A 144,179-nucleotide genomic window follows, 5' to 3' on the forward strand; every position below is an offset into this window, starting at 1 on the left:
AACTCTGAACCAATTATATTAATTTGGGGACAGGTCGAAAAGCATTAAACATTTATGGCAATTTAGCTAGCTAGCGTGCAGTTGCTAGCTAATTTGTCCTATTTAGCTAGCTTGCTGTTGCTAGCAAATTTGTCCTGGGATATAAATGTTGAGTTATTTTACCTGAAATGCACAAGGTCCTCTACTCCACAATTATTCCACACATAAAACAGTCAACTGAATCGTTTCTAGTCATCTCTCCTCCTTTCAAGCTTTTTCTTCTTTGGACATTATATGGTGATTGGCATCTAACGTTCATAATAAGGTGTATTACCACAACCGACCGACCAACCTCAGTTCATCTTTCAATCACCCACGTGGGTATAACCAATGAGGAGATGGCACGTGGGTATATGCTTCTAAAAGTCAATGAGGAGATGAGAGGCAGGACTTGCATCACGTTCAGCGTCACAAATAGAAGCAACTTCTAAATAAAATGTTTAATCAATTTGCGCACGATGGCGCACTCGCGTCCGATTTGGGCATGGTGTAACGCACAACCCACAAAGCTCAAGGCGAGCACTCCACTTTCCTCCGGTATTTACCATCTGGCAGTCCGATGGACGAATCTGGGTTTGGCGGATGCCAGGAGAACGTTACCTGCCCTAATGTATAGTGCTAACTGTAAAGTTTGGTGGAGGAGGAATACTGGTCTGTGGCTGTTTTTCATGGTTCCGGCTAGGCCCCTTAGTTCCAGTGAAGGGAAATATTAATGCTACAGCATAAAATGACATTATAGATGATTCTGTGCTTCCAACTTTGTGGCAACAGTTTGGGGCAGGCCCTTCCTGTTTCAGTATGACAATGCCCCCATGCACAAAGCAAGTTCCATACAGAAATGGTTTGTCGAGATCGGTATATAAGAACTTGACTGGCCTGCACAGAGCCCTTAACTCAACCCCATCGAACAACATTGGGATGGATTGGAATGCTGACTGTGAGCCAGGCCTAATTGCCCAACATCACTGCCCGACCTCACTAATGCTCATCTAGTGGAAAGCGTTCCCAGAAGAGTAGAGACTGATACAGCAGAAAAGGAGGGACCAACTCCATATTAATGCCCATGATTTTGGAATGAGATGTTCGACTAGCAGGTGTCCACATATGTAGTGTGTGTTACGTTTCATATGGTAGGCTATGCATTAATTTGTGGTTGTCTATCACCCATTTCACGTGTTATGTTATGAATTACAATTCGTATTATATGTTACGAATTTACAAAACTTACAATATGTTACGAGATTGCAAAACGTATGATACGTTACGAATCTAGCTAGGTGGCTAACGTTAGCTAGCCTAGGGGTTAGGGTTAAGTTTAGGAGTTAGGTTAAAGGGTTAAGGTTAGAGGAAGGATTAGCTAAAATGGTTAAGGTTAGGGGAAGGGTTAGCTAATATGGTAATTTGTTAAAAAGCAGCAAAAAGTTAAGTAGTTGAAAGTTGCTAATTACCTAAAGTGGTTTGTGATGATATTCGAACTCACAACCTTTGTGTTTCTAGACACTGAGTAGTAACTACTTAGCAAACGTGCAATATGTTGCAAATTTACTAAATGTACCATATCTCACAAATTTGCTAAATGTATATGTTACGAAATCTAGCTAGGTGGCTAACGTTAGCTAACTGGCTAACGTTAGCTAGGCTAGGGGTTAGAGGTTAGGGTTATATTTAGGAGTTAGGTTAAAGGGTTAAGGTCAGGGTTAGCTAACATGCTAAGTAGTTACAAAGCAGCAAAAAAAGTAGCAAGTCGTTGAAAAGTTGCTAATTAGCTAAAATGCTAAGGTCTGTGTTGAGATTCAAACTCGCAAAGGTTGCTAGACGTTTGCATTATAAAAAGGGTTAAGGTTAGGGTTACACCTTGATCACACCGACAGCGTCATTGAGCAAAATGGTACGCAGCATCATCTGGATATGTGTGCAACAAAAGTTCAACATTCACCTTCTGCTACCATTTCTGTCAAGCCGTCACGCATACAATTTGATGCATACAATAAATCCAACGTATGCACCACACAGAATGCACTGCAACTGCCTTTGCAATGCAATGCTGCAAGGAAAACGCAGCGCTCCATTGGGAATTAACATAGTTTGGTGTACCAAAATGCAATGACGCTGTCGGTGTGGTCAAGGAATTAGGGGAAATAAATACCATATATTCCGGACTATAAGCCGCAACTTTTTTCCCACGCTTTGAACCCCACGGCTTAAACAATGACGCGGCTAATATATGGATTTTTCCCGCTTTCAATTAAAAAAAAAAAAAAAAAACCATTCTGTGACGTGCTCAGTTTTTTGGCGGCATGAAGCTTTCATTAGACCAATGAAATTGCCGAACGGGTTAAGGTCAAACAACTTTTTTTTTACTGTTTAGATTAAATCGAGTGCTCTCAAACTTCCCATCATTCTGATTACGGTAGTCATTTTGTCACCCTCATCATGGCAAAGACACGGAGAAATGCATATGATGCAGCTTTCAAGTTGAAGGCGATTGATCTGGCTGTTGGAAAATGAAATAGAGCTGCTGCACGGGAGCTTGGTCTTAATGAGTCGATGATAAGACGTTGGAAACAGCAGCGTGAGGAATTGACTCAGTGCAAAAAGACAACTAAAGCTTACTGCTAATTTTTTATTTTTTGTTACAAGCCGTGTTTCGTTAAAGCCTATTTATTTTTGTTACAAGCCGTGTTTCGTTAAAGCCTGTGTAAAGTTAATTTGTTTCAATGTACCGGTAGGCACCTGCGGCTTATAGACATGTGCGGCTTATTTATGTTCAAAATAATATTTTTTTTTTTAATTCAGTGGGTGTGGCTTATATTCAGGTGCGCTTAATAGTCCGGAAATTACGGTAGTTGAAAAGTTGCTAACTAGCTAAAGTCCCTAATGAGATTCAAACTCGCAACCTTGGGGTTGCTAGACGTACGCGTTATACGCCCACACATCCACCCCGACCAACTGCACTACTTGCCTTAAGTAACCATCTGGCTTATGTAACCACACCAAATGTAACATATCATGCTAATTCGAGTGTCCCGGATTTACATTTGCTATGTTATGTCTCGTTTATGAGACCAGGCTGAGTCTACTATGCACCTTTTCCTTTTGACCAGGGTACATTAAGTGGTAATTGTGTGCATTTATAGCCCATTTGTGTGTGAGGAAATGTGAATGGGATCAAATTGGTTTTATATTCAAATTTGGGCTGACTAGGCTACCTAGACTTTTTCCAATCCAAAATGATTAACTGGAATGAATCAATAAATACAATAGCTGACAGACTGAATACATTTTTAATGAGGCACACAGTTAATTGCATAGGGCATGACTACACAATGCAAACCTGCATAAAGCAAGTGCAGCCCTGTGAGTTTAATTGTAAAATTATGTTGCTTTCTATGTGCCTATGTATAGGAAACCCCGTTAGTCCTGTTTTAAAATATAATTCATATGAACAAGTATAAGGTTGCTGCAGTTTGACAGGGTTTTCATCCTCCCCAAGGCCAGGAGTTTTTCCAGGAGTTTTTTCAACCAAAAACTCTGGTCCCATCATAGCCCATTTTACAACAGATGAATCACGTTATACCGTGTAAGGTTCAGCATTTTACTTGGTTAGGTTACCAGATTAGGAAAAACTAGAATTTTTCTACGCCACACCACACTGGGACCTGTGGTGCCACCTCTGAGATACAGTACACCCGGGTCGCCCCATCTCAGGCTGCAGTATTACAAAATGGTGCGCAATCCAATGGCCAAAAAAACATGAGCGCAGTAACCTATACACAGAGTGACAGGTATCAAAAGATGATCTATTTCCACACAGGTAAAGTTAAAATGCTAACCGTTTTAAAGATAAAGTACTCTTTGGGTATGTTGTTGACTTGTTATGCTCTCCATATCCAACTGTGTAAATGTTCTATAGGAAGGGAAGCATGTCCACACGTAGTGCTATCCAAGTAAATCGAACATTCTCTTTTCATTTCACATTCTTATCACTAAACTGATATACATTCAAATCTGAAGGCTGATAGGGGTTTCACAACAATTTATTGAGCTCAGAACAACTCCCTTTCACACCCTCCATGATTCAGAAATATGTTTTGATGGAACATTAAGGCATAGGTTCATATTAACTCCACAAACGATGCACAATATATTTCACAACGCGGCCATTCCTTATGTTTCTTACTGCTGTAAATAGCAAAATATTAATCCCATTATTTCGATTGGTGGATATATTATATGATGCGTTTATGTCCAGTCAGGGATGAGATGTGTTTGAAGCACCAGCTATGCTTTATTTCTTGTGTTAGTGTAGTCATGGTAACACTGTCCGTTTCCTGTGGTAGTAGCACTGTCAATTTGAACTGCACTTCCTTCACTTTCAGACCCAATCTACCACATCCTTTGACATCAGTACCAGCGAAGACAGTACCAGTGGTCTGTCATAGCCTGGACTGGGTCAAGACATGGTCTCCTCGTTCTACCTCTGACCCTGTGCCAAGTTCATACAGATACCATGGATGGGAGTAAGGAATGGTGGAACAGCTGCTGTGGCCCTGGTGTCTGTACAGTTCAACTGGCTTTGGTGTGCCTTGATGGCTGATGGTGCCTGTCCCTTTGGTTTAACAGTAATGCAATTGGTGGAAATTAAGGCTCTTCTACCCTCCAGTGCACTTAGTCTGAAAAGCAAAGAGGAGAAAGGGCTTGACTAAAATGGCTGTTCAAAATATGAAGGATGAGAGTGAACAGAGGAAGTAAAGATGGAGTGAGGGGAAGGAAAATATGTTTAAAAATAACAAAAATAAAACGTGAACATGAGCAGACTACAAATTTCACAAGAACATGTCTGTCTGTCTGTCTGTCTGTCTGTCTGTCTGTCTGTCTGTCTGTCTGTCTGCGAAGGAGATAAAAGACGTGTGAGACCTTGTGGTTATCCACACACTGCATGTAAAGGTTGGCGATGCCAGAGCAGGCGAGGGTCTGTCCTATGTTTTCCCTGAAGCACTTCAGGATCTGACTCTGCTGGTCACCACACACTGGCTTGATGTCAACACACCTGGGAATAGAGGGAGAAAGAGGAGAGGGATGGACAGAGACTCAGAGAGAGACAACAGACATCCTACCATACCATATTCTGCCCAGTGAAGACAGCTCACAGAACGCTTGTTTTTGTCAAACAGAATGTGTTTTCAATAACCTACCTGGTTAAATAGTAAAGGTGATAAAAACCTTATTAGCATACAGCCAAGTGTAACGACGATACTCACTTGAAGGTGTTGCAAACGTCGTGTTTGTCCTTCTTGAAGTTCTCTGTGGTGACTTTGAAGAACTGTCAACTCTGTTAAAGAGGGGAACACATGGCACATCAGCAATAGAACAGCTGTTGGACTGTTAAGGGTTGCAGGTTCAATGGGTGTAGGCAGGACTACAGATTCAACCACTGGAGGAACAACTACAGGATCAGCAGGTGGAGGCACAACTACAGCTTCCAGAGGCTGTGTGTGTGTGTGTGTGTGTGTGTGTGTGTGTGTGCGTGTGTATATACACTACAGTTCAAAAGTTTGGGGTCACTTAGAAATGTCCTTGTTTTTGAAAGAAAAGCACATTTTATGTCCATTAAAATAACATGAAATTGATCAGAAATACAGTGTAGACATTGTTAATGTTGTAATTGACTAGTGTAGCTGGAAACAGCAGATTTTTTTATGGAATATCTACAAAGGCGTACAGAGGCCCATTATCAGCAACCATCACTTCTGTGTTCCAATGGCATGTTGTGTTAGCTAATCCAAGATTATAATTTTAAAAGGCTAATTGATCATTAGAAAATCCTTTTGTAATTATTTTAGCACAGCTGAAAACTGTTGTTCTGATTAAAGAAGCAAAAAACTGGCCTTCTTTAGACTAGTTGAGTATCTGGAGCATCAGCATTTGTGGGTTCGATTACAGGCTGAAAATGCCAGAAACAAATTACTTTCTTCTGAAACTCGTCAGTCTATTCTTGTTCCGAGAAATGAAGGCTATTCCATGCGACAAATTGCCAAGAAACTGAAGATCTCGTACAACGCTGTGTACTACTCCCGTCACAGAACAGCGCAAACTGGCTCTAACCAGAAAATAAAGAGGAGTGGGAGGCCCCGGTGCACAACTGAGCAAGAGGACAAGTACATTAGTGTCTAGTTTGAAAAACAGACACCTCACAAGTCCTCAAATGGCAGCTTCATTAAATAGTACCCGCAAAACACCACTCTCAATGTCAACAGTGAAGAGGCGATTCTGGGATGCTGGCCTTCTAGGCAGAGTTGCAAAGAAAAAGCCATATCTCAGACTGGACAATTAAAAGAAAAGATTAAGATGGGCAAAAGAACAGACACTGAACAGAGGAAGAAGATTGGAAAAAGTGTTATGGACAGACTTATCTAAGTTTGAGGTGTTCGGATCACAAAGATGAACATTCGTGAGATGCAGAAAAATTAAAAGATGCTGAAGGAGTGCTTGACACCATCTGTCAAGCATGGTGGAGGCAATGTGATGGTCTGGGGGTGCTTTGGTGGTGGTAAAGTGGGAGATTTGTACAGGGTAAAAGGGGTCTTGAAGAAGGAAGGCTATCACTCCATTTTTCAATGCCATGCCATACCCTGTGGACAGTGCTTAATTGGATCCAATTTCCTCCTATAACAGGACAATGACCCAAAGCACAGTTCCAAATTATGCAAGAACTATTTAGGGAAGAAGCAGTCAGCTGGTATTCTGTCTATAATGGAGTGGCCAGCACAGTCACCGGATCTCGACCCTATTGAGCTGTTGTGGGAGCAGCTTGACCGTATGGTATGTAAGAAGTGCCCATCAAACCAATCCAATTTGTGGAAGGTGCTTCAGGAAGCATGGGGTGAAATCTCTTCAGATTACCTCAACAAATTGACAACTAGCATGCCAAATGTCTGCAAGCCTGTAATTGCTGCAAATGGAGGATTCTTTGACGAAGCAAAGTTTGAAGGACACAATTAAAAATCATTATTTATAACCTTGTCAACGTCTTGACTATATTTCCTATTCATTTTACAACTCATTTCATGTATGTGATCATGGAACAAAGACATTTCTAAGTGACCCCAACATTTTGAACGGTACTGTACATATGTTTGTTACTGCTCGACTAAAACAGTCTCAGTTGAACAACAGCCTAACGACCAAACAATGGACCAGTCGACTAATTTGGCTCATCCCTACTCTCATTACATTGTCATACATTTTGTCTCCAGCCTATAGGCTACAGAAAAGCTCACAAACTCTTTCTACCATATACTTTATCTGCTACATGATTTATGGTAGATCATTTTTGAGGGAACGCTGGTGGAGCGCGGAAGCAATGAGTCTCTCCAACAGCAACCTGGAGAGGCGCGCCGAGGATGGACAAGCAAAATATTTTGCGCCCCTTCCTTTGACAAAGTGGGCACTACTTATCACAGGGCGGCATCAGCGCACAGCTAAAAAACCCATATGCCACTGGTTGAGAGAAAATGTAATTGTTTTTGGGAAGAATTGTATGAGGATTTGTGTTGTTGGAGGCGCGTCTTTGTCGGTTTAGCACAGGAAATACAGACCTCTTCAACCTGCCGCCATAGGCGGATGCATAATCCTACCTAATGAGCGGGCCGGACTTGGTTATGGCTACTGGAATTGACTCTAAGGAAAGTGGGCTCTGACACCGAAAACTTTTTTCCAGTCAAAGGTTCCTCTGTGGATTTTATTTATACACTGGGGAGCCAGGCCCACCAACTTGGGAACCAGGCCCTGCCAGTCAGAATGAGTTTTTCCCCACAAAATACCTTTATTACAGACAGAAATCCTCCTCAGTTTCATCAGCTGTCCGGGTGGCTGGTCTCAGACGATCCCGCAGGTGAAGAAGCTGGATGTGGAGGTCCTGGGCTGGTGTGGTTACACTTAGTCTGCGGTTATGAGGCCGGTTGGATGTCCTGCCAATTAATCTAAAACGACGTTGGAGGCGGTTGTGTGACAAAACTGCACATTTTAAAAGTGGCTTTTTATTGTCCCCAGCACAAGGTGCACCTGTGTAATGATCATGCTGTTTAATCATGTTCTTGATATATCACACCTGTCAGGTGGATGGATTATCTTGGCTAAGGAGAAATGCTCACTAACAGGGATGTAAACAAATTTGTGTGCAACATTTTAGAGAAATAAGCTTTTTGTGCATATAGTACATTTCTGTGATCTTTTATTTCAGCTCATGAAACATGGGACCAATACTTTACATGTTGTGTTTATATTTTTGTTCAGTTTATTTAGCCCCTACTCTTGCAATTAGGGCCCCCCTCCTAGATTTGACTCCAAATCCAATATGGCTGCCACATTACAATTCAATTGTGGTTTAATCACCTGTATATGTACACATTTTAAATGAGACGCTTTTCAGATGTGTACTGCCCTTATGACCAGTACTCAAGACTATTTCTGGGTACTTCACTATGTTAGGAATCCAATATGCCTACCATATACACTCAAAAAACTTTGTCTGGAACAGGTGATTTTTACGCGATACGAGCTTCAGCACTCGGCGATCCCTTTCTGTGAGCTTGTGTAACATACCACTTCGCTGCTGAGCCGTTGTTGCTCCTAGATGTTTCCACTTCACTATAACAGCACTTACATTTGACCAGGGCAGAAATTTGACGAACTGACTTGGAAAGGTGGCATCTTATGACAGTGCACATTTTGAGTGTTCCTTATTTGTTAAGTAAATAAAACGGAACACAGAAAAATAATTTACACTTACCCTAATGCCCTCTTCATACGAGACGTGGGTGCTCTTGTTGCCCCCCCCAATGCTTGCTGTACAGAGTTCCTAAAATGATAGTTTATGAAGATTCTTGAGCCATAACATTGGTCTTTGGACCGGGATCACACGGCCCAGTCACAGCTCACATTCAAACACAACCGCAAGTACCTGGGGGTGTATTCATTACGCCGATTATGTTGCAAAACGTTTCATATGTTTTGTAACAGAAACCATTTAATCCTAACACTCTTCAACGTGGACGTAAAAGCTGTTGGGTTCTTAAACGGAAGTTGTAGTTCATTTTAATTGTATGGTTTACAAGAGTTGCCATTCCAATCGGAATAATCTGCTAAGTGTTCTGCACAAACTCCACATCTATCAATTATTCCATGCTCTAACGTGGAGTGAAGTCAGCAGTGTTCCTTCCACCTTCTTCCAGCCGCTTATTTTTTTGGAAGAGACACGACTGAACTACGACAGTTTAAAAACGGAACTCAACATTGTTTGGAGTAAAGGGTTTGTTGCAAAACGTTTAGAACAGAATCGGTGTAATGAATACACCCCTGCCCTTCCCTCTGAGTATTGAATTTAGGCAATTTCCTTTGGCTGAGAAAAGGTGTCTTGAACAAGACCGCTCTCCATTGTTGTTCATTTTCACTGAAACTATTACGTAAGTACAATATTTTCCATTTTTCCATTTAATTGTAAGTGGGTCATTGTATGAAAATATACATACAGAAATATTATGCAATACAATGCAAATGTATAGGGTAGAACATTTTATTTCAGTAGGTTGAGAATTAATGGTGCATTGTTTCTGGAGTGTAGTAAAAGGCATTTGCATGTTTTTTTTTTTTTTTCAAGACAGTTACTGGACCTGCCAATTACTATTTTGAAAGGACAAATATCCTCATGAGGAAATATTCCTACAATAAAATCTGAGCAAGTATCATATTCAGAATACATGAAAATAATACTTGTAACTTGTGTTTCACTAACATCAGTTTTTATAACATTGATGAGGTGGTGAACTCACTTTTTGTCATTAAGTATTTCAAGCCTTCCCTGTAGCTCAGTTGGTAGAGCATGGTGTTTGCAACACCAGGGTTGTGGGTTCAATTCCCACGGGGGGCCAGCACAGAAAAAAAAAAATGTATGAAATGTATGCATTCACTACTGTAAGTTGCTCTGGATAAGAGTGTCTGCTAAATGACTAAAATGTAAATGTAAAATGATGCTGAACAGAGTACAGTAATATGTTTTGTCCATATACCAGTATAATCATTTTTCTGGTGTTCAATTACATACTCTTCACTCACAGCTCAGCAAAACTCATATTTAGCAAAACACCTAAATAAATACAGCTCACCAAACAAACAAAACAGTAGGGTATCTCCATACAATCAGTTTTGCAAAAATCTTGCCTTGACTTATTCAGTGAACAAGGTCGTTTTTGTCAAGGTTATGTCCTTAAAATGGGTTAAGTGAGAAACCTAGGGGGAAGGCATTTTTTCTAAGGTAATTGTTCAAGCAATGAAAACAATAGGAAAAAACATATTTTTTTAATGATGATTCTATTAAAGACCAACCTGCTCCTACTGCAACTGCAGTAGAGAGCGAGGGGGGAAACAGGCTCCAGTGTGCAATCACACCCACAACAAATGTATACACACACACACAACAGTGCAGCCAAAGGCACTCTCTTGTGACGTTGTGTAACGGCTGTCTTCGTCGTCAGATGAAACAGAGAAGTCATCGTCTGAAAAGGTGAACCAATACGCAGCGGAGGATGTGTTCATCATTAGTCTTTTAATGAAAAAAAGAGAACACTACAAAAATAAACAAAAGACGAGCGCAAACAGTTCTGTTAGGAAAACACACGAACAAAATACAATTACCCACAAAACCCAAAGGGAAAACATGCTCCTTATGTCTGACTCCCAATCAAAAACAACGAACTTCAGCTGTGCCTGATTGGGAGCCACTGTCACGTCCTGACCAGCAGATGGAGCTGGTGTAGTAGTTTGGGGGTCAGGACGTGGCAGTCTTGTGTGTGTCTTGTGACTCCTGATCAGGAACAGCTGGGAATCGTTGTTCCTGATTGGGAGTCATATATGTAGGAGTTGTTTGTCACTGGGGTTTGTGGGTGGTTGTTTTGCACTGCGTTTTTTAGCCTGCAAACTGTTGTTGCTGTCACGTTTATTGTTTCCTGTGGATGCTTTACTCCTTTTGTTGGGTAATTAAAAAATGAGTATTCACATACCTGCTGCGCCTTGGTTCATTTCAGAAGACAGCCGTTACAGCCACACACGGCCCAAAACACAGAAATACAAAAACCTAGAAAAAGAACATAGAACGCCCACCCAATGTAACACCCTGGCCTAACCAAAATAAAGAACAAAAAACCTCTCTCTATGGCCAGGGCGTTACACGTTGGCTCTATCTCAATTTGTCTTTCTGTGATTTCCTGCATCCTCTCACTTCTACTCCTTCTCAACCATATTGGAGGAGATGGTTTCAGGTCCCCCCTCCCGTGGACCCTCTTCTCCAATTCGTTTTGAGAAGGAGGCAAAGAGAGAGGATGCAAGGAATTGACGAAAGTGCTGCGTATCACTCTGCCTTCTTTACTGCATATTACTACGTCTTTTTCTTCTTCAGCTTTTCACTTCCTCTTAACGCCGTGCAGATGCTAGTCCAGACCTCCGTGTAGATCAGGGTGCCCAGGAAGACGACTCCAGTGCCCACCCAGTGCCAGGCGGTGAAGGGATTCTTGAAGAAGAGGATGGAGATGATGAGGCTGATGAACTTCCTCAGAGTGACCACCAGGGTTACGGTGAGAGAGGCACACTCTGTGGTCAGGATGAAGACACCGCGGATACACACGTATCTGAGGAGGGTGAAGGACTGGTAGAGGATGATGGTATATGTTTAATCAAAACTGGTCTAAAATGTGTGTGTGTACGTGAGTGAGAGAGAGAGAGTGTTTGCATCGCAATTTGTAAGGTGAATGTGCATAGTTTTCTAGTAGACAGAGACGTCAGTGACAGTGTGTTTGTTAGCAGCGTTGTAAAGAAAACTCTGGATTGGTCTAATTTGTTTCCAATGGGATGAATTCCCCTCCAAGCATGCCAATTTGTGTTCAGTGACTACACATAGTGTTTACTGTGAAAGTAAGATTTTAAAGGAGCTGAAAGAAAAACAGCACAACTATGGACAACTTCCAATCCTTACCGTGGCGGCAGGCAGGTAGTCGCTGGTTCGAATACCCGAGCCGACAAGGTGAAAAATCGGTACTAACTACACAATACAGTATTCACTGTGAAAGTATTGTAAAGGATACTGTGTGATGACGTTCAGCAGTAGGTACAGCCACAACACCGGCACAGCCTGGCCAATCACAGGAACCTCTACAGGAGCTGGAATACAAATGTAATTTAGGCTACAGCCCAACTCTGGACAATATGAATTCAACATAACATTCATAACATCAGTGAGAAAAGACTAGCCTGGTCCCAGATCTGTTTGTGCTGTCTTGCTAACTCCTATGGTTATTGCCAAGACAGCACAAACAGATCTGGAACCAGGTTATCAAAGACACCAACAGACATAACTTTAAATTATTGAGGTTAGTGAAGCAATTTCCAATTAATCCTTCAACTGGGATTTCTGAAAAACCTGGAAACTTTGAGTAGAGTTGCAATGAGGAGGATACTTTGACATGTTTTCATACAAAACTTTCCTACAAGACTGTATTTGACTCACTGCTTTGACTGAAGAGGACACAGTGGTTATAGATGTCTGAGGACAGAAGCAGGAATCCAGGCAGAGGCAAGCAGTGCTGAGAGAGCAATGACAAACATATTACAACTGCAGAGAAGATACATATATAGAGTAAAGTATACATATAAACACCCTATTATCAATGCACAGTGCACACAACACTGAAAATGCAGACACTTGGTTTGCACCAAATATAGATCAACAATTGTAGGGTGGAGCATTACCTTTGGTGAGAAAAGCAAAGCTTAATATCCCCATTGTCAGGGGATAAATTACAATTACTTTTGTGAGTTACTTTGCCTTTCAAGTATACAACATCTGACAGGTTTGGAATGCATACAGGAGTTTTGGGGTGGGCGCGTACATTATAGAAGAGAGCCTCCTTGGAGTGTTTGCCATACTGCTTGTATAGGGTCTCCTGGAAAATGCCCATTCTCGCAGACATGAGCAGTGCAAAGGTCAACATGGCGATACCTAGAAGAAGAACAACAACAAACACAGAAAATCAGTTGTATCATGATTGACAAACGGATACTTTAACCATACAGGGAGAGGGAGAGAGTTGTCGGTTGTCAGTCTGTACAGTAGGGGCCATTTGTTTGCTTGCCGACTGCAGTCATTTTGCCCATTTCTACATGTAGAATCAGTTTGCAAATGACTGCCAGCACTCTGTTCAGAGGTGCTAAGTACTCTCGGCTGGCAGACACTCTACAATCCTACCGGTGTGTCTGTGCCTTAAGCTTGTATTAATGATTGCATTAATCATTGTCAGGTTAAAATGGGAATGGGGTAGATTATGCACTAAGGACTTGCAAGTCCCGTAATTTCCTATAAATACGTATGCAGGGTTTGTGTGATCGTCAGAGTTGTGTGCTCTTATTTCAAGCCATTGTCCACCCTTTGTCAACAACAGTAACAATCAGTGTCCAGTTCTCAGATAAAGATAGTCCCAACTAGTCGAGGCAAGGCAAAGATCTTATTAACAAAAATGCAAGTCATTCAGGAACAAAGAAATCTGGCTGAGAAGACTCCATGTCTCACTCTTATATGCACACCGAACAGCCAAAGTCCATGTAAGACTTACCTATCAGCCAGTGCAGGAAGGCATATACACCTTGATCATCTGAGCCCTTAGTACCTACATTCTGAAAAGTGGATAACAGAGGTCACTAAATAGCAGAAAATGTAACAGCCCAAAAACCTACTGAAGATTTCCCTGTACAATATGAACAAATATGTACTGACTACTGTATACGTGTGGCAGATTGTAATAACTGTAACACGTGTAACAACTCAGCTACTAGACATTGCGGCTGCAGCCCACGGTGCACATTATATGGAAACAAAGTGTGTGGTTGAACAGAGTCATGTTAATATTATGAAGAGCTCACCACTTGTTTGGCGGACATGATGGTGCATATGAAGATGCCCAGAGACACCATCGCTACGGAGAGATATTTACTCATTGAATACCTGCAGGGAAAAGATGCTGTACATAGTTTCAGAACCTCCTTATAACCAGAACAGGCCAGACATCTTAGGCATTTCAACAGCAGCCATCATGGTCATGCAAAATAGTGACAAAGGAAGCAATACATTCCTCTGATGCTATAGCTCATGCGGCAGAAAGGCAAAAGTAGCCTATTCATTTGGCTAACTAATTAGTAACATCTCTAGAGTAACAGTAACGTGATAACATGGTAAGGGTTTGTAAGACTGCCAAGTAAAGAGAAATTATGCAGGGGATACCTTTTTTTCAGAATTATTATACCCAGGATCATATTAGCTATTAACGATCCCTGTGAAGATATAAGCAAGGCATTTGTCAATCAAGAAGGGATATTATTGGATGTTGGTAATAAGTGGTACTAAAAGCATCAGATGTTGAGAGTTAAGAGCCATCAGAACATTTATAAACAGTAGACTTACAGATCTGAAGATCATGTGCAGAGGCATAGCGATGTTGAAGTTGAGAGCATAGTTGTTGATCACACTGACTGTGAAGAACATGGTCACCATGATTACATAGTTGCTATTAAGAAGAAATAAACACAAAAGGTTGAAATGAAAACTGTGCTCCTCATCCCTGACAGGACAGGGAGACAGACGGACGGACAGACAAGCAGACAGACAGCTCAATAATTCCATCATTGTAGCTACATTCTCATACATTAGGCCAGATGTTCCCAAACTTTTTCAGCACTGGGGAATACCCTGTGCCCCCCGCGCACGCGCCTCGTCTATTTCTACAGGCACAAGCACTGTTCATGACACAAACTGTTCACACCCCTCTTTTGCAGGTTTAAGCTTACTTCCTGCAATTCTACACATTTTGTCATGGGCGCAAAGACAATTGTGCCGTTTTAAAGCAAATTTTCTTGCAATTCTACACATTTTTCCATGTCTAATGTGTATTCATGTGATATTTGAGTGACAAAAAAATGACAACAATATCTATGGGCTAAAAAAACGCAATAAAAAAACATTAGCTGACATGGGCTAGTTGATCTGGACATTTCTGACAAGTTATAAATAGCTCTCCAACAATGGTGGTCAGTGCCGTTTATTATGAGGAGGCCGATTTTCTTTTCTCATGAGCATGCCGTTATTTCTATGACAGCATATTGGATGACTGTCATTCATATTCCATTCACCCAGTTCAATGTAACATCAATAGGTTTAGGCTACTACATGATACTCACATTTTCCCTGTACCCATCATGAGTTTGCTACAACCTAGTGTAACCGATGTGAAATGGCTAGCTAGTTAGCGGGGTGCGCGCTAATAGCGTTTCAATTGGTGACGTCACTCGCTCTGAGACCTTGAAGTAGTTGCTCCCCTTGCTCTGCAAGGGCCGCGGCTTTTGTGGAGCGGTGGGTAACGATGTTTCGAGGGTGGCTGTTGTCTGTGTGCAGAGGGTCCCTGGTTCGAGCCCAGGTATGGGCGAGGAGAGGGACGGAAACAAAACTGTTACATTGATGCTGTTGACCCGGATCACTGGTTGCTGCGGAAAAGGAGGAGGTCAAAAGTTGGGTGAGTGTAACCGATGTGAAATGACTACCTAGTTAGCGGGGTTTGCGCTTATAGCGTTTCAATTGGTGACGTCACTCGCTCTGAGACCTTGACTGTAGTTGTTCCCCTTGCTCTGCAAGGGCCGCGGCTTTTGTGGAGCGATGGGTAACGATGCTCGTGGGAGGCAGTTGTTGATGTGTGCAGAGGGTCCCTGGTTCGGGGCAAGGAGAGGGACGGAAGCTATACTGTTACACTAGCCTATGAATGAAAGTTTACGAAGTAGGTGCACACAGGTCAAGAGAAAAGTTCTCCAAGGTATGCAAAGACTAACATGACAAGAGGAATTGGTGATGTACTACCCAATTTCGAAATTGCACCTTGTCCATTTTACTATTACAACTTTCAAGAATAAATTTAATGCTGGACTGAGTTCCTTTAAAAAGGAGGGGAACCGCCGATCCCAGGTAGCCTGGCGGGTAGGAGTGTGGGGCCAGTAACCGAAAGGTTGCTGGATCGAATCCCAGAGCTGACAGGGTAAAAATCCGTCATTCTGCCCCTGAGCAAGGCAGTCAAGCCACTATTCCCCAGGCGCCGAAGACGTGGATGTTGATCAAGGCAGTCCCCCCACACCTCTCTGATTCAGAGGGGTTGGGTTAAATGCAGATGACACATTTCAGTTGAAAGCATTCAGTTGTAGAACTGACTAGGTATCCCCCTTTCCCTTTCACCCCCCACAGTTTGGGAACCACTGCATTAGGCTACCTACCTCATAGGGATGGCTGGTTTCTTTCTTCCAAAGTTCGTCTCGAAGATGAACCCCTCCAATGCAATGAAGGCAAATTGAGCGAAGGTCACAATGTTGCCACATCCTGGGAACTCTCTGGGAGTAGGAAAAATATATTAAAGTGTACATGAATATCATTAATTATCAGGAAATATCCTAGCCTAAATAATAGATTATTGGATATTAAGCATTGCAGCATCTTAGCTAGGCTTATATAAACTTGTTCTTTAAAGAATGCATAAATATTCTAAAGATGCAGCTAACCTCATTCAACTAAGCTAGTAGCCTAGTTGTCAATAGTTGTTGTTGAGGAGTTCAGAGTTGATCACTGACCTTACAAGCGTTTCCAGAAACACAACATTGCTGCAGCACCCAACGAAAACAAGAAGTACTGCAAAAATGGTATTCATGTTTGCAGTTATTGGGGGAAAATAACCTACGAGTACTCCTAATGCGGACATTGTGTAAACACTGAGGTTTTCTGCTCTAATAATATTTATTAAAAAAACGAATCGAGTATTTTCTTGAATACGTCACCGGTTGCACTCTTCCGGATTGCCTACGCATGGATGTTGTAGTAGCTATATTTTTCAAGCAGAGAACCACATTTCCCATAAAGATGGCGATGCAACGCTAAAATAAATCAGTTGTATTGAGTCCAGGCAGAATTTTGTTGGGGGTTAAGGATACATAGTAACAAAATACATATTCACAACAGAGAGGAAGAGGCGAAGCGAGAGGGTTCACTCTCGCCATAATCTGTCCAAAATAAACCTAATGTGTTTATATGGGTTTATCTTGGAACTAAGCTTAAGCTTGTCGCCTGCCTTCCCATCTTTGGGACAACGACTCCAATTGTTAGGGCGGAGACATGGGCATCTCGTCATTATATACAGATCTCTGTTCACAAATAGCAACACACACATCCCCCCCATATCTTGACTTTTTATCACGACTAAAGCTCTACGCAGCACCGCGCAGAACTGTTTCCCGTGAACGTGTCATTTGAGCGTGCGTGACCGCATGAATCACGAAGAAGACGTGGCGCCAGCTTTTCTTCTGCTTCAACAAGCTACCGCTGTCTAACGATTATTGAATGAGCACAAGTGATTTTCCAATCGCTACACTTCCGACAAAATGATTTCTCTAACGGATTCCCAGAGTAAGACCGTTTCATTTATAAATGACATGTTTAAAGCGTTGTTGTATCTTCTCTTTGTGAGCAGTCCTTCTAGCTAGCCAGGTTGAATGAATGGGACCAGTTGGGCCCATCGCCCTGTTTTATGAACGACCTATTATGAACTTATTACACTGCTAGTCAAATCATGGGCGATAGCTAGTTACCTACCTACTCCTGCTCATAAAGTAACGAATGTGCAGACAAGAGAGAGTATATGGATGGATGCTTTAGGTGTCAATCAATGTCAATGGAAACAATGTGGCTAGTTAGACTTGAATGTATAACATGTAAATAACATGATTAAGTCTACCTCTGATAAGCTTCCCAGTAAAGCATTAAAAACAATCAAGCAACCCAGAAAAGTGCTAAAAATAGCCCATATTAACATATGTAGCCTAAGAAACAAGGTCCATGAAGTCAACAACTTGCTTGTAACAGATGACATCCATATTCTGACTATCTCTGAAACTCACTTAGGTAATACCTTTGCTACAGTGGTAGCAATACATGGTTATAACATCTACAGAAAAGAGAGAAATGCCAACCAACGGAGGCGGTGTTGCTGTCTATATTCAGAACCACATTCCTGTAAAGCTTAGAGACCATCTAATGTTAAATAATGTTGAAGTAATATGGCTACAGGTTCATCTGCATCACCTAAAGCCCATTCTTGTGGGAAGCTGCTATAGACCACCAAGTACTAACAGTCAGTATCTGGATAATATGTGTGAAATGCTTGATAATGTATGTGATATCAACAGAGAAGTATATTTTCTGTCGATTAAAATATTGACTGGCTATCATCAAGCTGCCCACTCAGGAAAAAACGTTGAACTCTGCCTGCAAGTCAAACTACCGGGGTAGTTACAAACAGCACAGGAATTAAATCATCAACATGTATTGATCACATTTTTACTAACGCTACAGATATTTGCTTTAAAGCAGTAGTATCCAAATCCATAGGGTGTAGTCATCACAATATAATAGCCATATCTAGGAAAATCAAAGTTACAAAGGCTGGGCCTAATATAGTGTGCATACATAAGAGGTCATACAAGAAGTTTTGTAGTGATTCATATGTTGATGATGTAAAGAATATTTGCTGGTCTGTGGTGTGTAATGAGGAGCAACCAGACACTGCACTTAACACATTTATGAAATGACTTTTTCCAGTTACTAATAAGCACCCATTAAGAAAATGACTGTAAAAACTGTTAAATCCACATTGGATTGATGAGGAATTGAAAAATTGTATAGTGGAGATGGATGAGGCAAAAGGTATGGCAATTAAGTCTGGCAGCCCAACTGATTGGCAAATGTACTGCAAATTAAGAAATCATGTGACTAAACTAAATAAAAATAAACTACACTACACTGAAACGAAGATCAATTATATAAAAAATGATAGCAAAAGCTTTGGGGCACCTTAAATAAAAATTTTGGGAAAAAAGCCAACTCGGCTCCTTCATTCATTAAATCAGATGGCTCATTCATCACAAAGCCCACTGATATTACAAACTACTTTAATGACTTTATCATTGGTAAGATAATAAAACTTAGGGATGACATGCCAGCAACAAACACTGACACTACACATCCAAGTATATCGGAACCAAATTATGAAAGACAAGAATTGTACTTTTGAATTCCGTAAAGTCAGTGTGGAAGAGGTGAAAAAATGATTGTTGTCTATCAACAATGCCAAGCCACCGGGGTCTGACAATCTAGATGGAAAATTACTGAGGATAATAGCAATCATATTGTCGCTCCTATTTGCCACATCTTCAATTTAATCCTAGGAGAGAGCGTGTGCCCTCAGGCCTGGAGGGAAGCTAAAGTCATTCCGCTACCCAAGAATAGTAAAGCCCCCTTTACTGGCTCAAATAGCCGACCAATCAGCCTGTTACCAGCATTTAGTAAACTTCTGGAAGAAATTGTTTGACCAGATACAATGCTATTTTACTGTAAACAAATTGACAACAACATTTCAGCATGCTTATAGGGAAGGACACTCAAAAAGCACGGCACTTACACAAATTACTGATGATTGGCTGAGAGAAATTGATGATAAATAGATTGTGGGGGCTGTCTTGTTAGACTTCAGTGCAGCTTTTGACATTATTGATCATAGCCTGCTGCTGGAAAAACGTATGTGTTATGGCTTTAATGTGGATAAAGAGTTACTTGTCTAACAGAACACAAGAGGGTGTTCTTTAATGGAAGCCTATCAAATATAATCCAGTTAGAATCAGGAATTCCCCAGGGTAGCTGTTTAGGCCCCTTGCTTTTTTCAATTTTTTACTAACAACATACCACTCAACCAAGAGCTGCAGTTAGTTTCAGAGTAGGTGGCAAGGAATAAGTTCACCCTAAATATCCTAAAACTAAAAGTATTCTATTTGGAACAAAACACTCACTAAACCCTAAACCTCAACTAAATCTTGTAATAAATAATGTGGAAATTGAGCAAGTTGAGATGACTAAACTGCTTGGAGTACTGTCATGGTCAACTGTCATGGTCAAAACATATTGATGCAGTAGTAGCTAAGATGGGGAGAAGTCTGTCTATAATAAAGCGATACTCTGCCTCTTAACAGCACTATCAACAGCAGGTCCTACAGGCCCTAGTTTTGTCGCACCTTGACTACTGTTCAGTCGTGTGGCAACAAACGTACAGTGTGTTGTGAAATCTGTGAATGTATTGTAATGTTTTAAAATTGTAGAAACTGCCTTAATGTTGCTGGACCCCAGGAAGAGTAGCTGCTGCTTTGGCAGCAGCTAATGGGGATCCATAATAAATACAAATGTATTGACTTCTAGTTTTGGCTCCACAGAAATCGGGATGGGGTTGACAGGCTTTGGCGTGTTCTTCCTCTTCTTTGGGATGATCCTGTTTTTTGACAAAGCCCTTCTTGCCATTGGAAATGTGAGTTATAGTCTACTACGTAATCACAATGTTTGCAATAGATGCCCTGCTACATGTATGTCCACCTCTTTTTTTTACGAGAATGATCCAAAATGTACCCCTTACCGGCTGTTTACATTTTACTCATTTAGCAGACGCCCTTCTCCAGAGCGATTTACAGTAGTGACTGCATACTTTTTCATAATTTTTATTCCCCTCATACTGGTCCCCCGTGGGAATCGAACCCACAACCCTGGCGTTGCAAGCACCATGCTTTACGGGACTGGCGTGTACACTATACAAGCAGCCAAACCCTAACGACGCTGGGCCAATTGTGCGCCGCTCTATGGGACCAATCACGTCGGGTTGTGATAGACTGGAATCGAACCAGGGTCTGTAGTGGCGCCTCTAGCACTGAGATGCAGTGCTGTCCACTCAAATCAAATTTTATTTGTCACATGTGCCAAATACAACAGGTGTAGACCTTACAGTGAAATGCTTACTTACAAGCCCTTAACCAACAATGCAGTTTTAAGAAAATAATATTTTTTTGTAAGACATAAGAATAACAAATAATTAAAGAGCAGCAGTAAATAACAATAGCGGGGCTATATACATGGGGTACCGGTGTCAAGGTAATATGTACATGTAGGTAGAGTTATTAAAGTGACTTATGCATAGTTAATAACAGAGAGTTGCAGCAGCGTAGAAGAGAGGGGTGTGTAATGCAAATAGTCTTGGTAGCCATTTGATTAGATGTTCAGGAGTCTTAAGGCTTGGGGGTAGAAGCTCTTTAGAAGCCTCTTGGACCTAGACTTGGTGCTCCGGTACCACTTGCCATGTAGTAGCAGAGAGAACAGTCTATGACTAGTGTGCCTGGAGTCTTTGACAATTCCAACTCCTACTCGGGATCCCCAGTATGGGTTGGAAGCTATGGTGAGCTTCGATTGGTCACGTGAGTTGTGATATCGTGGAGGATTTTTATTTTATTTTATTTCACCTTTATTTAACCAGGTAGGCCAGTTGAGAACAAGTTCTCATTTACAACTGCGACCTTGCCAAGATAAAGCAAAGCAATGCAAAAAAATCAAACAACACAGAGTTACACATAAACAAACGTACAGTCAATAACACAATAGAAAATAAATATAAAAATCTATGTACAGCGTGTGCAAATGTAGGGAGGTAGGCAATAAATAGGCCATAGAGACGAAATAATTACAATTTAGCATTAACACTGGAGTGATAGATGTGCAAGTAGACATACCCCCTTGCTCTTTTGCACCCCAGTAAGTAATAATATGGGGATGAGGTAGTTGGATGGGCTATTTACAGATTGACTCTGTACAGGTACAGTGATCAGTAAGCTGCTCTGACAGTTGATGCTTAAAGTTAGAGAGGGAGATATAAGACTCCACCTTCAGCGATTTTTTTGCAATTCGTTCCAGTCATTGGCAGCAGAGAACTGGAAGGAAAGGCGGCCAAAGGAAGTGTTGGCTTTGGGGATGACCAGTGAAATATACCTGCTGGAGCACGTGGTGCGGGTGGTGTTGCTATGGTGACCAGTGAGCTGAGATAAGGCGGGGCTTTACCTAGCAATGACTTATAGATGACCTGGAGCCAGTGAGTTTGGCGATGAATATGTAGTGTGGGTCGGCCAACGAGAGCACACAGGTCGCAGTGGTGGGTATGGGGCTTTGGTGACAAAACGGATGGCACTGTGATAGACTACATCCAATTTGCTGAGTAGAGGGTTGGGGGATATTTTGTAAATGACATCGCCGAAGTCAAGGATAGGTAGGATAGTCAGTTTTACAAGGGTATGTTTGGCAGCATGAGTGAAGGAGGCTTTGTTGCGAAATAGGAAGCCGATTCTAGATTTCATTTTGGATTGGAGATGCTTAATGTAAGTCTGGAAGGAGAGTTTACAGTCTAACCAGACACCTAGGTATTTGTAGTTGTCCACATGTTCTCGGTCAGAACCGTCCAGAGTAGTGATGCTAGTCGGGCGGGAGGGTGCGGGCAGCAATCTGTTGAAGAGCATGCACTTAGTTTTACTAACAATTAAAATCAGTTGGAGGCCACGGAAGAAGTGTTGTATGGCGTTGAAGCTTGTTTGGAGGTTTGTTAGCACAGTTTCCAAAGAAGGGCCAGATGTATACAGAATGGTGTCGTCTGCGTAGAGGTGGATCAGAGAATCACCAGCAGCAAGAGCGACATCCTTGATATATACAGAGAAAAGAGGAGGCCCGAGAATTGAACCCTGTGGCAGCCCCATAGAGACTAATAGAACTTTGCATGCTATCTCTGCAGTAGATTGCAACTCCGCCCCTTTGGCAGTTCTATCTTGTCGGAAAATGTTATAGTTAGGGATGGAAATTTCAGGATTTTTGGTGGCCTTCCTAAGCTAGGATTCAGACATGGCTAGGACATCCGGGTTGGCGGCGTGTGCTAAAGCAGTGAATAAAGCAAACTTAGGGAGGAGGCTTCTAATGTTAACTTCTCTAGGGCCAGTGGGACGATTTCGTCCCACCTACGTAACAGCCAGTGGAATCCTGTGGCGCGTTATTCAAATAACTTAGAAATGCTATTACTTCAATTTCTCAAACATATGACTATTTTACACCATTTTAAAGACAAGACTCTCGTTAATCTAATCACACTGTCCGATTTCAAAAAGGCTTTACAACGAAAGCAAAACATTAGATTATGTCAGCAGAGTACCCAGCCAGAAATAATCAGACACCCATTTTTCAAGCTAGCATATAATGTCACATAAACCCAAACCACAGCTAAATGCAGCACTAACCTTTGATGATCTTCATCAGATGACAATCTTAGGACATTATGTTATACAATACATGCATGTTTTGTTCAATCAAGTTCATATTTATTTCAAAAACCAGCTTTTTACATTAGCATGTGACGTTCAGAACTAGCATACCCCCCGCAAACTTCTGGTGAATTTACTAAATTACTCACGATAAACGTTCACAAAAAACATAACAATTATTTTAAGAATTATAGATACAGAACTCCTCTATGCACTCGCTATGTCCGATTTTAAAATAGCTTTTCGGTGAAAGCACATTTTGCAATATTCTCAGTAGATAGCCCGGCATCACAGGGCTAGCTATTTAGACACCCACCAAGTTTAGCACTCACCAAAATCAGATTTACTATAAGAAAAATGTTATTACCTTTGCTGTCTTCGTCAGAATGCACTCCCAGGACTTCTACTTCAATAACAAATGTTGGTTTGGTTCAAAATAATCCATAGTTATGTTCAAATATCCTCTGTTTTGTTTGTGCGTTCAAGACACTATCCGAATGGTAAAGAAGGGTGACGCGCACAACGCATTTTTTTGACAAAAGAATTCTAAATATTCCATTACCGTACTTCGAAGCATGTCAACCGCTGTTTAAAATCAATCTTTATGCCATTTTTCTCATAAAAAAGCGATAATATTCCGACCGGGAATCTGTGTTTAGGTTCAAAGACAAAAGAAAAGAAAAACATGGAGTCGACTCGTGCACGCGCCTCAGCCCATTGTCCTCTGATAGACCACTTAACCAAGGCGCTAAAGTTTTTCAGCCAGCGGCTGGAATTACATCATTCAGCTTTTTCCCGGGTTCTGAGAGCCTATGGGAGCCGTAGGAAGTGTCACGTTACAGCAAAGATCCTAAATGTTCAATAAACAGAGCCAAGAAGCCCAGGGCATGGTCAGAGAGGGTACTTCCTGTTTGGAATCTTCTCAGGTTTTTGCCTGCCATATGAGTTCTGTTATACTCACAGACACCATTCAAACAGTTTTAGAAACTTTAGGGTGTTTTCTATCCAAAGCCAATAATTATATGCATATTCTAGTTTCTGGGCAGTAGTAATAACCAGATTAAATCGGGTACGTTTTTTATCCGGCCGTGTAAATACTGCACCCTATCCCTAACAGGTTAACATGCATGAAACCAAGGCTTTTACGGTTACGGAAGTCAACAAATGAGAGCGCCTGGGGAATGGGAGTGATGCTGGGGGCTGCAGGGCCTGGGTTAGCCTCTACATCACCAGAGGAACAGAGGAGGAGTAGGATAAGGGTACGGCTAAAGGCTATAAGAACTGGTTTTCTAGTGCGTTCGGGACAGAGCGTAAAAGGAGCAGATTTCTGGGCGCGGAAGAATAGATTCAAGGCATAATGTACAGACAAGGGTATGGTAGGATGTGAGTACAGTGGAGGTAAACCTAGGCATTGAGTGACGATGAGAGGTTTTGTCTCTAGAGGCACCATTTAAGCTAGGTGAGGTAACCGCATGTGTGGGGGGTGGAACAAAATGGCTAGCTAAGGCATATTGAGCAGGGCTGGAGGCTCTACAGTGAAGTAAGACAAAAATCACTAACCAAAACAGCAATAGACAAGGCATATTGACATTAGGGAGAGCAGTCCGATATGCTCTGGGTTGATATCACGCTGTGCAGACTGGCAGGAATTGGCCAGGCTGAGGCTGGCTGATGTCTGAGTTAACCACTACTAGCGGTCATCACTGTTAACTGACTACTAGCTAGTAGCTAGTTAGCTGGCTAGCTGCTGAAGTGGGTTCCGGTTCAAAAGTATGAAAAATAGTAGATCCATACCACATTGGGTGAGGCGGGTTGCAGGAGAGTATGTTCAGTCCGTAGTTGGAAATAAAAAATATAAAAAATGTACGAATTATATACAAAGAAAACGATATATACACGGGACAAGACAAACAAAACAGACGCCGACTGCTACGCCATCTTGGAACACGGTAAATACGATGAATAATGTTCGTCTTTCATTTCTATTCAAGGGGCTTTATTGGCATGGGAAACATATGTTTACATTGCCAAAGCTTTCCCCAACTTTAGTCCTGCCCTGTTCAGTTCCCTCGCCCATGTTCGTATCCCTCAACAGTTCCGACAGAGAACAATGAGACAGATATTTCACTGGAAGACCAGTGGCCGGCAGTGGGAGAAGATGGAACGAGAGGGATTTTAGCTGAAATTCTGCACACTTTCTCATTAATGAAACATTTGATCTCAACGCAGTTTTCTGTTCCCAAAACTAAAATCTGTTTTGAACAGAGTGGACAAAATTTTTGTGGACTTTACCCTTTGTCAAAGATTTTAAAATTGCGTTTTTTAGGAGTGCAAAGGCGAATGGAGTTATTGCACACGCACACTTCACAGAGTAGGTGTTCCATCGCGGAAATATGCAAATGTGCGCTAGAACGCGCCAATAGAATCTCGCTAGCTTGTGCTTGGCTCTGCCCACCTCCTTGCTTGTTCTGCCCACTATGACTCATTTGTTCCCATTGGAAACTACAGGCTGTGGTCTATCCTAGTTCTAAAAATCTTTGGTTCAGATGTTTCAATGGTGGTGCCACTTCCTTAAACGCAGAGTTATTGTGGAAGAAAACAAAAAACGTTTTAGCTAGAGTTGTGGACAGGGCCCTAAACGAACCTTTTTATCTACCAGCCACTGTAGCAGGTAGATTAGATATTTTACTAGGGCTGAGGCGATACCAGTATCGCAGTACTCGTTAGTATCGTGGCAAAGAAACAAAACACGAAACGGATTTAACATCTTGTTGGAAACAAACATTATGTTGTCATCCCAAATAACATGTATTTATTTTCCAAGTTATAACACACAGTATTGTATGTCCTGCAAGAGATTGCTCTGCTTTGTGTTTTTTCATTTTTGCCATGGAAAGAATATTGCCATGGTATCGTCACAGCCCTATTTACACACAGAAGAAAAATACTGATGTGCATGCATAGTAATGTTTGTAAAACAAGAAATGTATTACTTGTAAGAAATTTGGAATGTTGCGCAATGTCATTTCAATATTTTGTCACCGATTAGACATTTTCAGCTGCCCCTTTAAGGTTACTGTGGTAACGGGGCCATTCCAGTCATCACGTGCAGTCCCTGTGAAAATCTGAGGGACGGGGCAAGTTCAAACGGATCACTTTTGTCAAGTAATTGACCATCGTTGGTCACCACCTTTCAAAGTGTGTTGCATTATGGTTATAAAAATTGTCCGGCTTGCGACTATATGTCGACTCCATGAACTTGTCAAAAATAATGAGATAAAAGGTCATGCAGTTTTTGAAGTCGCTGCAGTTGCTTCTCACCAACGGCACCATGCAGCAGCCATCACCTGCATTGTGTGGGGCACAATTTGCCAACCAGTCATTACGGTGTTTTTGTTTGACTCACGTGAGTGTGGCAAAATACATGACTAAAACAGGAACCAACTTTGTCATATCTTAAAGCTACAGGTGATACAAATAAAGTGATATTTGAGACCTTTCTAGTCTAACCAATGAATTATACACACGTTATGTTTCCAGTGTGTGATATGGGGGTATAGAAAAGTTTATTTTTACATTTTATATAGACAGACATTGATAAACAATAGCAGCTACGTTGACACTGCCATGTTGATCTGAGTTTAGCTGTTGGAAAAACACTGCATTGTCCGACTTTCGGCGGTGGCAGATGCACCTCCTTGACTTTCGACTACAGTGGGTTGCTTTCGCCATTACCGCTCAAATGAGCCCACACTCTTTTCCCGCCACTTTGATTACAAAGGGATTTTCATAGCCGGTTAGGAGAGCATTTTCCCTAACCTCAGTCTCCTGACCTGCTACGTTAATTCTCCAAATCTGCAACGTAAATTCTCCTAATCTGCAATGGAAAAAGTGGCGTGAAAAGAGCGTTTCCTGAGAATCTGACTTGTAGCCGAGGACGTTTCTTCTTCACTAGCACTAGACTCAAACATAAAAAAAAACTAGTATGTAAGGAAAATGTAAATAGCCAAGAAACAAGAGGACAGTCTCACTTTAGTAAGCTTTTGAGTAAATTAGACCAATTTTATGCCTGTGCGCATTTCTTCTAAAAACAAATCTTTCAGCACTTCACTCACAGTGCACACGGCCCCTCAGCCAGGCAGTGTTGCTGTGCGAGGTGAGATATAACGTTAGGATTCATAGATCTTTGTGTAATTACCAGATAATAAAACAAAATGGCAAAAATACTTTGAAAACAGCTACTGCAGCATTTCCTTTGCTACAGTATAAATCACAACTCGCATGTGCTCATATTTGACTTTTGAATATTCTTATGAAATGCTCACACTATAGATCCCTTAGTGTGACCACCTGCCAATGTGGCTGGGGAATTAGATATTCTACCTGCCAATGAGAAAATCTGTTCATTTTAGGCCCTGGTTTGTGGAGGGCTTTGATGATTCTCTGTTGTATTGCACTGCCTACTAATCTACAGTACTAGTACTATGTGTCTCTGATCAGACCACTGTGTTAGGACTTGTCTAGCTGGTATGTGTCCTCCAGTCGTTTACATAGCTAAATTAAGTGAAATGACATACTGTACTGCACTAGCCTTGCATCCAAAATGCTTTCACTACTACGTTTCAATGTTGAAGTGAAACGGCAGGGAAGTGTAGCTAAATCAATTTGGATGCCGCCAGGCTAGTAGTGCAGTATACTGTCATGGGATTCTAAAAATCCTCTAACCTTTTATTTCTCACCCCTGTGTTTGTGTGTCAGATATTGTTTGTAGCAGGCCTATCCTTTGTCATCGGCTTGGAGCGTACCTTCAAATTCTTCTTCCAGAGACACAAATTTAAAGCCACAAGTTTCTTCCTGGGGGGTGTGCTGGTGGTTCTGATTGGCTGGCCTATCATCGGAGTGGTGCTGGAGATCTATGGCTTCTTCCTCTTATTCAGGTCAGTTGGTCTGAAATGGACAGTTAGCCAAATATTTGAACAAACTTATTTTGGCCATGTTTTTTTTCTTGATTCCCTGCTTCCTCTCTCTCTCTCTCTCTCTCTCTCTCTCTCTCTCTCTCTCTCTCTCTCTCTCTCTCTCTCTCTCTCTCTCTCTCTCTCTCTCTCTCTCTCTCTCTCTCTCTCTCTCTCTCTCTCTCTCTCTCTCTCTCTCTCTCTCTCTCTCTCTCTCTCTCTCTCTCTCTCTCTCTCTCTCTCCTCCTTTCTCAAAACCTCAGAGAAGCAAGGAGAACATTGGAGCAGAAGGAACCTCAGATCTTCTCCAATGCTCTCTTTGCTTCCCTCTAACATTTTGCGAAGTAGGTGAGGGAACAGGATTTGAAAAATCAAGAAATACTTTTGAGATTCACCCCAAATGTCACTCTCTTCACTTTTCCAGGGGCTTCTTCCCAGTGGCTGTAGGCTTCATCAGGAGGGTGCCTGTCCTCGGGTCCATACTCAACCTCCCAGGGATTAGTGGAGTAAGTATCAAGTTTCAAGTTTATTTGCCACGTGTAATGTGATAAAGTTCATAGAATTGCCAAAGTCGGCTGTTTACGGCTCTTTGCGCCTTGCACCATTGCCCTTTGTTTCTAGGGGCAAGTTTTCTAGACACAAATTAAGCCTAGTCCTGAAAAAAAAAAAAAACACTTTCAATTAAGATTATTAATTGAGCTTGCTTTTTAGTCCAGGACTAGGCTTAATCTGTGTCTGGCAAACCACCCTTAAATGACAGATTGTGGTTTACTGATAATACATTTTTATCTTTTTTCAGTTTGTGGACAAAGTCGGCGAGAGCAACAATATGGTATAACAGTGAACATCTTTGGATTGGAGGATATGAAATCGCTTTACTCTATTTATAATAGTTTATATTGGTGACTTTTCTCTACTGGTCAACTATTGGCCAAGACTACCCCCATGTTAAAGGTCAAAGCTGTGAATCAGAAACCTCTTTCTGTTCAAAGGAAAATAATGTTTCTTTGGGCAGGCGTATGAATACAACTGGTATCGTAAAGCTTCCTTTGACGGAAATGGTCTTATAACCTGGTTGCCATCGATGGACATTGTTACTAAGGGACTACTTTATTTCAAGGCCCAATGGGTGAATTGGGCCCTTTTTGTGTCACTGCCCGTTCCTGATCGACTGATTATGATGATTGACATATGACTGGACCAACCACTAGATTGGACATCGCTATGGAGGAGAAGTCTTGAATCTGTTACAGCAGTCTTTCTTCTGGAATGTTGTCTGTACAGTCAGAGAAGTGTTTTGATTACCTTGATGATGAAGAGTTTCTGGAATTTTTGTATGGCTGTTTAGAGTACAGTTGTGTTACACCTGGGTACTGTTCAGGAGGATGTAGCTTTACAGAACGTTCAGATAGAAATGTATTGTGTAGAACAGATGTGATTCTGTCAGATAGGGAATTATGTCAGCTCTATTTATTCTATTTCTATCTGCAATGTTCAGAATGTTTTGCATCACTAAATACTAAGCTGTTGAAGATGAATTGCCCTGTGCGCACAACGGGTCACAAATGGGTACATTCATTTAAGCTTGTCCAGGACACCGGGTGAGTTGAATTTACACATTTTAAACTATTCCTTCCTGAATTGAAAATTTCCACCCACCTGGGGCACTGGGCGAGCTAAAACGAATGCATCCAATGCTACAGATGTGTCTCTACAACCCAGATATTGATGGTCTCACAGCAGCTGGGCTTTGTCACTTTCTACTTAATGTATTAAGAGGTTTGTCAGAGAGATGTTTTACTCAATGTATCTTTTGTAAATACATACTTGAAATAGTGTGTTTTAAAAACAAATTTGCCTGACAATTTTTTAACACAAAATTCAGATTACTAATGTAGACTAAAAGAACAGGCAATGCTGATTTAAAAACTAGTAATGTACACGTAACTGTCAAAATCAAGGAAACACTTGAGTAAATTAGGAATACAAAGTATATTGAAAGCAGGTGCTTCCACACAGGTGTGGTTCCTAAGTTAATTAATCAATTAACAGCCCATCATGCTCTGTCATGTATTAAAAAAAGCTCAGTTGCCCATTATTTTGGCTACCATGACTAGCATAAAATATTTGTGACTTTGGAAGACGTGTTTAAAGTGTGTCAGTCCCCAGATCTCAACCCAATTCAACACTTATGGGAGATTCCGGGCCGGTGCCTGAGACAGTTTTCCCCACCATCAATAAAACACAAAATTATGGAATTTCTCATGGAAGAATAGTGTCGCATCCCTCCAATAGAGTTCCAGACACTTGTAGAATCTATGCTAGCCTCCGGGTTTCAGGGGAAATGGAAGAGCGAGGCAGTGACATGACTTCCAGTTTTGGATGTTAACAAACCAACACTCCTTCATTTACTGGATTGGTTGAACAGTGCAGAAGAGAACCTCCCCAAAATGTTTTTTTTAAATGTTTTATTCTTGTCAAGACCAGAATGTGGGGGATTTAGTCTCAGGCTTTTTTTTTTTTCACCTGGCTACGTTAAGCATTGAAGCGGTTCTGGCGACACGTGGTGGCTCAAACGCACTATTTCAAGACACTTGATGTTTCCTTTATTTTGGCAGTTACCTGTAATTTGAAATTGGACAGAGATTTGCAAATTGAACACAGACAACCTTTGAAAACAATCATCCACCTGCCTCAAAGCCAATGTAGAATAATAATAATAATAATGTATTCATTCTGAAAAAATACGAATAGAAAATAATTATGGGGGGGGGGGGGGGGGGGGAATCTGATAAAACATAGGCTACATTAATCAACCGCCCTTAGGTCCACACATTCTCAAACAGAAACGTGTCTCCCTCGTCAAACTAACGATGTCTTCGGGGGTCAAATAACAGGCATTCACACCAAGCGAGTAGGAAGTGTCACATTTTCTGGTCTCGTGCACCAGAGTACAGAGCGGTTAGAATACACCCCTGTGATCATTAGGAAGAACACACTGTAATCCAGTGAACATGGGTTATACATGCTGTGAAAGAGAGCGACCCGGCTCTACGTATTTGCTGACCTAGAGTTGACACACAGGGAACTTAATTTATACACATTGACGAAGTATATGGGGATGAAAGATTAGGAAGGTAGGTTCTGTAGAAGGAAATTAAAGGCAATGAATATACTGTACCTATTACAAGAGTAGTAATAAAGGACTGTATAAATATCTCTGAACGTTTACAGGTTACAAGCTATACAGAGGCAACATGCATAATGCAACAACAAACTATTAAGAACAATATATACAGTGGGGGAAAAAAGTATTTAGTCAGCCACCAATTGTGCAAGTTCTCCCACTTAAAAAGATGAGAGAGGCCTGTAATTTTCATCATAGGTACACGTCAGCTATGACAGACAAAATGAGAGAAAAAAATCCAGAAAATCACATTGTAGGATTTTTAATGAATTTATTTGCAAATTATGGTGGAAAATAAGTATTTGGTCACCTACAAACAAGCAAGATTTCTGGGTCTCACAGACCTGTAACTTCTTCTTTAAGAGGCTCCTCTGTCCTCCACTCGTTACCTGTATTAATGGCACCTGTTTGAACTTGTTATCAATATAAAAGACACCTGTCCACAACCTCAAACAGTCACACTCCAAACTCCGCTATGGCCAAGACCAAAGAGCTGTCAAAGGACACCAGAAACAAAATTGTAGACCTGCACCAGGCTGGGAAGTCTGAATCTGCAATAGGTAAGCAGCTTGGTTTGAAGAAATCAACTGTGGGAGCAATTATTAGGAAATGGAAGACATACAAGACCACTGATAATCTCCCTCGATCTGGGGCTCCACGAAAGATCTCACCCCGAGGGGTCAAAATTATCACAAGAACGGTGAGCAAAAATCCCAGAACCACACGGGGGGACCTAGTGAATGACCTGCAGAGAGCTGGGACCAAAGTAACAAAGCCTACCATCAGTAACACACTACGCCGCCAGGGACTCAAATCCTGCAGTGCCAGACGTGTCCCCCTGCTTAAGCCAGTACATGTCCAGGCCCGTCTGAAGTTTGCTAGAGAGCATTTGGATGATCCAGAAGAGGATTGGGAGAATGTCATATGGTCAGATGAAACCAAAATAGAACTTTTTGGTAAAAACTCAACGCGTCGTGTTTGGAGGACAAAGAATGCTGAGTTGCATCCAAAGAATACCATACCTACTGTGAAGCATGGGGGTGGAAACATCATGCTTTGTGGCTGTTTTTCTGCAAAGGGACCAGGACGACTGATCCGTGTAAAGGAAAGAATGAGTGGGGCCATGTATCATGAGATTTTGAGTGAAAACCTCCTTCCATCAGCAAGGGCATTGAAGATGAAACATGGCTGGGTCTTTCAGCATGACAATGATCCCAAACACACCGCCCGGGCAACAAAGGAGTGGCTTCGTAAGAAGCATTTCAAGGTCCTGGAGTGGCCTAGCCAGTCTCCAGATCTCAACCCCATAGAAAATCTTTGGAGGGAGTTGAAAGTCAGTGTTGCCCAGCGACAGCCCCAAAACATCACTGCTCTAGAGGAGATCTGCATGGCGAAATGGGCCAAAATACCAGCAACAGTGTGTGAAAACCTTGTGAAGACTTACAGAAAACGTTTGACCTGTGTCATTGCCAACAAAGGGTATATAACAAAGTATTGCGATAGACTTTTTATTGACCAAATACTTATTTTCCACCATAATTTGCAAATAAATTCATAAAAAATCCTACAATGTGATTTTCTGGATTTTTTTTCTCATTTTGTCTGTCATCGTTGAAGTGTACCTATGATGAAAATTACAGACCTCTCTCATCTTTTTAAGTGGGAGAACTTGCACAATTGGTGGCTGACTAAATACTTTTTTCCCCCACTGTACATGTCACACAACTCACTTTGGGCATGCAAACCATCCCACAAGTTCAGAGATATGAGTGAGTCCAGTTGATGGGCAGAGAGAGATGTTTCTCTGCCACTGCTTGAGATAGACTGCATGTATTGGGTAACCTGTATAGTCAAGAGGCTGGGCAGATGTCCGTCCCCCTAGTAGCATCCCTTAGCAACCTACCAGGGCACAGTCACACAGGTCAGTAGCCCCATTTATACCTGGTTCTAACTTGCATAATTTGTCCTGACCTTGTCGACATTCTGATTGTCTACTCCTGTATAAAAATGTGGACACAATCAAAGGACACATCGTGATGAGAACATCCTGCCCACCTTTCCGAGGTAGTCGACACATTACATCTGGATATCTTGGTAGTGTAGACATATCTACACAGAGAAAGAATTTAAATCCTCATTATTCCGCCCCCAAATTATTGACAGGTGGCACCATTGACTGATTACATCAATATGTCTTACAATAAATACATATTATTTCGAACGAATAGCTGTGGAATAATTTGCATAAAGGAAGGGGCCAGAATCTGGTCACAATGCAGACACAGTGGATGGATAAGACACATTTTAATACCATGTGTAGACACATTTATGGAAATGTGGGCACAATCCGAATGTAGACAAGATCAAGACAAAGGACCATGTTAGCACCAGGTACAAACAGGGCTAGAGAGTTTGCAAGGCAAGGTACCCCCTAAACTCTAAGGCTCTGGTTGTGGGGGATAGGGAGTGGAGTGGGCAGCTCAGGATTGTGAGGTGCTGAAAACAGTCACCAACCTTCAGGGAATTCGTAACATGCTCTATGTTTTCTATGTAATGAAACTCCTGTGTTCAGAGAGGTCGAAACATCACATCTTAGTGCCTTTCCATGACGCAGGGAAGAGTTGGTCCGGAAGAAGAAAAAAAACGCATTTGTAAACTTTTAACTCTGAATCAGATATTTCGACCCGGTGGATGAACTTTGTGTCTAGAGTGATGACAGTTTGAACAGCACCTCGCTGTTAGTGCACGGTGGCTTACGTATTTACGCATGAGGTGCGAAGGAATGTCCCCATAAAATACCCAGTTCATGACTAATGGGGACCAGGGACAGTCAAGAAGTTAATAAGAAGCCATCTACTTGTTGTACAATCGTGGCCAAAAGTTGAGAATGACACAAATATGAATTTACACAAAGTTTGCTGCTTCAGTGTCTTTAGATATTTTTGTCAGATGTTACTATGGAATACTGACGTATAATTACAAGCATTTCAAGTGTCAAAGGCTTTTATTGACAATTACATGAAGTTGATGCAAAGAGTCAATATTTGCAGTGTTGACCCTTCTTTTTCAAGACCTCTGCAATCCGCCCTGGCATGCTGTCAATTAACTTCTGGGCCACATCCTGACTGATGGCAGCCCATTCTTGCATAATCAATGCTTGGAGTTTGTCAGAATTTGTGGATTTTTGTTTGTCCACCCACCTCTTGAGGATTGACCACAAGTTCTCAATGGGATTAAGGTCTGGGGAGTTTCCTGGCCATGGACCCAAAATATCGATGTTTTGTTCCCCGAGCCACTTAGTTATCACTTTTGCCTTATGGTAAGGTGCTCCCTCGTGCTGGAAAAGGCATTGTTCGTCACCAAACTGTTCCTGGATGGTTGGGAGAAGTTGCTCTCGGAGGATGTGTTGGTACCATTCTTTATTCATGCCTGTGTTCTTAGGCAAAATTGTGAGTGAGCCCACTCCCTTGGCTGAGAAGCAACCCCACACATGAATGGTCTCAGGATGCTTTACTGTTGGCATGACACAGGACTGATGGTAGCCCTCACCTCGTCTTCTCCGGACAAGCTTTTTTCCGGATGCCCCAAACAATCGGAAAGGGGATTCATCAGAGAAAATGACTTTACCCCAGTCCTCAGCAGTCCAATCGCTGTACCTTTTGCAGAATATCAGTCTGGCCCTGATGTTTTTCCTGGAGAGAAGTGGCTTCTTTGCTGCCCTTCTTGACACCAGGCCATCCTCCAAAAGTCTTCGCCTCACTGTGCGTGCAGATGCACTCACACCTGCCTGCTGCCATTCCTGAGCAAGCTCTGTACTGGTGGTGCCCCGATCCCGCAGCTGAATCAACTTTAGGAGACGGTCCTGGCGCTTGCTGGACTTTCTTGGGCGCCCTGAAGCCTTCTTCACAACAATTGAACCGCTCTCCTTGAAGTTCTTGATGATCCGATAAATGGTTGATTTAGGTGCAATCTTACTGGCAGCAATATCCTTGCCTGTGAAGCCCTTTTTGTGCAAAGCAATGATGACGGCACGTGTTTCCTTGCAGGTAACCATGGTTGACAGAGGAAGAACAATGATTCCAAGCACCACCCTCCTTTTGAAGCTTCCAGTCTGTTATTCGAACTCAATCAGCATGACAGAGTGATCTCCAGCCTTGTCCTCGTCACTCACACCTGTGTTCACAGAGAATCACTGACATGATGTCAGCTGGTCCTTTTGTGGCAGGGCTGAAATCCAGTGGACATTTTTTTTGTTTTTTGGGGGGATTCAGTTCATTTGCATGGCAAAGAGGGACTTTGCAATTAATTGCAATTCATCTGATCACTCTTCATAACATTCTGGAGTATATGCAAATCGCCATCATACAAACTGAGGCAGCAGACTTTGTGAAAATGAATGTGTGTCATTCTCAAAACTTTTGGCCACGACTGTAGATGCAAATACTATATTTAGTAGCGAGCAACTGAAGAAAGACATCCAATAGAAATTAAAGTAAGTCAACTATTTGCCTAAATATAGGGATAATGATGTGCTTTGATATACTGTATCGGAGAACTCTTCTAGGCTTAATGCATTATTGAATGTTATTTTCATTAATAACCGGTGGTTGAAAAGTAACAATGGCATGATTATTCTAATTCTCATTTTGTAGGAACATGTACCCTTTGACGCATGTATATTGGTTTACTAGGGTGCTTTTACAGTAGCATACAAATATTTTCCTCAAAATACTTGATATAAAGTCGACATTTTATTGTTAGTTTTCAGACCTCAACGACTCTTTTGCTCGCGCTGCTCTTGGTTAAATTAACGTCTCATTCTTGGAGCGCGCCCCAGGTAACCACATTTTACTCGCATCCTACAGACCGCTCAAAACCAACATTTTGGTTGATTAAAAGTGCATTGAATAAAAGTTACAATAACATCTATTGTCTGTACTTGGTTTCAGCGGAGAAACTGAACTCCTTGGGCGATACTGTACTTAAAAGGCGCGCGTAAGAAAGATCTTTCTCTTTTTAAAGTGACTGTGTAACGTCTACGGTTATCCTTATCGTTAGGCAATACATTTGTGTGTGCATTTGTTCCATATGTGAATTTTTAATTAGTATGTAGTGGCCTTGTGGTTAGAGTGTCCGCCCTGAGATCGGAAGGTTGGGAGTTCGATCCCTTTGCCAAGTCATACCAAAGACTGTAAAAGTGGGACCCAATACCTCTCTGCTTGGCACTCAGCATTAACGAGACAGATTGCGGGTTAGGCCCTGCGATAGACTAGCGTCCTCTTCAGGGTCAAGCTGCCTCGCGCTACAGGAACACAAGATGAGCCCTTCCGGCTCGTTTGTGCAAGGGTAATTACATTATTGTTGCCAAAGTTATAGAAAGGGATTTTGTTAACTGTGTAAAGAATGGCCCACCAGTTGTATGAAAGGTTTAGCAAAATATTTAAAAGGACAGTCCATGTATTGGTCCTAATTTGTTAGAGCGAGGACATTATCGTTTCATATCAGAGGGCAGAAAAGGGGACGCTTTACAATTAGGTGAGCAATGAGCATGATTCTCTCTCCGTTGTAGCTTCCTCCATAGCACATTTGTCCCATAATTTCTAATCAGCTGAATATGTGTGGATTGTATGTGTCTCTATAGAATATATTGCTCGATATGAGTCGTGTGTGTGTTGTCTCTTCAGGGACCAGCAGTGAAAACACAGATTGGTCTCCGGTTGCATCAGGTCTCCTAAAACCTGTCATACATTTGTGTTCTTTCCGGTCAGGGAAATTTCAGATCTATATTTTCAAGACCAACCAATGTGGAAAACCAACTATGTTGAACGATGGTTTGTTAATGTGAGCATCTTTATATGTTCCGTTGATGCGTCTAATAACAATGTTATTTTTGAGCTCATTGAATACAATTATATTCCATAACTTGCAAATGTCATTTATTAAGAGAAATCATGAAATATTTGATAGTCCAATTGTATTGACACTGTCTTCTGCTGGACTCATTTTTAAAAGGGGTTTCCCCTCAAAGTCAACACTGACAGGTGATTAGAAGAAGAAAAAAACATGTCTATGCCTGTCCTCAGGCTACTTACAGTAACTCTGGTGACACAGGACTGTCACGCCACCATAATTAACAGCAGTAACACCCCTCTGAACACCATTCGGCCCCACTTCACCATGGTCACACGATGTTTACATTCTCCTCACTGTGAGAGGTTGCCCCATCACACTGATGTGGGATGACACATTTCTACTGGTCAGACTGAGGGCACATGCCATGGTGTGTTGTTAGGACAGTACTGTGACACTCCAGAGCTCAATCTGAGCATGAGTGGGGAAAAAAACTGTTGCTGTACATAGTATATTGTGTTTGTACATGCATGTATGAAATAATCATGAAAATACAGAAATTATGCTTCTAAATCTGAACCAAATAAATTGTTGATTAATAACGGTTTCAATCATTCTGAAAACAAAAGATTGGAGGACTTTATTCATTCCAACACCAATACACTTTTATTTTACACATCCAACATGATAAATAAGCCTTCACTTTAAAAAGGGAACAATTACTGAAGCATTTGCTGATCCCACATCTGAATGATACATGGTGTTTATATAGCCTAGCACTTTTCCTGGTTTTTATATAGCGCTTTTTCAGGGAAACGAAGACACTTCAATCGGCACCTTTTCCAGTTAAGCAGCCATGTGCAAAGTAACGCTAACACTTAATGCTCTTGACCTTGAGACCAAACACCCAGATGACAGGAAAGCTATGAAGATTACAAGTGTGTAAGATAACAGCAGTGACACTGTGAAAGTGTATTTTTGGAACCTGTGTAATTTTTTTAACCGTGTGGCTCAGTTGTTAAAGGGCAACTGCACTTCCTGATTATCTCTCGTGTTAGATTTGGTTCATTAGAAATGCTAGAGGCCATGACTGAATTCAAACTTGAGTTGGTTTCTGGGTCTGGTATGATGTGGGTGTCTTGTGTGTGTTTGTAGGTGGGAAGAGTTAGTCAAATTATTTAGCCAATTAGCTTCAGCCAGCTGGTGTGCGACTATGGCAAAGTTGGTTTCTCTTTAACGTGAAAATATTGTCTCCAAACACCTTTTAGTTCTCTCATCAAATGCTTTCAATATTTGTATATACATTTTTTTAAATGCTAATTAGTTTGAGGTTTTTAAGTCATTGACATTTTAACATATTGGCCCATGTACATTGTGTAATTTATTGATGGTCCCTAACTAGCCCAATATGGATATCGAAAGTAAACCCAAATTTATCATCGGCATTAAGATTGGATCATTTGCAGCTTTACCTCCCGAATTGATGATTAATTTTGTGCTGCCAGCTGCGGGCAGGAATGAAACAAACCCAACTTTCATTTACGTTGTGATGCAGTCACGACCACAAGTCTCAACATTTCGGATGAGACTGACTTTATGACCAAAATTATCCCATTTACACTTTGTAGTAAATTTGCCACATAGGCGGTTTTATAAATGAGAAGTTGTTTTTTTAGGGGCAGTTGCTCTTTAAGAGCGAGGCTAGCAATGCAAAAGTTGTGGATTTAATTCCCACATGGATCAAAAAAACATATTAGAACTATATGCAATCACTGTACTGTAAGTCGCTTTAGATACAAGCGTCCGTCTGCTAAGTGGCATATGTTGAGTAATAGGTGATAAGGAGAGTTGGGGCTATGTCCCAATTATCTCTCCTTTCTCCCAAAGTGTGCACTTGATTTTAGATTTGTGGGAAGTAGTGACACACTAGAGGAGAAAGGAGATATTATTGGGACACACCCTAGGGGTTGAGTGGAATGTGGCGCCCCTTGGTGTTCTGTTAGCGTTGCTACAGGTCCGTCAGGTCCTTCTGGATGTCCCACAGTGTGTCAGCGCTCTGTTTTATTTGGCCGATCTCGTCGTCCGTCAGGGTCATGTTGACCACGCTGGCCACGCCCCCAGCATTCAGCACGCACGGCAGGCTCAAGTACACCTCGTCATCGATCCCGTACATGCCCTGTCGAGCAACGGCATCATCTCCTTGAGTTTTGTGCATAGGTGTGTACATGTCTATATGCATGTTTGTTTATCTGTTACATACCTATTGTGGAAGCAGTTACATACAACAGACTGTGCGTTGTCAGGGAAGAACCGCACACCTCCAGTGGTGTGAGAAGGCACAAGGCCCAAGTGTGCGTACAGTACGTGTATGGAGTGTGTCTCTCACCTTCACCATTGTGGAGACAGGGTGGATCCTGTTCATGTTCCTGATGAGGCTCTCAGTGAGGTCAGCTACACTCAGGCCAATGGCCCAGTTAGTATAGCCCTTCAACTTGATCACCTCATAGGCACTGGAACACACAATTACATTTTTTTATTTTAGTAGCCTTGAGGTTTGAGAAGCGGGCAGGTAACCAGATGGTTGCCAGTTCGAATCCCAGGGCCGACAGGGAAAAATCTTGTGGAAGTGATCAGACTGCAGTTGTGCCCTTGGGCTCAATATATCCAGGACTCCATTACAGTGAGAGCCAAACTACAGGTATGAGAATGACTCAAATACACTCAGAAAAAAATTGTTCCAAAAGGGTTCTTCGGCTGTCCGCATTGGATAATTTTTTGGGGTTCCAGGTAAAATTCCATGTAGAACCCTCTGTGGAAAGGGTTCTACATGGAACCCAAAACGGTTCTACTTGGTGCCAAAAGGGTTTTACCTGGAACAAACAAGGGTTCTTCAAAGGGTTCTCCTATGGCAGCGTTCCCCAAACTCGGTTCTGCGGACCCCAAGGGGTGCATGTTTTGGTTTTTGCCCTACCACAACACAGCTGATTCAAATAATGATCTCATCATCAAGCTTTGATTATTTGAATCAGCTGTGTAATGCTAGGGCATAAACCAAAACGTGCACCCCTTGTGGTCCCCAGGACTGAGTTTGGGAAACCATGTCCTGATGACTCCAGGCTGTCCCCAGTCCACCTGGTCGTGCTGCGGCTCCAGTTTCAATTGTTCTGCCTGCGGCTATGGAACCCTGACCTGTTTACCGGACGTGCTACCTTGTCCCAGACCTGCTGTTTTCGACTCTCCCTCTCAGACCTGCTGTTTCGAACCTCTGAATGCTCTGCTATGAAAAGACAACTGACATTTACTCCTGAGGTGCTGACCTGTTGCACCCTCTACAACCACTGATTATTATTTGACCCTGTTGGTCATCTATGAACGTTTGAACATCTTGAAGAACAATCTGGCCTTAACGGCCACGTACTATTATAATCTCCACCCGGCACAGCCAGAAGAGGACTGGCCACCCTTCAGAGCCTGGTTCCTCTCTAGGATTATTCCAAGGTTACTGCCTTTCTAGGGAGTTTGTCCTACTCACTGTGCATTGCTTGCTCTCTGGGGTTTTAGGCTGGGTTTCTGTAAAAGCACGTTGTGACATCTGCTGATGTAAAAAGTGCTTTATAAATACATTTGATTTGTCCTACAGGGACAGCCGAAGAACCCTTTTAGGTTCTAGATAACACCTTTTTTCCCCCCTAAGAGTGTATACAACAGAAGTAATAGAGGTAATAGTTTGTGTTGGTACGGTGCTGTGTACATTACCTGTCAACCACCTGTTTGTGAGTCTCCTTCCAGTTCTCCTGGTCAGCATCAGTACCGATGTCAGGGTTCAGTGTCTGCAGGTTGACACCTGCTACGTTAGTGCCGCTCCACACAGGGACTGGAACACACACCCACCCCAAAAAAACGTGATCCTGTGTTTTATATATATTTCCACACTGTGGATTTGTGAAAATTATGATAATGCCCTTTTAGTGTAAGAGATGTTTGAAAAGACCGCCTGAAATTTTTGCCCGTTTTGGTGGGAGTGAGTTTTGGCCTACCTAGTGACATCAAGAAACCTCTACCCATAACAGCTAGTTCTCCCCTCCCACTCCCAGACAGTCCTAGCTAAATTTTTTCTAAGAAGCTATTTTGGACCATTTTAATTAAAAACAATTACAGTAAGGTACTTAATTGTTACCCACAAATGATTTGACATAGAGATAAAAATAGCTGCACTGGACCTGTATGTCCCAGACAGCCCAGATTAACAGATCTCTGTCCCTCACCTTTATCACAGTAACCCTCAAGAATGGGGTCGCTGCTACTTATAGTCTAAGAATTCAGTAGCACATTAGAATGGAATACACACGTCTTCAGACTTCCTGAGTGTATTCTTTAACGCTTTTTGGCTTACTACATGATTCCATATGTGTTATTTGATACTTTTGATGTCTTCACTATTATTCTACAATGTAGAAAACAGTAAAAATAAAGAAATACCTTGGAATGAGTAGGTGTCCAAACCTTTGACTGGTACTGTACGTACGTGTTTATGGTTAATAATTAGGACAAAAAAAAAAAAATCTAAATATATTTTATATTTGAGATTCTTCAAAGTAGCCACCCTTTGCCTTGATGACAGCTTAGCACACTCTTGGCATTCTCTCAACCAGCTTCGTGAGGTAGTCACCTGGAACGCATTTCAATTAACAGGTGTGTCTTGTTAAAAGTTAATTTGTGGAATTTCTTTCCTTAATGCGTTTGAGCCAGTCAGTTGTGTTGTGACAAGGTCGGGTGGTATACAGAAGATAGCCCTATTTGGTAAAAAACCAAGGGCCTATTATGGCAAGAACAGCTCAAATAAGCAAAGAGAAACAACAGTCCATCATTACTTTAAACATGAAGGTCAGTCAATCCGGAAAATGGCAAGTTTTTTTTCAAGTGCAGTCGCAAAAACCCATCAAGCGCTATGATGAAACTGGCTCTCATGAGGACCCCCACAGGAAAAGAAAGACCCAGAGTTACCTCAGCTTGGAGGATAAGTTCATTAGAGTTACCAGCCTCAGAAATTGCAGCCCAAATAAATGCTTCACAGACTTCAAGTAACAGACATCTCAATATCAACTGTTCAGAGGAGACTGCGTGAATCAGGCCTTTATGGTCGAATTGCTGCAAAGAAACCACTACTAAAGGACACCAATAATAAGAAGAGACTTGCCTGGGCCAAGAAACAGGAGTAATGGACATTAGACCGGTGGACATCTGTCCTTTGGTCTGATGAGTCCAAATTTGAGATTTTGGTACCAACCGCTGTGTCTTTGTGAGACGCAGAGTAGGTGAATAGATGATCTCCGCATGTGTGGTTCCCACCATGAAGCATGGAGGTGGTGGTGTGATGGTGCTTTGCTGGTGACACTGTCTGTGATTTATTTATAATTCAAGACACACTTAACCAGCATGTCTACCACAGCATTCTGCAGAGATACACCATCCCATCTGGTTTGCGCTTAGTGGGACTGTCATTTGTTTTTTAACAGGACAATGACCCAACACACCTCCAGGCTGTGTAAGGGCTATTTGACCAAGAAGGAGAGTGATGGAGTGCTGCATCAGATGACCTGGCCTGCACAATCACCTGACCTAAACCCAATTGAGATGGTTTGGGATAAGTTGGACCGCAGAGTGAAGGAAAAGCAGCCAACAAGTGCTCTGCATGTGGGAACTCCTTCAAGACTGTTGGGAAAGCATTCCAGGTGAAGCTGGTTGAGAGAATGCCAAGAGTGTTCAAAGGGTGGCTACTTTGAACAATCTAAAATATTTTGATTTGTTTAACACTTACTTCTACATGATTTCATAGTTTTGATGTCTTCACTATTATTCTACAATGTAGAAAATAGTAAAAATAAAGAAAATCCCTTGAATGAGTAGGTGTGTCCAAACTTGACTGGTACTGTACGTATGCATGCACACACACACACTCACCACTGGTGTCTCCGTGTTCTCCCAGGATCCATCCGTTGAAGCTGGTAGCATGGATGCCCAGTTTGTCGGCCATCAGGTAACGGAAACGGGCAGAGTCCAGGTTGGTGCCGCTGCCGATGACACGGTGCTTGGGCAGGCCGCTCAACTTCCAGGTCACGTAGGTCAGCACATCAACTACAGCCAGGGAGAGATTTCTGTGGTTAGACTTACATAACAAGTCGTTGGATGAACACTACTGTATCTGATGTGTGAGTTTGTATCTGTGTTAGTGTGTATCTATGTGAGTGTAGCTGGGATGTGTAAGCGTTTGCATTCAAGTGTGTGTGTAGGTACTACAGTATATGTAGGTGTGAGTGTCTGCAGAGCCATATATTTATATATCTAAATAAATGGCTCTGAGTCTATGGTGTCTGTGTGTGAGAGTGTACTAGGTGTGTGTTTATTTAAGTGTGTATGTACCAGTGGAGGCTGGTGGGAGGAGCTATAGGAGGACGGGCTCATTGTAATGGCTGGAATGGAATGGAGTCAAACATGGTTTCCATATGTTTAATACCGTCCATTAATTCCATTCCGGCCATTACAATGAGCCTGTCCTCCTACAGCTCCTCCTACCAGCCTCCACTGGTATATACAGTATGCATATTGGAGTTTACCTGGGTTGGAGACCACGATGATGATGCACTTGGGGGAGTGTTTTATGATCTGGGGGATGATGTGTTTGAAGATGTTGACGTTCCGCTGAACCAGGTTCAACCTGCTCTCTCCCTCCTGCTGACGAACGCCCGCTGTTACCACGACGATACGAGAGTTCGCCGTCACAGAGTAGTCTGACCGTGGGAGAACATTAATCAATGAGAGTACTGTGTATCATTTGTGTCTAGTATTTTTTCAGTAATTTGTCATATCATTAATAGATCTAATGGCAGGACTATTACATGTCAAAGTGGGATTTCAGAAATTGCTTTGAGAAACTTCATTCATACATTTCCCTTTCACCCTTTTCCCATCTCCCTTTCATACACTTCCCCTCTCAGTGAGAGTACTTCATTTAACACACAGACATTTGACATGCAGATGGTGTCCATCTTGGTTTTCTGGTTTCCTGGTGCCCAATTGCTACACACTCACCTTTACTGGCGACTATCTTGGGCGTTTTGAGGAAGAGGCTGCCATGCTGCAGATCCATCATCTCTCCCTTCAACTTGTCCTCCATCACATCCACCAAGGCCAGCTCATCAGCCAGCTCCTGAAGAGAGAGAGAAAGAGAAGGGGTGTAAGATGTCATGAATGTACAATGAATGTGCAGTTATTCTTTCCACCTTGACTTCACCATGATGGGCATTTGGGGAATAAAACTATATTTCAACCATTGACCCATAATGTCTTTGCATGACTTCAAACATAAATTACTCCTAACTCATTGGCCACATTGCTGCAGCTATCATCCCGAATTACGTTGGTAACACTGCCTAGGAATAATACTCAATTTATAACAGATTATAAACACATTTACAATCGCTTCTGAGCTAATATCAGTCTAAGCAATGACAGTCAATTACACATATTCTGCATGTGCATGTCTAAAAGCCTATGTTTTATAGTATAGCAATAAAGTATTAAACATTATAATAACACTAATAAAGAGGGAATGGATAGACGTGTAATATTGAGAGAAGATCAGTAGGCAGAGAGTAAGCTTGCCCTGAGACATGACAGTAGACTCCTATGGCATCTAAGGAGTCTACAGCCATGTCTCAGGGCAAAGAGTAATCCAGTGTCAGTGCGGTAGACTAAACACTATAATACTGTATAATACTGTAGCACTAGGGGGTAAAGTGGGGATAGTAATCTGACAGGAGTATAAACACAGCAGGTCTTTTCTTACCCTGAGCAGGATACTGACAGCACAGGCCATGCCCACCTGGCCGACGCCCACCACTGTCACCTTGTTCCTGGAGGGCTCAGGGGTCCCACTGAACAGGGGAGTGATGAGCTTCTGAAGGATAGAGGCCATGTTCAATGCTATGAAGAGAGAAAGGGGAAGAGAGAGGTGGAGAAACAGAAGTGGTCTTTCACATGTCCAAAGTCATACAACAAATGGTCATCTGCTTCCTTTCCTTTCCCCCTGTAGCTTCGTTGGTAGATCGTGGCTCTTGCAACGCCTGGATAGTAGGTTAGATTCCTGGGACCAACCATACTTTACATTTTTTTATGTATGCAAGTCGCTTTGGATAAATGGCATACATTATAAACCCTATCAATCAAGCTGGCCAAATACGTTGGTGGACCTTGGTAGGGTGAATTTAGGTTTCACTAAGTAAGTAATGCATTCATAAAAAAAACAGCCTGCGTTGCTTTAAAACGCAGCACTGCACGGAGATTACAGATGAAGGTTTAACACATTTGATTCTACAGCTCGTAGTCCTGTGTGACTTTCACCTCCTACACCCATTTCTTACACACACATCAACAGCTGAGCTCCAACCCTTAGAACCGAGGAGAGCTGATACTTGCAGGACACCCTGAACTTCCCCAGGTATAAGACAACAAATACTTGCTTTGTTTGACGATGCTCCGAGCTGCGAGGTATAAATACCACCATGTAATCAACATGTCAGACTAGACGAGAGCTACGGTGCCTTCCCCCTGCATCCACAACACCTCACACAACGGCTGTATCCAAATCCAGACAGGGAAGGAATCAGATAGGTGAGCTGCAGCACTACAATCAGTGCATGTGACACAGGCCTAAAACGAGGGTGCACTACAAAAAGCGCCGGTGACAGCACAGAGCTCTACTGTAGTTTGCTGCTGCTCTTCCTCTCCCTCCTGTGCTCCAACGGCCTGGTGAAGGCTCTACTAATCGGATGCCAAACTTGACTGCAGGCTGTTAAAGGAGTTATCCTGTAATCCTGTAATGTCACAGGCTTCATCTGGTGCACTCGTCCTGCTTCTCTGATGACTATAGACGATATGTATGCAGTATATGGGCAGTGCTAAACAAACTGGGAATTATGCATAGCGCATAATGTGTTATAAAGAGGGTTTTATTCCTAGGCAGTGTTACCAACATAATTCTTTCTCGGGATGATAGCTGCAGCAATGTGGCCAATGAGTTAGGAGTAACTTTTTTTTTTTTAAATCATGCAAAGACATTATGGGTCAATGGTTGAAATACAGTTTTATTCCGCAAACGCCCATAATGGTGAAGTCAAGGTGGAAAGAATAAAGTGCAGGGTAGTGCCGCAAAATTGTCAATCTATTGCAAGTGAATGTTGAATGACATCGTCCTCCAGTATGGCGTGCATAAATACATTGAGAGATAATGCGCTTGATCCTTATCCGTTTGGCAAGGTCATCCGTGTAGGCCATGAACAATACATTGTTTCCATTATAATATGTTGGATTACTAGAAAACCAAATATAATTGTGCATGCAGTAAAGATGATACTAGGCAGACCATACAATAGATGAATGAGATGGGACGACCACTGTTCAATTTGCGCAATTCATTATCTCTTGGGCATGGCACGTCGCCAACACATTCAACTTCAAAACAGTCCCACTTTCGCAAGGCAGACAGACAGTCATTCCATCATCGCTCAATCTGCTAAATAGACAATATGGCCGAGGGTAGACGACGTCGGAGATAAAATAAGGGGCTAAATTTGCAGAGACGCATAACTTTAAATTGATATCTAAAGAATATGACGAGGCGCGCGTACATATTTGAATCATAAACGTTATACACAATCTTAAGAGCATTTTGTTTGGATAGGCAAGAACAATTCTAGAATGCGATGCGAATTTTATTTATGCCTAACAAAATTATAATAAATAGGCTTTAGTCTATTAATAAATCACCACAATTTTATAAAGCACGATACACTAATCGTCCATAACATGACATTCAAAACTAATTTGAAGGAAAACATCTTCAGTACACACATCCTTTTTCCTTGATAAAAATTGCCCTCTGTCCCAGAGAGAACGCACTGCGTGGGATTCTGGTTGCTCTTGTCGGGATGGATTTAAAGCGGAAGCTGTCGCCAAAGAGAGATAGATGCGACAATTAAGCAGTGTGGTAAAGTACTTAGATACTACTTCAAAATAATTTGACGTAAGTAGTTTTTTGCAGAATCTGTATTTGACAACTTTTACTTCACTACATTCCTAAAGAAAATAACGTACTTTTTACTCCATACATTTTCCCTGACACACAAAAGTACTTGTAATTGCTAAAATAAACTTAAGTATTGAAAAACTATATAAATCATTTAAAATTCCCTATATTAAACCAGAAGGCACCATTTTCTTTTTTTAAATTTACGGATAGCCAGTGGCACACTCCAACACTTAGACATCATTTACAAACTATGCATTTGTGTTTAGTGAGCGCCACATCAGAGGCAGTTGATGACCAGGGATGTTCTCTTGATAGGTGCATGAATTTGACCATTTTCCTGACCTGCTAGTAACATTTACTTTTGATACTTAAGTATATTTAAAACCAAATACTTTAGACTTTTACTCAAGTAGTATTTCACTGTGTGAATTTCACTTTTACTCGAAAAATGTTCTATTAGCGTATTACATTTACATTTTAGTCATTTAGCAGACGCTCTTATCCAGAGCGACTTACAGTAGCGTATCTTTACTTTTACTCAAGTATGACAATTGGGTACTTTTTCCACCACTGCAATTAAGTAGCCTTAAATTAGTTACACCTCACATAACACCTTGTGTACTGTGTTCAAAATTCGAATGTTCCTGTTGCTTTTTTCTTACCAATCAATGACATCACAAGGCCTTAATCAGGATACCACGATGAATCAACCAATAGCCTAAATATCCAGGGTCAATAGGCTGATTGAAATTGCAGCAGTGCATCATATAGGCTCAGGTAGCCCATGTACAGATGGGTATTGCACACCACCATAGGTTAATAGCGCATGCTTCACATACTTCGACACCCCAAAATCAGACACTGGTTATTGGTATTGGACCCTCTCACCACTGCTCTTTCACTTGTTCCAAAATCTAAATTAAAGTATATTTACAGTAAGTCTTACCCTTGACTTGTCGTCTTCTGTCTCCTAGTCCTCTCTCCTTGCCTGCCTGCTGCCTCCTGAGTGCAGGTAATCAACTCTAAGCCCTAAACTTCCATCCCCCACAGGAAGTGTACTTCCTCTAATGGGTGACCTGACATGTCAGCTGTTTGTGTACTTCACCCTGAGACTCTTTCAAATACCAAAATGCTGTCACCTCTTATCTGTACTGATCTGAAAACCCACCCTAATGATGAACTTCCACCAGTTTTCACCTGTCAAGCCTTTTTACAATCGGTGCAGAAGGAGTCAACGGATTTGTCTAGGGACTCATCTTTCTGAAGGATTCAATCCCCTCCTGGATCAAGATCCCAGTTGTCTAAGTTGTTTTGAGCAATTAAAAATGGAACCCCTTGTGCGCACTTCTGGTAATACCGTGTACCCCGGTATGGTACACAAACCGGAGGAAAATCTAGATACCACCCAACCCTATAAATATGTAGTTGTTTTAGGCGATGGTGCAAAAAAAATCTGACTTTTGAAAGTCTTATCACAACCCCATATTTAAAACAGATAACTAAAATCACAACTACTGGCAATGGACAGTCTCTAAAGAGGCATCTAAAGTGGAATCAAAACATTACCTTCCTTATCTGCCACAATCCTTGAAAAACAAGACAAAACACTGTTGTTTCCACATTTATTAGAACATCAACTATGGTGGGGTGTTAAAACCTGATTGCATTTACGTCGTAGTCTTTCCTCTATACCCCCACAGGGGGGAACCATCTTCCCTCTTATCTTTTAGTATGCCTAATGAGTCATTACCAATGACCAGTTGAGCTGGGGACAATTACATTTCTATTCAATCAATTCAGGAAATAAATTGAAATTCCAATTACCTTGCATTCAATTAAGAAAATTTGCATTTAAAATTAGAATTTAAGTTTACTTCTAGAACTGACAAGGAATTAAAATGGAATCAACCCCAATCCTGCTGATCAGTAGCCCAGCCCAGGGTAGGTGGGCTACAGGCAGGACAGCTATGACTATAGCAGGTAGAGAGCGGTGTGCTAGGCGGTTGTTAACTGAAGGATGTTTGATAAGGCCGCTGTCTTACATCTTATATGGCTGTTGATAAGGCCGCCATTTTGAATTGCCATTTGTTGATAAAGCCGATATTTGTTTCGTTACTCGGTGAGGCCCAGTTTCTTCTTGAGGGACTCGGGCATCTCTGGGGGAGGGGGACGGGGCAGGCGGAAGTAGACCTTCACAGAGTCGTAGATGAACCACTGCAGGGCGGTCAGGGTACCAATCATGATGATACGGGCCACCAGACCCTTCCACACACCTGAGAAGGAAGGACGAACGGAGGGAAGAAGGAGCAAGAGAAATAAAGGCAAGCTGTTTAAACTCCGATCAAATTGATATTTTAATATCCCATTACACCATTTTAAAATATCAAAGGTCAACAACTAATGATGGTTACTCTGAGACAGGTGGTAATAGGTATTGCATGTCTGCTCCCCAGCCCGTCTGCACTGGTAGTATTCGAGCGAGGCTGCCAGTGCAGATAATGGGCTGGGTTGCAGGTAGACTGTTCGCACATGCCAATGACTCAAGCACCTCCAACTGTCCAGCCAAAAAACTGCTGGGGGCACCTGGGCTGGAGCTGCAATCAGCCCTCAGAGAGAGATCTAAGGAGTGTGTTGGAAACCTCAGTGTATTTACTGTGAAGTTAACGCCATCAATTTACATTCTAAACCAGTGGTTATTAACTGGTTGTGCCTCAGGACCCAAATTCAACCAGGTTCTCAGTCGCAACCCAATATTTGCGTTGCGAAAAAAGGCCAGAACACAATCTGGATTTATTTATTTTTATGCCATGATAGTAAATGTGACAATATGACAAAGGAACAACATTCCCACCTTTTTCATTCTCAATAATTCAATTTTGCCCATATTATTGATTAAGAATGTTAATAAGCTTACTGGTTTGAGACCACAAAACCAACTAAACAGCGCCAATAGCTCCATATTAAAAATACTGGGATTGAAGAAAAATTGTTCAGGGATTAAATGATTGAAGTTAGAACATTTTTTGAAATTATAATGAACCTACCTGGTTTTAGTCGTTTAAATTCAGATGAGTATTTTTTCATTTTATTTAAACTCAGACACCCATTAAAAACCTCCATTTGGGTCGCAGCCCACCAGTTGAGAATTGCCGTTCTAAAAACAGTTAGAATGGGCAATAGGATAGCCCACCTTTGTCTGTAGCACTTCTGGAAAGAATCCAGTACTCACCCTTGGGTCCGAGCTTCTTGAGTACTCCGATGGCGCTGCTGCCACTCTCCTTGTTCAGTACAGACACCACAGAGTCAGCAGGGTGAGACACAATGGCACAGAACACACCAGCTGAAGGGGAGAGAACAAACCCCAAGGATGTGATCAAGACAACATAGAAAATCTTGATTTTGACAAGGGAAGCAGTCTCAAACATACAGCCAAATATGGCCTGCTAACCCATTTAATGTGGCCTGATATTTATTTTTATTACCATATCCTCAATGATTTTAAATGCAGTTCATCCACCTACAGTGCATTCGGAAAGTATTCAGACCTCTTCACTTCTTCCATATTTTGCTAAGTTAGCCTTATTCTAAAATTCATTAAATAAAACATCTCAATCTACACACACCCCATAAGGACGAAGGGAAAACAGGTTATTTGTGTGCAAATGCATAAAAAATACAGCAATATTCAGACCCTTTGCTATGTGACTCAAAATTGAGCTCAGGTTCATCCTGTTTACATCCTTGAGATGTTTCTACAACTTCATTGGAGTCCACCTGTGGTAAATTCAATTGATTGGACATGATTTGGAAAGGCACACACACACCGATCTATATAACCGATCTATATTCCACAGTTGACAGTGCATGTCAGAACAAAAACCAAGCCATGAGGTCGGAGGAATTATCCGTACAGCTCCGAGACAGGATTGTGTCAAGGCACAGATCTGGGGAAGGGTACCAAAAAAGGTATGAAGCATTGAAGATCCCAAAGTGGCCTCCATTCTTAAAAATGGAAGAAGTTTGGATCCACCAAGACTTTTCCTAGAGCAGGCCACCCGGCCAAACTGAGCAATCGGGGAGAAGGCCCTTGATCAGGGAGGTGAGCAAGAACCCGGTGGTCAATCTAAAAGAGCTCCAGAGTTCCTCTGTGGGGATGGGCGAACCTTCCAGAAGGACAACCATCTCTGCAACACTCCACCAATCAGGCCTTTATGGTAGAGTAGCCAGACGGAAGCCACTCAGTAAAAAACACGACAGACCGCTTGGAATTTGCCAAAAGGCATCTAAAGGACTCTAAGACCATGAGAAACAAGATTCTCTGATTAAACCAAGATTGAACTCTTTGGCCTGAATGCCAAGCGTTACATCTGGAGGAAACCTGGCACCATCCCTACGGTGAAGCATGGTGGTGGTAGCATCATGCTGTGGGTATGTTATTCAGCGGCAGGGACTAGGAGACTAGTCAGGATCAAGGGGAAAGATAACGGAGCAAAGAACAGAGAGATCCTTGATGAGAACCTGCTGGCTTCGGGGGAAGTGTCTGAATGTCCTTGAGTGCCCCAGACAGAGCACGGACTTGAACCCGATCGAACATCTCTGGAGACCTGAATTATTTATTTTTTTTAATAAAAAAAAAAGAGTAACCTTTATTTACCTAGGCAAGTTAGTTAAGAACAAATTCTTATTTACAATGATGCCTATCCAGGCCAAACCTGGACGACGCTGGGCCAATTGTGCGCCGCCCTATGGGACTCCCAATCACAGCCGGATGTGATACAGCCTGGATTCGAACCAGGTACTGCAGTGACACCTCTTGCACTGAGATGCAGTGTCCTAGACCACTGCGCCACTCGGGAGCCTGAGTGGAGCAACGCTCCCCATCCAACCTGACAGAGCTTGAGAGGATCTGCAGAGAAGAATGGGAGGAACTCCAAGTACAGGTATGCCAAGCTTGTAGCATCATACCCAAGACTCAAGGCTGTAATTGCTGCCAAAGGTGCGTCAATAAAGTACTGAGTAAAGGGTCTTAAAACTTATGTAAATAAGGTTGATTTTTAATACATTTGCAAACATTTCTGTTATTATGGTGTATTGTGTGTAGAATGAGGAAAACTATTTAATACATTTTAGAATACGGCTGTAACTTTTTTTTTTAAATGTGGAAAAAGTCATGGGTCTGAATACTTCCTGAATGCACTGTAGCTGTAAAACTGCAAATGTCTCTCTGCTCCATGGCAAAAATGTGTAGAATTGCAAGAACTTAACTCTTAAACAAAAACATTTTATTTCCACTCAAGAGGGGGGCCTCTAAAACATTTTGCTCACAAGGTATTTGTATATATTAAGGATCCCCATTAGCTGCTGTTACTCTTCCTGGGGTACAACAACATTAAGGCAGTTAAATACAATAAAAAAAAAAGATGACATTACATTTCACAATACATTTAGTGTGTTCCCTCAGGCCACTACTCCACCATCACATATTTACAATACCATATCATGTGTAGAGTCTTGTGTGTGTCTTCACAGTTTCCGCTGTTCCATAAGGTGTATTTTTATATCTAATTATACTGCTTGCATCAGTTACCTGATGTGGAATAGAGTTCCATGTAGTACTGTGTGCCTCTCATTATGTTCTTGACGATTTTGAAGACATTTGGTGGCATGTTTTGTGAGGTATACATGGGTGTCCGAGCTGTGTGCTAGTAGTTTAGACAGACACCTCGGTGCATTCAGCATGTCGATACTTACAAAATGTATTGATGAAGTCAATCTCTCCTCCACTTTAAGCCATGAGAGATGTACATGCATGTTATTAATGTTAGCTCTCCGTGTACATTTAAGGACCAGCCGTGCTGCCCTGTTCCGACCAATTGTAATTTTCCGAGGACTCTTTGGCAGCTGACCACACGACTGAACAGTAGTCCAGGTGCGACAAAACTAGAGCCTGTAGGACCTGCCTTGTTAATAGTGTTGTTAAAAAGGCAGAGCAGCACTTTAATATGGACATTCTCCCCATCTTAGCTACTGTTGTATCAACATGTTTGACCATTACAGTTTACAATCCAGGCTTACTCCAAGCAGTTCAGTCACCTCAACTTGATCAATTTCCACATTATTTACAAGATTTAGGGTTTAGTGAATGATTCATCCCAAATACAATACTTTTAGAAATGTTTAGGACGAACATATTCTTTGCCACCCATTGTGAAACTAACTGCAGCTCTTAGTGTTGCAGTGATTTCACTCGTAGTAGCTGACGTATATAGTCATCCGCATACATACACACACACACTGGCTTTACTCAAAGCCAGTGGCATGTCAGTAGTAAAGATTGAAAAAAGGGGGCCTAGATAGCTGCCCTGGGGAATTCCTGATTCTGCCTGGATTATGTTGGCGAGGCTTCCATTATAGAACACCCTCTGACAGGTAACTCTTTACCCACAATATAGCAGGAGGTGTAAAGTCATAACACAAGTTCTTCCATCAGCAGACTATGATTGATAATGTCAAAAGCCACACTAAAGTCTAACAAAACAGCTCCCACAATCTTTTTATCATCAATTTCTCTCAGCCAATCAATCATCAGTAATTTGTATAAGTGCTGTGCTTGTTAAATGTCCTTCATAATAAGCATGCTGAAAGTCTGTTGTCAATTTGTTTACAGTAAAATAGCATTGTATCTGGTCAAACAATTTTACTAAGGGTTGGTAACAGGTTGATTGGTTGGCTATTTGAGCCAGTAAGAGAGGGCTTTACTATTCTTGGGTAGCTGAATTACTTTTGCTTCCCTCCAGGCCTACTATTATCCTCAGTAATTTTCCATCCAAGTTGTTAGACCTCGGTGGCTTGTCATTGTTGATAGGCAATTTTCACTTCTTCCAAACACACTTTACCGAATTCAAAATGACAATGCTCAACTTTCATAATTTGATTAGTTATACTTGGATGTGTAGTGGCAGTGTTTGTTGCTGGCATATCATGCCTAAATTTGCTACTCATATCAATGGAAAAAAATCATTAATGTAACTGGCAACATTACACATCAACAAATATTCTTTACATCAATAACATAGGAATCACTACAACATTTATTGTAGAACCTCATACACTATATTAGGCCAAGCCATTGGAACTTTGGTTTTCCTAGATTGTGATCACTACTTCAAATAGATTTGGACACTGCTTTAAAGCAAATTTCTGCAGCATTAAGTAAAGGTGTGATCAATACATGTTGATGATTTCATTCCTGTGCTGTTTTTAACTACCCTGGTAGGTTAACTGACGTGAACCAGGTTGCAGGCACTAGTTACAGTTTGAAGCATTCTCTTGAGTGGGCAGCTTGATGAAAGCCAGTCAATGTTGAAAAACAACCCCCCAAAAAATATACCTCTGTTGATCACATACATTATCAAGCATTTCACACATTATCCAGATACTGCCTGTTAGCACTTGTTGGTCAATAGCAGTTTCCCACCAGAATGGGCTTTAGGTGAGGTAGATGAACCTGTAGCCATATTACTTCAACAGTATTTAACATGAGATCCTCTAAGCTTTACAGGAATGTGGTTCTTAATATAAAATGGCAACACCACCTTTGGCATTTGTTTTCTGTAGATGACTATAACATGTATTGCTACCAATCTCTGAGTTTCAGAGATTGTCAGAATATGAAAGTCATGTTATTAGCAAATTATTGATTTTATGAACCTTGTTTCTTAATAAGCTACATATGTTAACGTGGCCTATTTTTAGCACTTTCCTGGGATGCTTGATTGTTTTCATTGCTTTACTGGGAAGCTTAACAGAAGTAGACATGCTCATGTTATGTTAGTGCAGGGTGAGCTGCACAGTGGACTTCCTACTAGGGCACACCACCTCAGTGCTAACAGTATAACTCTTGTTCATAGGCACATGATTACTGCATACAATAGCTGTAGGATCAGCAGAGGCATTCAGGGTAGTAAGAGGGACATAAATTAGGTTACTTAAACATTGGGTCTTCCAACACCCCTGGGATAATGTATATTTGCTTAAGTATAATGACAACTCAGTGACACAATGGTAGGGATTAACTGAGCTGGGGTCATTGATAAGTCATTGTCTCATTGCAGCCTTAAGGTTGTGAACGGATCCAGGAACCCAAATGACTTTGGTGAATTTCATCCTCCTTATAAAACGAGTGTTTCAAGAGGGTATCAAAATTGTCAATAAATGTTACACCCAGAGCTGCAAGTCTCGTAGCCAGTTATGGTGGGCTAAAAATCTGCTGAAATGTTCAATGCCACAATTTAGGGATGGCACAGGGCCAGATATTATGGGGCATTTGTTGGTGTCAAGCAGAGACCCAATCAGTTATTTAAAATCCATCATTTTCAGTTGTTGTGAGCTGCCCTTCATAGTGTAATTGAATCCCACATGAACTATGAGAGCCAAAATTTCCTGATGCAGGTTTAAAATGTTTGAGAGAAGCTTATTGATGTCCTGTAAGCCGTGGATTGCAGAACGTTTTTGCTCCAGGGACCGAGACGTTTCTTACCATTGAACTGCCCAATACAACAGCTGGAGAAGGGGATGGAGAAATCCGCCCATTCCCACAATTCGTTGAACCTTTCACGGACCCAGGAGAAGCAGAATAGTAAACGCTCGCTGCTCCCGGCAATAGGTTCAGAATTACCACAGCAGGCAGTGCACCGTCAGATCCAGAGAGAGGGAAAGGAGCAAAACTTATCTACGAAGCCACTGCTGGAGTCAGCATAGTTGGAGTCAGCACAGCAGTCCCAGCAATGAAAGGACAGGTAGTTCAGGCACCAGTGCAGCAAAGTTAAGCCTTAGGTAAATCTGCTCCGAATCGCAGATACACCAGTCCTCTTAGCAGCATGCCGCTGCCTTCGGTTTCCACGACTTGTGACATGGGACAAGCGCCGATTGGAACAATCCTCTTGCTGTTCTACGTGTACTCCACTACAAGATGGAGGAGAAGCAAATGGAGAGGACTTCCTTGGCAGGCAAGTTCCAGGTAACACAGGCCATTCGGATAGTGCCAGATGACAAGGCGGGGAAACATCCTTCAGGCCCGAGCGGCTGTCCAGCCACAGGAGTTGAGAACGAGTAAGTTCCAATTTGCGTTTTCCCAATAAATTTGCTTGCCAAGGATAGCCACCTTATCCTGTAATCCTGCGCTAGCAAACAATTTCCACATTGGAACTCCGGATTGTCAATATTCTCCCGGACAAGAGCGTAATAAACAGATCCTACAGTGCTGGAAACATTTGTTAGCTACTCCAGGCAAGTCAGTTAAGAACAAATTCATATTTACAATGACGGCCTACCGGGGAACAGTGGGTTAACTGCCTTGTTCAGGGGCAGAACGACAGATTTTTACCTTGTCAGCTCAGGGATTCGATTCAGCAACCTTTCAGTTACTGGTCCAATGCTCTAAGCTCTAGACTACCTGCCACCCCAAAGAACAAAATTAAATTTAGAAAACAGGAAGAAACAGGTTAAGGCGCAGGAGGTATCAGAGTTCGTGACTTGGTTGGCCTCTCCCAACAACATTTTGCTTAGGGCCTCCAAAAGGCTAGGGCAGGCTTTGACTGCATGTGTGGGTATGGATGTGGGTAAGCAGACAAGCCAGTATGGCTTCTCATGTTGAGTTTTTTTTTGTGGCCCCCACCAAAGTTGCTGCCCATCCCTGACCTATATGGCTGTAAATCTGTTAACATACCTATTCATCTACCAATTTCAATAAACTTCTATCCAGCATTGTGGACTCACCGATATATCCAGCCACGAAGGTGACGACCAGCTGTTCAGACTTGGAGCATTCAGCACGGGGCTTGGGGACCACATGTTTGTAGAGCAGCTCTACGGTCCTCTCAAAGCAGGCAAACTTCATCATGGTGTAGGGGATCTGCCTCATCCACAGAGGTACCACACCCTTGTAGAAACTAGAGGGAACAGAGGAAGAGGTGGAGCAAATGAGTGACTTGGTTTTATTGACATTTCCCACACCAGGATTAAGCCTAATTTGGAACTATATTAGATGGGCATGGTTAAACCGAATATCCGGATGGACATTAGTATTCGATTACTCATATTTATTTTTATATAGGTTCACTGACAATAACAACAAGCTACACGTGTGAAATGTTTAAGATACTGGTGCGTCCTTTTTATGGGGAGCACTCAACATTTTGCATAACTGTTTTAAAATGTCTTATGCAATGGTCTATCCTTGTAGCAATTACATATATATATACATACATACATACATATATAAAACATTACACACGTGCAGCTTGTTGTTATTGTCAGTCAATGAAAGTGCCACTACAGTCAGAAGCTCCATGTGTAGCAAGTGAATTGGGAGATTTCAAAATGGATGCAAAATGGAATTCAAATTACAGAACTAATTAAGTTGGCTAAATTAGAAGGAGTAGGCTACAATGAGCAACCAACAGGTAGGCTGTTTCATATGGAGTTGTTGTAGACAAGGACGCCTCAAAATATCGTCGCTACTTTAGCTAGCTAGCTGGCTAAATTAGCTTACTATTCTAGCTAGCTTCTTTACAATGATTTGATGCAGTCAACACGGGCACTACCAGATGGTACATGATAGACAAACTTGTTGCTGCTATAGGTTAACTAGCAACTTGGTTTGGCTACTTTCTCGCTCGCTCTCCCTCCGTTCCACACAGACACACACCGGCCCCTGATCATCTCTTACCATTCCAAGCAGAGCACATGCATTTCGATTATCCGGATAACAGAAGACTGAAATCATTTCAAAATGCCCATCCCTAGAATGTAGGGCTGGGCAGTATACCATATTTTATGATATACCGGTATTGATGCAGGGACCAGTTTGGGTTTTTACTTTACCTTCTATACCGGTATTTGAATGTTAGGTTTGTTAAAATGTGATACGCCATGTGTAATGTCTATTTTTATTCGCTACTTGAGCCGTCTCTCTCCGCTCTTTCTCTCTCGCCACTTTCCACACAGACCTATCCACGCCCCCTGTCATTCAAGGAGCGCATTTGATGTTCTTCAACCATGAGACACTTGTGTTCAGTCTGCATGGTCAATGCAGCACATGCAACAATGTTGATGACAACAATGCTGTTTTCACTTTGCTTCTTAATATAACTCTACTAGTGTTCTATAATGACTCTACTAGTTTGTGTTTCTTACATCAGCAAACAGCTAGTTTGTCTTTTCTTAGCAAGTTGCCATAAATCTTGTGAGACGCTAATTGTTAGCCACTAATGCTAATAAATGTACTGAGTAAGAGAAAACGTAACTTGCTATACAGTCCAATAATAACAGTGATGGTGTAGACCTAAATCAGTATGTTGTTTGTGCAACAGTATATTCTAAATCAAAAAGGAATATGCAAAGCAAGAATATGTTAGCTACATGAACTAGCTAAGAAAAACATGCAATGTAGCCAAAGCTTATAGGGTCCCCTAGGAAACACTTATAAACTTTAGTTCCTACCATGTCACAATTACTCCTCCCTGGCATTTTAGTTCGTTGTCATCTCAAACACAGTATTCAAAGTGCACACTATTTTATTCTAACTATATAATTAGAATAGTCATTATATTTCCATGATTCCAACAGTATTGCTCTAATTCACTAGTTAAATCACAAATGGCAACATTTATCATGCAGCGTCTTTTGTAACCATCGCAGATTTTAGAGAAACATATTTTGGTTCATATAAGTGTCTTATATCGGCTGAAAGCTTAAATTCTTGTTAATATAACTGCACTGTCCAATTTACAGTAGCTATTACTGTAAATTATTTCCACTTGTTCAATTTGTAAAGAAAGGAATCTTTGAAAATCTAACCCTAAACGTTGTTTCAACCAGGCAAATCACGTTGGTATGTATTCCTCAGAGATCCTAGAACATAACCAGACTTCACTATATCACTAGGGGTGTAGTATATCCTATAGGACACCAAATTTGGTCAGAGAGCGATGCCTTCATGGCACACCGATGACGCGGCCGGTCTTCATTTGATCGACTGTATCTTTGTCAAATAAGCACCAAATCAGGATCAAACAAAGCTAGCTAGATAGCCAATGAGCTGGGCTTTTCGGGAATATCCCCAAAATGTAGGTGGTAACCTTTTGCGACAGCATGCCTTTTCCTTTTGGACAAAAATAAGAATATTCAGAGTTATGAAAACTGGTTGTTTTGCAAATGTTGAACTTATAATATGGCTACGAATACTGGAAAAGCTCAAAGTCCAAGTATACAGATTTGACAATATTCTTGCAGAAAAATGTAATATGAATGACCATGTCTCCTTCACGATTTGCCCAAATGTACCTGGGTGACTCATACTTCAAGCTATCCGTCTGAAAGTTTGCATATACACTGCCGCCATCTTGTGGACACCATCGGAATTACAAACAGAGTGATGGCGAAAACAGGGACCCATCTCTTGCATTTCAAAGACGGTGGTAGAAAAAAAACGGGTTGGTTTTATCCTCTACCAGATCTATTGTGTTATATTCTCCTACATTCAAGTAACATTTCCACAAACTTCAAAGTGTTTCCTTTCAAATGGTACCAAGAATATGCATATCCTTGCTTCAGGTCCTGAGCTACAGGCAGCTAGACTTGGTATGTCATTTTAGGTGAAAATTGAAGAAGAAAAAAAAAGGGGGGGGGGGGGGGGGGGGGGGCAGAGAGATATCCCTAAAAAGTTAAAAATAAGTCCTAGATTATTTGCTCATATCGTGCAGCCCTACGTGGCAGTGTGGAAATTATCTCAATTGAGCAGTGGTGTAAAGTACTTAAGTAAAAGTTTTTTGGGGTATCTGTACTTTACCATTTGACAACTTTCACTTTACTACATTCCTAAAGAAAATACTGTACTTTTTACGTGAATTGGACCTTTTTCCCTGACACCTAAAAGTACTCGTTTTATTTTGAATGCTTAGCAGGACATGAAAATGATCCAATTCACGCACTTGTCAAGAGAACATCCCTGGTCATCTACTGCCTCTGATCTGGAGGACTCACTAAACACAAATGCTTTGTTTGTAAATTATGTCTGAGTGGTGGAGTGTGCTCCTCGCTAGCCGTAAATAATAATAAAAAAAAGAAAATGGTGCCATCTGGTTTGCTTAATATAAGGAATTTGAAATTATTTATACTTTTGATACTTAAGTACATTTTATCAATTACATTTACTTTTGATATACTTATGTATATTTAAAACAAAATACTTAAGACTTTTACTCAAGTAGTATTTTACCGGGTGACTTTCATTTTTACTTGAGTAATTTTCTTTTAAACGCATCTTTACTTTTAATCAAGTATGACAATTGGGTACTTTTTCCACCAGCAATGCGCACACGGCAGTAGGATATATGCGCGACTGTTCCATAAGCAGGATAACGCCATTCTCAAAAGTAACCACAAATGCGATTATGCATGTAATGCTTTTATTATAAAAGGTGCATTTTTATGGTGAAAATGAATATTCCCCAAACTTGAAACTCACATGCTGCGTATGTATGCCAGTTTGGCTCTACACCCTTTGTAAAGCGGATAAATGTGCTTCATTTTAAGACATTATTTGGCCACTTTAGTTGTGATAGAAACCTTATCAAAACATATAGACCTACGGGCTAGGCTACATGAGGTGTGCAATTATGATTTTAAAAAGCCACAAAAAAAGCATGCGCTGTTTGCCTTAACAGGGCATCATTCACAAGTGATAGGCTAATATTGTCACCCACCAAACTATTCTTGATTTAATCTTGTCTTTACATATACTAAATAATATGTGTTACACTTCTTTTGATTTAGAATGGACCATTATCATGCACCTGTCTTGAAACAGGGGCAGCGGGAAAAAATACATGTCATCTATGCACTTAAATAGCGAATGGATGGCGCTTTTCCAATGGTTCATTTTCATGCCAGCCAGGTAGGCTGCACTCCTGTTTTAAAGAGAAGCAATGTGCTTAATATTAGGAAGGTTGATAAATAAATATAGCCGGTCTAGCCTATAGAAAGCTGACGGGATCCTCTTTTTAACAGAGGGCTATATAAACATTGCGCAACATGAGCTCATTTGAAGTGTTTAATTTGATTTTCGATTACATTTACATTGATGTCAGAGTGATTAGAGAGACAAAGTGCGGTGTGCCAGGCAGATAGCAAGTTTGGTAGGCTACTTATGACCATCAGCAGCATCAGAGCTTGAAGAAGACTAATTACTGTGACTAAACGGTAACATTGAATTTGGCTGCCATCATGACCGATGGTAATACGGTCACCGTAACAGCCCTAGGTGCACCTTGTGATGGGGACAGTAAAAGGCCACAAAACAAACTGCAGTTTTGTCACAACAATGCCACAGATGTGCCAAGTTTTGAGGGAGTTTACAATTGGCCTGATGACTACAGGAATGTCCACCAGAGCTGTTGCCAGATAATTTAATGTTCATTCCTCTACCTTAAGCAGCCTCCAACGTCGTTTTAGAGAATTTTGTAGTACGTCCAATTGGCCTTACAACCGCAGACCATGTGTAACCACACCAGCCCAGGACCTCCAGATCCAGCTTCTTCACCTGCAGGATCATCTGAGACCAGCCACCCAGACAGCTGATGAAACTGAGGAGTGTTTCGGTCTGTAATAATGCCCTTTTGTGTTTAAAAACCCATTCCGATTGGCTGGCCCTGGCTCCTAAGTGGGTGGACCTATGGTTCATCCCCTGCCCAGTCATGTGAAATCCATAGATTAGGCCATAATTGATTTAATCTGACCGATTTCCTTATATGAACTGTAACTCAGTAAAATCTTAAATTGTTGCATGTTGCATTTATATTTTTGTTCAGTATAGTACTTCACTGATTATACAAATCCAGACCAACATCAAAGGGTTACAGCTAAGCAGGAGGTAGCGAAATGTGACCGGCTGATTTAGTTGGGATACTCACGCCCAGAGGCCCTCCTCTGCGAACATCTTGGGGGCACACTGTCTGAGGTTACTGGCATAGCCGGGGCAGGTCTGGATACGTACTTTACACGCCTCCATAGGGGCCAGGGCGATGTCAGCAAAGAACTCAGCACTGGCAGACGCAGCCAGGTAGAGGGAAGTCCTCCACAGATAGGTGTTTTCCTGGGGAAGGCAGACTGGGAGGTTAGGAGGTGAAGACTAAGTGTACATCCCTAGACACAACGCAAATCATAATGAGTTGTCAAAATGGAAGGAGAGGAACAACTTTATTCATCAGCTCTTTCTCATTTCATCTTTACTTGATTGCCTTGCATTCTCTCTCCTCGCCTCCTTTTCAAAGCGTATTATTAAAGGTCTGATACAGTTGGTGTCAAGGAGATAGGATGCGATGAATCACGGAAAAACATAATTGAGATGGAGCCTTTCTGTGCCACTGATGACAACCTTATTTCAATATTAATTAATTAGTTGGAACTGGGAACTGTTTTAGTTCGAATGGTAACATCGACTTCAACGGCGTGAGGAGAAGTGCAGCGAGAGGATTGCGAAGATAGCAGAGGCCCGTAGTGATGAGAACTACTACTCTGACAATTACAGATGTGTGGTGGGATTTCTGGTGCCAGCAGATGTCAGGGCATCGCCCAAGTGGGTACTAAACATTGGTAGTGCAGAGCAGTTATTATAAAAACAATTACGGGGCAGATCAGATTCAATATGGAAGCTACAATTTAATCGTTTGCATCGTTTCCAATCCCCTATACGGTTTTATAAAATATTTTTAACATTTATTTTCCTTTCCTAACCCTTCCCCTAATTGGAGTGAACTAACACACATAGGCTTCTACTTCCAGCTTATACACTGCATTCGGAATGTATTCAGACCCCTTGACTTTTTCCACATTTTGTTACGTTACAGCCATATTTTAAAAATAATTACATTTCTCTTCCCCCCCATCTACACACAAAACCCTATAATGACACAGCAAAAACAGGTTTAGACATTTTTCAAAAAACAAGAATATGGAAATATGACATTTACATAAATATTCATACCCTTTACTCAGTACTTTGTTGAAGCAACTTTGGCAGCGATTACAGCCGAGTCGTCTTGGGTATGCAGATCCTCTCAAGTTCTGTCAGGTTGGATGGGGAGTGTCACTGCACTGCTATTTTCAGGTCTCTCCAGAGAAGTTCGATTGGGTTCAAATCCATGCTATGGTTGGACCACTCAAGGACATTCAGAGACTTGTCCCAAAACCACTCCAGTGTTGTCTTGGCTGTGTGCTCAGGGTCATTGTCCTGTCCTCAGTCTGAGGTCTTGAGCAGGTTTTCATCAAGGATCTCTGTACTTTGCTCCGTTCATATTTCCCTCGATCCTGACTAGTCTCCCAGTCCCGGCGGCTGAAAAACATCCCGACAGCATGATGCTGCCACCACGCTTCACTGTAGGGATGGTGCCAGGTTTCCTCCAGAAGGGACGCTTGGCTTCATCAGACCAGAGAATCCTGTTTTTAAATGGTCTTAGAGTCGTTTAGGTGCCTTTTGGCAAACTCCAAGCGGGCTGTCATGTGCCTTTTACTGAGGAGTGGCTTCCGTCTGGCCACTCTACCATAAAGGCCTGATTGGTGGAGTGCTGTAGAGATGGCTGTTCTTCTGGAATGTTCTCCCATCTCCACAGAGGAAGTCTGGAGCTCTGTCAGAGTGACCATTGGGTTTTTTAGACAGCTCAAGGAAGAGTTTTGGTAGTTCCAAACTTCTTCCATTTAAGAATGATGGAGACCACTGTGTTCTTGGGGACCTTCAATGCTGCGGACAGTTTTACGTACCCTTCCCCAGGTCTTGTCTCGGAGCTCTACGGACAATTCCTTACAACCTCATGGCTTGGTTTTGGCTCTGACATGCACTGTCAACTGTGGGACCTTATATAGACAGGTGTGTGCCTTTCCAAAGCATGTCCAATCAATTGAAATTTACCACAGGTGGACTCCAATCAAGTTGTAGAAACATCAAGGATGATCAATGGAAACAGGATGCACCTGAGCTCAATTTCAAGTCTCATAGCAAAGGATCTGCGAACATTTCTTTTTATTTATACATTTGCAAACAATTCTAAAAACCTGTTTTCACTTGGTCATAATGGGGTATTCTGTGTAGACTGACGATGAAAAAAATTTATTGAATCAATTTTTGAATAAGGCTGTAATGCAACAAAATTCGGATAAGGGGAAGGGGTCTGAATACTTTCCGAATGCACTGTATATACTATATCCATTTTAGGGACACAACGTATTTTACAACAGTTATTGTTATCTTCTATTTGCCATATATTTCTAACTGTGCTGTTTCACAAAAGTTCGGAACCTATATACATTTTACAGACAGTATATTTTACATTAGTCACCTTGTTTTTAGTCCCACCCTTCAGCTCCACTCAACCCCTCCAATATACATCTTAACACCCTCCAATTTGTACTTATATAGTGTAAAGCAGTGTTTCACAAATCCGGTCTGTGAATACCCGCAACATATTTTTGTGTGGCCCCCGGACAAGCATCCTGAATCTAACCCCATGAGAAGTTTGAACAGGTGTTTTTTTCTGTGGCTACACCATAGTGCAAATGAAACAAAATAAACCCTTACCATTATTATTTTCATCGTCAATCACTTAGTAACTACTTACCTCTCCGATAAAGTCGCTGTAGGTGATCTTGAACACCTCATAGAAGCCAAACTTGCAGAGACCCTGCATGGAGTAGCCGATGAAAGTAGGAGCCCAGCCCTTAGCCAGCCCCCGCATGCCGTCCTCCTTTATGGTGATGGAGAAGCCCTTGAAGATGCTCTTGTACTTGTCTGGGTCCACCTAGACAACACATTAAAAACAGAATGGTTAATGGTTGTGAACTAGTAGTGGTTTTGAGGGGGGAAATAATACTTGGAGGTCCTCGTAAAGAAAATGCACTAAATACACAACACTACAGGGCCATCCATACCACTCAATGTTTTATCCCTTTACAAGGGTTGGGGCAAATTACATTACAGAAAGTAAATTGAAATGTCTTTTGCTTTTCAATTAGGTAAATCAACAATGGAATTTCAGTTTTACTTCCCCGAATAGAAATGGAATTAACCCCAACTCCACAATGTATACATTATTCCAGTCCAGTACTCATTACAGCTCAGAGAGACATTAGCTGAGATACAGACCTGCAGACGGCACTTGACCAGGTCGAGGGGTACGACTGCCGTGTGTGTAATCCCACAGCTGAGGATGCCACCGAAGCCGCACAAGGCATAGTATTTCATAGAGCCAAACTCGCAGCTAATATCAGAATCTAGAGCAGACAGAACACAATACAAACAGACAACACACCATGCACTTAGATAAAGGGAGCCATGCTAGGAATTTGAATTTCTCACACCACAACGTTAGCAATCCTGCCAAGGCTTGCAAAAAAGTGAGACTGTTGGTCAAGTATGTTTTCTAGGCCAGCGATTCTGAACTGGTGGGTCAAATGAGGATTTGAATGTGCTGGTGTCTAAATGAGTAAAAAAATAAAATAATAATAATAATAATAAATATATAAAGATAACAAACCAGGTAGAATGTGTAGAAATGTTTTTATTATCCTCACTAGGGTAGGGAGCAGCATTCGGAATTTTGGATGAAAAGAATGCCCAAAGTAAACTGCCTGCTACTCAGGCCCATAAGCTAGGATATGCATATAATTACATTTGGATAGAAAACACTCTAAAGTTTCCAAAACTGTTAAAATAATGTCTGAGTATAACAGAACTGATATGGCAGGCGAAAACCTGAGGAAAATCCATCCAGGAAGTGCCTTTATTTTGAAATGCCTGTTTTTCCATTAAAAGCCTATCCACCATACAAAGACTTATGACTCAGTTCACGATCCCTATGGCTTCCACTACATGTGGCCGGTCTTTAGGCATTGTTTCAGGCTTTTACTCTGAAAAATGAGGGAGGAACACCACTTTCAATGAGAGGACAGTGGAAATTTCCAGACATGAGTCCTGCGCGTGACTGGGACCACGCCTTTCTTGTTTTTCCTTTTCTATTGACGAAGCTATTGTCCGGCTGAAATATGATCGATTATTTATGACAAAAACAACCTGAGGATTGATTATAAACATCATTTGACATGTTTCTACGAACTTTTATAGTACTTTTTTGATTTTGTCTGTCTGTGACCGCGCTTTGTTCCAATAGATTACTGAAAAAAAAACGCACCAACAGAACGGAGGTTTTTGAATATATAGAGGGACATTATCGAACGAAACGAACATTTGTGTAACATGGAGTCTTGGGAAAGCAATCATATGAAGATCAAAGGTAAGTGATTAATTTTATCACTATTTCTGACTTTTGTTTCTCGTCTACTTGGCTGGTTACTGTTTGTTATGATTTGTCTGCTGGGCGCTGTTCTCAGATAATCGCATGGTTTGAATTCGCCGTAAAGGCTTTTTGAAAACTGAAACTGTGGTTGGATTAACAAGAAGTTAGTCTTTAAACCGATGTATAACACTTGTATGTTTCATGAATTTTTATAATGATTATTTCAGTTTTTGAATTTGGCGCTCTGCAATTTCACTGGATGTTGGCCAGGTGGGACGGTAGCATCCCACACTCCCTAGAGAGGTTAAACTAGTCAAGTCAGTTAAAAACAAAATTCTTATTTACAATGACGGCCTATCCCGGGCCAAACCCTAATGACGCTGGGCCAATTGTGAGCCGCCCTATGGGATTCCCAATCACGCCCAGTTGTGATACATGCTGGAATTGAACCAGGGTCTGTAGTGACACCTCTAACACTTAGACCGCTGTGCCACGCGGGAGCCCTTACATCTTTAATAACTTAATCTCTGAACAATTTTTCTTCAATCACAGTATATGTATGCATGTATGAATGTACATACACACACACACACACACACTTGAAGTCTACATACACTTAGGTTGGAGTCATTAAAAAAAACTCCTTTTTCAACCACTCCACAAATTTCTTGTTAAACAAACTATAGTTTTGGCAAGTCGGTTAGGATATCTACTTTGTGCATGACACAAGCAATTTTTCCAACAATTGTTTCCAGACAGATTATTTCACTTATAATTCACTGCATCACAATTCCAGTGGGTCAGAAGTTTACATACACTAAGTTGACTGTGCCTTTAAACAGCTTGGAAAATTCCAGAAAATGATGTCATGGCTTTAGAAGCTTCTGATAGGCTAATTGACATAATTTGAGTGAATTGCAGGTGTTCCTGTGGGATGTATTTCAAGGCCTATCTTCAAACTCAGCGCCTCTTTGCTTGACATCATGGGAAAATCAAAAGAAATCAGTCAAGACCTCAGAAAAATAATTGTAGACCTCCACAAGTCTGGTTCATCTTTGAGAGCAATTTCCAAATGCCTGAAGGTACCACGTTCATCTGTACAAACAATAGTATGCACTTATAAACATCATGGGACCACGCAGCCGTCATACCACTCAGGAAGGGGACGCATTCTGTCTCCACTTTGGTGCGAAAACTACAAATCAATCCCAGAATACCAGCAAAGGACCTTGTGAAGATGCTGGAGGAAACAGGTACAAAAGTATCTATATCCACAGTAAAACGAGTCCTATATCGACGTAACCTGAAAGGCCGCTCAGCAAGGAAGAAACCACTGCTCCAAAACCTCTAAAAAAGCCAGAATACGGTTTGCAACTGCACATGGGGGCAAAGATGGTACTTTTTGGAGAAATGTCCTCTGGTCTGATGAAACAAAAACAGAACTGTTTGGTCATAATGACCATTGTTACGTTTGGAGGAAAAAGGGTGATGCTTGCAAGCCGAAGAACACCATCCCAACCATGAAGCACAGGGGTGGCAGCATCATGTTGTGGGGGTGCTTTGCTGCAGGAGGGACTGGTGCACTTCACAAAATAGATGGCATCATGAGGGAGGAAAATGATGTGGATATATTGAAGCAACATCTCAAGACATCAGTCAGGAAGCGACAATGACCCCAAGCATACTTCCAAAGTTGTGGCAAAATGGATTAAGGACTACAAAGTCCAGGTATTGGAGTGGCCATCACAAAGCCATGACCTCAATCCCGTAGAAAATTTGTGGGCAGAACTGAAAAGCGTGTGCGAGCAAGTAGGCCTACAATCCCGACTCGGTTACACCAGCTCTGTCAGGAGGAATGGGCCAAAATTCACCCAACTTATTGTGGGAAGCTTGTGGAAGGCTACCCAAAAAGTTTGACCCAAGTTAAACAATTTAAAGGCAATGCTACTAAATACTAATTGAGTATGTAAACTTCTGACCCACTGGGAATGTGATGAAAGAAAGAAATAATTCTCTCTACTTCTGACATTTCACATTCTTAAAATAAAGTGGTGATCCTAACTGACCTAAAACAGGGAATTTTTACTAGGATTAAATGTCAGGAATTGTGAAAAACTGGGTTTAAATGCATTTGGCTAAGGTGTATGTAAAGTTCCGACTTCAACTGTATGTGTATAGATAGAGAGCCATTAGCAGCACCAGTTTGTTTTGATTTTGTGATCCAAAAATCAGTGAGTTTATTAGCATTCTTCATCCAGAATATGGGCAAAATGTAATTCTTGACAATGAGGTGGGAATGTTGTTCCCTTGTCATATAATTGCTACATTTAATATCAACATAGCATTAAAAATAGTTTTCCAGATTGTATTTTGGCGATTATTTTTCGTGATGTGAAAATTGGGTCTCAACAGACATCGTTCAATTTGGGTCCCGAGGCAAAACCAGTTGAGAACCACTGCTCCAGGCCGTCCTCCTGAATGTGTATGCTGGCACAGTGGATAATTCTCTCTGCCCAAAACTTCTAATGAGTATTATTAACATACGAATTCATGTTAATTGCAAGGTGATGGTGAGTAATATCAAAAACAAGGCATGAATACATAATATGTCCGATTTATTCCTGTACTCGCACCAGGGCCTGCATTCATAAAGCCCTCGCTCTAGGAGTACTGATCTAGGATAAGTTTTGGCTTTGAGATCATAATATACAAGACTACATGGAGGGGGGACGTGGGGCATGATCCTAGATCAGGAATCCTACTCTGAGAAACTTTATGAATACAGGCCCAGGACACCAACATTCATTTAGAAAACTTTCCCTGCAAGTATAGTAGACTTAACTCCAGGCTGGTTTTTAATAAGGAGGATGTCCTGTCCTAGCTTGGACATTGACTGCTGTTGTTGCTAAGCTAAAGGTCACTGCCGTTGAATGAATGTGGGTACAGTATCAAATTGCTGATTGGGCACAGAGAAAGGGCAAGTACAGTCTGAGGTCATAGATTAAAGGACATTGTATTAATAAAAGTCACCTTCAAGTTCTGTTAAGAAAGGCTCAGACTTCACTCCCTCCTGTTAATGTTTTAAGCTGGTTCACAGCTCACTTGACCCCCTTTGACTTGTTTATTATAGCAACAAGTGGAGCAAAGGACCTAAACAGTGCTTCTTCAGCTCAAACATGCAAATGAAATAGGCCTAATGATAATGGGTTACATTTATTTCAGCAAATTAGTTGTAACTCAAACTATTCCTGTAAACCGTTATTTGTGTGATCTTAGTCTTGGTGAAAGTCAGTTATCTTGTGGTGAAATCCACAGCACAATATCCATTCCATGCCATGCAACCCCTGGCGGGCCAACAGACCTGCAACCTGCACTTGACGAGGTCAAGGGGCACCAAAGCTGTGTGTGTGGTACCACAGCTCAGGATCCCACCGATGCCACACATAATGAAATAATGTGAGGAGCCAAACTCACAACTGTCTCCCTCTGAGGAAAATAAAGAATTGGGGTTCTTTCACAGATGTAAGAGGAAAACAATGTGTGCACTGTAATAGTAGGCCTACTCTTTAGTAGGGTAGCTGATGCATAGACCTGACATCATAAACGTTCAGTTCAACTCAGAGTGAAGACCATAGCTGTGTTCGAATACCCATACTAACATACCGTATACTACATAGTTAATGTGTATATACTACGAGTTCATTTTAGTATACTGTAAAAGAACGGATTTAAATACGCTTTTTTGCCGACGTTTACTGACAACGGCCATATTCAACGTGTGTTGCACGTTTGTAAATTCATCAGTTATTCTGCGCTCTGGTACACTCAGACGAAAGTGCTCTGAAATCAGAGTAGATAGCCAGAGAGAATTTACGAATGCACCCGAATGTCCATTGAGAACACAACGACTATACCACTTTGCTAAGAATGACGGGAATAATCAAGTCAATAAAAGTTGGGTAGTTAGATAGCATATAGTTAATATACTGGCAAGCTTGATGTATTAGTGGCCAACTAACGTTAGGTAGCTAGCTAACATACCAGTACATACTGCTGTAATGATATGCTGTGGTTCGTAAGGACAGTGTAGCTAACAAATTGATAGCCAACATGACGTGTAAGGTGACTTATTTGAAAAGTCCTTACTTTATTACATTGCTCAACATTTGTCATAATTAGTTAAAGCAATGCATTTGTATCTGCTCGTTGGACTTCGGCTGCATATTTTCTGCCATTTTCTTCAAATCTGAAAACGATGTGAAGTCATGCCCATTTTGTGAAGAATTGCAATTATGGGCCCTAAAAGCACAGAATGTGTCCACTGTTTGTATACTTCGTATTTTGGTGAATGTAGTACGACATCCGGGAACTTTTGGCATACTAACTATATCCAATAAGCATACTATATACTCAATTTACGTCACAAATAGTACAGTTAGTATGAGTATTCGAACACAGCTCGTGTCTTTTGCTAGTACTGGGCCTTTCACTGGTGCCTCACATTCTATTTAAGCGGATAAATGACATGGATACAGAGCGAAATCACCTTCATGACTGCGTTAAGATGCCGTTTAACTACATGGACTCATGTGAACTGTAAATCAGACTTATCTGATAATAGTAAATAAACTGGTTGTAAAATGGCAGCCTATCTGCTTTATCTATTTGAGTGTGTCAAGTTTCATTACAAACACCACACATTAATCACTAACTGATAGTCAGTATATGGTAGCCGCTGTAAAATAAGCACAGGCCTACATCAAGTCCATAATTTCAGACCTTTAGTAATTGGGAGACTTCCAAACTCACATGGTAAGGCGATAACATAACACCCAATGCAGCCCCTATACTCAGTCTTATTTCAACCATGACATTAGGCCCCTATGTGTTAGTCAACTTTTTTGTAACAAAGAACTCCTAGGCTGTTGCAGTATTTACTTGGTGATTAACTACCTTTGCCAGGGGCATAACGTTAGTTAGATAATATTACATTATGTAGGCCTAATATAAGGTTGTACTGAATGTGTAGCTAAGTAGCTTAATTCGGCATACAGTGCCTTAGAAATACTACCTATTTTCTTTGTTAGCTTCCTATTCAAATTATGAAGAATTTTCTGCAGACTTGTAGCTAGATATTAATCATTTGCACTGCCAACGTTACTGGCCTACTTCCAAAGTTACTAGCCTAAAAAAACGTGTCCTTGCCGTCCTCTGCAGGGCCCCTGCTCAAAACGAAGTAGTCTCTAGAATAGGTTTGCGCAGAGGCCAAAAGCAAACCAAAGATGACTTCGATCATTGTAGGCTGCCAGATATTCAGATAAGCTAACATTTATTGGTGTGCAATCACCAATGACTTTAGTTAGTTACATACGAAGGTAATCACTGATAAGCAGAGTGATAAGACAGTTCACTTCGCGTTCGTTCATAAACCCATCCCACACTCGACGAACGTTAGTGCTTGGCAACATTTGCAACTCAATTAAGGTCAGCATTCTAGCTAACGTTAGGTGGTTAAAGCCTAACTTACCCAGCTAGGTAGCATTTCTAGCATGCACCACTCGGCTGACCCGCCACTGCAGCCAGGGTGCGTTTGCTTAGTCCATGTTCGGCAGCAAGGCTTTGTGATGGTTCCTCGACTTTTTGGAGCGTGAACAGCGGTGCGCTGAAGGGGTTCGCCCGCGTTAACTGTGTCAACGCGTTGGGGTACATTGTTCAGTACGGGTGGCTGTGGGGCATAAATAAAGACAACGTGGTTAGCTAACTAACGTTAAACCAATGGCAGTGGCTAAAACAAAACGAAATTCATGCGGTTGTCTTAGCAAATTAACTAGCGAACTCTGGAAAGTAGCTAAACTAGTTAGCCAACATTTGCTAGCTTCCCCTTGTTCTCTAAACCAATATTCTTGTTTTAGCAATGTCTCAAACCAAAACAAATGTTACTACACGCAAAGTAGAAATTCGCTACGCATTTTCCTCACATGCAGGCTTTCAGTCGCAAAATGGCGCAACCGTCCTTTACCATCGGCGAATCGTAGAGGTCATGAAGGTACTTACACCACTCGCATTAGTCAGCTGAGATAGAAAGATATGTCCGTTTTATTGATTCAGTTCATCTGGCAGGCTACACATTCACAGCTAAAAGTTGAATTGCCGTATAGACCGACAGATAAAGAGAACAAAATAAAAGTAGACAACAACTAGGTAGATTAAAACAAATAAATTGATGGAGATGAAGCCAGCTGCTTTCTTCTTTGGGGTTTATGGAGAACTACAATCAAAAGGTGTAATGTCGCTACCAATTGGAAGGGGATAACAAAACAAAAAAAGTCAATTCCATACGGGAAATGGACATTTAACATCAATCCCCATACACTACAAAAAAAAAGCGATTTCCCCCAAAAATATACATTCCCACTCATTCATTTAAAAACGAAAATACCCTGATCATGCTCTGGCGCCTGAAAACGTGGGAACGCAGGAACTGGTACTTCATGGAGTAAATCATCCCAGAAAGAGTTAAACTGCAGAAACAATTATTTTGATCTTTTGTGATTTGCTTTCAATTTGTGTACTTCCATTTATCACTATTGCTATAAATGATAACAAAGTCCACTTTCTTCACATGAAGAATTTCTGGATCCTATTGTTGCCGGACCTTCAAAGCTACTGATGTTTCTACCCTTTTGACAGCCTCTATAGGAGATTCTCTCAACTGCCCTGATTTGAGGAACCTCATTCTCTTTCACCCTAATCAGGCACTCCAAAGATTATGCTTCATGCTCTCCACCACAGTTACAACATTTTGCTCCTTTGGTAGATAACCATGGTAAAGTTGGATTGAGATTCGATATTTGCAAGACATTCAGACCTTCAAATATTAATAGATTGTGAACGATTTGAGCTACATACCTCAGGTTAGGCTCTTTATGAAGTAAAGAAAGTGTACAACATTGCACTGATTTCGACCAGAGTTTCATAATCACACAGCAAGGTGTAGGTAGCCTGGCACACCATCAATGCAACTACACTGAACAAAAATATCAACGCAATATGCAACAATTTCAAAGATTTTACTGAGTTACAGTTCATATAAGGAAATCAGTCAATTGAAATATTTCCAGTAGGCCATAATCTATGGATTTCACATGACTGGGAATACATATGCATCTGTTGATCACAGATTCCATAAAAAAAAAGTAGGGGCGTGGATCAGAAAACCAGTCAGTATCTGGTGTGACCACCATTTCCCTCATGCAGCCAGTGGCGGTTCTAGACCATTTCAACTGGGGGGGCCAAGCTGGGGTCAGTTGTACTGTTAGAGGGGCCAGTTACATTAGATGTTATTGTTGTCATATCGTTTTCTTCACTGCATTGCAGGCAAAAGACCATGTTCATAATTATCATCGTTGCCACTGTCTAATAACGGATGTAGAAAGAACGATAGCAAAAATTTGTTATGTAAAAGTTATTTCATACTGCACATTTAGGGGGGGCACAAGGGGGTCCAAAATTGTTGTCACAGGGGCACTGCCCCCCCCCCCCCCCCCCCCCGCCACACCAGAACCGCTAATTCTCTCTTTCTTTCTCTCTCTCGGAGGACCTAAGCCCTAGGACCAAGCCTCAGGACTACCTGGCATGATGACTCCTTGCTGTCCCCAGTCCACCTGGCCGTGCTGCTGCTCCAGTTTCAACTGTTCTGCCTGCGGCTATGGAACCCTGACCTGTTCAGCTGACGTGCTACCTGTCCCAGACCTGCTGTTTTCAACTCTGTAGAGACAGCAGGAGCGGTAGAGATACTCTCAATGATCGCCTATGAACAGCCTTGTTGCACCCTTGACAACTACTGTGATTGTTATTATTTGACCATGCTGGTCATTTATGAACATTTGAACATTTTGGCCATGTTCTGTTATAATCTCCACCCGGCACAGCCAGAAGAGGACTGGCCACCCCTCATAGCCTGGTTCCTCTCTAGGTTTCTTCGTAGGTTTTGGCCTTTCTAGGGAGTTTTTCCTAGCCACCGTGCTTCTACACCTGCATTGCGTGCTGTTCGGGGTTTTAGGCTGGGTTTCTGTACAGCACTTTGAGATATCAGCTGATGTAAGAAGGGCTATATAAATACATTTGATTTGATTTAGTGCATGCAGCACGACACATCTTCGCATAGAGTTGATCAGGCTGTTGATTGTAGCGTGTAGGATGTTGTCCCACTCCCCTTCAATGGCTGTGTATAATTGCTGGATAATGGCGGGAACTGGAACGTGCTTGTCAATCCAGAGCTACCCAAACATGCTTCATGGGTGACATGGTTGGTGAGTATGCAGGCTGTGGAAGAACTGGGATATTTTCAGCTTCCAGGAATTGTGTACAAATCCATACAAAATGAGGCCAAGCATTATCGTGCTGAAACATGAGGTGATGGCGGCGGATGAATGGTATCACAATGGGCCTCAGTATCTCATCACGATATCTCTGTGAATTCAAATTGTGATCGATAAAATACAATTGTATTAGTTGTCTGTAGCTTATGTCTACCCATACCATAACCCCACTGCCACATTGGGGCACTCAGTTCACAACATTGACATCAGCAAACCGCTCACCCACAGGTCTGCCATCTGTCCGGTGCAGTTGAAACCACGATTAATCCGTGAAGAGCACACTTCTCCAATGTTCCAGTGGTGATTGAAGGTGAGCGTTTGGCCACTGAAGTCAGTTACGACGCCGAACTTCAGTCAGGTCAAGACTAGAGGTCGACCGATTAATCGGAATGGACGATTAATTAGGGCCGATTTCAAGTTTTCATAACAATCGGTAATCGCCATTTTTGGACACCGATCATGGCCGATTACATTGCACTCCACGAGGAGGCTGCGTGGCAGGCTGACTACCTGTTATGCGAGTGCAGCAAGGAGCCAAGGTAAGTTGCTAGCTAGCATTAAACATATCTTATAAAAAGCAATCAATCTTAACATAATCACTAGTTAACTACACATGGTTGATGATATTACTAGTTTATCTAGCTTGTCCTGCGTTGCATATAATCGATGCGGTGCCTGTTAATTTATCATTGAATCATAGCCTACTTTGCCAAACGGGTGATTTAACAAGCGCATTTGCGAAAAAAAGCACTGTTGTTGCACCAATGTGTACCTAACCATAAACACCAACGCCTTTCTTAAAAATAAATACACAAGTATATATTTTTAAACCTGCATATTTAGTTAATATTGCCTGCTAACATGAATTTCTTTTAACTAGGGAAATAGTGACACTTCTCTTGCCTTCTGTGCAACAGAGTCAGGGTATATGCAGCAGTTTGGGCCGCCTGGCTCGTTGCGAACTGTGAAGACTATTTCTTCCTAACAAAGACAGCCAACTTCGCCAAACGGGATGATTTAACAAAAGCGCATTTGCGAAAAAAGCACAATCGTTGCACGAATGTACCTAACCATTAACATCAATGCCTTTCTTAAAATCAATACAAAGAAGTATATATTTTTAAACCTGCGTATTTAGTTAAAATAAATTCATGTTAGCAGGCAATATTAAACTAGGGATATTGTGTCACTTCTCTTGCGTTCATTGCACGTAGAGTCGAGTATATGCAACAGTTTGGGCCGCCTGGCTCGTTGCGAACTAATTTGCCAGAATCTTATGTAATTATGACATAACAGTGAAGGTTGTGCAATATAACAGGAATATTTAGACTTATGGATGACACCCGTTAGATAAAATACGGAACGGTTCTGTATTTCACTGAAAGAATAAACGTTTTATTTTGGAAATGATAGTTTCCGGATTTGGCCATATTAATGGTCTAAGGCTCGTATTTCTGTGTGTATTTGTTATAGTTAAGTCTATGATTTGATATTTGATAGAGCAGTCTGACTGAGCGGTGGTAGGCAGCAGCAGGCTCGTAAGCATTCATTCAAACAGCACTTTCGTGCGTTTGCCAGCAGCTCTTCGCAATGCTTCAAGCATTGCGCTGTTTATAACTTCAAGCCTATCAACTCCCAAGATTGGGCTGGTGTAACCGATGTGAAATGGCTAGCTAGTTAGCGGGGTGCGCGCTAATAGCGTTTCAAACGTCACTCGCTCTTAGACTTGGAGTAGTTGTTCCCCTTGCTCTGCAAGGGCCGCGGCTTTTGTGGAGCGATGGGTGATGATGCTTCGAGGGTGGCTGTTGTCGATGTGTTCCTGGTTCGAGCCCAGGTAGGGGCGAGGAGAGGGATGGAAGCTATACTGTTACACTGGCAATACTAAAGTGCCTATAAGAACATCCAATAGTCAAAGGTATATGAAATACAAATGGTATAGAGAGAAAAAGTCCTATAATTCCTACAATAACCTCAACCTAAAACTTCTTACTTGAGAATGTTGAAGACTCATGTTAAAAGGAACCACCAGCTTTCATGACCAGCTTTCATGTGTTCTCATGTTCTGAGCAAGGAACTTAAACGTTAGCTTTTTTACATGGCACATATTGCACTTTTACTGTCTTCTCCAATACTTTGTTTTTGCATTATTTAAACCAAATTGAACATTTTTCATTATTTATTTGAGGCTAAATTGATTTGATTGATATATTAAGTTAAAATAAAAGTGTTCATTCAGTATTGTTGTAATTGTCATTATTACAAATATATATATATATATTTTTTTAAATCGGCATCGGTATCGGCGTTGAAAAATCATAATCGGCCGACCTCTAGTCAAGACCCTGGTGAGGATGATAAGCACACAGATGAGCTTCCCTGAGACGATTTCCGACAGTTTGTGCAGACATTCTTCGGTTGTGCAAACCCACAGTTTTATCAGCTGTCCAGGTGGCTGGTCTCAGATGATCCCGCAGGTGAAGAAGCAGGTCCTGGGCTGGTGTGGTTACACGTGGTCTGCGGTTTTGAGGCAGTGTGGACGTACTGACAAAATGATGTTGGAAGCGGCTTATGGTAGAGAAATAAACATTAAATTCTCTGGAAACAGCTCTGGTGGATATTCTTGCAGCCAGCATGCCAATTGCACTCTCCCTCAACTTGAGACATCTGTGGACAAGGTGCACCTGTGTAATGATCATTCTGTTTAATCAGCTTCTTGATATGCCACACCTGTCAGGTGGATAGATTATCTTGGCAAAGGAGGAATGCTCACTAACAGGAATGTATACAAATTTGTGGAAAAATGTTGGAGAAATAAGATTTATGTGCGTATGGAACATTTCTGGGATCTTTAATTTCAGCTCATGAATCATGGGATGCTCTGGATCGACGTGTATGGCAGCGTGTTCCAGTTCCCACCAATATCCAGAAACTTCGCACAGCCATTGAAGAGGAGTGGGACAACATTCCACAGGCCACAATCAACAGCCTGATTAACTCTATGTGAACGAGATGTGTCACGCTGCATTAGGCAAATGGTGTTCACACCAGATACTGACTGGTTTTCTGATCTACTTCCCTACTTTTTTTAAGGTATCTGTGACCAACAGATGCATACAGTATCTGTATTCCCAGTCATGAGAAATCCATAGATTAGGGCCTAATGAAATTATTTTAATTGACTGATTTCCTAATGTGAACTATAACTCAAGAAAATCTTTTAAATTGTTGCATGTTGCGTTTATATTTTTGGTCAGTGTATATTTATATAAAATCACTTACATTTGAAAAAAAAGGGGGTCAATGCAAATATTCCGGCTAGCCATATGATTAACTGTTTAGCAGTCTTATGGCTTGGAGGTAGAAGCTGTTAAGGAGCTTTTTGGACCTAGACTTGGCGCTCTGGTACCGCTTGCCATGCGGCAGCATAGAAAACAGTCTATGACTAGGGTGGCTGGAATCGTTTAACATTTTAAGGACCTTCCTCTGACACCGCCTGGTATAAAGATCCTGGATGGCAGGAAGCTTGGCCCCAGTGATGTACTAGGCTGTACGCACTACCCTCTATAGCGCCTTGCGGTCGGAAGCATTAAGATGGAAAGAAATTCCACAAATTAACTTTTAACAAGGCATACCTGTTAATTGAATTGCATTCCAGGTGACTACCTCTTGAAGCTGGTTGAGAGAATGCCAAGAGTGTGCAAAGCTGTCATCAAGGCAAAGGGTGGCTACTTTGAAGAATCTAAAATTGAAAATATATTTTTATTTGTTTAACACTTTTTGGGTTACTACATGATTCCATATGTGTTATTTCATAGTTTTGATGTCTTCACTATTATTCTACAATGTAGAAAATAGTACAAATTAAGAAAAACCCTGGAATGAGTAGGGGTGTCCAAACTTTTCATTGGTACTGTGTATATAAACAGTGTATTAGGAAAGTATTCAGACCCCTTGACTTTTTCCACATTTTGTTACGTTACAGCCTTATTCTAAAAATGATTAAATTGTACAATATCCCATAATGACAAAGCAAAAACGTTTTTTTGAAATTTTGGTCAGGGAGGTGACCAAGAACCCGATGGTCACTCTGACAGAGCTCCAGAGTTCCACTGTGGAGATGAGAGAAACTTTCAGAAGGACAACCATCTCTGCAGTATTCCACCAATCAGGTCTTTATAGTAGAGTGGCCAGACGGAAGCCACTCCTCAGTAAAAGGCACATGACAGCCCACTTAGAGTTTGCCAAAAGGCACCTAAAGGACCCTCAGGCCATGAGAAACAAGATTCTCTGGTCTGATGAAACCAAGATTGAACTGTTTGTAATGAATGCCAAGCGTCAGGTCTGGAGGTAACCTAGCACCATCCCTATGGTGAACCATGGTGGGGAAGAATCATGCTTTGGGGATGTTTTTCAGCAGCAGGGACTGGGAGACTAGTCAGGATTGAGGGAAGGATTAACAGAGCAAAGTACAGAGAGATCCTTGATGAAAACCTGCTACTGAGTGCTCAGGACCTCAGACTGGAGCGAAGGTTCACCTTCCAACAGGACAACAACCCTAAGCACACAGCCAAGACAGCGCAAGAGTGGCTTCGGGACAAGTCTCTGAATGTCCTTGAGTGGCCCAGCCAGAGCCCAGACTTGAACCCGATTGAACATCTCTGGAGAGACCTAAAATTAGCTGTGCAGCAACACTCCCCATCCAACCTGACAGAGCTTGAGATGAGCTGCAGAGAAGAATGGGACAAACTCCCCAAATACAGGTGTGCCTAGCTTGTAGAGTCATTCCCAAGAAGACTCGATTCTGTAATCGCTGCCAAAGGTACTTCAACAAAGTACTGATTAAAGGGTCTGAATACTTATGTACATTTAATATTTCAATTTTTATTTGCAATAAATTAGCAAAACATTTTAAAAACCTGTTTTTGCTTTGTCATTATGGGTTATTGTGTGTAGATTGATGAGGGAAAAAACTATTTAATCAATTTTAGAATATGGCTGTATATATATATATATATATATATATATATATATATATATAAAATGTTATTATATATATATATATATATATATATATATAATAACATTTTTGACATGCGTTTTTCTGGATATTTTTGTTGTTATTCTGTCTCTCACTGTTCAAATAAACCTACCATTAAAATTATAGACTGATCCTTTTTTTATCAGTGGGCAAACGTACAAAATCAGCAGTGGATCAAATACTTTTTTCCCCCACTGTATATACAGTCAATAATACAGTAGAAAAATAAGTCTATATACAATGTGAGCAAATGAGGTGAGATAAGGGAGGTAAAGGCAATAAATAGGCTATGGTGGCGAAGTAAATACAATATAGCAATTAAAACACTGGAATGGTAGATTTGACAGTAGATGAGTGTGCAAAGTAGAAATACTTGGGTGAAAAGGAGCAAAATAAATAAATACAGTAGGGAAAGAGGTAGTTGTTTGGGCTATTTATAGATGGGCTATGTACAGGTGCAGTGATCTGTGAGCTGATCTGACAGCTGGTGCTTAAAGCTAGTGAGGGAGATATGAGTCTCCAGCTTCAGAGATTTTTGCAGTTCGCTCCAGTCATTGGCAGCAGAGAACTGGAAGGAAAGACGACCAAAGGAGGAATTGGCTTTGGGGGTGCCAGTGAGATATACCTGCTGGAGCGCGTGCTACGAGTGGGTGCTGCTATGGTGACCAGTGAGCTGAGATAAGGCGGGGCTTTATCTAGCAGAGACTTGTAGATAACCTGTAGCCAGTGGGTTTGGCAACGATTATGAAGCGAGGGCCAACCAACAAGAGCGTACAGGTCACAATGGTGGGTAGTGTATGGGGCTTTGGTGACAAAACGGATGGCACTGTGATAGACTGCATCCAGTTTGTTGAGTAGAGTGTTGGAGGCTATTTTATAGATGACATCACCGAAGTCGAGGATTGGTAGGATGGTCAGTTTTACGAGGGTATGTTTGGCAGCATGAGTGAAGGATGCTTTGTTGCGATATAGGAAGCCGATTCTAGATTTAATTTTGGATTGGAGATGCTTAATGTGAGTCTGGAAGGAGAGTTTACAGTCTAACCAGACACCTAGGTATTTGTAGTTGTCCACGTATTCTAAGTCAGAGCCGTCCAGAGTAGTGATGCTGGACGGGCGAGCAGGTGCGGGAAGTGATCGATTGAATAGCATGCATTTAGTTTTACTTGCGTTTAAGAGCAGTTGGAGGCCACAGAAGGAGAGTTGTATGGCATTGAAGCTCGTCTGGAGGTTAGTTAACACAGTGTCCAAAGAGGGGCCAGAAGTATACAGAATGGTGTCGTCTGCGTAGAGATGGATCAGAGAATCACCAGCAGCAAAAGCAACATCATTGATGTATACAGAGAAGAGAGTCGGCCCGAGAATTGAACCCTGTGGCACACCCATAGAGACTGCCAGAGGTCCGGACAACAGGCCCTCCGATTTGACACACTGAACTCTATCAGAGAAGTAGTTGGTAAACCAGGCGAGGCAATCATTTGAGAAACCAAGGCTGTCGAGTCTGCCAATAAGAATGTTGTGATTGACAGAGTCGAAAGCCTTGGCCAGGTCGATGAATACGGCTGCACAGTAATGTCTCTTATCGATGGCAGTTATGATGTCGTTTAGGACCTTGAGCGTGGCTGAGGTGCACCCATGACCAGCTCTGAAACCAGATTGGATAGCGGAGAAGGTTCGGTGGGTTTCGAAATGGTCGGTAATCTGTTTGTTAACTTGGCTTTCAAAGACCTTAGAAAGACAGGGTAGGATAGATATAGGTCTGTAGCAGTTTGGGTCTAGAGTGTCACCCCCTTTGAGGAGGGGAATGACCGCGGCAGCTTTCCAATCTTTGGGAATCTCAGACGATACGAAAGAGAGGTTGAACAGGCTAGTAATAGGGGTTGCAACAATTTCGGCAGATCATTTTAGAAAGAGAGGGTCCAGATTGTCTAGCCCGGCTGATTTGTATGGGTCCAGATTTTGCAGCTCTTTCAGAACATAAGCTATCTGGATTTGGGTGAAGGAGAAATGGTGGGGGCTTTGGCGGGTTGCTGTGGAGGGTGCCGGGCAGTTGACCAGGGTAGGGGTAGCCAGGTGGAAAGCATGGCCAGCCGTAGAGAAATGCTTATTGAAATTCTCAATTATAGTGGATTTATCGGTGTTAACAGTGTTTCCTAGCCTCAGAGCAGTGGGCAGCTGGGAGGAGGTGCTCTTATTCTCCATGGACTTTACAGTGTCCCAGAACTTTTTTGAGTTAGTACTACAGGATGCAAATTTCTGTTTGAAAAAGCTAGCCGTAGAAAAGCTAATTGCCTGTGTATATTTGTTCCTAACTTCCCTGAAAAGTTGCATATCACAGGGGCTATTCGATGCTAATGCAGTACGCCACAGGATGTTTTTGTGCTGGTCAAGGGCAGACAGGTCTGGAGTGAACTAGAGGTTGACCGATTAATCGGAATGGCCGATTTAATTAGGGCCGATTTCAAGTTTTCATAACAATCGGTAATCGGTTTCTTTGGCCGCCGATTTTAATATTTTTATATTTTTTGTTTTTGTTATATATATTTTTTGGGGGACATTTTTTAAACAATTTTTTTACACCTTTATTTAACTAGGCAAGTCAGATTAAGAACACATTCTTATTTTCAATGACGGCCTAGGAACGGGGGTTAACTGCCTTGTTCAGGGGGGATTCGGGGATTCATTTTTGCATCCTTCCGGTTACTAATCCAATCCAACGCACAAGGAGCCTGCATGGCAGGCTGACTACCTGTTACATGAGGGCAGCAAGAAGCCAAGGTAAGTTGCTAGCTAGCATTAAACTTATCTTATAAAAAACTATCAATCTTAACATAATCACTAGTTAACTACAGATGGTTGATGATATTACTAGTTTATCTAACGTGTCCTGCGTTGCATATAATCGATGCGGTGCATATTCATTTATCATTGAATCATAGCCTATTTCGCCAAACGGGTGTTGATTTAACAAGCGCATTTGCGAAAAAAGCGCTGTCGTTGCACCAATGTACCTAACCATAAACATCAATGCCTTTCTTTAAAATCACTAAACAAGTATATATTTTTAAACCTGCATATTTAGTTAATATTGCCTGCTAACATGAAATTGTGTCACATCTCTAGCGTTCATTGCTCGCAGAGTCAGGGCATATGCAACAGTTTTGGCCGCCTGGCTCGTTGCGAACTAATTTGCCAGAATTTTATGTAATTATGACATAACATTGACATAACATTACTCGTAAGCATTCATTCAGACAGCACTTTCGTGCATTTTGCCAGCAGCTCTTCGCTGTGTTTCAAGCTGTTTATGACTTCAAACCGGGTGGGTATAATTTCTGGAACGTTCCAACAGGAATCTATTCCAAAAACTTAATAAATAACAAGGTTGCCAAAAAACAACGCATACAAAGTTGTATATCGGCAGAATAAGATACCGGGTAGTGAGTGGTCTATTTCATAGCGTTTTTTACTCATCACGTTTATTCCGAAAAATGTCTGTCCTCACTCTGGTTGCCTATAGACAAACATTAAGAATAAGCTACGTGGTGAGTTGATGCCTATTCGGCAGCTAGTTAGCTAGGTTTGTATGCGTTGCTACTTTGTATGCGTTGTTGGTTGGCAACCTTTTACTTTACGTTTTTTGGAACAGATTCCTGTTGGAACGTTCCACAAATTATACCGTCCCTTTCAAGCCTGTCAACTCCCAAGATTAGGCTGGTGTAACCGATGTGAAATGGCTAGCTAGTTAGCGGGGTGCGCGCTAATAGCGTTTCAAATGTCACTCACTCTGAGACTTGGAGTAGTTGTTTCCCCTCCTCTGCATGGGTAACGCTGCTTCGAGGGTGGCTGTTGTCAATGTGTTCCCGGTTCAAGCCCAGGTAGGAGCGAGGAGAGGGACGGAAGCTATACTGTTACACTGGCAATACTAAAGCGCCTATAAGAACATCCAATAGTCAAAGGTCTATGAAATACAAATTGTATAGAGAGAAATAGTCCTATAATTCCTATAATAACTACAACCATTAAACTTACCTGGGAATATTGAAGACTCATGTTAAAAGGAACCACCAGCTTTCATCTATTCCCATGTTCTGAGCAAGGAACTTAAACCTTAGGTTTTTTACATGGCACATATTGCACTTTTACTTTCTTCTCCAACACTTTGTTTTGCATTATTTAAACCAAATTGAACATGTTTCATTATTTATTTGAGGCTAAATTGATTTTATTGATGTATTATGTTAAGTTAAAATAAGTGTTCATTCAGTATTGTTGTAATTATCATTATTATAAATAAATAAAAACACAAAAAAATCGGCAGATTAATCGGCATTTTTTTTTGGGACCCTCCAATAATCGGTATCGGCATTGAAAAATCATAATCGGTCGACCTCTAGAGCGAACCAAGGACTATATCTATTCCTAGTTCTACATTTTGAGTGGGGCATGCTTATTTAAGATGGTGAGGAAGGCACTTTTAAAGAATATCCAGGCATCATCTACTGACGGGATGAGGTCAATGTCATTCCAGGAAACCCCGGCCAGGTCGATTAGAAAGGCTGAGATCTTGATTGAAAACAGCAGAGGTGTATTTGGAGGACGAGTTAGTTAGGATGACATCTATGAGGGTGCCCGTGTTTACGGATTTGGGGTTGTACCTGGTAGGTTCATTGATCATTTGTGTGAGATTGAGGGCATCAAGCTTAGATTGTAGGATGGCTGGGGTGTTAAGCATGTCCCAGTTTTGGTCACCTAGTAGCACGAGCTTAGAAGATAGATGGGGGGCAATCAATTCACATATGGTATCGATGGCACAGCTGGGGGCAGAGGGAGGTCTATAGCAAGCGGCAACAGTGAGCGACTTGTTTCTGGAAAGGTGAATTTATAGAAGTGGAAGCTCGAATTGTTTGGGTACAGACTTGGATAGTAATACAGAACTCTGCAGGCTATCTTTGCAGTAAATTGCAACACCGCCCCCTTTGGCAGTTCTATCTTGCCGGAAAATGTTATAGTTAGCAATGGAGATTTCAGGGTTTTTGGTGGTTTTCCTAAGCCAGGATTCAGACACGGCTAAGACATCCGGGTTGGCAGAGTGTGCTAAAGCAGTGAGTAAAAAAAACTTAGGGAGTAGGCTTCTAATGCTAACATGCATGAAACCAAGGCTTTTACGGTTACAGAAGTCAACAAATGAGAGCACCTGGGGAGTGGGATTGGAGCTAGGCACTGCAGGACCTGGATTAACCTCTACATCACCAGAGGAACAGACGAGAAGTAGGATAAAGGTACGGCTAAAGACTATACAAACTGGCCGTCTAGCACGTTCGGAACAGAGAGTAAAAGGAGCAGGTTTCTGGGCACGATAGCATAGATTCAAGGCATAGTGTACAGACAAAGGTAAGGTAGGATGTGAGTACATTGGAGGTAAACCTAGGCATTGAGTAATGATGAGAGAGATATAGTATCTAGAGACGTTTAAACCAGGTGATGTCATCGCATATGTAGGAGGTGGAACAACATGGTTGGTTAAGGCATATTGAGCAGGGCTAGAGGTAAATTCAGCAAATTAAACTTACAATATTAGTTCTGTAACTGATTACATTAAGGATATCAAACTTAGTTCTGGGACTTGAAGGACTTAAGCAGGTAAAAAAAAAACAGTTCTGAACCTGATAAAATTAAGTTGAATGAAACAGACACCTCACAAGTCCTCAACTGGCAGCTACATTAAATAGTACCCTCAAAACACCAGTCTCAACGTCAGCAGTAGAGAGGCGACTCCGGGATGCTGGCCTTCTAGGCAGAGTTGCAAAGAAAAAGACATATCTCAGACTGGCCAATAAAAAGAAAAGATTAAGATGGGCAAAAGAACACAGACACTGGACAGAGGAACTCTGCCTAGAAGGCCAGCATCCCGGCATTGCCTCTTCACTGTTGAAGTTGAGACTTGTGTTTTGGGGTACTTTTTAATGAAGCTGCCAGTTGAGGACTTGTGAGGCGTCTGTTTCTCAAACTAAACACTCTAATGTACTTGTCCTCTTGCTCAGTTGTGCACCGGGCCTCCCACTCCTCTTTCTATTCTGGTTAGGGCCAGCTTGCGCTGCTCTGTGAAGGAGTAGTACACAGCGTTGTATGTGATCGTCAGCAATTTGTCGCATGGAATAGCCTTCATTTCTCAGAACAAGAATAGACTGACGAGTTTCAGAAGAAAGTTCTTTGTTTCTGGCCACTTTAAGCCTGTAATCGAACCCACAAATGCTGATACTCCAGATACTCAACTAGTCTAAAGAAGGCTTCTTTAATCAGAACAACAGTTTTCAGTTGTGCTAACATAATTGCAAAAGGGGTTTCTAATGATCACTTAGCCTTTTTAAAATGGTAAACTTGGATTAGCTAACACAACGTGCCATTGGAACACAGGAGTGATGGTTGCTGATAATGGGCCTCTGTACGCCTTTGTAGATATTCCATTAAAAATCTGCTGTTTCCAGCTACACTAGTCAATTACAACATTAACAATGTCTACACTGTATTTCTGATCAATTTGTTGTTATTTTAATGGACAAAAAATGTTGCTTTACTTTCAAAAACAAGGACATTTCTAAGTTATCCCAAACTTTTGAACAGTAGTGTATTTGAGTTTGTAATACACTAAAAGCGAAGTATATTGTACTTAAAAGATCCTCCTTGTTGGATTTACTTAAAAAGCTGATGCAAATAGTTACCTACATTTTAAGTGAAAGGGCACAATATTTTTTACAGTGTAAAAGAAATGCATATTTCAGAGGTTTAAAAAGGAACAGAAAGGAACAATATAAAATGGTACTCCTTTGGGTTCGAACTGGTTCACAACTTTTATTTTACTGGTTGGAAACAGTGGAACGGAATGAAAAAGAATGGTTCTGTTCAAAACAAATAATTTTTGTTCCCAGTGGGCTACTGAGGGGAGAACAGCTCATAATAATGGCCTGGAACAGCGCAAATGGAATGGCATCAAACACCTGGAAACCATGTGTTTGATGTATTTGATACCATTCCATTGATTCCGCGCCAGTCATTACCACAAGCTCGTTATCCCCAATTAAGGTGGTTCCAATCCCTGGTTTCACACAACAATAAGACTTTCAGCTCTGCAAAGTTAGACTGCCAGGTTTTGGGCATTCTGAATAGTATTGTGTTGAACAATTTGTCAGATTGTCACCTCCTACCTGGACTGCTGCAACGCTCATCTCTATAGCCTCTCTGTCAACCCTCTTCAATATGTTCAGAATTCTGTTGCTTCAGTGCTCACTCTGAAGGGTACACCATTTTGGTGTTACTGTTATGGCTAAATCTTTTTGCAGCCATTCTGATGGGCTGGCAGGGGAGGGCAAAATATAGTGTTCTCCCTTCTCTGAGACCTTATCTGATGTTATGGTATAAATGAATGATGCGGACGGACTGTTGGATAACTTTGCAGGCAGGTATGCAACTTCTCACCATTGTGCACATTGTCTGAATGCTATTAAACCTTTAAAAGACCATTGTTGTTCGATCTATCCTTGGATCCTTTATTTCACACCACTGGAAACCGAACCCTACATCTGCACCAAAACCTGGGAAAACATCACATCCACTCTCTACCGCTCACCTACAAATCTCTCCATGTCCTGGTTCTTTCTTACCTATCTTACATGCTGCACACCTAAATCCCCTGTCACTCACTTTACTCATCTGACTCGGGTTTCCTTATCACCCCCAACACCAGACTCCTGGCCACTGGGAACCTTGTCTTCAGCACCTTCAGCTCAGCTGCACTCAACTCATTTGCGTATTTAAAACTAGACTCACAAGCTATCTCTTCAGACAACACGTATGTTACCCTCCACTCAGCCCCTATAGTTTCCCATTTCTTGTTCAATGTTTTGACTAGAACCCAAAGCTGATATATTACTCCAGTGCTAGCCTTCCTGTTAAGGCTAGGGATGATTTCAAGGTTTACTGTTAACCTACAACACATTGCATGGACTTGCTCCTATTTATGTCTATGATTTGATCCTGCATTACATACCTACATGTACGCTACAGTCACAAGACCCAGGCCTCCTTATTGTCCCTATAATTTTGAAGGAAACAGCTGGAGAGCTCCTCTTTTGTGGAATGGTCTGCAGATCCATGTGAGAGAAGCAGATTCGGTCTCAACCTTTAAGTCTTTACTGAAGACTAATTTCTTCAGTAGGTCCTATGATTTAAGTGTAGTCTGACTCAGGTGTCTGAAGATGACCTAGTTGTCTAGGTCTTAATTGAAAGGAAAAACCAAAAACCAGCAGATATTAGGCCCTCCATGGAATGAGTTTGACACCACTGATCTAAGTGGTAATTTTCTGGATGGAAAAACTGTTTCAGTGTTAACTTAAACAACCAAAACCAGAGAGAAAGCATGCAGCAAAGGTATTGGGACAGTGACAATATTTGATTGTTTTGGCTCTGTACTCCAGCACTTTGGATTTGAAATGATACAATGACGGAGGTTAAAATGCAGACTGTCAGCTTTCATTTGAGGGTAATTTCATCCATATCGGGTGAAATTAAGGTACTTTTTGTACATAGTCCCCCCATTTTAGAACTAACAAATAAAAAATAAAAGCTAGACAGTCAGGGAGAATAGAAAATTCCAAAAACCACATGCCCATTGGTTTTGTTATGTTTAAGCAGAGGAGCACAGCATTAGCCATGGTGAAATGCATAGTATTGGAGAAAATTAGCTTTAAAACGGCAAAATGGACTCTCAGCTCTTCCTCTTCCAATGAACTGTGGGGAGGTCAAAATAATGAAATTGTCTACCAAATTTATTCACTTTAAAATGTTGATTACATATACTTCATATTAGCATTGGGGTGGCAGCGTAGCCTAGTAGTTAGAGCGTTGGACTAGTAACCGAAAGGTTGCTAGATCGAATCTCCGAGCTGACAAGGTACAAATCTGTCGTTCTGCCCTTGAACAAGGCAGTTAACCCACTGTACCTAGGCCGTCATTGAAAATAAGAATTTGTTCTTAACTGACTTGCCTAGTTAAATAAAGGTAAAATAAAAAAATTCACCTGATGATAAGATGTCAAAGATGGACCTTCTTGATATATGGGTGCATGGCACGAGCCCAGATGTTTTGGTTCTCATAGAGACTTGGCAGTGTGGCTCGATCTCGGATAAGGCAAAATGGCTCAATCCCGGATAAGGACATTGGCATTGCTGATTACAATGTCTTCAGGTGTGACAGACTGAAAAAAGTGGGAGGGATAGCTATATATGTGAAATCAATTATTGTGGCATCATGCTCTTTAATTCCCCCAAAATGTGAGCTTTTGGTTATAGATGTGGCCATAAGCCAAAAAACACTTATCTGTTGCAGGGATTTATCCCCCATGATTTTCTACAGAACTTTCCGATCTTGTTATGATGAGAAATCATGCCTGGGCCAAGGCTACAAAAACGGACTCTATAGGCAGCTTTAAAGGCAATTGAGAAATAGATAACTAAATCTAGCTAAGTTCTACAGTATCTCAGACTGCTGGTGATCTGTCTACATTTTGGAAAACAGTTAATGCACTGAAGTGTGGAAATTCATCTTCTTCCCTGCCTAAGCAGGTGTTGTCAGACTCTGGCATCACTACTGAGAAAAATGAGATAAGTGATGATTTTAATCAGCATTTTATCTTGGCAGACTTTTTATCTGAAATAAATTGTGGTTTAATTGACCCTGTTCAGCCAGTTGACTGCCTGCCCCTCTCCCAGCCTTCAGTTGGCTTGATGGAAGTTCTGTCAACTTCTAGTGAATCTTTGTTTTCATTTCAACAACTTTCTACTTGTGAAATGCTAGACGCTTCGCACAAGACTGATGTAAAAAAAAAAAAATCCACTAAGGCTTGATTCTTTCTTGCTGCAGCTTTCTGCTGATTGCAGAATCTTTAAAGAATGGCGCTTGAGTGAATAACGCAGTTTTACGGGCTCCTGACCAATTGTGCTATTTTGTGGGGGACCCTCTGCACACATAGACAACCAGGGACCCCTCGAACCAGGGACCCTCTGCACACATAGACAACAGCCAACCTCGAAGCACCATTACCCATCGCTCCACAACCATCTCATATCAGTTACACTCACCCCCCTTTTGACCTCCTCCTTTTCCGTAGAAACCAGTGATCAGGGTCAACAGCATCAATGTAACAGTATAGCTTCCGTCCCTCTCCTCGCCCCTACCTGGGCTCGAACCAGGGACCCTCTGCACACATAGACAACAGCCACCCTCGAAGCATCGTTACCCATCGCTCCACAAAAGCCGCAGCCCTTGCAGAGCAAGGGGAACAACTACTTCAAGGTCTCAGAGCGAGTGACGTCACCGATTGAAACGCTATTAGCGCGCACCCCGCTAACCATTTCACATCGGTTACACTGATCTTAACTTTTTTTGTACATAATGTTTCCACCATCGTTTCGACCAAAAAAAGCTTCTGGACATCAGAACAGCTACATTGCTGTGAAAAAGTATTTGCCCCCTTTCAAATATTCTCTACTTTTGCATATTTTTTTATACTGAATGTTATCATATCTTCAACCAAAACCTTATATTGGATAAAGGGAACCTGAGTGAACAAATAACCCAACAATTACACACTTATTTCATTTATTTCATCACAAAGTTATGCAATTCCCCTGTGTGAAAAAGTAATTGCCCTGTTACACTCAATAACTGGTTGTGCCACCTTTAACTCCAATGACTCCAACCAAATGCTTCCTGTGGTTGTTGATCAGTCTCTCACATCGCTGTGGAGGAATTTTGGCCCACTCTTCCATGCAGTGTCATTTGTGGGTTTTCAACCATGAACTGATTGTTTCAAGTCCTGCCACAACATCTCAATTGGGATTAGTTCTGGACTTTGACTAGGCCATTCCAAAGCTTAAAATGTGTTGCTTTTTAGCCATTTTATCTATACTTGATTGTGTGTTTTGGATCATTGTTTGCTGCATGACCCAGCTTCAGCTCACAGACGTATGGCCTGAAATTCTCCTGTAGAATTAAGGCAAGTTGTCCAGGTCCTGAGGCAATAAAACATCCACAAATCTTCACACTACCATCACCATGCTTGATCGTTGGTGTAAGGTTCTTACTGTAGATATTCTGTGTTTGGTTTTTGCCAGGCGATCTGTAATTTTGTAATTTTTGGTCATGGCTATAATAATATATGCCATTTAGCAGATGCTTTTATCCAAATTCTTTAAAAAATAGATATTGTTGTAATTTTTACCCCTTTTTCTCCCCAATTGGTAATTACAGTCTTGTCCCATCGCTGCAACTCCCGTATGGACTCGGGAGAGGCAAAGGTCAAGAGACATGCGTCCTCCAAAACACGACACTGCCAAGCCGCACTGCTTCTTGATACACTGCTCCTTGATACACTGCTCAGTTAACCCAGATACAAGCTGTATTCGAATACACATACTAACCGTGCTATTTGTGACGTGATTTGAGTATATAGTATGCTTATTGGTCATAGTATGGATAGTTAGTATTCCAAAAGTTCCTGGATGTCATATAAATTCGTAAAAATACGAAGTATACAGGCAGTGTACACTATTTCCGTGCATTTAGGGCCCATAATGCAATTCTTCAGAAAATGGGCTTGGCATCACAACGTTTTCACATTAGAAGAAAATGGCAGAAAATATGTCCGACATGAGTGGATACAAATTCATTGCTTTAACTAATTATGACAAATGTTAACATTTTGAGCAATGTAATAAAGTCATGACTTTTCAAAATAAGTTATATTGGTTGACAATTTGTTAGCTACGCTATCCTTACAAACCGCATAGCATTACAGCAGTATGTGCCGGTATGTTAGCATTAGTTAGCTACTAATACATCGAACTTGCCAGGCAGTATATTAACTATCTGCTATCTAACTACCCAACGTTTATTGACTTGATTATTCACATCATTCTTAACTAAGTGGTATAGTTGTGCATTTCAATGGATATTCTTAATTCTGGATATCTAATCCGATTTCAGAGCACTCTCGTCTGAGTGTGCCAGAGCGCAGAATAACTGATGAATTTACGAATGCTCAACACCCGTTGAATATGGAAAACATGTTTTGTGATTGTAGTGAAAGATGGTAGGGTAATTTTTTTTTCAAGCAAAGTATATGGGAGTTGTACTCCAGTCTAATATAGGTGGCGCTCTCCCTCTCCCTCCTTTTGGCAAATCTGACCACATTTCTATCCTCCTGATTCCTGCTTACAAGCACCAGTGACTCGGTAAATAAAAAAGTGGTCAGATGAAGCAGATGCTAAGCTACAGGACTGTTTTGCTAGCACAGACTAGAATATGTTCCGGGATTGTTACGATGACATTGACACCCCCAGGTGTTAAGGGTAGGTAACAACACATCTGCCACACTGATCCTCAACACTGGGGCCCCTCAGGGGTGCGTGCTCAGTCCCCTCCTCTACTCCCTGTTCACTCATGACTGCACGACCAGGCACAACTCATTAAGTTTGCAGACGACACAGCAGTGGTAGGCCTGATCACCAACAACAACGAGACAGCATATACGGAGGAGGTCAGAGACCTGGCCGTGTGGTGCCAGAACAACAACCTTTCCCTCAACGTGATCAAGACTAAGGAGATGATTGTGGACTACAGGAAAGGAGGACCGAGGACGCCCCATTCTCATCGATGGGGCTGTAGTTGAGCAGGTTGAGAGGTTCAAGTTCCTTGGTGTCCACATCACCAACAAACTAACATGGTCCAAGCACACCAAGACAGTCGTGAAGAGGCCACGACAAAACCTATTCCCCCTCAGGAGACGGAAAAGATTTGCCATGGGTCCTCAGATCCTCAAAAGGTTCCACAGCTGCACCATCGAGAGCATCCTGACTGGTTACATCTCTGCCTGGTATGGCAACTGCTCGGCCTCTGACCGCAAGGCACTACAGAGGGTAGTGCGTACGGCCCAGTACATCACTGGGGCCAAGCTTCCTGCCATCCAGGACTTCTATACCAGGTGGTGTCAGAGGAAGGCTCTAAAAATTGTCAAAGACTCCAGCCACCATGGTCATAGACTGTTCTCTTTGCTACTGCATGGCAAGCGGTACCGGAGCGCCAAGTCTAGGTCCAAGAGGCTTCTAAACAGCTTCTACCCCAAGCCATAAGACTACTGAACATCTAAACAAATGGCTACCCAGACTATTTGCATTACACACCCCTCTCTTCTACGCTGCTGTTACGCTCTGTTATTATCTATGCATAAGTTACTTTAATAACTACCTACATGTACATATTAAATCAATTATTTTGACTAACCGGTACCCCCTGTATATAGCCTCATGTCACGGTTGTTGTCGGTGAATGAGGACCAAAACGCAGCAGGTACGTGAATGCTCATCTTGATTTTTAATTACTCTCAAAAATGAACATACCAAATAACGAAAAAACGAACACTCGACAAATAAACAGTCTGGTAAGGCACAAGGCTATACACAGAATAATCACCCACAAATCACACACACAAACACACCCTAATATATGGGACTCTCAATCAAAGGCAGATAGACAACACCTGCCTTCAACTGAGAGTCCCAACCCCAATTAACCAAACATAGAAACACACACACCAGACTAACCATAGAATACAACCACATAGACCATCAACCAAAAACCCAGAAATACTAAATCAAACACCCTTTACACAAACACACCACCCCGAACCACATAAAACAAATACCCTCTGCCACGTCCTGACCAAACTACAAAAACAATTAACCTTATACTGGCCAGGACGTGACACCTCACTATTGTTATTTTACTGCTGCTCTTTAATTATTTGTTACTTTTATTTCTTATTTTTCTTTAGGTATTTTTCTTAAAACTGCATTGTTGGTTAAAAAGGGCTTGTAAGTAAGCATTCCACTGTAAGGCCTACTACACCTGTTGCATTCGGCGCATGTGACAAATAAAATTTGATTTGATTTTAATGCAACATTTATTGGATGCCAACTGCCGTTAAACCTCATCAAAGAAGAATCATTCAGTCTTCGTGAAAATCACTACAATCAAGGTCCTTTAGCTGTCACACATATTGGCTACACTAGCTAATGTTAGCTACTTTTGCCACACTGCAAACAATGTAAATGTTACCTGTACTGTATTAAGATAATGAAGTTGAAATGTCATGTTTTCGAGTTGATCCCCCTGACCAAGAAAGTGCATTTACTTGTTTTGAGTTGATTTACCTTACCCAGAAAATTCAGTTTGTATTGTTTAAAAAATATTCTGACTTGTTTCAATACTTTTTTAGCTTAAAGTAAGAGAATTCTAATGGTAAGAGATATCTAGGTAAGATTTTAAAAAATGTGCAGTGCATACTGCGGGACAGCAGTGCTGGGCAAGCGGGAACAACACTGTGCCCGGGCATTGTGCTGCCGGCTTGCCATGCATGCTCCCCTCTCCCCATTGATTTAGTAGACTGTTGCAGCGTTCAAAACAACTGGGAACTCGGAAATCTCCGACTTCAGAGCGTTCAAAACAACTGGGAACTCAGAAAAAACGGACTCCCATTGGGAAAAATCAATTTGAACGGTCATCCAACTCGGGAACTCGGGCTTCTTTCTAGAGTTCTGACTTTCCAACCTGAAGATCACTGACGTCATGATTTGATCTTATATTTTTCCTAGTTCCCATTTGTTTTGAATGCGGCATGTATCATGGTGGTACCAACCAATCATGGTACCAATATTATAATTAATTTATTGTGGGCTACTATCATACTCTAAATAAATAAGGGATCCATTCAATCTGTATCGCTGAAGCGTTACATATTGCGAGATAGAAATCTAAAGTTGCACTCGGCAGATATTGCTCTGCCATTTCCTTGTTGCTAAAACGCTAATTTTATTTACATTTTATTTCACCTTTATTTAACCAGGTAGGCCAGTTGAGAAGAAGTTCTCATTTACAACTGCGACCTGGCCAAGATAAAGCAAAGTAGTGCGGCAAAAACAACACAGAGTTACACATGGGATAAACAAATGTACAGTCAAAAACGCAATAGAGAAATCTATGTACAGTGTGTGCAAATGTAGTAAGGTTAGGGAGGTAAGGCAATAAATAGGCCATAGAGGCTAAATAATTACAATTTAGCATTAACAAAGGAGTGATAGATGTGCAGATGATGATGTGCAAGTAGAGATACTGAGGTGCAAAAGAGCAAAAAAATAAATACAAATATGGGGATGAGGTAGTTGGGTGTGCTATTTACAGATGGGCTGTGTACAGGTACAGTGATCGGTAAGCTGCTCTGACAGCTAGTGAGGGAGATTGCAACTCCGCCCCCTTTGGCAGTTCTATCTTGACGGAAAATGTTGTAGTTGGGGATGGAAATTTCTGAATTTTTGGTGGCCTTCCTAAGCCAGGATTTAGACACGGCTAGGACATCCGGGTTGGCGGAGTGAGCTAAAGCAGTGAATAAAACAAATTTAGGGAGGAGGCTTCTGATGTTAACATGCATGAAACCAAGGCTTTTACGGTTACAAAAGTCAACAAATGAGAGCGCCTGGGGAATAGGTGTGATGCTGGGGGCTACAGGGCCTGGGTTAACCTCTACATCACCAGAGGAACAGAGGAGGAGTAGGATAAGGGTACGGCTAAAGGCTATACGAACTGGTCGTCTAGTGCGTTGGGAACAGAGAATAAAGGGGGCAGATTTCTAGGCGTGGTAGAATAGATTCAGGGCATAATGTACAGACAAGGGTATGGTAGGATGTGAGTAGAGTGGGGGTAAACCTAGGCATTGAGTGACGATGATAGAGCTTGCATCTCTGGAGCCACCAGCTAAGCCAGGTGAGGTCTCCCCATGTGTGGGGTGTGTGACAAAATAGCTATCTAAGGCATGTTGAGCTGGACTAGGGGCTCTACAGTGAGATAGAACAACAACAACTAACCGAAACAGCAGAAGACAAGGCATATTGACATTAGAGAGGCATGTGTAGCCGAGTTAGCTAATAGTTTGACTAATTGCAGTTTATATAACAAAATAAGCTAGTATATACCATCTAAACCGCTGTGATATGTATTTTCCATAACCAACAATATAGTTTTTTTAGCTGTTTGAAGCTGGTGTACAAAACCTAAACTAAAAAGATAATAACGCTAGTCACTGTGACGTCCAGATGGTGAAGAATATTATAAGTTCTCTCCCTTGCCCATTGAAGTAAGCATACCTTTCTTATGAAAATTGTAATCAGTGCCTGGCTGTTGTTGCCAGCATAACTAGATGGCTTGTTCAAAGTCTAAGTTAAGGGCGAGTGTGACATCCCTTTGGCATACTCTTCTGTCACCTTTCATTTGGATGCTTATCTCACTATGCATGCATGTTTTCAGATTCTGTTGAAATGTTCTCAAACGAGCATTCAGAGATGTTTTTATGCATGTGACCAACTGGGTTCGACTGTGGGTGTCTGCACAGTGCGCACCACAAGACTGTTAACCAGCTGAACTAAATCCTAGGCATTACCTCAGAGAGCCAACACAAGTCTTCATGTTGAGAGAAGGATTCTAATAATCATCATCAACAGATATCTTCAGTACAGTAGCTGTCTTCATTTCTCAGATGACCAAGAGTATGGAATCTCCTCATAAAAGAAAACCACAGGGAGAGAATTGACTAACCACATTTATTTAATGATATTATCTATTAGAAATAAAAACAGATAAAAAACCTTAACCCCACAATATACTTTCATCCTTGCTTGGGAAGCTAGCTGCCTGATCAAAGTCAAAAACATTTAATCTTTAATATATTCACTTGTGTAACAAGTAAACAAAGAGGTTCAGATTTAGGATAGCACTTTCACCTATGGTACTTTATTTCTCTACAATAAAATAATAAAAAAGTTCACAATTCACATTAGAAAAATACGGAAATAAATAAATAACCGTTTTTTTTTTTTTTTTTTAAACAGTGTGGATGAACATGTCAACTTCTTGACAAATGAAAGTCAGTAACTGGTCAACATAAGTGGCTATCACTTTTACCATTAGTCTCCTCAGGTAATTATTGTCCCCATTAGTATTACCTCTGCTATCAAGATGAATTATACAAGAGGCAAACTCTGAGTTTTTGACTCATTAAAATTAGAATAGGATCATGAGCAATTTACTTGCTCTTGCAAAAATATAATTCTTCCAAGATCCATAGCAGTATGTATGCAACCATTAGGAAGGGTTGTGTGGATGCACTAAATATAAAGACAGCCAGTCCTAGGTCGTGTTCATTCGGCACCACATGGGGAAAAAAACACAGAATCAGGGAATATTTGTCCAATAAGGACTACCCATTTGTGTTTTCCTGTTTCAAAACCTTTTGCTATGGTGTACATGCCCTTTAGATAGGACTGAAGGATCTTGAATCTTCAGAGCAACAAAGCACTAAAGATGAAACACAAATGCACACAAAGCTATACTGGGATTTGGTCATCACACTTCAACTCTGGTACTATGATGAGCCATTCAACTACCAGACCACTTACTGCTAGACTGGTCCCAAATCTGCTTTTGCTGTCCAGCCAACTCCTCCTGAAAATGACCAAGAGAGTTGGCAAGATAGCACAAACAGATCTGGGACCAGGCTTACTTGCTGCAGTTCATCTCCCCAACAGCTTTTCAATGTACTGAGGGCTCTACACGAGCAGTTTAAAGACAACTAATAGTTTTAGCAATCAAACTCATAGTTTATAGCATGAAAAAGGGCTTCTCCTCATTCAGTGACAAAACCTTATTTAACACTATTGGACAGTATTATGACTCCTCGCAGCAGTGATCCAATTAACTTAGAGCAAATTAGAATAGACCTGAGCACCATTCAATTCATAGTTTAAAAACATTATTCTACATATCTCTATTATTAATACTACACTGTATATTCAAAATAAATACAGAAATACTTGTAAATAATTGTAGATATTTCCGTAATTAGTAGCAGGGTTGGGTTCAGTTCCATTTCAATTCAGGAAGTACACTCCAATTCTCATTCTCTCCAAAGCTTTTTATGAGGAACCTTTGGAATTTGAATTTTGTTTACTTTCTGAATTGACTGGAATTTAAATGGAATTGACCTCAACCCTGGCACTATGCATGTTCTAACAGTGTGCATGGCACAACAGACACCCCAAAAACTACAACCATGTCCTTCAAAAACTACAACCATGCATGTGACCTGTCCTCACCATATCACATGGGAGTTCTATCTACACACATAAGTGAAAAATACATACAAAGAATAGACAAAATGCACTTCACACTATGATTAAAAACAACTTAATAAAAACGAGTCTATTCAGACTGTCATGACAAGTGTTGGTTTGTTTTCCAGGAAGCTGGTGTTGGTTAGGTTGAATGCCCCTCCTTTCTCTCCTTAGCGGGGGCGAGGAGAAGTGAACAAGGAGGGGACAGGGTGAGACAGCCTACCAGCCCAGATTAAATGTCAGTCATCGGCAACCATGTATAAATAGATGAAGATGGGGTTGGTGACCAGATTGGGGGGGGGGAATGGCAAAACAGGGCATGGCCAGGTCTCTTGACCAAGAGGTCTTTTGACCTCAACTGGACAGCCTGGTAAAATAGTGGAATAAATGATAATAAAAGAGAGCAGGGTGGAGTAGGTGCATTACTTACTTGCCTCCACCCTCAGCTCCTGCCCTTTGTCTGCTGCTGGCCCCGATGCCCAGCGGCACAATCACATTATCGACCACGGCATCTACCACCTTATCAACCGTGCTACACAGGTGACCCTTGGCGTCGTTTATCAAACCCTTGATGGACTGGACTTGATCTGCATCAAGGTGCTGGATGACGAAGTAGATGGAACCGGCTACAGTGATGAGCACCATGAGCTTTAATAGGACAGAGAGGAATCCTGGCCTGGCCGGTTCTGAGCCCAGGGAGCTGCACACAGAGTGAGACTCTGTGTAGATGGAGCGCTCCAGGAGAGACTTGTTCAGCCAATAGTTGCTGGGTTTCACCGGTCGGCCAGCCGCACCACGGATCGATCTCCTGCAGGTGGCGCTGCGGAGAGAGGAGGATTAGAGGATGATGTGACAAAGTAATTTCTGACAAGTCATGTTTAACAACTGCTGTAAAGATTTTACTGGTAAGTGCCCCTGTGTTCTTGGAGCCATACACATAAAAAAAGATCAGGAGATCTGTCTTAGTTTTACCAAAAGTGATAGGTTCCACATACTAGTGATAGGGCCTAAAAAGGTCTTACCTGATGCCTATGGGTGAAAGGATCTCATTAGCGAGAATCTCCTCAACATTCTTCCCCGTCTTCTTAGGGGTCTGGTCACCAGTTGCTAGACTCTCATCCGCCACCTGTGAACATTGACAATGACAACAGATGATTGAGAGGTTGAGGTTTATGGGTGCAAGATAAGATTATTTACATATGTGCTGAACTGTCTTGCTGGTGAAGACGAACGCTGTTTTAATGTGAGAGCTCTGGTGAGTGTGATTTTGCATTGTATTTATTTAAATAAACTTGAACTTAAAGGCTTACCTTGTTGCTCCGTCTGCTGCTGGTCCTGATGGTGACAGGAGTCTTCCCTCTGCTCATCACAGGCTTCTCCACAACAGGAGCTGGCTCTGGTTCAGGAGCAGCAGTAATCTCATCTGACAAGAGGCAAAGCCAACACAAGTCAGCGAGAATCAAGGCATCTAAACTGACAGTCAAATATCAAAGTAAAAAGGATCCATTTCAATTCTGAAATTCCAATTTCCTCATTGCTTTTCAGTTTAGGCCTACTTCCTGAAAAGAAATTGAAACCAACCCTGAATTAAATCAAATCAAAATGTATTAGTCACACGCCCCGAATAAGTGTGCTGCTTAATGAATGGTGCATGTTCTTGTGCAGTTGTAACTAATATCTCATCTCACCTTCCTCCTTGTCACTGTACTGGTCAGAGAGTGTGTTGCCGTTCTGGTTGCCGTCTGCCTTGACTGCTGCAGCGGTAACTGTGGCAGTCTCGGATAGGCTAGGGGTAGCCTCAGCGGCAGGTGTATCCAGTAGCTTCTGAAGCTTCTTCTCAAAAAGAATGCGAGTGCAGCCTGAAGACAAGGGGAAACAAGTCAGAAGTGAAGGGGGTTACATTTAGTCAAGGATCTCTCACTGACTGTTTGAGTCTGTTGGTGCATCTCAATAGTCTAAAGTGGCTTCCTCTCCTTGTCTCATTTCCATCATCTGCACAGATATACAAGAACTGAAGAGGTGAAAGCTTATCTTCTCAGATCAATGCAGATGAAGTGGCGGAGCAAGGAAAGGAAGCCATTTTAAGACACACCCTGAGTAAAACAGAAGGAAGACTCACCAACTATGGGTCCAACATTGACTCCATGCTTCAACAGCTCATCTTTTAAGCCTGCATCTGTAAGGTCTGTCACTTCCACTTCTTCTGACCGAGGCTTGTCAGTCTTCCTGGTGGCTTTCTGTGGATGGATGGATTATGGGTGTCAATTCATAGACCTGGGTAAAAAGCTTATCTAGAGACCGAAGTTTAGCCTATCTCTGTTTTAACTAAGACTATCTAGAAAGAACACAGACATTAGAGAACCAGTAAGTAAAGCCCTATTCAGATGGGATTAGTTTTACTGGGGGAGGTCGGGTAATGTAATGATGTGCACGAGCACAAAACACCACATCTGTAATTTTAGTCGTTGTTACATGGCAGGTGAGTAATAATTCCAGCCAGAATAACCTAGTGTTTTTTGGCAAAGTCCAAGGTCCTCTGAAAATACTAGTCCCGTTGCGAATCGACATCCCTGTTTTATGAGAGAAATGTCTGTGTTTGACAGGTGTTGCTCACAGTTTGAGCAAGAAAACAATAACTGATTCGATAAATCAAAAGAAGTGCTGCCTATAGGCTATATATGAATGGCCTACATGCATCAACTTTCACAGTGAATGCTTTTGTTTATGTTTCGTGCGTATGAATTGAATATTGCCAAATGAATCAGTAAAAAAATATGGTGCTTGTTTAATGCAACCCTTGCTGTTAATACATCGCAAAGCAGCTGATCTAAACATTTGGAAATTATAAGTTAACTTTCTCATCCATAGCCTTAACAAACATCTCAAATGCACTGTTTAGCTCACATCCAAACGTACTGCGGATCGATTATTATGACACTATACCAAAGATGGTTTGGTATGGTTTAGAAACAAAGCTCGAGTTATCAGTGTGGCACAATCAGCTGGACATGTTGAAATATCTTCATGCCTAGAATAAATCCCTGTAGCCTTCCATTATAACTGTCAATTTATATATATTAATAAAAGTAAGAATTCCAGGGGACATTTTGGAAAAAAACGAATCCCGCCCGAAAGGTCCTCTGGAATAAAAGACATTCTGGAGTAATAATTACATAATAACCAACGTTCTCTAGTAATACTAGTCCCATGTGAATATGGTTTAAGAGGCTTCTATGGGAATGGTGTCCCCCCCGCGGGATGGTTGAGCTAACGTAGGCTAATGTGGTTAGCATGAGGTTGTAAGTAACAAAAAAAATCCCAGGACACAGACATATCTGATATGGGCAGAATGCTTAAATTCTTGTTAATCTAACTGCACTGTCCATTACAGTGATATAATACCATGCTATTGTTTGAGGAGAGTGCAGAATTATGAACTTGTAAATGTATTAATAAACCAATTAGGCACATTTAGGCAGTCTTGATACAACATTTTGAACAGATATGCAATGGGTCATTGGATCAGTCTAACACTTTGCACATACACTGCTGCCATCTAGTGCCCAAAATCTAAATTGCGCCTGGGCTGGAATAATACATTATGGCCTTTCTCTTGCATTTCAAAGATGATCTAATGTGTTATATTCTCCTACATTAATTTCTCATTTCCACAAACTTCAAAGTGTTTCCTTTCTAATGGTATCAAGAATATGCATATCCTTGATTCAGGTCCTGAGCTACAGGCAGTTAGATTTGGGTATGTCATTTTAGGCAAAAATTGAAAAAAAGGGTCAGATCCTTAAGACATTTTAAGAGGGAAAGAAACAAGAAGGGGATATTTAAATGAATAACATTAACGTTACATGGAAAGGTTGCTCTCAGTCAGATTAATGGGCTAATGGAAAGGCAACAATCATTTAACACAGGTACCTAGTAATTTCATGCATTACAAAATCAATTCATAGCACTGTAATGACCAATAATAACATATTCATAACTTACTCTTCCAGAAAGACTCTTGTTGGAGACTATAGGGGTAGGTAGTTCTTCATCACTGGAGAACATGTCTGTAAGTGGACTTTTCTGGTTCAGAACGGTCAAGTTCTTCAAGTACAATTGAACATATACATTTTTCTTCTGCTCAGAGATGGGAAGCGGCACATTGTTGGCCGTGAGCTCACTTTTGAGTTTATCCTTCGTGAGAACTGACGGATTTTCGAGAAATTCCGCCATGCCCGTTTCCTAGGTAATGCTTAAATTGAGCCGTTAGCAAGCTCGGTCGTAACAACAAGAAAACGTGCAGAGTTGGAAGTGTCGGTAAACGAAAAGACTGGTGCCCAGCAACGATTATTCAAGCTATCATGAGCTAGCTATCCGGTTCAACTTTACGTACTTATTTTTTTTATCTTAGAAATATTCACTCTCCATCGCGTGTCTCGGCTGAAAGTGTTTTGTTAAAATACAGCTGCACTGTGATGGTATATTGAAACTGAACAAGTAAATACAGATTGAAATTATTTTAAAGAACGGTATTAGCTAAAAACCCAGACCCTTTTTTTTTGCTGTCTGTCCGCGGCATAGTACGCGGTCGTGTATCAGGCAACAAAGAGGAGAGGTATTGGAAGTTAGACCTCAAGAAACTAGATGGTGATTGGTCAGTCTTGAAAAAAAAAACGCAACCCGCCACAAAGAAAGAGCCCTGTGGAGGTTGCTACATTAGTAGACGTAATCGGCAGTCAAAATATATTAATGTTGAATTCTGCCCGGAATTTCTGGATTTCTGCCCAGATGGATATTGGCATAGTTAAAAGTTCTTTATAATTACATTTCCAATGTACATTTTCAATTTCATAACATTGATGAAACTGCCATCTGAAGATGGCAGTGTTATCCACCATATGGTTGCCTGTAAGTATTCGTGGAGCGCAGGCCATTAAGCGCTTCACATTTCACCGACCATAAGCGACAAAGGAAAGCTGTTACTATAAACAGTGTTACATTAAACATTTCAAACATTGTTTGACACAGGCGTACATTGGAATATTATTAACATTATGTACAAGCTGGTCAGATCGTTCTGAAGGATACATTATAAATAAAGTTAAGAGGTCACTAAGGTTCTTTCAGACATGATCTCGCACGGGAATGTCCATGACCAATTTGATCTGCTGGCTGCTGCATTTCCAGGCAGAATGTATGCATACATTTCTTTAGAGAGAGAGAGAGAGAGAGAGAGAGATTGAGCAAGAGAGAGAGAGAGAGCGAGGAGGGGGGGGGGTCATAAAAATATATTTCTGACCACTGTCTGGCTGGTCCTTGGAGCATAACAGGCTTTTAAACTCTGTGGTGGTGAGGGCCCTATATGTTGCCACAGTGATAGTGGTTTGAGGTGCCAGATTGTTGCCTCCTACTACCTGACCTTCAACTAGACCTGGGTCGTGTCCCAAATGGGCTATGGTCAAAAGTAGTGCACATTATACAGGGAATAGGGTGCCATTTGGGATGCCACCCTTGCCTTTCTGGGATGCCACCCTTGCCTTTCTGGGATGCCACCCTTGCCTTTCTGGGATGCCGCTGCAGTAGAAACCAAGCAATGGATCCCCTGCCCACCTCAGCCCTCAGCCTCAAACCACACAGAATACAGTGCTTGAAGTTTATAGTTCAGGTTTTCCATAGCCGACTTGCCAATGGAGTGTAAGCGTACATTTTTTTGAGCCCTTGAGAAACACCTCTTAAGCTTTCTTTGTATGTCATTTACACAGAAAATATGTGGCGGGCCAAGAATCATAGTAAGTGCCTCAAGCATAACAGTCGTGCCCTCTGAAAGATGATCAAAGCGGAGACTGCAATTATCAACGATCACATGTTTTCAAAATGAGTTAATGTAAAATGAAATACTAGGCCTACAGTACTATGCAGAAACTGTGTGAATAGCTAATAATATATATATATATATATATATATATATTTGGATCAATGTTTATAACCTCTCAAGCTAGATAAAGATTTTGCAATGGTGTTAACTTTTGGAAACTTACAGAACTAGGCCTCTATATAGAGTCAATAATATATACACTGTAATATATAATATATTATACAAGAGGTGAGTCTAATCCTGGATGCTGATTGGTTAAAACCGCATTCCAGCCGGTGTCTATTTCACAAGTTACCACCGGCTAAAGCTATGGTGTTGAAATCGCTATTTATTCTCTTCCATCTCACTGCGCAATCCACTGTTTCATCAGCCCAGCCAGACAATTTATCAACTTGATCTCCAGTGTAAAAAGCATCTAGACATTATCTCCCATTTCTTTTAGACTAGCAATTGGTTTTCAATAGCGGAGATTTGTATAAACCTTACTGTTTGTCACTCTGACATTTGCAATATTGTTTCAGTATTGAAATTCGATCTCCAGCTGTCCCATAGTAATGAACATGTAGGGGTCGGGAGTTGGGATGACAGACAGGCAGGCAGCTTTTCTCAGCCAGTCTAAATCATGAATCAGCATAATTTCTATGGATATATACAAAGAAATGTCAATAACAAAAAACAGGTAAAAACCAAATGAAGTGCAGCTAGTTTGCAGTCTTTACACCTTCAGTTTGAAGTGATTGTGTTAGCTGTGTTGTTGGCCAACTCCTCTGAATAACAGTGTCCTGACGAGAGAGCACATTTTCTATGCCAGGTGAAATCGTGCATCATTAGCTCATTGTTATGGATGCATCCAAATAAATGTCACCAGAAAACAACTTAAACACAGCTTATTCTGGCTGCACTGTTTGACGTTACTGTAAGTTAGCCGTAGCAAGCAAGGGATAAGAACGTTGCCAGCCAGTATTGCAATAGAACATTTAGAATGAACGACTGGGTTGCATCCATAGATACAGAACAAAAAGACTTAACGACTGGGTCGCGTCTCTGGCAACCGAACTGATAGAATGAACGACCAGCCGGCTTGGATAGTAACCCTAGATCTGTGTCGGGACTATATCTTGTGGAAGGATGAAATACTGTGAATAAATTGATCAAAATTAAGTTAAAGAAAATATGTAAATCATTATTTTAATACTCTTGGTAACCAGTTGTATACAAGTGATAATGCCCTTGAAGCAGGTGTTAGGAGGATACATTGGCATGGTTTGCCTTGACTTTGTCTTGGGCCTAACAACACCCGTGCCAATATATCCTCAAAACGCTGGCTTCTCGGGCCTTATCACTTAAATATATGACATTAGGCAGATGCTTTTAGCCAAAGCAACTTACAGTCATGCATGCATACATTTTACGTACGGGTGGTCCCAAGAATCGAACCCACTATCCATGCCCTACCAACTGAGCTACAGAATTCAATAGACATGTCATAACCCGATTCAATTGTAGAAGAGTCTCTGCACACTTAGATCAATACAAATGTAATATTATAATGTTCCAGGCAGTTTTCAGACACAAAGACCTTCATCTGAGCATGCAGAGCATTTGATTGTCATCTTTTAGCCTTGTCAATTAACTTGTTTGGCACAAAACTACAAGAGATGTTTAGGCTCTCCGTGGCCTAAATATTTTTTTGTGTAGAGACAGTTTGGTAACATTCCACTTAAAGCCTGTAGATATAATGCATTATGTAGATACATAAGACTTGTCATGGGCTTTTATGACCCCCTTATAACCTGTTGTTATCATCTTATTATGGTCCTGGCTAAATACCATTTGGAGTCAGTCAAAGAGAGGCATAACATTATTATAAGCCTTGTAATATGACTTGTGTAGTCTTTTATAGATAGCCCAGATAAGATTCACATACTCAGAAAGTCAAGAATGTAACACACTCTATAATCAAGAATGCAACAGCGTGATGGGTGGGGACTTGGTAGAGGTCACAGAGGTCTGAAATCCCAACTCAAAGATCCAAAGTTCCTCTAAAAATAGATTTTTTTTATCATTTAAAAAAACATTTAACACAAGACTCCAGTTTATCTTGGATTTGAAACATTTCTGAATCCCAATCGAGCCAACTGCTGCCGCGGGAGGAGTGTAGGAAAAGTCAACCTTTTACCAACCAGTGAATGTGTCTGATCAAATTCCACTGACACAACAAAATAAATACTGGTGAAATTGATTGAAGATGTGAGATTTCAATGGTTTTAAACTTGATGATGAAAGCAGTTTTATATGTTCAATGGATGGAGACAGCCAGGTTGATTGCATGAGGAATTGAGTTTACAGGTGAACAAAATGACATTGTGTGAGTCCACATTCTTTAGACAATGTTAATTAATTATGTGTGTAACCTACAGCTAATCTACTAACCTTACTTCAAACATGTTTTTCAGTATCCCAAAGCTCCCAGTTCCCAGGTTTGATTAAATAGGCCCCTTGTGTGATCCTAATCCTGCCTGGGTGGGTTCAAAAAGTTCCAACAGTTCCGTGACGCTGGATACACAGTCAAAGTGTGTGTGTGTGTGTGTGTGTGTGTGTGTGTGTGTGTGTGTGTGTGTGTGTGTGTGTGTGTGTGTGTGTGTCATTATACAATAACTGAATCAAAACCGTTGGGTGGTTGGTTGGTGGCACAAACCTACAACAACAATCTCCTTAATCCACTGAGGATGTTATTCATAACTGCCAAGCTAATTAAGATCAGCCCCTCTGTCGTTTCCTGTTCCAGAGGGAGGGACAAATGGAGGGAGAGGTGGAGGGATGTAAAGGAGGGCAGGGTGCGGGTGCTAGGCGCTCTGTGTTTCACAGGAGCTGAAGAGGAGATTTGTGTGTCCTGGCCTATGAACAGTGAGCCAGCCGCCCATCCATCCAGTAGTGCTGCAGCTCAGTCTGCTCACACAGTATATTTTTGTCTGTTGACAAAAACACTTAGTTGTGGACATTTCTCTCTGCAGGAGAAACTGAGACTCCCTCTCTTGGCCCCTCTGTTGATGCCCATTTGGCTCTCTACGTACTGGTGCCATAACAACTAAGTACTCCATATATTTGCATTATTATTATTGGAGTTTTTTCCGTTTTGTTTGGCTGTCAAACACAGAAAACACAGCCGTGCGTACTGCCTGGGCTGCTTCAGTTCAGACAAATGTTAGGTGAATTGTCACGCTTCAAAATGAATGACAAATATGTTTTTAAAATCCCTGTCGAGGCCGCTGACGACTCATGGCATTTTAGGTAATTTAGAGGAAAACTTAATGTTGACCCAACATCTACCCAAAATGTAATAGAGTCATATCTAATTAATACTAAGGTCAACACAACCTTAATACTGTACATATCCAAGATCTAGGGACATATTCACAAGTCTCAAAGTGCTGACATTGGATCAGTTTTGCCTTTAAGATCATAATCAGTAAGATTACATGGACAGAGGGGATCTGATCCTAGATCAGCACACACTCAGAGACACTTTTTGAATATGTGCCCTGAAACTACCTCTGAATCACAACCAACATCCCAGTAGATATTAGTACAGGAGTTAGAACTTTCAACCCCGTAGATCTTTTATCCTACTTGCTGTAATTTAAGAGATCATGGGCCCTATGTGCATAGCTAAGCAGAGCCCATGCCAGGAGAGCTACTATGCTGCACGCCAAACACAATCACCAGCCCAGCAGCCCTGCCCAAGCAGAAATCCATCCTGTGTCCCCCAGCACAGACCTGGCTCTCTGAGACAACCTTAGGGCGTTCACCCTCCCAGCGTCCCTCAGCAACTCTACACCTGCAGCACAGTTAAGGGAAGGTTTTCACCGGCCAACAAAACCACCCTGCAAAGTGAACGATTCCTTGTTTAGGCAACAGCTGATATAGTATCCATAGCTAAAGAGCTCTCAATGAAATTCTATGGGTCGAGGGTGACAGGTAGCCTAGCGGTTAAGAGCAAAAGGCCAGGAACAGAAATGGTGGCTGGTTCGAATCCCCGAGCAGACTAGGTGAAAAATCTGTTGATGTGCCCTTGAGCAAGGCACTTGCTCCTATAAATCGCTCTGGATAAGAGTGTCTGCTAAAATGTAACTGTTCCTGGACACATATACTATATACAGTGCATTCGGAAAGTATTCAGACCCCTTGACCTTTCCACATTTTGTTACGTTATAGCCTTATTCTAAAACTGATTAAATCGTTTTTTCCCTCATCAATCTACACAACATACCCCATAATGATAAAGAAAAAAACAGTTTTTTAGAATGTTTTGGAAATGTATAAAAAACGGAAATATCTCATTTACATACGTATTCAGACCCTTTACTCAGTACTTTGTTGAAGCACCTTTAGCAGCGATTACAGCCTTGAGTCTTCTTGGGTATGATGCTACAAGCTTGGCACACCTGTATTTGGGAGTTCCTCCCATTCTTCTCTGCAGATCCTCTCAAGCTCTGTCAGGTTAGACGGGGAGTGTCGCTTCACTGCTATTTTCAGGTCTCTCCAGAGATGTTCAATGGGTTCAAGTCCGGGCTCTGGCTGTGGCACTCAAGGACATTCAGAGACTTGTCCCAAAGCCACTGCTGCGTTGTCTTGGCTGTGTGCTTAGGTTCGTTGTCCTGTTGGAAGGTGAACCTTCGCCCCAGTCTGAGGTCCTGAGCGCTCTGGAACAGGTTTTGATCAAGGATCTCTGTACTTTGATCCGTTCAACTTTCCCTCGTTCCTAACTAGTCTCCCAATCCCTGCCGCTGAAAACATCTCCACAGCAGCTTGGTTTCATCAGACCCGAGAATATTGTTTCTCATGGTCTGAGTGCTTTAGGTGCCTTTTGGCCAGCTCCAAGCGGGCCGTCTTGTGCATTTTACTGAGGAGTGGCTTCCATCTGGCCTCTCTACCATAAATGTCTGATTGGTGGAGTGCTGCAGAGATGGTTGTCCTTCTGGAAGGTTCTCCCATCTGCACAGAGGAATTCTGGAGCTCTGTCACCTCCCTGACCAAGGCCCTTCTCCCCCGACTGCTCAGTTTTGCAGGTTGGCCAGTTCTAGGTAGATTCTATGTGGTTCCAAACTTCTTCCATTTGGGGACCTTCAATGCTGCAGAATGTTTTTGTTACCCTTCCCCGTATCTGTGCCTCGACACAATCCTGTCCTGGAGTTCTAAGGACACTTCCTTCGACCTCATGGCTTGATTTTTGCTCTGAGATGCACTGTCAATGGTGGGACATTATATAGACAGGTGTGTGCCTTTCCAAATCATGTCCAATCAATTGCATTTACCACAGGTGGACTCCAATCAAGTTGTAGAAACAACTTGGGACTCCTGTGTGGCACAACGGTCTAAGGCACTGCATCTCAGTGCTAGACGCGTCACCACATACCCTGGTTTGATCCCGGGATGTATCACAACCAGCTGTGATTGGGAGTCCCATAGGGCGGCACACAATTGGCCCAGCGTTGTCTTGGTTAGGGGAGGGTTTTGCCGGGGTAGTCCGTCATTGTAAAATAAGAATTAGTTCTTAACTGACTTGCCTGGTTAACTAAAAATGATCAATGGAAACAGGATGCACCCGAGCAGAGTTTCGAGTCTCATAGCAAAGGGTCTGAATAATTATGTAAATAAGGTATTTCAGTTATTTATTTTAAAGTACTTTTCGAACGCACTGTATACAAAAGTATGTGGCCACCCCTTCAAATCAGTGGAATCGGCTATTTCAGCCACACCCGTTGCTGACAGGTGTATACAATCGAGCACCCAGCCATGCAATCCCAACAGACAAACATTGGTAGTAGAATGGCCTTACTTAAGAGCTCAGTGACTTTCAACATGGCACCTTCATAGGATGCCACCTTTCCAACAAGTCAGTTCATAACATTTCTGTCCAGCTAGGGCTGAACCGGTCAACTGTAAGTGCTGTTATTGTGAAGTGGAAAGGTCTAGAAGCAATAACGGCTCAGCCACAAAGTGGTAGGCCACAGAACGGGACCGCTGAAGTGCGTAGCACGTAAAAATCATCTGTCCTCGTTCCAACATCTACTGGAACACAGCAAAAGTTGGGACCAACTCCATGATATTGGAATGAGCTATTCGACGAGCAGGTGTCCGCATACTTTTGGTCATGTAGTGTATTATGCCTAGTCCTGGGCTATGAAGCTATTTCAATGGAGACTCGGAGCATCGTACATTTTATTGAAATTAAACGTCATATTTTTAAGCAACATATTAAAATGGTCAAGGGTCATTCAGACAAATATAGTTGAACCTGTTAAACCTTCATTGAACAAACGTAAAGTAATATTGCTGACCGACATGGTTTAACCTAGTCACGAACCCAGTTGACCATACGTAGACTAGTCCTGTGGCTGACTGACACGGTTAAACCGAGTGGCCGCATGCCTGGACGGTAACTCAGGATCAGGAGGAACAGAGACTCTTGAATGAACAGGAAATAAATATTTCCGTGCTTAACTTGGCCCAGGAACCTCAGTCAGGCAGGGCAAGCAGACCTGCTTCTGCTCAGTTTCCCTGTGCTGCCCACCAGCCCGCCTTGCATGGTTGAATGAACACCGTTACCCAACCAACCGCCCAGCCCCGGCGATGCCTGGAAAAGCCAAAGAACCAAAGAGCCAGAGACTTTTCTCAAAAGACTCCTGTGCTGTGATGTGCAGGTGGCACTGGCATGCCCTTTGGCTCTGTCCGTTTCCCTTTCTCTCTCCATCCTTTCTCCATCCTGGATGTCTGGACACTGAGCTCATTGGCCTGGCACAGCAGCCCTTCACCGGAGCAGCAGCCCTGGGTTCAAATACTATTTGAAATACTTTCAAATACTTTATCGATGCTTGATTGAGCTTTCCTGGAACAATGGAACCAATAGAATAGCGTCAAAACTGTAAACCCCGTCCTTCTGGCACTGCAGGCAGGCAACAGCAAACACTCAAAGATTTCAACTAGTATTTGAAACCAGGTCTGCCGGGCCGGCAGCCTGTCTACCAGAGCAGGCCGCTCGTCATTCTGGAGTCTGGAGCCTCACTGTACTGTTAACTTGACCTAATAAATCAACCAGCAGAAACCTTCAACAGCACTAACAGTCACATAGGGCCAGATCGAGGGACATGCCAACACCTCAATGCTTTAGCATTTCACTGTAATTTCTGTCCGAGCTTGAGCCTCAATTGTTTTATCAAGCCATGAAGAGTGGATGGCGAGTGGATCTACAATGGCTCACAATAAGAGACTTGTTTGGTCTGATTGGGGTCATTTGCCTACACATAGGTGGAGAGGTGATGTCAAAGACAGAAAATTACTTTCAAAAATGAAGATATTGATAATTATTTTCCTTTATTTACATGTTAATGATCCTAAGGAATAGCATGTCAATAATGTATTTTGCAATTTCAAAGCAGTTCATGGATCACATGCCAAGCATTGATTCTCAATATTCTTCATGTGTTTTAAAATGATAAGAATTATTTGGGCGGTCAGTTTAAACTATGGGTGCCCACCCATAGTTGTTTGCATAGACAAGAAATAGGAAGCACTTTGTAACAGAGGCTTGAATGTTATAGAGCAAATCAGACATCGCAACCTAAAAAGAATGTTCCTTTACTCCAAACATTTAAATTAAATAAATAATAAAGGTCTCGCATTGAAATGGAAGTCAGTGTTGAAAAGTATTTTTCCAATGTTCCGTGTATGAAACACGAATGCTTTCAATTAATCTCCTTTGGCTATATATAATAAATAAAAAGAAAAATCGTCCGATATTGGTGTTCTGGTAATGGGAAGTTGAACTACAGAAAGAAACAGTTGCTTTTGACTACAACAAAGATGGAAAAAATATTACTGCTTTTTCAGCAAAACAACAAATTGTAATTGAGCATATTGTGAAATAAAGAGTACAGTCTGTTTTTTGCTGGGTTTACACTCAAGGCCATCAATGGTCTTGCCAGTTTTGTCACACACTTTAAATGTACTTAGTGCAATGTACATTGACAATGTACTTAATACAAATGTAGGCCCTACTAAGACAATGCTCTCTTACTCAAAGGTATTCCTCAGAACAGCTCCAGTCTAGCCATTAGCTTTCATTCAGTTCAGAGCTGTCTCAAGCTCAAGCAATGTGCAAAAGCAGGCAAACACACGCTCTGGTAAAACAGCCTAGCACTTTGCCTCGCTATTATTTTATTTATGTAATCCTGAAAACTGAAACTTTTCGTTCCATCTCTATACTGTTTGGACGTGCCCCTCTTTAGTTTAGCGCTGACCTCTTTGTACTATAGAAGAAGTGTATGTCAGTGTTGGTGTCAGTTATAATGGGATTGGGTGGAGATGGGCCTACAACAGGAATTGACAAGTGTTGTCATGTTTACTTGTTTTTTTTCAATCCAATGACCCTCCTCATGATAGGTTAAGTGTTGGGAGTCAGTGGCAGTCATATTATTGCATGGTTTCTTGTAGTAGTGTGTATGGTTGCCAATCTGCCAAAGGCCTATCGATGATCTGAAGCCTCACAGCGAGCGAGGTTCATCCGTGCCAGCGGTTAGGGGACAGATGTGCCAAAGTCTACTGGGTTTGGCACCGTCCTCACCCCCTGGCTTCCAACACCCACGTATCCAGCTGAGGTACAATAATTTGACACCTCCTCAGCAGCAGGATCCTTTAGCATGACAACCATGGCTTTGTTTTATATCCCGGCCTGCATTCTGAACGCAAGACAAAAATGACAGTCAGCAACATCCCAACTGTTTTTTATATCCACTTTTGGAATGGAATTGGAAGTTCACTTCGCTCCCCCACCCTCCATCTCCTCCATCTCTCTCCATGTCTTTTATCCCTCCATTTTCCTATGTGGGATTTAACGTACACTTTGTGGTAACCTTGCTAAGTTATCCGTTTTTTTTTTTCTCTACGCTCTCCTCTGCTGAATAAAGGGTTTGTTTCTCTATGTCTTGCTTGTTAAGAATTCAAGGACAGCTCGCTACTTCTGGCATTAAGTAGTCCTGGTGCTCCTGGTGCCAGTGGCGAGTTAACTGACACTACTGCACTTAGACTAATGTCAGTGAGTGAAGAGAACACACCAGTCATCACCCATGAGGTAGTGTACGTAGGTAGGCTACCTACTCACCTTGGATTTGAACAAGCTCCCAGGCCAAACTCCCTCATCTCAAATCACATCGGTCTTTCCACCCTCTGAATCAAACATGGAAAGAGAGGCATGAATATATAGTCAGGCGTATTGGGGAGAAACAAGAACATTTAACACTACGCATGACCTTCTTTGGAACTGCTGCCCCCAGAGGTGTGAGGTTATTTCCCGATAGCGCAGTCTTTTGTGCATTTTTGGTCACTTATTGTATCCTCACATTTCAATGAACAGAGCCACTGTGATACAATCACTCTATAGCATGTGTATTCAGTTGCCGTTTCATCAACACGATGGCATAATACGATGTCTATGTCTTTGTGAAACGTCACTTATGCAGAAAAGACAGCACTGGTAGCTGTCCAGACCCTTTTTAAAACCAGGTTTTGTCTGTGGTCTTGGTTGAAGAGCTCAGTGGTTCTATGACGAGCCAACCCCTGTCTCTCTCTGCCAGCCTGCCAGTATTTCTGACTATGCTCCCCAAGAATGTGTTATTTTAAACACCTTACAAGAATGTACTTTAAATCTGATGTTAGACAAGATGTCTAGAAGACGAGACGTGCTGTCCAAGAAGAAACCCACCACTGTCTTGAGTTGTCTTTCTTCATTGTTCTGGCTGACCATCAGATTATGTACTCAATTAAATTTTAAACATCCCATCAGGGCTGATATAACTATGCTTAGGAGAGGAGCTGCACCAGAGTGCCCTCTGGTGCAGCTCCTCTCCTAAGCATAGTTATATCAGCCCTGTCTGCAGTATAAACATGTATTTACAGGTGAATACTGCGAGAAAAAACATCTACACCATCACCAGTCCACCACCGTGTGCAAATCAAATCGCCACTCAAGCACCAGAGTGCAGAGTCCCACAACGTCTCACCTCACCTCCTCTAGTGTAAACCCCCCAGCCCGTCTCAATAGAAACCTAAGCAGAACACTTTTTAAGAATGAAGGGTTTTTGTTTTTCAGTTTGTTGCTAAATATAGTCTCCGGCAGTCCAGGCTGCCATGTTCAACAAAGATGAGCCCCAGTTCCTGGCCAGTGCCCGATGGGTAGCAACTGCTGGTGGTCTTTCCTTTTTGGGTCCATCCCAGGTAGCACCCCATTCCCTATGTAGTTCAGGGAACATAGGGAAACCCATATGGCTCTGGTCAAAAGTAGTGGGGTGGGGGGTGACTAACAAGCAACCCTAGTTGCTAGGGGGGTGGGAAGGGGGGGAACACATGGTTTCTGGGAATGGGGGTGGGAACATGTTGGCTAGGTGGGGACATGTTGGCTAGGTGGGAACATGTTGGCTGGGTGGGGACATGTTGGCTGGGTGGGGACATGTTGGCTGGGTGGGGTTGGGGACATCTTGGCTGGGTGGGGTTGGGGACATGTTGGCTGGGTGGGGACATGTTGGCTAGGTGGGCACATGTTGGCTGGGTGGGGACATGTTGGCTGGGTGGGGACATGTTGGCTAGGTGGGGACATGTTGGCTGGGTGGGGTTGGGGACATGTTGGCTGGGTGGGGACATGTTGGCTGGGTGGGGTTGGGGACATGTTGGCTGGGTGGGGTTGGGGACATGTTGGCTAGGTGGGGACATGTTGGCTGGGTGGGGACATGTTGGCTAGGTGGGGACATGTTGGCTGGGTGGGGTTGGGGACATGTTGGCTGGGTGGGGTTGGGGACATGTTGGCTGGGTGGGGACATGTTGGCTAGGTGGGGACATGTTGGCTGGGTGGGGACATGTTGGCTGGGTGGGGACATGTTGGCTAGGTGGGGACATGTTGGCTGGGTGGGGTTGGGGACATGTTGGCTGGTTGGGGACATGTTGGCTGGGTGGGGATGGGGACATGTTGGCTGGGTGGGGACGGGGACATGTTGGCTGGGTGGGGACATGTTGGCTGGGTGGGGTTGGGGACATGTTGGCTGGGTGGGGTTGGGGACATGTTGGCTGGGTGGGGACATGTTGGCTAGGTGGGGTTGGGGACATGTTGGCTGGGTGGGGACATATTGGCTGGGTGGGGACATGTTGGCTAGGTGGGGGGAATGGGATGGAAGGTTGAGGGTGAAGGCCCACTTCTTTTTTGTTTTCTTCTCCTGTATATATTTAATTAATTATTACTTCAACTTTAAAATATGATACAATGATCAATACTTTTTTAGTTATGTACCTTTAGTAATGTTTATTTTTATTAAATTTTATACTTTGTAGTTATGTACCTTTTGTAATGTTTATTTGTAGTACATGTTTTCTTCTTACGAGCGGCAGGTCACAGGTACAGTGAAAAAATTAATTGAATATATAAACTCAGCAAAAAAAGAAACGTCCTCTTCCTGTCAACTGCAAACTTAACATGTGTAAATATTTGTGTTAACATAACAAGATTCAACATCTGAGACATAAACTGAACAAGTTCCACAGACATGTGACTAACAGAAATGGAATAATGTGTCCCTGAACAAAGGGGGGTCAAAATCAAAAGTAACAGTCAGTATCTGGTGTGGCCACCAGCTACATTAAGTACTGCAGTGCATCTCCTCCTCATGGACTGCACCAGATTTGCCAGTTCTTGCTGTGAGATGTTACCTCACTCTTCCACCAAGGCACCTGCAAGTTCCCAGACATTTTTGGGGGGAATGGCCCTCTCCCTCACCCTCCGATTCAACAGGTCCCAGACGTGCTCAATGGGATTGAGATCTGGGCTCTTCGCTGGCCATGGCAGAACACTGACATTCCTGTCTTGCAGGAAATCACGCACAGAACGAGCAGTATGGCTGGTGGCATTGTCATGCTGGAGGGTCATGTCAGGATGAGCCTACAGGAAGGGTACCACATGAGGGAGGAGGATGCCTTCCCTGTAACGCACAGCATTGAGATTGCCTGCAATGACAACAAGCTCAGTCCGATGATGCTGTGACACACCGCCCCAGACCATGACGGACCCTCCACTTCCAAATCGATCCCGCTCCAGAGTACAGGCCTCGGTGTAACGCTCATTCCTTCGACGATAAATGCGAATCCGACCATCACCCCTTGTGAGACAAAACCGCGACTCGTCAATGAAGAGCACTTTTTGCCAGTCCTGTCTGGTCCAACGATGGTGGGTTTGTGCCCATAGGCGACATTGTTGCCGGTGATGTCTGGTGAGGACCTGCCTTACAACAGGCCTACAAGCCCTCAGCCCAGCCTCTCTCAGCCTATTGCAGACAGTCTGAGCACTGATGAAGGGATTGTGCGTTCCTGGTGTAACTCGGGCAGTTGGTTTTGTCATCCTGTACCTGTCCCTCAGGTGTGATGTTCGGATGTACCGATCCTGTGCAGGTGTTGTTACACGTGGTCTGCCATTGCGAGGACGATCAGCTGTCCGTCCTGTCTCCTTGTAGCGCTGTCTTAGGCGTCTCACAGTACGGACATTGCAATTTATTTCCCTGGCCACATCTGCAGTCCTCATGCCTCCTTGCAACATGCCTAAGGCACGTTCACGCAGATGAGCAGGGACCCTGGGCATCTTTCTTATGGTGTTTTTAGAGTTAGTAGAAAGGCCTCTTTAGTGTCCTAAGTTTTCCTAACTGTGACCTTAATTGCCTACCGTCTGTAAGCTGTTAGTGTCTTAACGACCGTTCCACAGGTGCATGTTCATTAATTGTATATGGTTCATTGAACAAGTTTTAAACCCTTTACAATGAAGATCTGTGAAGTTATTTGGATTTTTATGAATTATCTTTGAAAAACAGGGTCCTGAAAAAGGGATGTTTCTTTTTTTGCTGAGTTTAAGAACGGAATATTAATTTATATGAATTTAAATATTGTACCCCCCTCCCCAACAAAAAAATACACATCCAGTCATAAAAATATAAATAAATTGTGCACTGCTTAGGTTGCGTTTACACAGGCAGATATTTTTTCCCACTAAATTGGTCTTTTGACCAATCACATCAGATCTTTTTTACAGCTGACCTGTAAAAAATATCAGAATTAGGCTGCCTGTGTAAACGCAGCCGGAGGGATAGGGTGCTATTTGTGATGTACATCTTTCTCTTGTGCACCGACTGTTAAGTAAACACTGCAGTCCTGCAGTCGTAGGATGGTGTGGCAGCGAGCGAAAGGACTCACTGTGTAGTTAGGGCAGTTAGTTACACACAGCTTTGATGTGTTGTCTTTCCATCTCCTCCAGAGTCCAGACATCGACCCCTCAGTCTCTCCCCCGGCCCCATTACCTGTCCCTAAGGCCTGGGGTCGAGGTACAGGCAGCATGCAATGACAGACCTTGATGTAGGGTCTGATCCCGGGACCCTGCTGGGCTGAGAACTCCTGGTGGGAGCAGTGTTGGACCTTGGCTCTCCTACCTACTCTACCGCCCAAACTGCAGGCATAGATATCCAATTCAAGGAAAGTTGGCTAATTGTGATAATGGCTGCCGTTTTACGGGTTCCTAACCATCTGTCTATTTTGTGTGTTTTTTCGCATTGTTTGTAACTTATTTTGTACATAACGTTGCTGCTACTATCTCTTATGACCGAAAAGAGCTTCTGGACATCAGAACAGTGATTACTCACCTCGAACTCGAGGAAGATTTTTTTTTTTTTTTTATGAATCCGACGCAAAGAATTTAATGCTTCTCCGAGACCAGGCCCAAATCCCCGTCATTCACGTGAAGAAAAGATGGAAAACAGTGGACGGCGATCGGGGGGCCTTGTGAGAATTCGTTGGCAAGTGGGTAACCCGCCTCTACGATCCTTTCTATTGGCCAACGTGCAATCACTGGAAAATAAACTGCATGGTTTCCGCTGGAGACTATCCTACCAACAGGACATTAAAAACTGTAATATCTCATGTTTCACTGAGTCGTGGCTTAGTGATGACATGGATAATATTCAGTTGGCTGGTTTTTCTGTGCATCGGCAGGACAGAACAGATACATCTGTTAAGATGAAGTGTGGGGTTGTGTGTCAATAACAGCTGGTCTGCAATGTCTAATATTAAGGAGGTCTCAAGGTATTGCTCGCCTGAGGTAGAGTACCTCATGATAAACTGTAGACCACACTATCTACCAAGAGAGTTTATCTATATTTTTCGTAGCCGTTTACCACCACAAATTGAGGCTGGCACTAAGAGGGGCGGGAGGTAGCCTAGTGGTTAAACCGTTGGGCCAATAACCAAAAGGTTGCTAGATTGAATCCCCGAGCTGACAAGGTAAAGATCTGTCGTTCTACCCCAGAACAAGGCAGTTAACCCACTGTTCCTAGGCCATCATTGTAAATAAGAATGTGTTCTTAACTGACATGCCTACTTAAATAAAGGTTACATTAAAAACTTTTAAAAAAGTATTTTAATGACTTTTTCCACATTTTGTTACGTTACAGTCTTATTCTAAAATGTATTACATTGTTTTCCCCCCCTCATCAATCTACACACTATAGGTTTTACTGCTAACCTACAAAGCATTAAATGGGCTTGCTCCTACCTATCTCTCCGATTTGGTCCTGCCGTACATACCTACACGTATGCTACGGTCACAAGACGCCAGCCTCCTTATTGTCGCTAGAATTTCTAAGAAAACAGCTGGAGGCAGGGCTTTCTCCTATAGAGCTCCATTTTTATGGAATGGTCTGCCTATCCACGTGAGAGATGTAGACTCAGCCTCGACCTTTAAGTCTTTACTGAAGACTCATCTCTTCAGTAGGTCCCATGATTGATTGTAGTCTGGCCCAGGGGTGCGAAGGTGAACGGAAAGGCCAGAGAATCTTGTTTCTCATGGTCTGAGCGTCCTGTAGGTGTCTTTGGCAAACTCCAAGCGGGCTGTCATGTGCCTTTTACTGAGGAGGGGCTTCCGTCTGGCCACTCTACCATAAAGGTCTGATTGGTGGAGTGCTGCAGAGATGGTTGTCCTTCTGAAAGGTTCACTCATCTCCACAGAGGAACTCTGGAGCTCTGTCAGAGTGACCATTGGGTTCTTGGTCACCTCCCTGAACAAGGCCCTTCTCCCCCGATTTCTCAGTTTGGACGAGTGGCCAGCTCTAGGAAGACTCTTGGTGGTTCAAAACTTCTTCCATTTTAGAATGATGGAGGCCACTGTGTTCCTGGGGACCTTCAATGCAGCAGACATTTTTTGGTACACTTCCCCAGATCTGTGCCTCGACACAATTCTGTCTCGGAGCTCTACGGACAATTCCTTCGACCTCATGTCTTGGTTTTTGCTCTGACATGCACTGTCAACTGTGGGACCTTATATAGACAGGTGTTTGTCTTTCCAAATCATGTCCAATCAATTGAATTTACCACAGGTGGACTCCAATCAAGTTGTAGAAACATCAAGGATGGTCAATGTAAACAGTTTGCACCTGAGCTCAATTTCAAATCTCATAGCAAAGGATCTGAATACTTATGTAAAGAACTGTTTTCACTTTGTAATAATGGGGTATTGTGTGTAGATTGATGAGGAATGTTTTGATTTAATCCATTTTACAATAAGGCTGTAATGTAAAAAAAAAAATGAAAAAAGGGAATGCACTGTATATGTCACATTCAAAGTATGATATCTCAAAGCAAAACCAGACTTGCCAGATCCTCTGATACCATCATTGGTCCATAACATGCTGTAACTTGTGCATCAAAGATTTGTATTTCTAACAGTAAAATAGAACTAGCACTTAATCCAGAATTGAAAGTACGGCATATTTTTTCCAGGGTACTCTGTAGCCTACATTAAACATGGAAGGCTAACATGTTATTCAAAAGCCTTTATGTCAAAGTAAATAAGTCAAACAAACAAGAGGACAGGCCTAATTGACAAAATGTTTGTACCCAGGAATGCTATAAAGACCATGGTATGAGTCTGCCAAAGAAAACACTTGGGTACATGAGTGGCAAATCAGAAGCACTCGCAAGGGAGAGGAATCAAATAGCGATCAATTGATTAAACAAAGCAGCTACTAGAACTGAGACAGGATTTCTGAGTGGCATGCCCCTTAAATAGTCATTGGTTACATGGCTAGTCTTCGATCCAATTGAAGACAGCTTCAAGATATGTACAGCTAACTGCCAAAATAAATAATGGGGCGCTGGGCCACCACGAGGTGCCAGAATAGCTTCAATGCGCCTTGGAATAGATTCTACAAGTATCTGGAATTCTTCCACAAGAAATTCCATAATTTGGTGTTTTGATGGTGTTGGAAAATGCTGTCTCAGGCGCCGCTCCAGAATCTCCCATAAGTGTTCAACTGGTGGCTGCGAGACACACACACACACACACACACACACACACACACACACACACACACACACACACACACACACACACACACACACACACACACACACACACACACACACACACACACACACACACACACACACACACACACTTTAAACCCCCTATGCTCCCTTGAGACCCCTCTTTGAAAGTCACTGAGATCTCTTATTCTAGCCATGGTAGCCAAAATAACAGACAACTAGGCATTTTTATACATGACCGTAAGCAATTAACTCAGGATGGAACCACACCTGTGTGGAAGCACATGCTTTCAATATACTTTGTATCCCTCATATACTCAAGCGTTTCCTTTATTTGGCAGTTACCTGTATATTATTTTTTAGAAACCTCTTAGATGTATGCGTGGTTCTGGTATCCAGTTTCGACAGACATTTTCAGGTACAAATTGATCTGCGGACACCGTAGACCGAAATGGCTTGCATTGAGCGATAGCCCTGGTTCGCATAGACACAGTAGTATTTCTGAGCCTGTGAGACGTAGGATGTGAAGTCTGAAACCACTTGAGCTGGGATGTCCCTCCTACTATTCCTGCTCTTCTGACTGTCCATCAACTCCTGGCTGAACCGTACATCGCAGCCACTGACAAAGCACTTGCCTGCAATCGCTACACTGTAGTGGTTTCATCACAGTAGCACATTCAGAGATCAATTTATACATATTAATCACGAATAATTAATAGATTTTAAACAAAATATATATAGTGAGATGTCCATATGCTATATTTAGAAAGCATATAAGTCATTTTAAGCCTTACTCATACAGCTTTGTTGAATAGGAAATACATTTCATATTTCATATTTTCACATTTTGATAATATTCATATTGTGTACTTGAGCTTGTGTCCTCAAAAGTTACTACACCTCAGCAATTTATAACAATATTTTTTTACCAGAAAGCTGAGATTTTATATGCAGTATTAGTAGTTATTGTTTATTGCCCTCATGATAAATTCTTACTTTTGGGGATTACCGTCACGACTTCCGCCGAAGTCGGTCCCTCTCTTTGTTCGGGCAGCGTTCGGCGGTCGACGTCACCGGCTTTCTAGCCACCACCGATCACTTTGAGTTTGAGTTTATTTAATTTTTTACAGGGACGGTGCACATTAATAATCAACGTTTCAGTAAAAGTGCCAGTTTTAGCCAGCCGGCTAATTTTCAACCGCAGTCCCTGGGCAGGTTATTAAAAACAATTACAATATAGACAATCATTGAGCAGTGAGCACACGCAGAGCAACATAGGACAAGCAAGACATAGCATACAGACAGAGCAACATAGAACAAAAAGCAACAAGACAAAATCCATAAAAGCAACAATGTTTCCACACCTCACAAGCTACAGACAACAGACAACATGGAAAGCGGCAATACACAGCTAGGGATTATGTTCACAAATCTGATTGACCTTTAGCCATGTCTTCATGTTTTTGTGAAAGTGTGATAGGTGGTGCAGTTATGTGTGTCTGATGGCAGTGTATTCCAGACATGGGAAGCTCTCACAGAGAAAGCGGATTTACTAAAGGTGCTTTTCCTTAATGGAACTATACAGTCACCTCTCATGGCAGACCTTGTGGATCTGCTGCCATATGTTTGGGTTTTCTGTTTAACTAAAATACTGAGTGGAGGGGGAGCCAGGCCATTTAGGATCTTGAATACAAGACATGTGTCGGTGTATTGCACAAGATTTTCCCAACTCAGGAGCTCATGCTTTCTGAGGATGTAACAGTGGCTATTGGGCTTCCTATCAAGCACTTTTCCACTTTTCATTTTCCATTTGTTCTGTCTTTGTCTTATCACACCTGGCTTCACTCACCAATCACTTGTTTATTATTTAACCCTCTGTTCCCCATGTTGTATTTGTGAGTGATTGTTATTTGTTACGTGGATGATTGTCAGGCGTTGCACTTTTGTTTTAGACCGTGTTTTTGGCACTTGTATGTGTTATGTGCTGTCATTTGGTAACTGATATTAAAGTGCGCCTGTTTATTATACTCTCTCTCCTGCACTTGACTTCGCCTCCCATGTACACGCATTACAATTACGTAGATTATATTTTCGATGACATTTATACTGAACAAAAATATAAACGCAACATGCAAAAATGTCTAAGATTTTACTAGATTACAGTTCATATAAGGAAATCAGTCAATTTAAATAAATTCATTAGGCCCTAATCTATGGATTTCACATGACTGGGAAAACAGATATGCATCTGTTGGTCACAGATACCTTTAAAAAAAAAAGGTAGGGTTTGTGGATCAGAAAACCAGTCAGTATCTGGTGTGACCACCATTTGCCTCATGCAGCGCGACACGTCTCCTTCGCATAGAGTTGATCAGGTTGTTGATGAACTAAAAAGAGAGAAGCTTTTGAATTATTTTTTTTTCTTCTCATTATTCCATGAGGCAAAGTTGCTGCTCCTCGTTTCACCTATGGATAATAAGAAAACAATCCACTGAGAGCTCTGCGTGTCATTGCAATGCTCCCTGTTACACATGGAGTAGGTAGATCATAATTCGGTCTGTAAGTAAGTCTCAGTGGCTGGGCTACCTGTAAAGGACCTCAGGGCTGTAGCTTTCTGAGCTTCTTAGTGGTACAGGAAGAAGGATTTACGGTAACTCTCAGACAAGCGTTAACAGCTTGGACTCCTGGCAAAGCGGCCATATTGCCCCTGGCCGGGCATCAAACCCACTAGTCCTGAGGTCCAAGAGTACCTATACACAAAACCCCTCGCCCTGGCCTGGGATGTTTGGATGATAAATCGCCCAATGTTTGTGGCAGGCAGAACAAATAATATTGGCCTTGCAGGGGAAATCAATTTGTATTAATTCACAGTGAGAATGCTGTATGCTTACTTACTGGGTGTTTTGATCTGATTGACCTCTTTTTTCTAATTGACATAGGGTGCATCCCAAATACCCCCTATTTCCCATTTTACCCATAGGGCTCTGGTCAAAAGTATGACTGAAGTAAAAGATCCCAGAAATTTTCCAGATGCACAAAAAGCTTATTTCTAAAAAAATGTTTAATGTATAAATTTGTTTACATCCATGTTAGGGAGCATTTCTCCTTTGCCAAGGCAATCCATCCACCTGACAGGTGTGGCATATCAAGAAGCTGATTAAACAGCATGATCATTACACAGGTGCACCTTGTGCTAGGGACAATAAAAGGGCACTCTAAAATGTGCAGTTTTGTCACACGACACAATGCCACAGATGTTTCAAGTTTTGAGGGAGCGTGCAATTGGCACGCTGACTGCAGGAATGTCCACCAGAGCTGTTGTCATTTCTCTATCATAAGCCGCCTCCATGACATTTTAAAGAATTTGGCAGTACGTCCAAACAGCCTCACAACCGCAGACCACATGAATGGTGTTGTGTGGGCAAGCGGTATGCTGATGTCAACGTTGTGAACAGAGTGCCCCAACTTCAGACATGCAGCAATGTTTTTTTTGGATAGCAGTTGCTTCTTCATGGGTGTCCTCCCATGAACACGATTCTTGTTTAGTGTTTTACGTATCGTAGACTCGTCAACAGAGATGTTAGCATGTAACAGAGATTTCCGTAAGTCTTTAGCTGACACTCTAGAATTCTTCTTAACCTCATTGAGCATTCTGTGCTGTGCTCTTGCAGTCATCTTTGCAGGATGGCCAATCCTAGGGAGATAGCAACAGTGCTGAACTATCTCCATTTATATACAATTTGGCTTAACGTGGACTGATGAACATCAAGTCTTTTAGAGATAGTTTTGTAACCCTTTCCAGCTTTATGCAAGTCAAAAATTCTTAATCTTAGGTTTGAGGCATGGTTCACATCAGGCAATGCCTCTTGTGAATAGCAAACTCAAATTTTGTGAGTTTTTTTATAGGGCAGGGCAGCTCTAACCAACATCTCCAATATTTTCTCATTGATTGGACTCCAAGTTAGCTGATTCCTGAGTCCAATTAGCTTTTGGAGAAGTCATTAGCCTAGGGGTTCACATACTTTTTCAAACCTACATTGTGAATGTATAAATTATATATTCAATATAGACAAGAAAAATACAATAATTTGTGTGTTATTAGTTTAAGCACACTGTCATAAGTTTTGTCGTCTGAGTAAGAAATATCGGACCAATACGCAGCGTGGTAAGTGTCCATACTTAACTTACATTTTTTTTAAACGTGAACACTAAACAAAACAAGAAAACCGAACAACAGCCCTGTAAGGCTGCACAGCTATACAAAGAAACAACCACCCACAAACACAAGAGAAAATAAACCCACTTAAATATGGCCTCCAATTAGAAGCAACGACAACCAGCTGCTTCTAATTGGAGGTCGTTCCCAAAACTAACATAGAAATAGACAAACTAGAAAACCCACATAGAAATAGAAAACATAGAACATAAACCAAAAACCCCGAAACACACAAAACAAACACACCCCTGCCACGTCCTGACCAACTACAATAACAAAATGACCCCTTACTGGTCAGGACGTGACACACACTGTCTATGTCTATTGTTGTGACTTAGATGAAGATCAAATCACATTTTATGACCAATTTATGCAGAAATCCAGGTAATTCCAATGGGTTCACATACTTTTTCTTGCCACTGTAGCTGCTCTACCATTTAGGATTAGGACATCTGGGTCACCAGTATGTTCCTTCTTCCCTTCTAGCTACATTTGAAGTTGGAAGTTTATATACACCTTAGCAAAATACATTTAAACTCAGTTTTTCACAGTTCCTGACATTTAATCCTTGTAAAAATTCCCTGTCTTAGGTCAGTTAGGATAACCACTTTATTTTAAGAATGTGAAATGTCAGAACAATAGTAGCGAGAATTACTTATTTCAGCTTTCATTTACTTCATCACATTCCCAGTGGGTCAGAAGTTTACATACACTCAATTAGTATTTGATAGCATTGCCTTTAAATTGTTTAACTTGGGTCAAATGTTTCGGGTAGCCTTCCACAAGCTTCCCACAATAAGTTGGGTGAATTTTGGCCCATTCCTCTTGACAGAGCTGGTGTAACTGAGTCAGGTTTGTAGGCCTCCTTGCTCGCACACGCTTTTTTAGTTCTGCCCACAAATTTTCTAATGAATTGAGGTCAGGGCTTTGTGATGGCCACTCCAATACCTGGACTTTGTTGTCCTTAAGCCATTTTGCCTCAATTTTGGAAGTATGCTTGGGGTCATTGTCCATTTGGAAGACCCATTTGCAACCAAGCTTTAACTTCCTGACTGATGTCTTGAGAGGTTGCTTCAATATTTCAACATAATTTTCCTACCTCATAATGCCATCTATTTTGTGAAGTGCACCAGTCCCTCCTGCAGCAAAGCACCCCCACAACATGATGCTGCCACCCCCGGGCTTCACGGTTGGGATGATGTTCTTCGGCTTGCAAGCCTCCCCCTTTTTCCTCAACATAACGATGGTCGTTATGGCCAAACAGTTCTATTTTTGTTTCATCAGACCAGAGGACATTTCTCCAAAAAGTACGATCTTCATCCCCATGTGCAGTTGCAAACCGTAGTCTGGCTTTTTTATGGCGGTTTTGGAGCAGTGGCTTCTTCCTTGCTGAGTGGCCTTTCAGGTTATGTCGATATAAGACTCGTTTTACTGTGGATATATATATATACTTTTGTACCCGTTTCCTCCAGCATCTTCGCAAGGTTCTTTGCTGTTGTTCTGGGATTGATTTGCACTTTTCGCACCAAAGTACATTCATCTCTAGGAGACAGAAGGCGCCTCCTTCCTGAGCGGTATGACGGCTGCGTGGTCCCATGGTGTTTATACTTGCGTACTATTGTTTGTACAGATGAACGTGGTACTTTCAGGCATTTGGAAATTGCTCGCAAGGATGAACCAGACTTGTAGAGGTCTACAATTTTTTTTCTGAGGTCTTGACTGATTTCTTTAGATTTTCCCATGATGTCAAGCAAAGAGGCACTGAGTTTGAAGGTAGGCCTTGAATTACATCCGCAGGTACACCTCCAGTTGACTCAAATTATGTCAGTTAGCCTATCAGAAGCTTCTAAAGCCATGACATCATTTTCTGGAATTTTCCAAGCTGTTTAAAGGCACAGTCAACTTAGTGTATGTAAACTTCTGACCCACTGGAATTGTGATACAGTGAAATAATCTGTCTGTAAACTATTGTTGGAAAAATTACTTGTGTCATGCACAAAGTAGATGTTCTAACCGACTTGCCAAAACTATAGTTTGTTAACAAGAAGTTTGTGGATTGGTTGAAAAATTAGTTTTAATGACTCCAACCTAATTGTATGAAAACTTCCGACTTCAACTGAACATCAGTTGATGATTTATGTAATTCCGTCAGCTACTCTCTCGCACGAGAACCTGCTCGATGACACGGCTACCTATGCCTGCTGCCACTCTAAGGGCACAGTCCAAAAGGATCAAGCATGTTTTGGGAAAAACACTATCCTCATATGCCTCGGATACGTTGTGAGATATCCCAGTTAACTGGGACACTCTCAGCCAGTGGAGGCTGTTGAGAGGAGGACGGCTCATAATAGTGGCTGGAACGGAGCAAATGGAATGGCATCAAACACACACACATTTTGATATGTATTTGATTCCATTTATTCCGCTCCAGCCATTACCAAAAGCCTGTCCTCCCCAATTAAGGTACAACCAACCTCCTGTGCTCTCAGCCTCTGCAGTGTTATCGATTTCTTAGAGTCCGTTTCTTGCATCTATCCAGACTGATTCCACAGTCTGTTAGAAGCAACTACCCTATGAGGGTTGTTTGGTGGCTCCATCCCCACATAGTGGTGACAAAAGCACCCCTAGAGATGGAAGCGCTGACACCTTGTCTAGGGCGATGCTCCCCCCTTTTCCTCCTCAATGCTTGGCTCTCCCCACTCCATTATAACGGAGCGTTTATTGGTTGCATACATCCGCTATAACATTTGCTAAACTGTGTAACAAAATACTTACTGTATGTTACTAGCTCCTAACAATGTAGTAAAATGTCAATCAAGTACACAAATAATACATATCAGAAATGAAAATCAAGAAAAGTTGTAATCTAATTCACAACCCAAACAGCACTGTAACAGTACTCCAAATGTTTTCTATACGTACACAGGATGAACACAATATATACTAAGAATGTTATGTATAACAGTAGATATACAGTATTAGAGTGAGTTATGCCAAGAATCCAGTATATAAATAAATATGCGGTGTGTATTAACAGTGTAACTAAAATGCAATGCACAGTAGTAGAAGTATTAGTGTCACACGCGTCGATGAAAGGGGACCAAAGCGCAGCAGGTATAGTGCTATCTTCTTTTATTATCGTAATAACGTGAACACTTAAACAAAATTAATAAACCGACAATCAACAGTTCCGTAAGGTTCTCAGACTATACAGGAAACAACCACCCACAAAACCCAAAGGAAAACAGGCTGCCTCAGAGACAACGAAAAACACCTGCCTCTGATTGGAAACCATACTCGGCCAAACATGGAAAATGAAACATAGAAATAGAAAACTAGAACCAAAATCCCCCAGAACCAAAACCCCCAAAACACACAAAACAAACACCCCCTGCCACGCCCTGACCATACTACAATGACAAATGACCCCTTTACTGGTCAGGACGTGACAGTACCCCCCCCCCCCCCAAAGGTGCAGACCCTGACTGCACCGCAAAACAAAAAACCCCACAAAACCAACCCCAAACCAAAAGGGAGGGTAGGGAGGGTGGCCACCGTCAACGACGGTTCCTGTGCTACACCCCCCCTTCACCAATCCTGCCACTACGGCGTAGCTCCCGTTCAGCAGACTCTGGGCTGAGAGGCGTCGCTGGAGGCCCCGGGCTGAGAGGCGTCGCTGGAGGCCCCGGGCTGAGAGGCGTCGCTGGAGGCCCCACGCTGAGAGGCGTCGCTGGAGGCCCCGCGCTGAGGGGCGTCGCTGGAGGCCCCGGCCTGAGGGGCATCGCTGGAGGCCCCGCGCTGAGAGGCGTCGCTGGAGGCCCCGGCCTGAGGGGCGTCGCTGGAGGCCCCGGCCTGGGGAGCGTCGCTGGAGGCCCCTGACTGGGGAGCGTCGCTGGAGGCTCCGGGCTGAGGTGCGTCGCTGGAGGCTCCGGGCAGGGGAGCGTCGCTGGAGGCTCCTGACTGGGGAGCGTCGCTGGAGGCTCCAGGCTGGGGAGCGTCGCTGGAGGCTCCTGACTGGGGAGCGTTGCTGGAGGCTCCGGGCTGGGGAGCGTCGCTGGAGGCTCCTGACTGGGGAGCGTCGCTGGAGGCTCCGGGCTGGGGAGCGTCGCTGGAGGCTCCTGACTGGGGAGCGTCGCTGGAGGCTCCGGGCTGAGGAGAGTCGCTGGAGGCTCCTGACTGGGGAGCGTCGCTGGAGGCTCCAGGCTGAGGAGCGTCGCTGGAGGCTCCGGGCTGAGGAGCGTCGCTGGAGGCTCCGGGCTGAGGAGCGTCGCTGGAGGCTCCGGGCTGAGGAGCGTCGCTGGAGGCTCCGGGCTGAGGAGCGTCGCTGGAGGCTCCTGACTGAAGAGCGTCGCTGGAGGCTCCTGACTGAAGAGCATCGCTGAAGGCTCCGGGCTGAGGAGCGTCGCTGGAAGGAGAGTGCGCAGAGCAGGCACAGGATGTACTGGGCCTTGGAGGTGCACTGGAGGTCTGGCGCTCAGGGCTGGCACAACCCGTCCTGGCCCGATGCTGTCTATAGCCCGGCAAGGGCGAAGCGCTGGCACAGGACGAACTGGGCAGTGCTGGGGAATGCGGGGCACTGTACATGGAGCAGGCGTAGGATATCATGGGCCCAGGATTCTCACTGGAGGTCTGACACTTACAGCTAGCATAACCCGTCCTGGCTCAATGCTCACTCTAGCCCGACAAGGGCGAAGCGCTGGCACAGGACGAACTGGGCTATGCTGGGGAATGCAGGGTATCGTGCGTGGAGCAGGCGTAGGATATCCTGGGCCGAGGAGCCGCATTGGAGGCCAGATACGCTGAGCCGGCGCACTTTTTCCTGGCTGCCGGCTAGCTGTCGCATGACACCGTTGAGGAGCCTGTATCGACCACACCGGGCTCTGAGTGCGTATGGGCGACACAGTGCGCATTCCTCCATACTGCCTAGCTCCTCCCTCTGTGCGTCTGCTCCGTCGTGCGCTTTCCACCAGTCCCTTTCTCCGGAATCCAGCATCGTCATCCGCTCTTGACTCCTCGACCGGCTCTGGTTTCCTCCATGGCTCCCTCCGAAATGCCCGGGAAGTTAGATCAGGGTTCCCCGCTGACCTAGCAAAACTCCCCTTATGCCCCCCCCGGCTGCCTCTTCACCTCCTGAATAGGAGGATACAACGCCTCGTACCTCCGTCGTTCCCTCTTTGCTTCTTCCAGCTCCTCCTTCGGGTGCTGGTACTCCCCAGCCTGGCTCCATGGACCCTTTCCATCGAGGATCTCCTTCCACGTCCATGACTCGAGATACCTCCTCTCCTGCTCCTTACCCCGCTGCTTGGTCTTCTTTTGGTGGGTGGTTCTGTCACACGCGTCAATGAAAGGGGACCAAAGCGCAGCAGGTATAGTGCTCATCTTCTTTTATTATCGTAATAACGTGAACACTTAAACAAAATTAATAAACCGACAATCAACAGTTCCGTAAGGTTCTCAGACTATACAGGAAACAACCACCCACAAAACCCAAAGGAAAACAGGCTGCCTAAGTATGGCTTCCAATCAGAGACAACGAAAAACACCTGCCTCTGATTGGAAACCATACTCGGCCAAACATGGAAAATGAAACATAGAAATAGAAAACTAGAACCAAAATCCCCTAGAACCAAAATCCCCAAAACACACAAAATAAACACCCCCTGACCATACTACAATGACAAATGACCCCTTTACTGGTCAGGATGTGACAATTAGAATGAGCTGTCGAGAATAAATTATTTAAATACAGTGTGAAACGTGAATTTTCCAGTGGTTTAATGTCTCTATTACATGGGACAGTAGCATTGGGTGTATGTGTGCGTGCGTGCGTGAGGTGTGTGTGTGTGATAGCTTATGTATGTGTTTTGTGTGAGTGAGTTTGCATCACGTGGTAGATTGCAAGTGATGGCTGTTCAACAATCTGATGGCCTGGTTATAGAAGCAGTTTTTTAGTCTCTCGTTCTTGGCTCTGATGCACCTGTACTGTCTCCATCTGTCGGACTGTAGCTGAGGGAACAGTCCATTCCTTGGGTGACTGAGGTCCTTAATGATCTTCCCGGCTTTCCTTTGACACCGAGTGCTGTAAATGTCCTGGAGGGCAGGCAGCGTGCTCCCGGTAATGCATTGGGCTGACCGCACCACCCTCTGAAAAGCTATGCGGTTTAGGGCAGTGCAGTTGCTGTACCTGGCGGTGATGCAGCCCGACAGAATGCTCTCAATGCATCCCTGGTTGGCGGAGATCACTCTCTTGCTTACAACAAGCCCTGGCGGTTTCTGTTACGCAGGGATCCTCGGACCCATGTACACTGACAAATTTACGACCCTCACCCATGCCATCACCCTCTGGGCGCGATCTGTGAGAGGTAAAGACTGAATGCAACACAATTGCCAATCGAGACCATGAGCATCCAGCGTGCCAGTGCCTCTCTTTACTGTTTACTAGAGTGCTCTGTATCCAGGGGGTTTATGCTTCATTGCATAACCTTTTTTGGACAGAGGGAAGATCTCCACTGTCAAGGTCCATTTAAACCACTATTTTGGCCTGTCATACACAGTAGTTACGCCTTCTGTTATGTCATTGATAAAGGGTACGTGCCGCTTGCACCTAGTCTCCAAACCTTTTTCGGGCTTCCGGACGGCCGCTGGAAAGCGTGGAGAGGTAATACCTCTCTCTCTGGCCGCTTTACCGTCTGTCCGCCTGTAAAGAGAACGAGTGAGCAGCACAACGTGTCAGTCCGCCATTCATGCCTACCTGTCTGATGGATACTTAGGTTAGAGAATAAGCCTGAGCGAATCCTCATAAAGTGAGATATCTCACTAGGATAGGAAATAGGATATATCATAGAACCAGAGATACTCAAGTAATTTAATGTCTTCCTGCAAATTCAGCACATGTGCAATAGCAAGAAAGACACAGTGTAAGGAACACAATTTGGTAGGGCGCCAATGGGGGTGACACCTAATACAACCCAGTGGAGATCAGGTGCTCTGACCAAATTGTCTTTGAGTTCCTTTCTTCCGCTGTTGGGTCTTTTATTTATCTATGTAACTGAAACGGAGTGCTGACTTGCTTTGGCTGGCCACAACCAATACTTCTGGGTTTGATAAAAGAGAAGTTGGGTATTTGAGGGTTTTTGCCTGGAGGTGAGCAGTTGTCGTATGATAAATCTAAATTGACCAAACCAGTTATTAATATGTTTTATGGGAGATTAATAGATTGCGAAGAAGGCAGTGGGAAGGTAGGCCCCTAAATGGCAGGTAATCCAAAGAAAGAAGACGACTAGGCGGCCGGTACGTTGCAATAAACTTTAGTGAACTATTAACATAATATATTTACAAAAGAATACATATGGGAACAGTCAGCCTAGTACATCAGGACGCACAATTGCAACGCGTTTCAACTACTAGAGTCCTCCTCAGGCAGCTAACTGCTCCCATATGTATTATTTTGTAAATAGATGAATAGATTGAAAATGTCGATGTTTAAATTTATAGGATACGTATCTCATTTCATGGTTCATATACAGGTATAATCATTCCATTAAATTCACATCATGCATAATTATTCAATTTGAGCTTAGTCTGTGTATAGTTTGTTTTGGAGGCACCACTAGGATAGGAAATAGCAAATTGTAATTTTCTCGTTCTCAACTCCTTTGGCTGGACGCCGCTCGGGCCTGATGAATGTTTCCCCACCTTGTCATCTGTCCCTATCCGAATGGCCTGTGCTACCTGGCCTGTGCTATCTCCATCTGCTTCTCCTCCTCCGTCTAGTAGTGGAGTAGACGGACAACAGCCTGAACATTGTTCCAATCGGCGCTTGTCCCATGTCACAAGTCATTGAAACCGAAGGCAGCGGCATGCTGCTAAGCGGACGGGAGTGACTACAAGAGGGTCAGAGCAGATTGACATAAGAAATATCTTTGCTGAACTGGTGCATGATCTACCTGCACCTTCATTGCTGGGTTTGCCTGCGTCTGCAACGGCTGTGCTGACTCCAACTACGCTGACTCCAGCAGCAGCTTCGTCATCGAGTTTGGCTCCTTTCCCTCTCTCTGGATCTGACAGGGCACTGCCTGCTGTTGGAGATCTGCACCTATCGCCGGGAGCAGTGGGTATACACTATCCTGCTTCTCCTGGGTCCGTGAAAGGTTCAATGATTTGTGTGAGGGGTAGTAATGGGCGGATTTCTCCATCCCCTTCTCCAGCCATTGTATTGGGTAGTTCAATGGTAAGAAATGTCTGTCCCTGGAGCAAAAACGTTCTGCTATTCAGTTGCATTAGTACAGGACATCAAAAAGCTGCTCCCAAACATTTTAAACTTGCATCAGGAAATGTAGTCTATCATAGTTCATGTGGGATTCAATTACATTATGAAGGGCAGCTCAGAACAACTAAAGATGGATTTTAAAGAACTGACTGGGTCTCTGCTTGACACCAACAAACGCCCCGTAATATCTGACCCTGTGACCTCCCTAAATCGTGGGATTGAACGTTTCAGTTGACTTTTAGTCATCCATAACTGGCTACAAGACTATTGCAGCACTGTGGGTGTAACATTTATTGATCCTTTTGATACCTTCTGGAAGCAAAGCTCGTTTTATAAGGAGGATGAGATTCACCCAAATCATTTGGGTTCCTGGATCCTTTCACAGTGTTATAAGGCTGCGTTGAGACAATGACTTATCAATGAGCCAAGCCCAGCTCAGTTAATCCCTACCATTGTGTCACTGAGTTGTCATAATGCTTCAGCAAATTACATTATCCCAGGGGCATTGGAAGACAATGTAAGTAACCTAATTCATATCCCTCTAACTGCCCTGAATGACTCTGCTGATCCTACAGCTATTGTATGCAGTAATCATGTGCCTATGAATCAGAGTTATACTGTTAGCACTGAGGAGGACTGCCCTAGTAGGAAGTCCACTGTGTGCAGCTCACCCTGCACTAACATAAATAACATGAGCATGTCTACTTCTGATAAGCTTCTCAGTAAAGCAACGAAAACAATCAAGCATCCCAGGAAAGTGCTAAAAATAGCCCACGTTAACATATGTAGTTAATTAAGAAACAAGGTTCATGAAATTAATAATTTGCTAGTAACAGATTACATTCATATTCTGACAATCTCTGAAACTCACTTAGATAATACCTTTGATGATACAGTGGTAGCAATACATGGTTATAACATCTACAGAAAAGACAGAAATGCCAAAGGTGGAGGTGTTGCCATTTATATTCAGAACCACATTCCTGTAAAGCTTAGAGAGGATCTCATGTTAAATACTGTTGAAGTGATATAGCTACATGTTCATCTGCCTCCCCTAAAGACCATTCTGGTGGGAAGCTGCTATAGACCATCAAGTGCTAACAGTCAGTATCTGGATAATATGTGTGAAATAATTTATAATGTATGTGATATCAACACTGAGGTATATTTTCTGGGTGATGTAATTATTGACTGGCTTTCATCAGGCTGCCCACTCAAGAGAAAGATTCAAACTGTAACTGGTGCCTGCAACCTTGTTCAGGTTATCAGTCAACCTACCAGGGTAGTTAAAAACAGCACCGGAATGAAATCATCAACATGCATTGATCACATCTTTATTAATGCTGCAGAAATGTGCTTTAAAGCAGAATCTAAATCCATCTATCTGATGTAGTGATCACAATATAGTAGCCATATCTAAGAAAACCAAAGTTCCAAAGGCTGGGCCTAATATAGTATATAAGAGGTCATACAACACGTTTTGTAGTGATTCCTATGTTGTTGATGTAAAGAATAAGTGTTGGTCTATGGTGTGTAATGAGGAGCAACTGTAAGGTTCTGTATTTATTTTCTTAGTCAACCTTGTGTTCTATTTCGTTGTGTTCTTGAACGTAGCCCTGTTTCTTTGTGTTCTTGAACGTAGCCCTGTCTTTAATTTTTGTTCATTGATTTCACCTGTGTTAGTTACTCACCTGGTCTCATCAGCTCCTTATTTTAGTTCAGTTCATTCTGTTTGTGGCTTTTGTAAGGTATTGTTCGTTTTGACTCTACTAAGCCTTTTCCTAGCTCGTTTGTGAGAACCAGTTACAGCCTTCAGTCCCAGTTTTGATTCACCTGCCTGTTTGCCTACTTGTGTATGACCATTACCTGCCTGTGACCATGATTCCTGCCTTTTGCGAAGGCAAAATAAACACCTGCCACGCTCTGCGTTTGAATCTACACCTTTTTCTCCCTGAGTTTTCATTACAGCAACCAGATGCTGCATTTGACACATTTATGAAGTTGCTTATTCTAGATACTAATAAGCATGCACCCATTACGAAAATTACTGTGGATTGATGAGGAATTGAAAAATGTATGGTTGTGAGGGATGAGGAAAAAAGAATGGCAAATAAGTCTGGCTGCACAACCGATTGGCAAACATACTGCAGATTGAGAAATCATGTGACTAACCTGAATATAAAGAAGAAACCCTGCAATGATCAAAGATAAATGACATAAAGAATGATAGTAAACAGCTTTGGGGCACCTTTGGGCCAAAAGACAAACTCAGCTCCATCGTTCATTTAATGATTTTTTCATTGGCAAGATTAGCAAATTTAGGCATGACATGCCAGCAACAAACGCTGACACTACACATCCAAGTATAACTGATCAAATTATGAAAGACAAGCATTGTAATTGTTTATTCCGTATAATGAGTGTGGAAGAAGTGAAAAAAGTATTGTCCATCAACAATGACAAGCCACCAGGGTATGACAACTCGGGTGGAAAACTATTGAGGATAATAGCGGACGATATTGCCACTCCTATTTGCCATATCTTCAATATAAGCCTACTAGAAAGTGTGTGCCCTCAGGCCTAGAGGGAAGCAAAAGTAATTATGCTATCCAAGAATAGTAAAGCCCCCTTTACTGGCTCAAATAGCCAACCAATCAGCCTGTTACCAACCAAATGTGTTGGACCATGTATAATGCTATTTTACTGTAAACAAATTGACAACAGACTTTCAGCATGCTAATAGGGAAGGACATTCAACAAGCACGGCACTTACACAAATGACTGATGATTGGTTGAGAGATTGATGATTAAAAGATTGGGTGCTGTTTTGTTAGACTTCAGTTGCGGCATTTTACATTATCGATCATAGTCTGCTGATGGAAAAACGTATGTGTTATGGTTTTATACCCCCTGCTTTATTGTGGATAAAGAGTTACCTGTCTAACAGAATACAGAGGGTGTCCTTTAGTGGAAGCCTCTTCAACATAATCCAGGTAGAATCAGGAATTCCCCAGGGCAGCTTTCTAGGCCCTTTACCCCTTTATCTTTACTAATGACATGCCACTGGTCTTGACTAAAGCCAGTGTGGCTACGTCTGCGGATGACATAACACTATACACGTCAGCTACTACAGTGAGTGAAATCACTGCAACACGTAACAAAGAGCTGCAGTTAATTTAAAAATGGGTGGCAAGAATAAATGAGTCATAAATATTTAAAAAACTAAGAGCATTGTACTTGGGAAAAATCATTAACTAAACCCTAAACCTCAACTGGATCTTGTAATAAATAATGTGGAAATTGAGCAAGTTGAGGTGACTAAACTGCTTGGAGTAACCCTGGATTGTAAACTGTCATGGTCAAAACATGTTGATAAAACAGTGGCTAAAATGGGGAGAAGTCTGTTAATAACGCGCTGCTCTGCCTTTTTAACAACACTATCAACAAGGCAGGTCCTACAGGCTATAGTTTTGTCGTACCTGGACTACTGTTCAGTCGTGTGGTTTAGTGTCAGAAAGAGGGTCCTCGGAAAATTACAATTGGCTCAGAACTGGGCATCACGGCTGGCCCCTAAATATACACTAACACTTAGTGATAACATTGATAATATGCAGGTAAGTCTCATGACTCAAAGTGGAGGAGAGATTGACGTCATCATTACTTGTTTTTGTAAGGAGTGTTGACATGCTGAATGGACCGAGGTGTCTGTTTAAACTACTAGCTCACAGCTCGGACACCCATGCATACCCCACAAGACATGCCACCAAAGGTCTCTTCATAATCCCCAAGCCAAGAACAGACTATGTGAGGCAAACAGTACTACATAGAGCCATGGCTACATGGAACTCTATTCCACATCAGGTAACTGATGCAAGCAGTAGAATCTGATTTAAAAAAACAGATAAAAATACACCTTATGGTACAGCGGGGACTGTGAAGAGACACACAAACATACTGCCAAACATACCCTCGTAAAACGAACTATCCTACCGATCCTTGACTTCGGGCGATGTCATTTACAAAATAACCTCCAACACTTTACTCAGCAAATTGGATGCAGTGCTCTCGTTGGCTGGCTCTCGCTTCAAATCCGTCGCCAAACCCACTGGCTCCAGGTCATCTATAAGTCTTTGCTAGGTAAAGCCCCGCCTTATCTCAGCTCACTGGTCACCATAGCAGAACCCACCCGTAGCATGCGCTCCAGCAGGTGTATTTCACTGGTCACCCCCAAAGCCAATTCCTCCTTTGGCCGCCTTTCCTTCCAGTTCTCTGCTGCCAATGACTGGAACGAACTGCAAAAATCACTGAAGCTGGAGACTCATATCTCCCTCACTAGCTTTAAGCACCAGCTGTCAGAGCAGCTCACAGATCACTGCACCTGTACATAGCCCATCTGTAAATAGCCCATCCAACTACCTCATCCCCATACTGTTATTTATTTTGCTCCTATGCACCCCAGTATCTCTACTTGCACATTCATCTTCTGCACATCTATCACTCCAGTGTTTAATTGTTATATTGTAATTATTTCGCCACTATGGCCTATTTATTGCCTTACCTCCCTTATCCTACCTCATTTGCACACAGTGTATATATACTTTTTTCCCTATTGTATTATTGACTGTATGTTTGTTTATTCCATGTGTAACTCTGTGTTGTTGTTTGCGTCGCACTGCTTTGCTTTATCTTGGCCAGGTCGCAGTTGTAAATGAGAACTTGTTCTCAACTAGCCTACCTGGTTAAATAAAGGTGAAATTAAAAAATAATTAAAAAAAACACAGAGGCACAGACACACATACACATGATAAGACATGCACTCTACACACACGTACACATGGATGTTGTATTGTAAATATGTGGTAGTAGAGTAGTGGCCTGAAGGGATAAGGTAAATGTATTGGGTATAGTGTTATGAAATGTAATATCATGTAATATTTTAAACTGTATATACTGTCTTAATGTTGCTGGACCCGAGGAAGATTAGCTGCTGATTTCATACTGTAAGAAGAAATCCATAGTTACAGTAACCTCAATGTGGCCATGTGTTACTCATTTTAAGGTTGAATGTTACATTAGTTTGTAAGATAGCCTTAACTTTAGGCTATTTACTATATTACAAAGGTAATCTTGAATTGTGTTTGGTTGACAACACAACCAAAAATCAGCATTTAAAGGTGCTACACATAAGACATTTTTGCATTGTAATTTCAGAAAATGTCCGTACAGTACCAGTCAAAAGTTTGGACACACCTCAAGTTATTTTTTTATTTCTAATTTTTTTTTACATTGTAGAATAATAGTGGAGACATCAAAACTACGAAATAACACATATGGAATCATGTAGTAACCAAAAAAGCATTAAACAAATTAAAATATATTTGACATTTTTGATTCTTCGAAGTAGCCACCCTTTGCCTTGATGACAGCTTTGCACACTCTTGGCATTTTCTCAACCAGCTTCATGAGGTAGTCCCCTGGAATGCATTTCAATTAACAGGTGTGCCTTGTTAATTTGTGGAATTTCTTTCCATCTTAATGCGTATTTCCGGTTTGGAGCGAGCAGTCGCACTACGCTTCGCTCCACAGGTAATATTACACTTCATTACATTACAACGGTTTGATTTGTTTGATCTGAGCTAGCTACATAGCCGTCTTTGTATCAAAGATAATTGTGTAGTTTAGTGTAGTTTAGAGTAATTAGAGTAATTATCGAGGTTAGCTATCTTCGTCCTCCTAACGTAGTCATCACTGCTAGGTAGCTAGTCAACACTGCTAGCTAGCCAACCAAACAACTTCTACCGACTAGCAGCACTGTAGAAACTATTACATTACAATGGAACGACTTGATTAGTGTAGTGTTAGTGTTAGTTAGCCAGCTACATAGTTGTCTTTGCTGTCTTTGCATCTAAGATAATTGTGTAGTTTAGAGTAATTATCGAGGCTAGCTAGCCAGCCGCGACGCGACCCCAGACTTAGTCAACACACCTAGTCATCATTAACCCACTGCTAGCTAGCCAACCGTTACCGACTAGCAGCGCTGTAGATACTAATACTTTACAACGGAACGATTTGACTAGTGCAGTGTTAGCTAGCTAGCTACATAGTTGTCTTTGTCATAGCTTGATAATTGTGTAGTTTAGTAATTATCGAGGTTAGCTAGCCAGCTATTTCCGTCCCCCGCGACGCCATTTTTCCAAACCCAGACAACTATTACCGACGAGCAGCATTGTAGAAACTAAATGCATTACAAAGGAACGTCTTGATTAGTGTTATGTTAGCTAGCTACAAAGTTGCTTTTGTATCATGACAAGGTGTAGTACTGAAACTATCGAGGTTACCTAGCCAGCTACACGTTCAAAGTCAACAACGCAGCCACTGCTAGCTAGCCTACTCCACCAGCCAGCAGTACTGTATCATTTTCGTCATTTTAGTCAATAAGATTTTTGCAACGTAAGCTTAACTTTCTGAACATTCGAGACGTGTAGTCCACTTGTCATTCCAATATCCTTTGCATTAGCGTAGCCTCTTCTGTAGCTTGTCAACTATGTGTCTGTCTATCCCTGTTCTCTCCCCTCTGCACAGGCCATACAAACGCTCCACACCGCGTGGCCGCTGCCACTCTAACCTGGTGGTCCCAGCGCGCACGACCCACGTGGAGTTCCAGGTCTCCGGCAGCCTCTGGAACTGCCGGTCTGCGGCCAACAAGGCTGAGTTCATCTCAGCCTATGCTACCCTCCAGTCCCTAGACTTCCTGGCGCTGACGGAAACATGGATTACCACAGATAACACTGCTACTCCTACTGCTCTCTCCTCGTCTGCCCACGTGTTCTCGCATACCCCTAGAGCATCGAGCCAGCGGGGTGGTGGCACTGGAATCCTCATCTCTCCCAAGTGGACATTCTCTCTTTCTCCCCTGACCCATCTGTCTATCTCCTCATTTGAATTCCATGCTGTCACAGTTACCAGCCCTTTCAAGCTTAACATCCTTATCATTTATCGCCCTCCAGGTTCCCTTGGAGAGTTCATCAATGAGCTTGACGCCTTGATAAGTTCCTTTCCTGAGGATGGCTCACCCCTCACAGTTCTGGGTGACTTTAACCTCCCTACGTCTACCTTTGACTCATTTCTCTCTGCCTCCTTCTTTCCACTCCTCTCCTCTTTTGACCTCACCCTCTCACTGTCCCCCCCTACTCACAAAGCAGGCAATACGCTTGACCTCATCTTTACTAGATGCTGTTCTTCCACTAATCTCATTGCAACTCCCCTCCAAGTCTCTGACCACTACCTTGTATCCTTTTCCCTCTCGCTCTCATCCAACACTTCTCACTCTGCCCCTACTCGGATGGTATTGCGCCGTCCCAACCTTCGCTCTCTCTCTCCCGCTACTCTCTCCTCTTCGATCCTATCATCTCTTCCCTCTGCTCAAACCTTCTCCAACCTATCTCCTGATTCTGCCTCCTCAACCCTCCTCTCCTCCCTCTCTGCATCCTTTGATTTTCTCTGTCCCCTATCCTCCAGGCCGGCTCGGTCCTCCCCTCCTGCTCCGTGGCTCGACGACTCACTGCGAGCTCACAGAACAGGGCTCCGGGCAGCCGAGCGGAAATGGAGGAAAACTCGCCTCCCTGTGGACCTGGCATCCTTTCACTCCCTCCTCTCTACATTTTCCTCTTCTGTCTCTGCTGCTAAAGCCACTTTCTACCACTCTAAATTCCAAGCATCTGCCTCTAACCCTAGGAAGCTCTTTGCTACCTTCTCCTCCCTCCTGAATCCTCCTCCCCCCCCCTCCTCCCTCTCTGCGGATGACTTCGTCAACCATTTTGAAAAGAAGGTTGACGACATCCGATCCTCGTTTGCTAAGTCAAACGACACCGCTGGTCCTGTTCACACTGCCCTACCCTGTGCTTTGACCTCTTTCTCCCCTCTCTCTCCAGATGAAATCTTGCGTCTTGTGACGGCCGGCCGCCCAACAACCTGCCCACTTGACCCTATCCCCTCCTCTCTTCTCCAGACCATTTCCGGAGACCTTCTCCCCTACCTCACCTCGCTCATCAACTCATCCTTGACCGCTGGCTACGTCCCTTCCGTCTTCAAGAGAGCGAGAGTTGCACCCCTTCTGAAAAAACCTACACTCGATCCCTCCGATGTCAACAACTACAGACCAGTATCCCTTCTTTCTTTTCTCTCCAAAACTCTTGAACGTGCCGTCCTTGGCCAGCTCTCTTGCTATCTCTCTCAGAATGACCTTCTTGATCCTAATCAGTCAGGTTTCAAGACTGGGCATTCAACTGAGACTGCTCTTCTCTGTGTCACGGAGGCTCTCCGCACTGCTAAAGCTAACTCTCTCTCCTCTGCTCTCATCGTTCTAGACCTATCTGCTGCCTTTGATACTGTGAACCATCAGATCCTCCTCTCCACCCTCTCCGAGCTGGGCATCTCCGGCGCGGCCCACGCTTGGATTGCGTCCTACCTGACAGGTCGCTCCTACCAGGTGGCGTGGCGAGAATCTGTCTCCGCATCACGTGCTCTCACCACTGGTGTCCCCCAGGGCTCTGTTCTAGGCCCTCTCCTATTCTCGCTATACACCAAGTCTCTTGGCTCTGTCATATCCTCACATGGTCTCTCCTATCATTGCTATGCAGACGACACACAATTAATCTTCTCCTTTCCCTCTTCTGACAACCAGGTGGCGAATCGCATCTCTGCATGTCTGGCAGACATATCAGTGTGGATGACGGATCACCACCTCAAGCTGAACCTCGGCAAGACGGAGCTGCTCTTCCTCCCGGGGAAGGACTGCCCGTTCCATGATCTCGCCATCACGGTTGACAACTCCCTTGTGTCCTCCTCCCAGAGTGCTAAGAGCCTCGGCGTGACCCTGGACAACACCCTGTCGTTCTCCACTAACATCAAGGCGGTGACCCGATCCTGTAGGTTCATGCTCTATAACATTCTCAGAGTACGACCCTGCCTCACACAGGAAGCGGCGCAGGTCCTAATCCAGGCACTTGTCATCTCCTGCCTGGATTACTGCAACTCGCTGTTGGCTGGGCTCCCTGCCTGTGCCATTAAACCCCTACAACTCATCCAGAACGCCGCAGCCCGTCTGGTGTTCTCTCACGTCACCCCGCTCCTCCGCTCTCTCCACTGGCTTCCAGTTGAAGCTCGCACTGCTACAAGACCATGGTGCTTGCCTACGGAGCTGTGAGGGGAACGGCACCTCCGTACCTTCAGGCTCTGATCAGGCCCTACACCCAAACAAGGGCACTGCGTTCATCCACCTCTGGCCTGCTCGCCTCCCTACCTCTGAGGAAGCACAGTTCCCGCTCAGCCCAGTCAAAACTGTTCGCTGCTCTGGCACCCCAATGGTGGAACAAGCTCCCTCACGACGCCAGGACAGCGGAGTCAATCACCACCTTCCGGAGACACCTGAAACCCCACCTCTTTAAGGAATACCTGGGATAGAATATAGTAATCCTTCTAACCCCCCCCCCCTTAAAAGATTTAGATGCACTATTGTAAAGTGGTTGTTCCACTGGATATTATAAGGTGAATGCACCAATTTGTAAGTCGCTCTGGATAAGAGCGTCTGCTAAATGACTTAAATGTAAATGTTAAATGTTTGAGCCAATCTGTTGTGTTGTGACACGGTAGGGGTGGTATACAGAAGATAAGCCTATTTGGTATAATAACAAGTCCATATAATGGCAAGAACAGCTCAAATTAGCAAAGAGAAACAACAGTCCATTATTACTTTAAGACATAAAGGTCAGTTAATCCTGAAAATGTCAAGAACATTGAACATTGAAAGTTTCTTCAAGTGCAGTTGCAAAAACCATGAAGTGCTATGATGAAATTGTCTCTCATGAGGACCGCCACAGGAAAGGAAGACCCAGAGTTACCTCTGCTGCAGAGGATAAGTTTTCGTGTTTGCGCACGCCATGAAGACAGTATACACCTGCTATAATCGGTTTCCTATTGAACATACTTCTTTCCGTAAGAAATATTATAGTTTGATTACATTTTAGGGTATCTGAGGAGTAAGTAGAAACGTATTTTGACTTGTTGAAACAAAGTTTATGGGTAGATTTCCGGATTCCTTTCTCTGCATGTTGAACGAGTGGATTACTCAAATCGATGGCGCCAACTTAACTAACTTTTTGGGATATAAAGAAGGATTTTATCTAACAAAATGATACTACATATTATAGCTGGGACCCTTTGGATGACAAATCAGAGGAAGAGTTTCAGAAAGTAAGTGAATATTTAATTGTTATTTCTGAATGTGAATTTTGATGTGGGGTGCTGTCCTCAAACAATCGCATGGCACGTTTCCGCTGTAATAGCTACTGTAAATTGGACAGTGCAGTTAGATTAACAAGAATTTAAGCTTTCAGCCGATACAAAACACTTATATGTACCTAAATGTTTAATATCCATCATTTTTATGATTATTTATTTGAATTGTGCGTCCTCCAGTTTTCCGCTAGCGGGACGCCTATCCCTAAGAAGTGCTAAACAGAACTTCTTCGCCAAACTCCCAGAGTCCTGATCCCCACCTAATCCCATCACTCATCCAGGACCACTCCTCTACGACCTGAATCACTATGCCACTCCAACATCAAGAGCAGCCTGCTCTTCCAGAACTTCAGACAACCACACCACTCCACCCAGAACACCCGCTCTTCAATGTCCTACCGAACAATCACGCCCCTACACAAAGAGCACCCACTGTTCAGCGTCCTACAGACAACCACACCCCTACACCGAGAACACCCACTCTTCAGCGTCCTACAGACAACCACACCCCTACACCGAGAACACCCACTGTTGAGCGTCCTACAGACAACCACACCCCTACACCGAGAACACCCACTGTTCAGCGTCCTACAGACAACCACACCCCTACACCGAGAACACCCACTGTTCAGCGTCCTACAGACAACCACACCCCTACACCGAGAACACCCACTCTTCAGC

The 144,179-nt window shown here is 42.4% G+C and overlaps 5 protein-coding genes, 2 long non-coding RNA genes and 1 other non-coding gene across 16 annotated transcripts; 2 read left to right on the forward strand and 6 right to left on the reverse strand.

Moving 5' to 3' along the window:
• Positions 1-4,060: 4,060 nt before the first annotated feature.
• LOC106573067 (uncharacterized) lies at positions 4,061-9,264 on the reverse strand. 4 transcript variants are annotated; one of them, XR_014380834.1, is made up of 5 exons: positions 8,831-9,220; positions 7,863-8,021; positions 5,301-5,371; positions 4,957-5,089; positions 4,061-4,712 (listed from the first exon to the last, which is right to left on the reverse strand). It is a non-coding gene; the product is annotated as an uncharacterized LOC106573067 (long non-coding RNA). The 4 variants fall into 4 exon arrangements; XR_014380833.1 differs by having other exon boundaries at positions 4,061-5,089; positions 8,831-9,264; XR_001321254.3 differs by lacking the exon at positions 7,863-8,021 and having other exon boundaries at positions 8,831-9,095.
• A 1,114-nt stretch (positions 9,265-10,378) lies between these two features.
• On the reverse strand, positions 10,379-17,183 carry s35b4 (UDP-xylose and UDP-N-acetylglucosamine transporter). Of its 3 annotated transcripts, none has more exons than XM_045696644.2 (10): positions 16,675-16,777; positions 16,393-16,506; positions 14,543-14,645; positions 14,363-14,412; positions 14,005-14,086; positions 13,698-13,758; positions 12,978-13,087; positions 12,596-12,671; positions 12,174-12,249; positions 10,379-11,720 (listed from the first exon to the last, which is right to left on the reverse strand). In XM_045696644.2, the coding sequence occupies exons 1-10, from the start codon at positions 16,677-16,679 to the stop codon at positions 11,471-11,473; spliced, it is 927 nt and encodes a 308-aa protein (XP_045552600.1). In that variant the 5' UTR covers positions 16,680-16,777; the 3' UTR covers positions 10,379-11,470.
• Positions 17,184-17,352: 169 nt separating this feature from the next.
• On the forward strand, positions 17,353-30,133 carry golt1bb (golgi transport 1Bb). Its single transcript, XM_014147732.3, has 5 exons — positions 17,353-17,572; positions 20,425-20,516; positions 28,087-28,265; positions 28,705-28,786; positions 29,080-30,133. Exons 1-5 carry the CDS (start codon positions 17,548-17,550, stop codon positions 29,116-29,118), a joined length of 417 nt encoding a protein of 138 aa, XP_014003207.1. The 5' UTR covers positions 17,353-17,547; the 3' UTR covers positions 29,119-30,133.
• Positions 30,134-33,107: 2,974 nt separating this feature from the next.
• Positions 33,108-44,651, forward strand: LOC145861072 (uncharacterized). Its single transcript, XR_014380835.1, has 3 exons — positions 33,108-35,959; positions 43,304-43,439; positions 44,353-44,651. It is a non-coding gene; the product is annotated as an uncharacterized LOC145861072 (long non-coding RNA).
• ldhbb (lactate dehydrogenase Bb) lies at positions 37,973-48,442 on the reverse strand. Its single transcript, XM_014147734.3, has 8 exons — positions 48,351-48,442; positions 45,164-45,300; positions 44,407-44,524; positions 43,932-44,105; positions 43,279-43,452; positions 41,074-41,191; positions 39,704-39,827; positions 37,973-39,493 (listed from the first exon to the last, which is right to left on the reverse strand). Exons 2-8 carry the CDS (start codon positions 45,290-45,292, stop codon positions 39,326-39,328), a joined length of 1,005 nt encoding a protein of 334 aa, XP_014003209.2. The 5' UTR covers positions 45,293-45,300; positions 48,351-48,442; the 3' UTR covers positions 37,973-39,325.
• A 570-nt stretch (positions 48,443-49,012) lies between these two features.
• LOC106573070 (solute carrier family 25 member 3) lies at positions 49,013-72,722 on the reverse strand. 4 transcript variants are annotated; one of them, XM_014147739.3, is made up of 7 exons: positions 72,318-72,722; positions 65,601-65,728; positions 65,077-65,256; positions 62,377-62,558; positions 57,182-57,354; positions 50,634-50,744; positions 49,013-49,677 (listed from the first exon to the last, which is right to left on the reverse strand). In XM_014147739.3, the coding sequence occupies exons 1-7, from the start codon at positions 72,457-72,459 to the stop codon at positions 49,517-49,519; spliced, it is 1,077 nt and encodes a 358-aa protein (XP_014003214.3). In that variant the 5' UTR covers positions 72,460-72,722; the 3' UTR covers positions 49,013-49,516. The 4 variants fall into 4 exon arrangements, with proteins under 4 accessions (XP_014003214.3, XP_045552829.2, XP_014003211.3 ...); XM_045696873.2 differs by lacking the exon at positions 65,601-65,728 and adding an exon at positions 70,112-70,236; XM_014147736.3 differs by having other exon boundaries at positions 72,278-72,722.
• LOC123727949 (small nucleolar RNA SNORA53) lies at positions 49,842-50,037 on the reverse strand. The gene has a single exon (XR_006759911.1). It is a non-coding gene; the product is annotated as a small nucleolar RNA SNORA53 (small nucleolar RNA).
• A 24,134-nt stretch (positions 72,723-96,856) lies between the features above and the next one.
• LOC106573071 (lamina-associated polypeptide 2, isoforms beta/gamma) lies at positions 96,857-103,046 on the reverse strand. Its single transcript, XM_014147740.3, has 6 exons — positions 102,447-103,046; positions 100,564-100,681; positions 100,133-100,303; positions 99,755-99,867; positions 99,467-99,570; positions 96,857-99,264 (listed from the first exon to the last, which is right to left on the reverse strand). The coding sequence occupies exons 1-6, from the start codon at positions 102,675-102,677 to the stop codon at positions 98,871-98,873; spliced, it is 1,131 nt and encodes a 376-aa protein (XP_014003215.3). The 5' UTR covers positions 102,678-103,046; the 3' UTR covers positions 96,857-98,870.
• Between the last annotated feature and the right edge of the window lie 41,133 nt (positions 103,047-144,179).

This window comes from Salmo salar, chromosome 16 (assembly GCF_965601325.2).
Source record: "Salmo salar chromosome 16, fSalSal1, whole genome shotgun sequence".
In the NCBI taxonomy this organism is placed as follows: Eukaryota; Metazoa; Chordata; class Actinopteri; order Salmoniformes; family Salmonidae; genus Salmo; species Salmo salar.

Coding starts and splice junctions, on each gene's coding strand:
- LOC106573070 (XM_014147739.3), bottom strand. CDS start 72,459: ATGTACCCCAACGCGTTGACACAGTTAACGCGGGCGAACCCCTTCAGC. Junction 57,355..62,376: donor GCAGAGGAGGGCCTCTGGGC/GTGAGTATCCCA, acceptor TGTTCCCTCTAG/TTTCTACAAGGGTGTGGTAC. Junction 50,745..57,181: donor CTTCGTGGCTGGATATATCG/GTGAGTCCACAA, acceptor TCTCCCCTTCAG/CTGGTGTGTTCTGTGCCATT.
- s35b4 (XM_014147619.3), bottom strand. CDS start 16,871: ATGTCCGCATTAGGAGTACTCGTAGGTTATTTTCCCCCAATAACTGCA. Junction 14,611..16,392: donor AAACCAGCCATCCCTATGAG/GTAGGTAGCCTA, acceptor TGTTCTTCACAG/TCAGTGTGATCAACAACTAT. Junction 14,058..14,542: donor TGCACATGATCTTCAGATCT/GTAAGTCTACTG, acceptor ATCTCTCCGTAG/CGATGGTGTCTCTGGGCATC.
- LOC106573071 (XM_014147740.3), bottom strand. CDS start 102,677: ATGGCGGAATTTCTCGAAAATCCGTCAGTTCTCACGAAGGATAAACTC. Junction 99,571..99,754: donor GCAGCAGACGGAGCAACAAG/GTAAGCCTTTAA, acceptor CAATGTTCACAG/GTGGCGGATGAGAGTCTAGC. Junction 99,265..99,466: donor CTTTCACCCATAGGCATCAG/GTAAGACCTTTT, acceptor CTCTCTCCGCAG/CGCCACCTGCAGGAGATCGA.
- golt1bb (XM_014147732.3), top strand. CDS start 17,548: ATGATTTCTCTAACGGATTCCCAGA. Junction 17,573..20,424: donor TTCTCTAACGGATTCCCAGA/GTAAGACCGTTT, acceptor TTGGCTCCACAG/AAATCGGGATGGGGTTGACA. Junction 20,517..28,086: donor CCCTTCTTGCCATTGGAAAT/GTGAGTTATAGT, acceptor TTTGTGTGTCAG/ATATTGTTTGTAGCAGGCCT.
- ldhbb (XM_014147734.3), bottom strand. CDS start 45,292: ATGGCCTCTATCCTTCAGAAGCTCATCACTCCCCTGTTCAGTGGGACC. Junction 41,192..43,278: donor AGAACACGGAGACACCAGTG/GTGAGTGTGTGT, acceptor TGTGTGTTCCAG/TCCCTGTGTGGAGCGGCACT. Junction 39,828..41,073: donor CACAAACAGGTGGTTGACAG/GTAATGTACACA, acceptor TGTGTGTTCCAG/TGCCTATGAGGTGATCAAGT.